The sequence below is a fragment of the Dermacentor albipictus genome, chromosome 1 (assembly GCF_038994185.2).
Source record: "Dermacentor albipictus isolate Rhodes 1998 colony chromosome 1, USDA_Dalb.pri_finalv2, whole genome shotgun sequence".
Lineage (NCBI taxonomy): Eukaryota > Metazoa > Arthropoda > Arachnida > Ixodida > Ixodidae > Dermacentor > Dermacentor albipictus.
Window position 1 is genome coordinate 448,521,548 of NC_091821.1, and position 121,896 is coordinate 448,643,443.

The window sequence follows — 121,896 nt, forward strand, 5'->3', positions numbered from 1 at the left end:
TACACTGATTCATTAAGCACACCGAATGCACTTCACATGAAATCCGAATGTGAACCCTTGATAGGCGATATTTTAAACATGGTAACATCAAACAAATACGGAAGATCAATTCGGTTTTGCTGGGTACCAAGCCATGTTGGTATACCGGGTAATGAAGCAGCGGATAGCTGTGCATCATTGGCAGTGCACAAACACATAACAAACACAACACTTCAACATAAGGATAGTGTCACGATCCGCCTGGGTTCGTGGTCAAGGGAGGGCTAGAGGCAGCCTCCGTTAGACGGACGTTACGCAACTTGGTGGTGATGAACGATGACTGACCCTGGACCTGCGAGAGCTGCCCGGAGTAGCTGCACAGCATCACGCCCGAAGCCTCGACGGACACGCCGGGAGAAGTACGCTTGAAGAGTTTCCCGGACATTACTGACACGCTAGCCCCTGTGTCCAGCTCCATGGAAATGGGGTGCCCGCAGATTTCGAGGGTCAGCATGTACGGCGGCACAGACGGCGGTACAAAACCTGTCCGCCACATGTCGAAAATCGGCGGGTCCTCGGCCACGACGTGTAGCCTGGCCGCGGAAGAACTTGAGCCTGCTCCCGCACGCCCCCGCCGCGTACCTTTGCGACGGCTACCCTGGCCGCGGGCTTGCATGTTACTTGGGCTTGAAACAGGCTGCTGCGGCTGTTTGCTGTTCGTGCTCCCCCTTCGGCATACCCGTACCAGGTGCCGAGTTTTCCCGCACGTGAAGCATTGTGCTTGAGAGAACTGGCATTCTGAGCGAAAGCGGGCACCACCACAGTGACCGCAGGTACTGCCCTTTGTCGCCAACTCGTTGAGCGCCACTTCCGCTGACGGTGAGCCAGTCGCACGGGAAATCTCGCCGGCGTCCTTGGCTGCAGTTTCCATTACCAGCGCTGCCTTCACGGTGTCGTCCAGCGAGGGGTCGGGAAGCTCCAGGAGTCGCGTGTGCATGGCGGTGTTGTTGACGCCGCAGACGAAACGGTCCCGGAGCAGCGAGTCCAGCTGGTCCCTGAAGCCGCAGGCACTCGCTAACCCTCGTAGCGCAGCAACGAACTGCCGGAGGGTCTCTCCTTCGGCTACGTTCACATTGCGAAACTGCAAGCGGGCGGAAAAGCCAAAGCGGCCGGAAAATATTTTCCGCGCATGTACAAGATGTTCACATTTGTTTTGCCACTGCGGTGGAAACCAGTGCCGCTTTCGCCCACATCCATCTAGTTTGTGTACGTTTGTCCGCGTGGTGGCGCTGTTCATCACACTATTTCAAGACATACGTTCATTCATTGACCCATCAGTTACTAAAAGCTAGCATCACGAGTTCGCGCAACTGCGCTTGTCGTTTTTAACTTTCATCTACCATGGAAGATAAATAAGACAGTTTCGATAGTCTTAGCCAGTTGCTTTTCCTAAAAATCGACAGTGAACAACGGAAAATGTTAAATTTTATGACCGGATGTTTACATGCTAGCGCAGCTTTCGGTGAAGCGGAACCGTTTTCCGCTTCGCCGCCTGGGTTTCCCCCCGTTTTTCCACCTAGGCGGGCGGGTTATGTCAAGTTTTTTCCTCTTCCGCCTGCTCCGAGACGAAGTGTGAACGTACCCTTCCAGGCGGCTCCGGTTGTTGAAGCGGAAACGCTCCATTAGTGTGGACGGTGCCGGGTTGAAATGCGAGCACAGTATGGCGAGCAGCTTATCCAGCGTCTTAACATGCGGCGTGGCTGGCTTGAGAAGGTCGAGCAGGAGGCTGCAGACGCGGGTCCCGCAGCTGGCCAGGAAAATGTCCCGCTGTTTGGACTCGGGTGTGTCGTTTGCCCGGAAGAAAACGTGGACTTGTTCCTCGTAAATTGGCCAGGCGGACCCATCTCCATCGAACGGCTCGCGCCTTCCGTGAAGCGGCGTGGCGGCAGCAACGCGGGGGGGGGGTGAGGGGGGTGAGGGGGGCGCGGTGTTTCGCCGCTCGCGGCGGCATGTGACGATCCGTGGGTACTCGTCGCCAGTTTCACGATCCGCCCGGGTTGTTGAACAAGGGAGGGCTCGAGGCACCCTCCGTTAGACGCTCCGCAGCGTGGTGGTGATGAACGTTGACTGACCGCCGAGCAGCTGTGCTCGTCGGTGTCTATTGCGGTGCGGTGACCAATGTTGCCTAGCGAGCCTGGCAGGCCATCGAAGATTATGCCCGAAGGGGCGTCACATGCTTGTTACCAGAGCTGCCAAATCTGCCAGGAGAATCAACGGGCCTCACGTCATGTGGAAATCATGAGCGTGGAGGTTCTACCTGTCACCACTCCATCAGCAGGCGCGACCATTGCAGCGCTACGACAGGTCTTCGCCGCCCAGGGGTTGCTGGACGTCATCGTGTCCGACAATGGTCCTGCTTTCGCCAGCACAGAGTACCTGGCCTCGCTGACGAAGAACGGAATCCGCCGGATGAGTGCTCCGCCGTACCACCCTGCTTAAAACGGTGCAGCTACATTTTAGCAACAAACCGGCAATCATTCCTTCCTTTTTTATCAGGTACCAAAAGCTGAATGCGGATCTATGTTACGACGTAAGAAATAAATTCTTGCAAGATGAACCTTCTTTTGCTCCTTGGGAGATGAAACATGCGCAATGCGACTTTAGGTTAACAAAAACAGAAAACAATCTTCACCAAGAGAGGCGTTACTAAGTGAATATTTAGAAATAGAATCAGAATATAATTTTTGCATGAAATACTTTCCAGATGGATCAAAAAGCAATGACAATGTAGGCGCTGCAGTCACATCAAATCAATTTGAAAAACAAATCAGACTTCCAAGTAAGGCTACTGTGTTTACTGCAGAACTCCATGCCATTTCGTTAGCTCTTGAAGACATCCTGAAAAGAGGAAATAATCAATCTGTTATATTTAGCGACTCCTTGAGCTCTTTTCAACCTCTCGCATCCTGGTTACCATCTAGAAGTAATCTGCTGAAGAAAATACAAAATACACCAAATGTCACAAGAGAGCTATAAATGTCACTTTCTGCTGGATTCCTAGTCATGTAGGAATTCCCGGGAATGAAAGAGCAGATTTTATGGCAGCCCGTTCCAATGATTTGGAGCTACATGATGTTGGCCTACCGTGGCAAGATTATAAAGCCACGTTAAGAATAGCAGTTGAGAAACACTGGCAGAAAGTGTGGGATCGCGAAAAACTTCAGCTTTATTGCAGAAAACCTATTTTACGAGAATGGCGGAGTTGTCGCCACAAACAACGATTTTACGAGGTTATTTAATATCGCCTAAGAATTGGTCCTATGAAGACGTGGAATCGGCGATGGGTAGAGTGAAAACTAAATACACTATACTAATGGGCGACTTTAATGCCAAGGTAGGCAAGAAGCAGGCTGGAGACAAGGCAGTAGGGGAGTGTGGCATAGGCACTAGGAATATGAGGGGAGAGTTATTAGTAGAGTTTGCGGAACAGAATTATATGAGGATAATGAATACCTTCTTCCGCAAGAAGGATAGCCGAAAGTGGACGTGGAGGAGCCCGAACGGCGAGACTAGAATTGAAATAGACTTCATACTCTGCGCTAACCCTGGCTTCATACAAGATGTGCACGTGCTCGGCAAGGTGCGCTGCAGTGACCACAGGATGGTAAGAACACGAATTAGCCTAGACCTGAGAAGGGAACGGAGGAAACCGGTACATAAGAAGCCGATGAATGAGTTAGCGGTAAGAGGGAAAATTGAGGAATTCCAGATCAAGCCACAGAACAGGTATTCGGCTTTAACTCAGGAAGAGGACCTTAGTGTTGAAGCAATGAACGACAATCTTGTGGGCATCATTAAGGAGTGTGCAATGGAAGTCGGTGGTAACTCCGTTAGGCAGGATACCAGTACACCATTGCAGGAGACGAAAGATCGGATCAAGAAACGCCAATGTATGAAAGCCTCTAACCCTACAGCTAGAATAGAACTGGCAGAACTTTCAAAGTTAATCAACAAGCGTAAGACAGCTGACATAAGGAAGTATAATATGGATAGAATTGAACATGCTCACAGGAACGGAGGAAGCCTAAAAACAGTGAAGAAGAAACTAGGAATTGGCAAGAATCAGACGTATGCGTTAAGAGACAAAGCCGGCAGTATCATTACTAACATGGATGAGATAGTTCAAGTGGCTGAGGAGTTCTATAGAGATTTATACAGTACCAGTGGCACCCACGGCGATAAGGGAAGAGAAAATAGTCTAGAGGAATTCGAAATCCCACAGGTAACGCGGGAAGAAATAAAGAAAGCCTTGGGAGATATGCAAAGGGGGAAGGCAGCTGGGGAGGATCAGGTAACAGCAGATTTGTTGAAGGATGGTGGGCAGATTGTTCTAGAGAAACTGGCCACCCTGTATACGCAATGCCTCATGACGTCGGGCGTACCGGAATCCTGGAAAAACGCTAACATAGTCCTAATCCATAAGGATGGGGACGCCAAAGACTTGAAAAATTATAGACCGATCAGCTTACTGTCCGTTGCCTACAAACTATTTACTAAGGTAATCGCAAATAGAATCAAGAACACCTTAGACTTCTGTCAAGCAAAGGACCAGGCAGGATTCTGTAAAGGCTACTCAACAATAGATCATATTCACACTATCAATCAGGTGATAGAGAAATGTGCGGAATATAACCAACCCTTATATATAGCTTTCATTGATTACGAGAAAACGTTTGATTCTGTCGAAACCTCAGCAGTCATGGAGGCATTACGGAACGAGGGTGTAGATGAGCCGTATGTAAAAATACTGGAAGATATCTATAGCGGCACCACAGCCACCGCAGTCCTCCACAAACAAAGCAACAAAATACCAATAAAGAAAGGCGTCAGACAGGGAGATACGATCTTTCCAATGCTATTCACAGCATGTTTACAGGAGATATTCAGAGACCTGGATTGGGAAGAATTGGGGATAAAAGTTAATGGAGAATACCTTAGTAACTAGCGATTCGCTGATGATATTGCCTTGCTTAGTAACTCAGGGGACCAATTGCAATGCATGCTCAGTGACCTGGAGAGGCAAAGCAGAAGAGTGGGTCTAAAAATTAATCTGCAGAAAACTAAAGTAATGTTTAACAGTCTCGGAAGAGAACAGCAATTTCCAATAGGTAGCCAGGCACTGGAAGTGGTAAGGGAATACATCTACTTAGGGCACGTAGTGACGGCGGATCCGGATCATGAGACGGAAATAATCAGAAGAATAAGAATGGGCTGGGGTGCGTTTGGCAGGCATTCTCAGATTATGAACAGCAGGTTGCGATTATCCCTCAAGAGAAAAGTGTATAATAGCTGTATCTTACCAGTACTCACCTAGGGGGCAGAAACCTGGAGGCTTACGAAGAGGGTTCTGCTCAAATTGAGGACGACGCAACGAGCTATGGAAAGAAGAATGATAGGTGTAACGTTAAGGAATAAGAATAGAGCAGATTGGGTGAGGGAACAAACGCGAGTTAATGACATCTTCGTTGAAATAAGGAAAAAGAAATGGGCATGGGCGGGACATGTAATGAGGAGGGAAGATAACCGATGGTCATTAAGGGTTACGGAATGGATTCGAAGGGAAGGGAAGCGTAGCAGGGGGCGGCAGAAAGTTAGGTGGGCGGATGAGATTAAGAAGTTTGCAGGGACGGCATGGCCACAATTAGTACATGACCGGGGCCCCGCAGGGGCGTCTGCGTCAGCAGGCGTTTGGTGTGTTGCGACACCACGGACCCGAGCACACGAGGGTTGGACCCTCCCGCGTGTAGCCGTGCGCGGCTTAGCCGTGTCCGGGGAAAGAGGGATCCGGGGGGTTGAGCCGATGCCGGGTGTTTGGACCTTTAAGGCCCCCCGGCGGAGGCAACACACCTCTTTGGCCTCTGCTTCACGTAGACGGCACCCCCGGACTGACCCACCCGGGGGAAATCGGCAGTCGCCTTTTCCTGTCTCTCTCTTCGCACATCTTCGTCTTTCCCTCTCCCTTTTAGTCTTTTCTGTCTTCTTTTCCTTCTGATAACTTCCAACATTCCTGGCGGCTCCAAACTCCAATTACAGGGCCTCAAAAGGGCGCTGTAAGCTAAATCAAATCCGTTCTCTTTGACACATAGCACAACATTTATTCAATATGGATACACTAATTATTCAGTGGAATATCAGAGGCCTGCTTTACAACCTCGATGATGTCCAAGAAATCCTTAAAGAACTAACTCCAAAAGTGCTGTGTGTCCAAGAGACTTACTTGAAGTCCAATCATAAAAACTTCCTACGTCAGTATGTTATTTTTCGGAAGGATCGCGATGATGCGCTCGCATCATCTGGCGGCGTAGCCATCATAGCTGACAAATCTATAGCCTGTCAACACCTACGGCTACTAACACCCCTTGAGGCAGTGGCCGTTCGTGCTGTACTTTTAAATAAACTGATAACCATTTGCTCTTTATACATACCACCGCATTTTCAGCTTCACAAACAAGAATTCAAAACATTAATAGATCAGTTACCCGAACCATATCTTGTGCTTGGAGATTTAAATGCACACAGCAACCTACGGGGCGACTCGCGCTACGACGCGACAGGTCGCCTGATTGAACAATTCCTTTTTTCTTCAGGTGCATGTCTTTTGAATGGGAAGGAGCCCACGTATTACTATCTGGCAAACAAAACATACTCCTCAATAGATCTTAGCATTGCATCTCCAACTCTTCTACCCCACTTTAAATGGAAAGTTATTAAAAATCCTTACGGGAGTGACCATTTCCCTGTGGTTCTAAGCACACCAATGTCTAATGAATGCCTTCCACAACTACCTCGATGGAGAACTGACTCAGCTGACTGGGAAAAGTTCAAAAATCTTGCTTCTTTATCCTGGGACGACATGTGTGCTTTAAGCATAGACGCTGCGGTTGAATATTTTACGGTTTTTCTCCTTGACACCTCCTCCAAATGTATCCCTGTAACAAGTGGATTGTCCACAAAACGCCGTCTTCCGTGGTGGAACGATGAGTGTCGAAAAGCGCGATAGAAGCAAAACAAGGCATGGGCTTTACTTCGGGATTCTCCGACAGTAGAAAATCTAGTTAATTTCAAGCACGTCAAATCCCAGGGTCGGAGAACGCGGCGACAAGCTAGAAGAGAGAGTTGGAGAAAGTATATATCGGGAATTAACTTATACACTGATGAAACAAAGGTTTGGAATAAAGTGAATAGAATAAACGGTCGACAGCCTTACTCGTTACCTTTGGTGAATACTCAAGGCGACAGCATGGAAGACCAGGCGAACTTTCTTGGTGCACATTTCGAATATCCAGCTCGTCGCACTATTCTGAAACATTCCAAAGGTATAAAAAGCAAATAGAAGGAAAACCACTAGACCGGAAAAGCACGAAATGCGAGGCATACAATAGACCTTTTTGCATGGCAGAGTTTCAGGCAGCCCTAAACAGCTGCAACAAATCTGCCCCCGGTTCTGACCGCATCTTATATGAAATGCTAAAACATCTGCCGCCTGAAACACAAAAAACGCTTCTTTGTCTTTACAATTCTATATGGTCGTCCGGCCACATTCCCTCTGCTTGGAAAGAGGCCATCATAATTCCTATATTGAAATCGGGTAAGGACCCTTCTTTGGCAAATAGTTATAGGCCTATAGCATTGACGAGCTGCTTACGCAAAGTTTTTGAGAAGATGGTAAACAGTCGCCTGGTACATTATCTAGAAATTAACAAGAAATTAGATCCATATCAATGTGGCTTTAGAGAAGGCAGATCGACGACAGTTCAGCTTGTACGCATGGAAATGTACATCAGGGGGAGCGTTTGTCCACAAACAGCTAGTGTTATCAGTGTTTCTTGACATGGAGAAGGCGTATGATACTACGTGGCGCTTCGGGATCCTTCGGGATCTTTCTGCAATGGGCATTCGCGGCAACCTGCTAAGAATAATTGAAAGCTATCTCTCTGACAGGACATTTCGTGTTGGAGTTGGCAACGTACAGTCTCGACCATTTTTGCAGGCGACAGGTGTACCGCAGGGTGGAGTACTGAGCTGTACGTTATTTATTGTTAAAATGAACTCCCTCCACACCGTATTGCCTCGCACACTCTTCTACTCCGTCTATGTGGACGATGTACAGATAGGGTTCAGGTCATGCAATGCTAGCATTTGCGAGAGGCAGCTACAACTTGGCTTGAATAGACTCTCAAGGTGGGCGGACGAGAATGGTTTTAAGTTGAACCCCCAAAAAAGCACATGTGTCTTATTTTCAAACAGGAGAGGTGTACTGCCACAACCAGACATTAACCTTAATGGAGAAAGACTAACTGTTAGTCATGAACACAAATTCTTAGGTATTATCCTGGACACAAAGCTTAACTTCATTCCCCACTTAAAATATCTTAAAGAAAAATGCCTGAAGACCATGAACCTCCTCAAGCTGCTCTCTCGAACAACTTGGGGCAGTGACAGGAAGTGTCTCCTTAGCCTGTACAAGAGTCTCGTACAATCACGCCTCGACTACGGAGCCGTGGTGTACCACTCCGCAACAGAGACTGCGCTAAAGATTCTCGACCCAGTCCACAACCTCGGTATACGACTGGCAACAGGCGCCTTCAGAACGAGCCCTGTTGAAAGTCTCTACGTTGAGTCCAACGAATGGTCCTTACATCTGCGAAGAATATTCTTATGTTTATCATACTATTCTAAGGTAAAATCAGACACCGAACATCCATGCCATTCCATCGTTAGCGACCTGCGCGCTGCCAGACTTTACAGTAACCGCCCACGTATTAGAACCCCTTTGAGCCTACGCTTGGAAGCAATGGTAGACGAAACAGACATCCATCTCCCAGAAATTATCCTGCCTCCCACTCGCCTTCCACCGCCTTGGGAATGGCAGACCATGGAGTGCGATATCTCGTTTGTCGAAATAACAAAACATGCACCTGAGGCACACATACGATCACACTTCCTCGAACTCCAAGCGAAGTACTGCTGTGCCGAATATTATACAGATGCTTCCAGATCATCTGCTGGTGTTGCGTATGGAGCTCTTGGGCCATTTTTTTCCACCTCGGATTCTGTAAATCCTAACACAAGTATTTTCACGGCTGAGGCGTACGCGATACTCTCAGCTGTAAAACATATCAGACAAAGTAATCTCAATAAGGCCATCATTTTCACAGATTCATTAAGCGTAGTAAGAGCCTTAATGAGTTTACGAAAACATAAGAACCCTGTCTTTAATGAACTATACACACAACTATGCCTAGCATTAATGTACAACCAGAACATCATCCTATGTTGGGTACCTGGCCATAGGGGCATAAAAGGCAATGTAGCTGCTGACGAAAGTGCAACGTCGGTCACCTTTAATGAAACGGATATGAATAAACCTATATCAGCAAAAGAACTTAAGCCCTTCTTACGCAACAAACTGAGGACGTACTGGCAGGGCCAATGGGATAATGCAGTATTGAATAAGCTACACGTTATTAAGCCAAAATTAGGGAACTGGATAACTGAAAGAACAACAAGACATAACGAAGTGCTTCTCTGTAGATTAAGAATAGGACATACGTACGCCACTCACTCCTACCTTTTGACGGGAAGCGAACCTCCGACATGTAGCAAATATGGCAACAGGCTTACAGTTATTCATGTTCTTATCCAATGCACTGAAATAGAGGCAGAAAGAAAAAAGCACTTTCCCTCTGCTTATGTCCAACACATACCGTTACATCCAGCATTTTTTCTTAGCAACGAACCCCTTTTTACTTTTCAATCACTATTCAACTTTTTATTTGAAACTGACACTCTAAATGTGATTTGGCCAGGCTACTTGTAGCGCGGCCTCCACCTGGAGGTCGTGGCTGCAATGAAAACATTTTCTAGAGCACCTGCCTCCCAGCCCTTGCTTTCAAGGCTGTGCTGAGGCACTAGTGCTACAGATTTTACATAATTTACTGACCATCCCCATCTTGTGAAACGTCTGTTGTCATCGCAGAAACGATCAATCACAGTCATTTTTTATACTATGTATATACTTGTATTTTACGCACTTTAGAGCAAATAAATCTTAGGCCCTTTTACAGCCACATCGCACCACATGCATATACTCTGCTTTTTAGCGAATATTTTAGGCCACTATACAGCCGTGTTTCATTACTCCCCGCAATTAACACCCATATATTATTCAGAATACAGACCATCGACTTGGCGCTCTTTGGTCACATCTGGCCCTTGCGCCAAAAAACCCTACTAATCATACATGACCGGGGTTGTTGGAGAAAAACGGGAGAGGCCTTTGCCCTGCAGTTGGCGTAACGAAGCTGATGCTGATGATGATGATAATTAAGAATTGGTCACATAAGGCTGACTCATAGTTACTTAATAAACCACAAAAAAATTAAGGCGTTTACCGTACCAAAACCACTTTCTGATTTTGAGGCACACCGTAGTGGAGGACTCCGGAAATTTTGACCACCTGGGGTTCTTTAACGTGCGTCTAAATCTAAGTACACGGGTGTTTTCGCATTTCACCCCCACCGAAATGCGGCCGCCGAGGCTGGGATTCGATGCCGCGACCTCGTGCTCCGCAGCCCAACACCATAGCCACTGAGCAACCACGGCGGGTTATAACCACAACCAACATGCCAACACTGCGGTGTAATTTTAAGCGTGCTACACATTTTAATAACGTCCTGGCTTAGAAAAATGGAGGGAAAGATATTTTCAGATTTTTTTACGAAGAAAAAATCCCTATCCATTCCATGTTCTTATTGAGCGATGAACCAGTCGTCCCATATGAAGATACCTTTACCTTTTTAAAAGCCATAGGAATCTTACAAGAACTGTAGCTCATTTCATATCTTATATTTTTGCTTGGCCATTTACACCATTTTACGGCATTTGAACAAATCAGCTAATCCGAAAAACATGTGCTCGGCTCATTATAGTCTGCAAGGCTGCTGAGCCATAAAAATCCGAAATCATCATCATCATCATCAAAACGGTGCAGCTGAGCGGGTGGTGCAAACCATAAAGGACAAGCTCAAGAAGAGCCAGACTGGGGATTTCCGGACGCAGATTTCGCGGATACTGTTCCAGTACCGGACCACCCCCCACGATGTCACTGGCCGTGCCCCCTGTGAGCTCCTTTTGGGTCGGATGGTCAAGACACCCTTGGACCTCTTGCATCCGGACCTCGGATCCACGGTGCTGAAGCAGAAGCTGTCTGCTGACCAATGGTGCCGTCCTGTGCCTTTGCCGAAGTCGGGAGCTCCAGTTTTCGCCAGGAACTTCCGTCCTGGCTCACCCTGGTTCGCTGGACAGGTGGTCGCCTGCCAGCACCTCATAGCTGCTCGTCCGCATGCCAGACGGGGCCACGTGGCACGGACACGCCGACCATGTCAGGCCTCGCCTCGGGAGGTGGCCAGCACCCTCGACTGCCACTTCCGAGTTCCAGCCCGCAGGAGGACTTCCGTCAGCACCAGTCACTTCCAGCGGAGCACCGCCCACCTCGGAGACGGCAAGCGTTGCCAGTGACGCGGCGCCCGTTGGGCCAGTGTCGAGCCCGTCATCACTCACAAGGCCGACCACTGCGGACCCTCCGGATGGAGAGAGGATGTCTCAAGCAGCACCAGGCGTTGCCACACCTGGCCCATCATCACCGGTGCCCAGGCGGAGTACTCGACAGCGGAGGCCACCTTTTAAGAATGGCCCAGCTGAGGTGAAAGTTTTGCCAGCCATTGCGACAGCGGCGTCAACTTTCCTGGAACGCCACCGCAAACCTCTAGCCACGGCGTCACTAGTCGACTGTGTGTGAAGAACAATACGCGCGTCCTCAACTCTCCGTCGCTGGAGCCAAGATGAGTGCGACGAAGCAGGCTTTGTGCCTGAACCCGCCCCCACCAGCCTGGTCTGCTGTGAACGAGGGAGTCCCCGAGGGAACGTAGTTCGAGACCCCTTCCCACGCGCCGTCCAAGACGCAAGGCAATGGGGCACACGGCCGCGCTGCGGGGGTCAGCTCGGGGAATAAAAGGCACCTTTCCTGACACAAGCCCCGTGTTCTACAAAGTCCGTTTGACCTCGGTTGGGGACCGTGAACCTCGCGCAAGGAAGTGCGTGTGTGAGTGTGTGCGTGTAAGCCGTCCCGCAGAGAGGCGACTCGTTTACGATGACTGGTCGGCCGTTTCCCTCACCTTCGGATCCAGGGAGGACCGAGTGTTTATAAACCGCTGTTGTGCGGCGGGTCAGTACACTTTCTCTCGCAGTCATGCTAGGCTGGTGAACGGCAACGTCCTTATGTAGATGCTGTAAGTAAGCCCATATTCCTCGTTCTCGATGAGAAGCAGTCCTTCCCTTCAACAACGTCCTCAGCGTGATTAAGTTGGACGACGGCATGGGCCAGCTACCTTCTAATTCATGCCGGACTCCAATCTTGACAACGGGTTACGAGCGATGGGATTGAGCCCCCAATACTAAGTGTCCAGCCCAGTCGTCCACAAACAGATCTTTTTATTCTTCAACAACCAGTTGGTTGGGACAACAGCAACACTGTTGTCATCAACAAAGCTCAAGACAGCATACATAACCTATTTTTTTTTGTGAGCATGGAGAACAAAAAGAGAGCAGAAAACTTCTGACAGGTGTATAGGTCAACACAATAGGCACAGCTTTGGTCCAGGACACCAGAGATGTAAAAAACAAAGGCATAAAGAAAGCAAACCCCAAGAAAGGTACAAATATTGAGATGTGCTGTGTTTAAACATTAAACTTTACAGAACAGTTGATTGTGTAGTAGAGACATAATCTAGTGTTCAGTGATTATCAGCATTGCATGGTGTGCATTATTTACAGGTTTACATGCAAACATTCAAGTTTACCACATCACATAAGGCCCAAATACGCAGTATTTTATATACACCATCCTTGTATGAGCAGTTTATCATTCTACTTTTCAATATATGTCGGGGGAAAATGTTTGCAGACCAATGACATGTCACTTTGCCGAGTGACCCAGTTGCCAGGCCATCTGGCATCCTGGCCACACTTGGAACATCCACTTAGGCTGTCAGACATGGTGGTTTTACGAGTGCTAATGTGCAGTCCATTCATTTGTCTGGTACAGTGTAACAAATCTTGTTGTAGCTACTTCATGTTTCTGTACGCTGATTATATATAGTACTGCCATTGCCACTATGAGGAGATGTCATGTGCAATTTAGCTACAGATAGTGGCAGTTTGACGACGCGCTGGAGCTGTTAACAGAAGCACATCTGCCAGTTCGAAATTAATGTCCCAAGTGCGACCTAGAAGCCAGATGGCTTAGTTGTAAGGTGGCTCAGCAAAGCTATTCAGCTTCGTGATGTCTATAGTGAAATTAAGAGCAAAAATATATCTGCAATTAACAAGCATGAACTATTCTACAGTTTCAGATTGTATATGTGCAGGGGGCGGCAATACAGTTGAGTGGATTAGGGGCAACAGTGCATATTCAATGGGGAACCTGCAAGAGGCAGCAGCACTCACTTGGACATAACATCACAGAACATCCTGGACGAAAGAGGACTGTCAACCTTTTTCACGATGACTATTCCAAGATGAGATGATGGACTAGGTGTAGTGTAAAGGTCACCAGAACATTCAAGGGCTGTCCCAATTAGCACTTCATTTCCCTGACTATCATGTGCTAAGTTTGATATCATGACAGTGGAATCTGCCATGGTACAGACATTGTTGCCTTCAGCAATCCTTAAGGTAAATTATGGAAAGCTTGCTCTGTGGTACTGAGGTCCAATGGAACGCTCTGCAAGTGAGCCACTGCTGTGAATCTGCGAACATTCTAATTCTCGCAAAGAAATTGTTTGATGGCAAACAACGTGCCTGAGGACAGTCGTTCTGCTATTCGGTTAACAAGCTGCTCCAGTGGTTTCTTTGAGCGCCTTACCAACTTCTTGAGGTGACGCAGGAAATTTTCTGCTGGAAATGCACTGAAGCTGTCAAGAGGCCCGTATTTAAGACATCATCAGCCAGATGAACCAATGAATGAACCATTATTGGAAGGACTGTACTTTCCATAAATGGACTGGAATGATGAAACAAAACACATAAGGCGCTCCTTTGCATAGCTGCAGTACTCGCGACGGAGAGAAGGGCTCGAAAGTATGGTGACTGCTGTGTGAAGAATCAGAAAGTGACTGTACAGATTTTTCGACAAATTACCTCTCAGAACACATGGACCAAAATACAAGAGGAAGCAGCGAAGCTCAGTCGCTTTCCAGCGATCAATCTCTCTGAGAAATAGTGGCCTTCTGGCAAACTCCTCAAAATAGGGAGATTTAGAATAGGGGCCCCAATATTTTGGGGCCCCAAAGAGCTTTGCGGGCGTTAGCGTTGGGGCACGCAGGAGTGAAGAGTTTTAGAATAGGGTTTTGCGTTTGTGAATAGCGTCTTGCGCTGACAGCGCCACTACGGCATAAAAAAGTTATTAGAAACAATGTAAAAGAATATACCATTTTACGATAAGAATTGTAATTTTAACTCGTATTTTCGCGTTTAATTAAAATTTCGAGGTTAATTTATCAGCAGCAAACAATTAGTTGCGCTTAGTTTTGAATACCCGCCTTTACGTTCCTTCACCAGCCAAGTTAATCCACAAGCTCATACTCGCGCGCGTACTCGGAGAGCCAGTCGTGCTTCTTGTCGTGTTTGCGACGTAAAGTTCAGAGTTTGCCATCAGCATTCATGCCGAACGTGAGTCGGTCGCGCGTAGGTGTTCTTTGTGAGCACCTACTTTATCTAGATCTCAGGTGGAGTGATCTGGAAGACATTTTCCTTGGACATCAACAGCGCACACCCCGGCAGTATAAGTCGGTAAACGGCCTGTTTAACATCGAAGAACTGCAGGAAGATGCTTTCAGGTGGATGTTTAGATTTCATAAGTAACACCTGAAAGACCTGAGAACGTCTCTGCTTCTCACCTCCAGGCACACAGACGAATTTAAAAGAACAAGCAGACATATTAGGGCAGCATTTCCATAACATATCAAGCTCACTAAACTACTCCACTGAATTTCAAAAGTACAAACAATCAGCAGAAAAACAAAAGCTTCCGACACCAGGAAGTTCCGAGAAACCATATAATGCCCCCCTAACACTTTCCGAAATTAACAGAGTACTCACTACTGGCAAAAAAACAGCGCCAGGTCCGGACAGAATACATTACGCAATGCTCGCACACCTATCTTCAAAAGCAGTTAAGACATTGCTCCGCTTTTTAAACATAATCTGGGAAACAGGAAAAATGCCGAATGCGTGGAAAAAAGCCTTTATAATCCCTTTCTTGAAAGCTGGAAAGCATCCTACAACAGCTGCCAGCTACCGACCTATAGCACTCACAAGCTGTCTCGCCAAGTCATATGAATCCATTATAAACATCAGATTGGCATACGTCCTCGAAACTGAGAACCTGCTCGATAATCATCAGTGTGGGTACAAGAAAGGCTGCTCCACAACAGATCACCTAGTTCGGTTAGAACACGAGATACGTGCGGCCTTTCTACAAAAGCAATATTGTCTCACAGTTTTCTTTGATCTTGCAAAAGCGTACGACACAACATGGAGGTTCGGTATTTTAAGGGATTTAGCGGATTTAGAGATCCGCGGCAGAATGCCTAAATGTCTAGCTGATTTCATGTCCGATCGAACATTCCAGGTGCGTTTAGGAACGGTGCTGTCCAGCGTATTTATTCAGGAAAACGGAGTACCTCAGGGATGCGTATTGAGCACAACACTGTTTGTGGTAAAAATGAACTCGCTCAGTAATGTAATTCCATCTTCTATAATGCATTCACTATATGTGGATGATCTTCAAATTGCATGTTGTGCATCGAACATGGCAACCTGCGAACGACAAATTCAAATTACACTAAACAAACTAACGCAGTGGGCATCTGAAAACGGCTTTCGCTTCTCAAGTGAAAAAAACGATTAGTGTTGTCTTCACACAAAAAAGAGGCCTACAACCAGATCCCATCCGTAAACTACAGGATATGCGATATGGACGGTAGTTCAAAAGATCATTGCTGTTACACTTGAAAACACTGTCATATACACAGATTCATTAAGCGTACTGAAGGCTCTACGCATGAAATCCCAAAGTGAACCCTTGTTAGGCGATATTTTGAATGCATTAACGTCAAACAAATATGGCAGATCAATTAAGTTATGCTGGGTACCAAGCCATGTTGGAATATTGGGTAACGAAGCGGCGGATAGATGCGCATCAATGGCAGCGTACAAAAACATTCAAAATACAGCACTTCCATATAAAGACAGTGTCAATGCGATTCGGAAGACCTTGACGTCAAAATGGCAACGCGATTGGGACACTTGTTTAAGCAACAAGCTTCATCTAATTAAACCTGTTATTGGAGAGTGGAAATCATGCAGCCACCAGCAATGATTCTACGAGGTGATCCTGTGTCGACTTCGAATTGGACAGACACATCTCACGCACAATTTCCTTCTCCGAAAAGAAAACCCGCCAGCTTGCGAAAAATGTAATGAAGCTCTTACAGTCATGCACATCTTAATAACATGTCCACACATCGATACACTGAGACGGAGGTTTTTACACAGCCTGTATAAATTGCACATCCCATTACACCCTACCCTATTACTAGCAGATGACCCCCTAGTGCCATTTCCTAACCTCTTCGACTTTTTAGAAAAAACTGGTTATTTACACCAACTATAATGTAATGCAGGTTTACCTGCCCTAACGGTCCTTTAGATTTTGTCTTGTGACTGGCGCAGCATGGCCTTAGTTGCCTTTGTGCCACTAAGCCCAAACTAACAACTAACAAACTTATCCCGGACGCTGTAATAAGCGCCCAGGGTGTCAGCCCCCCGCAGGGGAGTCTGCGCAAGCAGGCGTTTGGTGTGTTGCGACACCACGGACCCGAGCACACGAGGGTTGGACCCTCCCGCGTGTAGCCGTGCGCGGCTTAGCCGTGTCCGGGGAAAGGGGGATCCTGGGGGTTGAGCCGATGCCGGGTGTTCGGACCTTTAAGGCCCCCCGGCGGAGGCAACACGCCTCTTTGGCCTCTGCTTCACGTAGACGGCACCCCCGGACTGACCCACCCGGGGGAAATCGGCAGTCGCCTTTTCCTGTCCTCCTCTCCAATCTTCGTCTTTCTCTCTCGTCTTTTTCATCTTTCCTGTCTTCTCATCACTTCTCCTCATTTCCTAGTTTCCCGGCGGCAAGGGTTAACCTTGTGTAGCTAGCCAGCCTTGGTTATGCTGTATTTGGTTATAGCAGCGATGTACGGCTGGCGTTGGCAGGGTTTCTATAGCAGGAGCTCCTGTCACGTCCCCCTGTTGGGCTCCATGGTGGGTGGTCGGCATCGCGGCCGAAAACCCAACTGTACCTATGGAAAACGCTTTTCCTAAACTCCCTGATCGCCCTCAGAAACGAGGGCGCACCGAAGAGGTCTTTCAGTTTTTCGGACGCCAAGTCCACAATTTTTCTCGCTTTCATGTAATCCACGCAGAAAAACCAGCTAAACAAGTACGAACAATCTCCCCGTTCCTAGTATCTAAGTCCCTTACCGAAGTTTTTTGGCCCAGGGTATAAGGTGTCGAGGATGGCTAGCGGTGACCTCCTCTTGGAGCTCCGCGACCAGAAGCAATTTGAGAAGCTGCCACAGCTAGTATCATTTGGGGAGACCCAAGTAGTAGTAACCCCGCACCGCACGATGAATACCTCCCGTGGCGTTGTCTCCGACGATGATTTGCTAGAGCTCACTGAGGCTAAACTATTGGAGGGCTTCAGTGAACAAAATGTCATAAACGTCAAAAGAATCAAGATGAGGCGAGACGGTAAAGAAATTGCGACCAAACACATAATACTCACCTTCAATTCCAGTGTCCTGCCCGAGTCAATCGAGGCCGGGTACATCAAGCTTCGTGTAAGACCGTACGTGCCAAATCCCTTGAGATGTTTCAAATGCCAGCGTTTCGGCCACAGCTCGCAGAGCTGCCGAGGCCGCCAAACATGTGCGAAATGTAGTGCCCTTGAACACGCCACTGAAGCATGTAATAACTCTCTCCACTGTGTAAACTGTGACGGGGATCACGCCGCGTACTCGCGGTCGTGCCCCTCCTGGAAGAAGGAAAAAGAAATAGTAACTATAAAAGTAAAAGAGAATATATCATTCAAGGAGGCACGCAGGCGGGTTGCATACCTGCCAAAGAAAAGCTTTGCCGAAGTGGCGCCTCAGGGGGCAGCGTCACAACGGCCTCCGGCGACTGTCCGACCCACACGCAGTGAGTCGGCAGTTACGCCATCTGCCCCCACGGTGGTTGCAGCTAGCGCTGCTCCGCCAACCGAGGAAAAGGGGCCATCGACCCCGAAGGTGGGCGCAGCCGAGGCTGCCTCAACCTCCCAGGTCCCTTCCAGTGCTGGCAATGGCCGGCGCAGCCAAATCCCCCAGGGAACCCCATCGACCTCCGGGCTGGTGGGCGCAGGGGTCTTGCCCTCCAAGGCGGGACCTTCCCTGGTAACTTCTCGCTCACAAGAGCATGTGTCCGGCGCCTCACAAGAGGCAATGGACACTACACCTATCCCCAAGGCGCCCCAGGCGCCTAAGGAGCGGCGAGGTTCCCTCGACCGCTTCAAAAAGAGCAAAACCCCGGTTACAGGGCCTCGAAAGGGCTCTGTAATCTAAGACATCCCTTCCGTTTCCGTAAACACAGCACCAATTCACCTTAAACATGGATACACAAATCATCCAATGGAACATCAGAGGTCTCCTTAGAAACCTTGATGATTTGCAAGAACTCATCCACAAACATAATTCAAAAGTGCTGTGTTTACAGGAAACACACTTAAAATCTAAACACACAAACTTTCTCCGTACGTATCTTACGTTTCGCAAAGATCGCGATGACGCCGTCGCATCATCGGGTGGTGTTGCGATTCTTACTCATAGAAGTATTGCACGTCAACCTTTACAGCTACAAACGCCCCTTGAAGCAGTGGCGGTTCGAGTTGTCCTACTAAACAAACTCATCACCATTTGCTCCCTTTACATACCCCCGCATTACCAACTGAACAAACATGAATTTCACTCCTTGATCGATCGATTGCCAGAACCTTATGCTGTTCTTGGCGATTTCAATGCGCACAGCTCCCTGTGGGGCGACTCTCGTTTAGATGCGCGAGGGCGCCTTGTTGAACAGTTCCTTTTCTCTTCTGGAGCGTGCCTTCTCAATAAGAAAGAGCCCACATATTACTCTCTTGCAAACCGATCCTTTTCGTCAATAGATCTTAGTATAGTCTCCCCGTCTGTACTGCCTGAACTTGAATGGGAAGTTACCGACAACCCTTACGGTAGCGACCACTTCCCTATACTGCTAAGATCATATAAAGAAAACGAATATCCACCATACACTCCTAGGTGGAAGATTGAGACAGCTGATTGGGAGAAATTTCGATCTCTAACTAGTATCTCATGGGCTGACCTGTCTTCGTTAGGAATTGACGCTGCAGTGGAGTTTTTTACAGCATTCATAATAGATGTCGCATTTATACGCATATCAGAAGTAAAAGGCTTGGCCTGCAAACGGCGTGTCCCATGGTGGAACGACGATTGTAGGATCGCTCGTAAAAACAGAACAGGGCGTGGGGGTTGCTACGCGCTTCTCCCACTGCAGAGAATCTAGTCAACTTTAAAAAAGTCAAATCCGAAGGCAGGCGAACCCGCCGACAGGCCAGACGAGAAACTTGGCACAAGTTTTTGTCAAGTATTAACTCGTTTAGGGATGAGGCCAAAGCCTGGAACAGAGTAAATAGGATTAGAGGGCGGCAAACACATTCACTCCCCCTAGTAAACACACAGGGAGATACACGGCAAGATCAGGCCAACTCACTCGGAGAGCACTTTGAGAGTGTATCAAGCTCAAATCATTATTCGCAATCCTTCCTAAAATATAAACAAATAGGAGAATGCAAGCCACTCACCAATAAATGCCGAAAGAATGAACCGTACAATTGCCCTTTTAGTACTGCCGAGTTGAAAGCTGCCTTGAGTGCATGCAAGAGTTCAGCACCCGGATCTGATAGAATCTTGTATGAAATGCTCAAACACTTACACAATGACACGCAACTTACACTACTCACACTCTTGAACACCATCTGGGATGCAGGGTACATTCCAACCGCGTGGAAGGAAGCCATTGTAGTCCCTGTTTTGAAACAAGGCAAAGACCCTTCCTCGGTGGCAAGTTACCGCCCGATAGCCCTCACAAGCTGCATTTGTAAGGTGTTCGAAAAAATGATAAATCGGCAACTCATTCATTTCCTTGAACAGAGCAAAATGCTTGATCCTTATCAGAGCGGCTTCCGAGAAGGGCGCTCCACAACCGATCATCTCGTGCGTGTTGAAAGAAATATCCGGGACGCATTTATACATAAACAGTTCTTCCTATCGATATTTATCGATATGGAAAAGGCGTATGACACAACGTGGCGTTACGAAATCTTAAGAGACCTGTCAGCAATGGGCATCCACGGTAATATGTTTAATATAATAAAAAGCTATCTGTCAAATCGTACCTTCCGGGTAAAAGTCGGCAGTGCACTCTCACGTCCTTTTACGCAAGAAACGGGTGTACCCCAAGGAGGCGTGCTCAGCTGCACGCTCTTTATCGTGAAGATGAACACGCTTCGTGCTTCACTACCACCCGCCATCTTTTACTCTGTCTATGTGGGCGACATTCAAATAGCTTTCAAATCTTGTAACCTCGCAGTCTGCGAGAGACAGGTACAGCATGGCCTGAACAAAGTGTCTATGTGGGCAGACAGGAATGGATTTAAGATCAATCCTAACAAAAGCTCTTGTGTTCTTTTTACAAGAAAGAGAGGACTTATTCCAGATCCTTGCATAGAACTGCGTGGACAACAGATACCTGTAAACAAAGAACACAAATTTCTAGGTGTCATACTTGACTACAGACTCACTTTCGTCGCCCACATTAAACATTTTAAAGAAAAATGTCTGAAAACAATGAACATAATCAAACTTCTATCCCAGACTACATGGGGTAGTGACAGGAAGTGTTTAATGAATATCTATAAGAGCCTCATTCGATCACGACTAGACTATGGTGCCGTGATCTATCATTCTGCAGCCCCGAGCGCGCTAAAGATGCTAGATCCGGTCCACCATCTAGGAATCCGACTGGCCACAGGCGCTTTCAGAACGAGTCCCATACAAAGTTTATATGTAGAATCAAATGAGTGGTCACTTCATCTGCAGAGAACATACATTAGCCAAACATATTTCCTGAAAGTCCACTCAAATCCACAGCATCCCTGTTTTAATACCATTAATGACATGACATATGCTACACTCTTTCGCAATCGTGCCTCCGTAATACAGCCTTTCTCGCTGCGTGTGAGGGAGCTTAGTGATGAAATGCATGTCCCACTCCTCGAGCTCCCCCTAATGCATCCAGCCAAGCTGCTACCTCCTTGGGAGTGGCAGCTCATACAATGCGATATATCTTTCATGCAAGTTACAAAACACGCTTCAGCCATTGAAATCCAAATGCATTTCCGTGAACTCCAGCACAAACACTCCTGCACGGAGTTCTACACAGACGCATCAAAGTCACGCGACGGGGTGTCCTATGCAGCCGTCGGTCCATCCTTCTCGGAATCCGGCGTACTGCATCCGGAAACTAGTATCTTTACGGCTGAGGCCTACGCAGTATTGTCGACCGTGAAGCATATTAGCAAATCAAAACTCAAAAAATCAGTCATATATACGGACTCCCTAAGTGTTGTGAAGGCTTTGATATCGTTCTGTAAGCACAAAAATCCTGTTATAATCGAACTCTATTCCGTGTTATGTAAAGCATATGTATCTAACCATCATGTGATTATATGCTGGGTGCCAGGTCATAGGGCCATTGAAGGTAATGTTCTGGCGGACCAGATGGCCACGTCAGTTGCATGGCATTTTGCTAATCCCACCGCTGCAGTTCCTGTCACAGATCTGAAGCCCTTCTTACGGGGGAACTACGCAACCACTGGCAACGCCTATGGGACGCGGAAACAAATAATAAGCTCCACGTGATAAAGCCACAGTTAGGATTCTGGCCCTCTGTAACAAAATCACGCCGAACAGATGTCCTATTCTGTCGTCTGAGAATAGGACACACATTTGGCACGCATAACTATTTACTCACTGAAAATGATCCTCCAACCTGCGGTAGATGCGGGGAGAGGCTGACCGTCCTCCACGTCCTCCTGGAGTGCCGGGAAGCCGAATATGAAAGAAAAAAACATTTTCCCTTAGCATACCGACAGCACATCCCCCTTCATCCTGTTATGTTACTCGGCCCAGAACCTTTATTTGACACCAACGCAGTCTTAAGTTTTCTGAAAGATGTTGTTTTGCATGTTTTTAGCCCCACATGTTCGTAGCGGGTCCTCTCTTCAGAGGATGCCGCTGCGATAGCTTTTTCGTATCGCACATGCCTCTAGGCCTTTGTGTCTCAAGGGCTCTGGCGAGGCAGCAGTGCTCCAAGTAACTTTAACATCCTATATTTTTCTACTTTGCATCATTCTTCTACGATGGATTTTAATGTTCATAGTATTCGCCATCTGTCATCGCCATAATTTTATAACACGTTAATTTTACGCACTTTACAGCGAATATTTTAGGCCACTTTACAGCCAAGTCACATCTTCATAATACACCGTCAACATTACCACTTGTCATGGCGCTATTTGGCCAAACCTGGCCCTTGCGCCACAAAAAAAAAAACCACACATCACACAGGGTGTCAGCCTAAGTGGCGAGGAAGCTCTTCTCATAACCCTACGCAGGCTGGCGTATCCCAACAGGTGGTGGGATTTGGAGCCACTGTTTGGCCGCCACTACTCCACTTTGTCAAGTATCGTGTCCCAGGTGCTCACGCACATTGAAGGCAACTTTGGACACCTGCTGGACTTAACTAAGAACAAGTGGCTGAACATTGCTGAACTAGGTCGTTTTTCTCAGGCAAGTACAGTGCATTGAAATACCTAACTGCGCGAATGTGAGTGCATAGATATGCCTGGCTAAAATTGGCACGAAACGTAACCAGATTACTCGCAAATTCTTCGAGCAATTTCTGAGTGGCAAGGTGGTTTACGTTACCTACTTTTATCTACAGGCAGTGCATCGCAGAGGTGCACCACTTAAAAACTGTTGGGGGTTCGTGGATGGGACAGCGAGACCGATTTGCCGGCCATCGGTGAATCAGAGAATATATTTCTCTGGTCATAAGCGCGTCCATGCTGTGAAATATCAATCTGTCATGTGCGCCAACGGCATCGTGTGCGATCTTGACGGCCCCTATCCAGGTCACAGACACGACGCCGGTAGGTACACCAAACTTACTATGTTGATAAAGGTATTTTTATTACATAATGGTATTTTCTTAGAAGCAGTGCATGTATATGTCACTACAGAAATATTGTGCAGTGAAGCATAATGCTGCACACATTACGTGAAGACAAAGGTACCCAGGAAGTTTACTTGTAGTGTCCTTTGTGCATGCTTGATCATCTTAAGGAAACGTAATTATTGGTTTTCTTCCATGTTGTGTGCACCTGCACCCCAGAATTATTAAGCATATAACTGCATGCATAGTAGCCAAGGCCTTCTGTTATTCACTGGCAAAGCTAATATCATGAGACACAAAGATTGAAAAAGAACCATTCTGTGTACCATTTTTTTTAAAATAATATTCTTGTTCAGGCACTTCAGCTATGAAATCTCTTTTAGGGCTCTTTGTGAGAATATTTCTTGGTTGACTGTCGAGTGCTGAAAAGAGTTGCTCTGTTGTAGGTATCCTGGGAGACAGCGGCCTTTACAGCAGACTCGAGCACTTGGTGCAGGGTTCCTTGCACACCATCTATGGCGACCCTGCATATCCACTACGTCCACTGCTGATGCGCCCATATGCTGGCTCTTCTCTGACAGAGACACAGCAAAGGTTCAATACCGGCATGAGCACAGCCTGCCAGGCCGTAGAATGGGGGTTCGGCAAGACTGTTGGACTGTTTGCGTTTTTGGACTTAAAAAAAAACCAAGATTCTTCTACAAAATGTACCTCAGATGTACAAAGTAGGTACAATCCTTGCAAACTGCCATACATGTTTGTATGGTAGTCAAGTTTCTATGTTTTTTGGCTTAAAACCACCATCTCTGCCAGAATATCTGGTTCCCGTCACTGCTTGAGATCCTCAATCCTCGGATCAGGGATCTCACATGTCTTTGGAACTTGCATATGCGTAGCCCATAAGAGCATTTTGGAAAGCACTTAAAAATTGTCAAGCGATTATTGGCTCCATTTGAACCACTGAACAATCTCACATTTGCCGATGCTACGTTTTGTGTGACCTGTTAAAGCAAGCTTTATTGATTTTGTATGCAGTGCTAGAGCACCGACCGGAGGCGTAGTTATAACACACTTTAATTTGGAAAATTTCATTCCCAAGCATTTAGGCATGTATGTTACAAGGATAATGACCTTGTAACTTCTATTTGAAGTAATAAATGCACCATACTGCGCTACAAGAATGTTTATTTTTTGTTTTGCGAATACTTGTGTATAGTTTCTATAAGTGCCTTCTAAGTTGCCAGGGATGCCTCTCTTTCTGCCCTGCGCTCCTGTATCTCTATTTCGTGCTGCTTCTGCAGCCTCCCAAGTTCTTCACACCGGTGCTGTCTATCTTCATCCAGCTTTCGCTGCTGCCCCTCCCATTCCCGCCTTCTCTGGTCCAGCTGGTCCCTCCAGAGCGAGGCGCTGCTCTGCGAGGGCAATCTTTCGCTCCTCTAAAGAGCACTCTGTGGCTCTCATTGACTTCTCGTACTTCAGCCTTTGTTCGAAGAAAGCCAGGTTGCCCCTCTCGGCAGCCCTTTTCACACCTGCAAATAAAGATCAAATGAGAAGGGCACTGTTAAGATGCTGTTTGTAGATAGGCAATGACAAACTACTCCACACATTTGTATTTTACATGTGGCCTAACTACACGCAGCGTATACTTGCCTTGCCTTCCCCGCAGCGTCCCTCTTGAGCTACACTGGTCAGTATCAGGCTCTGCACTTGTATGCTCAGGGGAGTTCCTGCAGGTAGGCACATCCAAATCTAACGCAGGTTCATCACCTGGATGTATATCTTCATATATTTGCAGCAACTGTGTAGTCGCTGGACTTTTTTCATCCGGGTTCCCTGTGTGAAAATAGAAGACACCAACGAATTCTGTAATATTATATTCTGGTTGGCATTACTTCTTTTGGCTGCTAAGAAGCAGTCAACAGAAGAAATATGAAAGTCATATCACATCTCCATCTTCCTGCTGCACAATGCAGGCCCATGAAGGCACCTTACAGCATAGTTTTGGCGACATGCTGTGGTGCTTTGAACACTTAGACTAAATAGCATGTGTCTTTTCACAACATGTGTTGAGAAAAAACGTCTCTGCTTGGCGCAGTTCACCATTTGAAAGGTGAAGTAGTCTTTTCATGCAGAGCCAGTAACTGTGACGTTAAATGGAGTGTATTGTGCAGAACATTGCATGTACATCATTGTTACATTGTTCCATTGATGATGCCTTTGACCTATGTTTGCATAAGCTGTGATACAGTGCTGTCTGACTTTTCCATACTCATTTGAAATAAATGTTTGCGAACCTGGCCTGCTATTTTTCTCATGTTGAAAATATTGCATGAATATCAAAGTTGTACAGTCGTGGACAAATGAAATGCGAACAGCAGAGCGCGTTGCCGATAGTACAATCAGCGCAACCTTCTGGCCATGCTCAAGTCAGGTGGTGAGTGCGAGAGTACCTGTCCCACTGCGATATCTTCGATTGCAGTTTCCTATGTGCTAGGTTTGCCATACCGCCGCACTGGCGCACCCTACCGGTGGGGCTTCAGCTGCGCATGCCACAATTTAAAGATTCTGGTCCTCTGTCACAGCTCAATGTCTATGCCCGCGCGGGCAGACATCGAGCTACCACGCTAGATTTCCAAGCCGTCCCTCATCACGCTACGCCTTGAGAATCCGATTAACAGTCGACAACTGGTGGCCTGTAATGCTGGCAAATGTCATGTTGTGGCAGATTGCATCGGTAAAGAGCAATAATCTGAAGTGTGTCTTCTATCGACACACCAGCATGGCCAAGTTCTACTGGCCTTAGGAACACCGGGTCCTGCAGTTGTACACAATAGCGCCGACACGGCAACACTGCCCCGTTAAGGTGTGGCTCTTGTGCAAACGGCGTTTTTAACGGTACAGTTGAGTGCCACAGGCAGTGCTGCCTTCCAGCAGTTAAAGCACCAGTGGTAGCTAGGAGACGATGGTGGCCAAAATAAATACATAAATAAAAAGCAACGTTTGATAGTGAGCAAAGCAAATGCTAGTATCGCACGTGCAGGCTGCCTTTAGGAAACACCGCGTGGCGCAAACAGCTGCTTCGACAGCAATGTCAACAATGCGCTGGTATGATAAAACTAGCACACAGGAAACGGCGGTCGAACAGATCGCAGTGGGACACACTCTCGCACTCACCACCTGCATTGAGCATGGCCGGCAAGTTGCACTGATTCTACTACAGACCATGGGCTCCGCTGTTCGCGTTTAATTTGTCCATGATAGTACATTTCACATGCATGCAGCTCTTGACGTGCATTCGCACTAGTTGTGCTGTAGTCGTGTTTGTGTAATCCACATTGCCTGGATCAAAATAAATGTTGACACTTTCTCTCCTCTTGGCCGATCCTTTCCACCAAACTGTGGCATTAATCTGGACTCCCGCGCATGCGGGCCTTGCCGGAAACGAGGCGGCTCATGCCAGTGCCCGAGGATTTACTGTCCGGGCTCAGGCATCAGATGTGTCGGACCTCGCCACGGAGGAGGCGTCGTTTACAGCGCGGGATCGACTTATTAATTATCATGACATCTGCGCACACTACCGATTAGACCGCTTAACCTTTCCGCCACTCATGGGCAAATCCCCGCGTAGGTGTGAAATTCTGTGGCGACAGCTGCAGACTCGCACCTTTCCGTCCCCTTACCTCCTCCACCGCATTCATCCCGCCATTTACCTTTCTCCCTCTTGTAAATTCTGTGTCTCTCCCAAAGCAGACTTAAACCACATCATGTGGGGGTGCCCTAAGCACCCCCTTCCCCCTTTCCTCAAGCAATTAATATCTAGTGAGGAGCAGTGGGAGGCTGCCTTGCGCAGCTCCAGGCCCGATCTTCAGGAGGCCATCCTGGAGTGGGCTGAGAGGATAAAGGAGGCCTACTTCAAGTAGTTCCTCCCCCCATCCTCTATTCCATTGCCCCCTTCCCTTTAAAGAGGGATAAATAAAGTTTTTCATCATCATCATCATCATCCTAGCACTATTTCTCTTCAGTGCTAAGAGAAATGCACGCTGCCACAATGTTTTGTCTGGTGCTGCAGTGTAGAGCAGCCCCTACAGAGCATAGTTCTTCCTACTTGCTGTAGTGGCTTAAATAGGCATACTAGAGCTAGAACACCATCTGATTCAGGTACAAAAGGACGGGTGAGCAGCATATGAACGGTCTTTCACTGTACAGACAGCAACTAAAGTACAACTAATGTTGTGGGAAGCTAATGCGGAACATTGTATGACATACACTAAGATATGCATTTTGTAATGTTGACGTGCATTAGGTATACAATCACAATATGATGTTCTAACTTCGAGCATATGCACCACAAACACTGCTCCGCATGCACGTGTAGCGGTTAACTGTGTTACAAATAGCAATACATCATGGCTGCATCGTGGCAAGAAGCTATAAATGCAGGGCTTGCGCATTTCTCCACGAACGAAAAAGTAAGTTAAATGTTCGCATAAGTCGTGCTGAACGCGGTGTTCATGAAGTGCATGGTGCTGTCTTGCAGACACTCAAACCTTACATGTGAAGTCGGCCCCCTCGGCAACGGGGGCAGCTATTGGGCCTACCACGTGCGATGCCGCGGCAGCATCTCTCGCGTCGGAGGCAGCACTACGCTCAGCTGCCGAGATAGCAGACGGCTGCGGACGCGCGCAAGCCACTTTCCGCGCAGTAGTAGGCCTGATTTTAAGGCCAAAATCATCTGCTCACTGCGAAATCTCCTGTAGGAGATGATCCTTTTCAGAGTACTGCTCTTCAGTTCCCGACCTGCGAAGCGTGCGCTATAGATGAATACAACGAGTAGACACCGAACCACCGCAAGACAGAAAAACAAAAATAGGCGCTGGCAATCACGGTGGATAATACTTACTTCTTCATGTTCGCCCGGTCGTTACGTCGGTACTGGGCGAGCAGCAGGTCCAGCCTGTCGCGGAGTGCGCGCTGGCTGAAGTACTTTGCTGTTGTCGTTTTGATGTTTGTACAGACGCTTGCCCACCCTGCCGGATCGGAAATTGGGTTCACTGCGCGAACATCGCGCAACAAAGCGAGGTCATCTTCCAAAGAAAATCGCGTTCGCACAGGTGTGACCGCCTTCGTCGGAGCCATTTCGAAAATGGTCGTCGGAACAAACGTGTAGTCTTCGGCTACGGCGCGCCTCGGCTGCATTTGTCCTCAAGTTTGGCTTCGCCAGTGGATTCGGCCGTCTCTCCTCACCTGCTTCTTGCCCAGCCAAAGCATTTCCGTGTTAGGCCTACGAGCCACGAAATCGGCAATCGAATTCGGAATCGGCGGCATCTAATGAATCAATCTTCATTACACACGTTAGTTGAGAGAAAGCGATAACCGTAGTCACTTTTTCTAGCTTAGGAACTGCACACGTTAGCACGAATCGAGCCCAGTTTGGTGCTAAGCTAGAGCCGTCGCTTCGATGGGTGCCGCCATGTTTGTTTACGCAAAACTTTTGGGAACGCTATTTGGGCTCCCGCTAAATCGGTGAAATAGCGTTCCCAACGCAAAACCCAAACGCAGTTTGCGTCTCGTGCATGCGCAGTGGCTTCCACGCTATTTCTTTGGGGCCCCAAAACGTTTGGGGCCCCTATTCTAAATCTCCCTAATGTGTCCGTGCTAGCGCCAACAGCCATCTTAACATCCTTTCAATAGATGTTGAAGCCAAACGATGTGGCAATGGGCTTCTCAACCAAAGAAGTATAAACTTCTTGGCGACCTCGATACATACTAGGTGCATGTAGTCTAAGGGAAACTGTGAAACAAGGCCAATTGGTAGTGCTGAAAGTGGCGTTTCAAAAACATGGTGTTCTTCCTGCACTCTTTGCTCAAAGTCGGCATCTGTTCGCAATGGCGCCTGTGTTTGTGGAAAAACAATTCTTCTGCATATTCACCTTTTTCTTTGCACTTTCCACATGCATGGTAGCCCGAATGCAACTTTGTGCCTAAAATAAATACACGTGCAGGTGCATCACAAATGAAACCTTTCACTCTCATGGTAGCTGGCTTGCCGTGAACCTGCAGTCCATTATCAAGAAGATGAAGCAAATCTTTGACTAGAGGGCCGCGCAAGTCAGTCAGAGAAGATGGTTTCTGATTTCCATAATAACATCTAACCAAAAACACACCACTTCCTGGATTGTCAGATGTGCTGGCTAGAATTGGCCAAAACTGGCTTAGTGAGCTTTTACTGAGTGGAAGCCCATCAATATAAAAAAAAACAGTGCAATGCTTTGCGACACTAGCGATAAATTCGTACCGTTCGCTAACATTCAATTAATGCTGTCTGCAATGCCAAAATGACAGTACGAGCCATTAGCACAGTGCTCAATCAAAGCCACCCGTGGAGTTCGAAGCAGCGCCCGTGCGTCAGATGGCAAGTCCGAAAGACAGGAGTGTGTTTTAATACTCTGAGTAGTGCGCACACGCGTAAAGCTGGAGCCATATGGCGCGTTTCCCGCGAGCGAAAAACGTGAGGCGCGGCGACCGCCCGCGTTGCCGCCGACGCGCGAGCACCCGCACGAAAAAAAGAGAGCGGCGTTTTCGCGTCGCGTTTTCCGGGTTACCAGACAACATAACTCCCAACGACATGAATTGTCTCTGTTACCGCATATATAATATGCCCTTAAACTTACAGAGCAGTACAATAGAAATAATCTTAGCGTAATTAGACAGCGACATTTTGTCCGAAGTGTACTTATTAAGCTTAATTTCAATTAGCAAGATTGTGTGTGAAACTGCGACTATGTACCTTCCGCATGCTGAGAAGCCATTGCTTGTTTACAATTTCACATAATAAATAGTGTCGGCCGCTTACTACCGAGCAGAAGAGGCGATTGCTACTATTAAGGGCGATGCTGAAGGCATCTGCTACACCGTACGCTGAGAGTATCTGCTATAGCTCGCCAGGCCTGGTCACGTTTGATGTTCTTGTAATTGCGGTCGCGTATGTCCCACATGACGCGACGCTTCTCCACTTCAGTTATTAGGGCCTCGTTGAAGGTTGCTTTGTCCATTTTAGGTGAACACGATGCGCGAATGAAATCATGGTAGCACGTGCTTTCTTTGACGCACACGCCAGTTTTGCCAAGAAAAAAAAATTGCGCCAGAGAGGTTCCGTCGAGGATGGATGGATGAATGGATGTTATGAGCCTCTCCTTTGGAAAGGGGAGGTGGGTTGCGCCACCAATCTCTTGCTATTATACTGCCTAATGTGCACATGTTTACTTTTCCACTGCTCTCGCTGAACCCAAGGACTTCAAGGAGGCCAGTGGTGCCTAAATCGACCATTCGCTAGACGTCTTCACATATTAATAAAACATGCTCCATAGTCTCCCTAGCTTTGCCGCAGCAAGCACATGCTTCTTCTTCCGTCTTCTATCTCGCTTTATAGGTGCGTGTTCTAAGGCATCGCGATGTCGCTTCGAAAAGTAATGAGCTTCCCTTTGAGATATCATAAATTGTTTCCTTCCTGATTTCGTTTTTACCTCTTAAGTAGTTACTCATGGCAGGTTTCTTTTCCATTGCCGCCACCCATGCGATTATTTCAGCCTCTCTGACTTTCCGCTATACCTTCTTTCTTTATTCGTGTGTTGCCCACCCTACAGGCCGCATACTTGCTGGTAAGTTTCCTAGTTCATTTCCTCCACTGTGAATCGAAGTTTTTCCTGTCCAGATACCTGAACACTCTCCCAGCCCATTTACTTTCTTCCATACTCTTCAGCCGTTCTTTACACTCAATTTTACTGCGAGCTTCCCTCACTTAACATTAGTCCAGCCCACGATATGCGCAGAGAGCCGGGCAATCTGGTGGCCAAACCAAAAACCAAAATGCGACGTCACCAAATGTCACGTGACTCACCTGAACTCTGACTGGCGGACGCGCCGTGCGACGCGTTTCTTTTTCTACTCCGAGCAGCAGCACGCGGCGGTGCGATTTCGTGACGGATCATGTTGGGCACGCGTCAAAATGACGCGCGCGTCCCACCAACCGCGCGTCACTCGCGTCTGAAACCGCGCCATGCGGTTCCGCCTTAACATTTTGCTCGCACGCCCAATTTCTCAAGTGGCGAGCCATCTCTGTCGAACTACCACTCTGTTCGAACGTACGAAATGCTGCAGCGCACTCAATTCACTCACACGTCTCACTTGGCAGCGATGTAGTACAGCTTGAACTGTCATGTTCCCCACGAAAGAACACAGCACTCGCTTCTTTGTCTCGCGCACCAATAGGTCCTGAAACAGTCCTCTCATGCTAGTCTCGCGACACTTCACTTGTAGAGCCGCAACTGTGCTCCGAGAGACCATCGTTTGAAGCGACACTAACAGATGGAAAAGAAGCTGAATCCGGTGTATGCACTTTTTCCGTATCGTCAGTTGAACGTGACTCTCGTTCGACACTTCCTGGCACGTGAAGATCGCAAACCAAGGGCTTGACTACAGCAATAAGTCGACGATAGTTTTGCTGTTGAGATAAAGCCTTAAATGGCTTTTAATTTTTTTCCATTGCCGTAGCTAGAATTTCTGGAATAATTGAGCGAGTATCTTTACGGCAGAAGCATACGGTATACTTTCGGCGATTAAACACATAAGGCGCAGAAATGTCGCTAAGGCTGTTGTCTTTACAGACTCACTAAGTGTCGTGAGAGCCCTGATTAGCTTACGAAAGCATAAGAATCCCGTTTTGAAAGAGCTGTATAGTTTCTTGTGCTCCGCATATATCTGCAACCAAGTGATTATCCTATGCTGGGTACCTGGTCATAAAGGTATAAAAGGCAACGTAGCTGCTGACGAAAACGCTACGTCAGTGAGTTTTAGCGACACAGATGGAAACATCCCCATTCCTGCCACAGACCTAAAGCCCTTTCTGCGCCGTAAATTGAGGAAACATGGGCAAGCAGAGTGGGATACACAAACATTGAATAAGTTGCATATTATAAAACCAAGATTGCGGAATTGAATAAATGAAAAAACAGCACGGTACAAAGAAGTACTTCTTTGCCGATTAAGAATAGGACACACTTACAGCACTCACTCCTACCTCTTGACTGGCGGGGACCCTCCTACTTGTAGTAGGTGCGGTGATGGCCTGACAGTCATCCATGTTCTTATCCAGTGCCCTGCAATAGAAACGGAGAGGAAAAAGTATTTCCCTTCTGCATATCGCGAAAATATACCTCTCCACCCTGCATTTTTTCTTAGTGACGAACCGTTTTTCAAACTGCAAGCAGTCTTAGATTTTTTAGACGAAACTGACATCCTGAAAATCATTTGGCCAGGCAATTTTTAGCACGTGACTAACAGCCCTGCATTCAAGGGCTCTGTTAAAACTCTGGTGTCAGTGTTGTTTTATTGCACAATGTTTTAACGACCACACATTGCCATAGCCCACATCACTGCCTAGTCACCGTCATTATTTTAGCAACTATATATTCTACGCCACTTACAGCTACAAATTTTAGGCCCTTTTACAGCCGTATCACATCTACCATGATGAGTTCATTGTGCATGTCATCCACAATACATCGTCAAAATTACCACCTGTCATGGCGCTCTTTGGCCAAACCTGGCCCTTGCGCCATAAAACACCACACATCATCATCATCAAATTATGTGATGGTGATGATGTGCCTCCCATCAGCTGTGCCTCCCAGATCAAAAGAGAAGGTTCTACTACATAGGTGCATGCAAATGCATAAACGAGTCTAAACTTCGCGCCAGCACATACGGGCGCGCCAAAACAAAAGTCGCGTGCAAGTTGAAGAAAGCGAACGTATACGTACCGTATGAACTGCACCGCATCTGCAGGCGCTGGTAAAGGCTTGAACGTGAGCGAAAGAGCCATGAGCGGTACAAAAGCTAAAATATAAACCCGATAGAACTTGGCAGGGGAACCGTGAGCACTGGTGAGCGAAAGCTAAAGAATGAGCACGCGCTGAAATAAAAACTTTACTGAGATACGTAGTCCTGAGGAAGGGAAAGATTGGCGCTATGTACTGCAGTCATAGAGGGAGCGCGGCTCAACGACAAAACCTCAAGCCTAAATTTCGTCTGGATCTTCTAAAAGTAGTGAAAGGCTTTAACCTCGCTGCCGTGCTACGCGATTGGTGATGTTGATGTTATGCGGCTATCTACCTTTGAATCGGGCGGCAACATCAGCGCGCCCCTTGGTGCTGTACAAGTGCAGATGGCATTTAGCCGTTCTCAAACGCAACGCACGTTTGCGACCGCGCGCGGCAGATCCGCCGTTGACAATAGCCGATATCGCAATTGTGGATTCTTCACCGCTTGGTCACGCTAAGGGAAAGGAAGGCATGTGCTCTAGCTGATAGAGACGCTGAACGGGCGCGCACATGTGCGCTAGGCCGTTTTTTTTTTCTCTCTACGCTGATTGTCGTTCGATCGCAGCTTATACACTAAGGAAAGTTTACACCCTTGGAGCCGTATCTTGCCACACAACGATAAACGTCATCTGTCTTCTCCGCATTTCCTTTCTTTAACGAGCCCGGTACTTTCCAAGAACGAACGGCATGCGCGTTATCAGCGTGACAGAGCATTGCCGACAGGAAAGTAGCTGGCGCGGCGTTTTCATGAAAGGAAACGCAAACAAGGCAAATAACGATTATTGTTGTGTGGCAGATATATACCCCAAAGGCTGTACCTTTGTCTAAGAGTGTATATATATATATAGGCATACTCGCCTATCGTGCTACGCGCCTTGCGGAGTGAACGTTGGTGGCCGCTCGGCAAACACGGTGTCGGTGCGGCGATCGAGTGATAAGATCGCAATGGCATCAAAGAACCTTGCAGGCTTTTTCTGGTTGTTCACCCGAAGGGGGAAATTTAAGCAGCGAAAGGCTATGATGCGACGTTAACTGATTGGCCTGTTAAGTGCCACGGAATGAAACGCTACGCGTCGGGCACGCGCATTTTAAATCTTTTTCCCTTTCACGCGCACACCTAAGCATATCGCGCCTTTTCTGACAAAGAAACATCTAATAAAGTTTTTGAGTTAGACACTCTGAAGGTGTTAACTAATATATACCTTGTTGACGTCAGGCGTGGGTTGATACCACAGCTGAGACACAATAGCATGTTTAATTCACTGTACTTACCGCTGCATAATGTTTCGAAGAACATCTGTTTAACGTCTTCGTGTAGACTAAGACGTCTACAGGCGTTTGTGGCCGTTTTGAGAAGTTTTCAAGAGGTTTTGTGTTTCGTGGGTACGCATAGCTAGGCAGACGCGGTCATGGCATTACAGGCTCTATGCCACTTTATCAGTGAACATAAAGTAAAGGGCACGCCGGTCGCGCTGATCGCTCTGGATTTCCAAGGTGCCTTCGGCAATGTGTGGCACCCCTTTGTCGTGAAATACTTTAGAGATTGAGAATGCCCTAGTAACCTGGTTCGGCTACTCCAAACGTTCCTTTGCGAGCGAACGGTCGAGTTTGGATCGCACTCGGGGCTCGTCTGAACGGTGGCGACGATAGGGAGCCCTCATGGATCGCCGATGTCGCCCCTGCTGTGGAATGCGATTGTCGACGGCTTGTTGCGGCTGCAGATGCCGGAGGGCATACGTGTCCTAGCTTACGCGGATGACACCGTGGCGCTGGTCCCTGCAAGAAACCACCAAGAGACCATCGAGTGAGCCACATCCGCACGGAGCTGAACGAAAGAATGGACCACTTGCAGCAGAGTTAAATTGAATCACGACAAAACCGTGTGCGTCCTATTATCGGTTGGGAAGGGAGGCGTGGAGAAAAGCATGGTCACGATCAAGATTGACGAGAAAAAGAGGGGCTTCACTTTTAAAAATTCAGTAAGGATCCTTGGCCTGCTGGTAGATCGGCGCCTCTCGATTTTCGACATGCACAGTATCTGCAAAGGAAAACGGAATCGCCTGCGATGCGATCTGTGTAGTTTCTTAGCATGCACACTGCGTTAATCTAAAAAAAGAAAAGACAGCTTTAGCGGCAAGTGCTGCTGCGCGCTGTAGCATACGCTTCGCTGGTGTGGTGCAGCTCAAAGCCCAGTTGCAGGCTGAAAGCCAAGATAAACACTGTGCAGCGAACCCTCTTACTAGCGCTCACGGGGGCATATAGAACAACGCGTACCGAAGCGCTGCAAGTGCACCTCGACCAGGCGCCAATTGAGCTTGGGCTGGATTAACTAAATGCAGCTTGAATTTGTTTTAAATACGATGACCCGTCACGGTTGGTCAATGCAGCTACTTCGTAGATGATATTAGACAGCTTTAGTATAGCGTACGCTCTTCCATTGCGTACGCTAAAGAATAGCGGGTCGTCACTGCGCATGCGCTGAACGCTAAATGAAATAGCGGGTATAGAGGGCGTACGCAACGCAAACGAGTTAGCGTCAGCGTTTTTGCGTGGTTTGCGGGAAACATGGCGGCGGTCCCGGCTGCCCGCTTCGAATTGAATTTGGCGTTGCTTTTGTAAAATGCGCTTCGTTCGTGGCAAATGACTGTGTCAACGGCTTTCGCTTAGTCTCAGGCCGCTTCGACGACAGAGTATTATGGATAACTTCGTGGTGTTTTGGAGATCGCTTCTCGTTTCGAACGAGTCAAAGCCTAACGAAAGAAACGTTCGAGATGTCAGCGCCACCTATCGCTACAGGCGCGAAATGGCCGCAACGACGGCATATGGCTTCAGAGATCCGAAGATATCGTCGGCCAACTAAAATTGTAGAAAACGTGCGCTGCTTAGCGTACGCTATATTATAGCGTTTAGCGTACGCTATAGTTGCATACGCTAAACTAAAACTGTCTAATAATAGACAGTTTTAGGATAGCGTACGCTATACGCTATTTTATAGCGTACGCTACGCAGCGGACGCCCATGACAGTTTTAGTTGGACGTTCCGCAAAGTCGGCTGAATAGAGGTGCATAACGCGCGACTGGCGTGTTTGAGCGTGGTTTGCAGTGCCATCTGACGTCGCCAAAAACAATTACGTTTTTTTAATCGAGCCAAGCCAAGCGATACCATAGCCGAAAGCAGCACGTTCGTGAGCTTACTGGCCTCGTTCGCAGCGTGCGGCTTCTTGTATTGCGATCGCTGTGCTCTGTACTACGAATAACTCTACGCATGCCGAAAAGTATTCTTAGTGATCATCGCCTCCTGTCTGCGCTAACGTGGGCGGAGATCGACGACCTCATGCTGGCGCGTGTGCAACCACGGCATCTGAAAGGGGACAACTCCGTAGACGAGCTGGAAAATGAAATTAGGCGCAGCCGCGAGTCAGAACTGCTGAGGTACCGTTCGCGTCATGGGATGCTCGATATTGGAAAAATCGAACAATCTTTGTTTCGACAGCAGTTTCGATTTGACAAGGTCGATATTAATCATATTTAAGGTTTTACGTGCCAAAACCACTTTCTGATTATGAGGCACGCCGTAGTGGAGGACTCCGGAAATTTTGACCACCTGGGGTTCTTTAACGTGCACCTAAATCTAAGCACACGGGTGTTTTCGCATTTCGCCTCCATCGAAATGCGGCCGCCGTGGCCGGGATTCGATCTCGCGACCTCGTGCTCAGCAGCCCAACACCATAGCCACTGAGCAACCACGGCGGGTTAAGGACGATATTCCAGAACTGCTCTCTGCGCTGAGAGTGCCTGAAGAGATCGTCAGCGCTCAGAATGTTAAGGTATCTGGCTGTGAAGCCTTGTGCATCACATTGCGCCGGCTGGCGTACCCCAACCGATGGTGCGATTTGGAGCCTATTTTGGGGCGGCGTTCATCTGTGATGTCTAGCGTAACATCACAGGTGATCAGTCACATCACAGCAACCTTTGGCTATCTGTTGAGCGATTGCAACAATCACCACTGGCTCTCACGTGCTTCGTTCAAGGATTTTTCGAATGTAAGTACCACGCAAATCAAGTTCATATTCAAGCAGTGTTGATTTTTGTGCCTCTACCCATCACAGCATAAAGTAGCGCTGAAGCTTATCTCGCGTCGCGTCATGAACACCCGAGGCCTAGTCCAAACACTATCTTTTTATTTTATTGCTCGTACTATTTCTTTTTTTCTTTCTCACCTCTTCTCACCGTCGCTGCCTTTCTGCAATGATCTCCACAATCATGCTCGCCAATGTCATCTTTTATCTCGGCGGCACCCCATGACGAGATAAACAGTTGGGACAGTTTCAAAGAAAAGCTCAGGGAACTGTTCGGCGACCCCATTGGGCGCAAGGCTGCCGCGAGAAAGGCTCTTGCGTCTCGTGTTCAGACATCTACAGAGCCGTACGTTTCATACATCGTCGACATCTTGGCTTTCTGCCGCAAAGCTGATGATACGATGTCTGAAGCAGATAAAGTGTCGCATGTGCTAAAAGGCATCGCCGACGATGCTTTCAATTTGCTTGTTTTCGGCCACGTCTCGACTATCGACGCCATCATCAAAGAATGCTGTCACCTTGAACAAGCTAAGAGCCGCCGTATCACATCATATCACGCGGCTACCCAACACTGCTGCTACGTCGACATGTGAGGGTCGACCGCGTCAGACCACCCCCTGTGACGACGTAACTCGTATTGTTCGCCACGAGCTCGAGGCCGTTTGTTTGCCAGCTTTCTCCGCGATGCCTCCCGATCCACCAGCAACCACAATTGCGCTCATTCAGGCCGTCGTCAGACAGGAATTCTAGAACATGGGTCTTAACTTTGGGTGTTCGTCGTCTCCACCCACGGTTCCCCAGTTCTCTAGCAACCCTCCTCGTCCCCGGCAGTCCTTTTCTGCCACGTCTCACCGCAACCCTTCCGAATGGCGTACCCCTGATGACAGGCCGATCTGCTTCCACTGCTGTCGCATCGGCCACGTCACTTGTCACTGCCGCAACCGATGGCCACCACCTCCTCGGATATACACCGCTGCTCATTCCCGCCCCTTTGGACCTTCTGTTCCCTATGCCACCCGCCATGAACCCATTGCCGCTGATGCTCCTGCCCCGAACCTTCGCTACAGCCGCTCTCCCTCACCTCGACGCCACCAGTCTTGTTCGCCCCAACCCCGTCGCTTCTCTCCGTCGCCTATCGCCTCCCGGATCCAGCCAGAAAACTAGGCACTGCTGCGTTGTCCGCCCTGCTTTCAAATCCTCTGCTCACATTACACACGAACCAAAACCTTCTTCACGTTGACATTGATGGCTATCCTGTCACAGCACTCATCGATCCAGGTGCACATCTTTCTATTATGAGTGCTGCCTTCCGACGACGACTGAACAAGCTCCTCACCCAAGCGTCGGCACGCGTCGTCCGCGTTGCGGATGGCAGTACTGTGCCTATCATCGGCATGTGTACGGCGCGTGTTAGCATCGCCGGCCGCCACACTCCTGTCCTCTTCACCGCGATTGCTCATTACCCAAGACCTCATTCTTGTCCTCGATTTTCTCTCCGCGCATTCAGCTGTTATTGACTGCTCTTCCAGTACCCTTCGCCTTGAGTTGCCAATTCTCGCAGAACCTTCTGACACACCCCTGTGCCGCCTATGCCGCACCGGCTTTATTCGCCTGGCGCGAAAATCAATAGCCTATATTGAACTCGTCTTCCCCACCAGTCCCTGATGCCGAGTACCTCGTAACTCCTCTGCCCGACATTCCACTACAGTATGATGTTACCGTGCCTCACAGTATACTTGCTATTACTGCGAACCGCACTTTCATGCCTATCTTTATTTATTTATTTATTTATTCAAAATACCCCCAAAGGCCCTCATTACGAGGGTATTACATGGGGGGGGGGGTCAATCACAAGCACTGGTTGTAGTTTGTACATACTAAAAACAAGAGAGGTTAACAGAAGTAATAATACAGTGAAACATAGTTAACATACAAGATAATTAGGTCACAATTATTACAGAGAAAACATTAGTACACATTAGGAGAACATAAGGCAACTGCACTAAAAACACCAACAAATATCGAAAAACACTGTAAAAGTCCCAAAAAAGAATAATAATACGATTAGTCGACAAGTCGTGAGCGAATTAAATGTTGAAACTTAGTCAAGTCTGGTTCCGTGGCAATGACTGATGGTAAGGCGTTCCATTCAGTTATTGTGCGTGGTAAGAACGAAGATGCATAATGGGATGACTGGCAGTTTATGCGTTTGACTTTGTATGGATGGTCACGGCGGTGAAAAATAACTGTTGGTGACTGAAAGAAATCATCGTGAAGTGATGGATGGTGATAAAGCTTATGGAAAAGTGTTAGGCGAGAAATTTTACGGTGAAGTGCTAAGTTGTCCAAGTCAGCTTTATTTTTTAACGCGGTGACGCTGGTGTAACGTGAATAATCTGAAAATATAAATCGCGCAGCACGGTTCTGCAAGGCTTCGATGTTACTTATGATATACGTTTGTTCGGGATCCCAGATGGCAGACGCGTATTCTAGTTTAGGACGGATTAATGTTGTGTATGCTAGTTTTTTAACATGCATTGGGGCTTCTTTTAAGTTATGTTTAATAAGTCCGAGAGTACGATTTGAAGAGGCAAGGGTAAGGTTAATATGATTATTCCATGATAAGTTTGATTGAAGATTGATGCCAAGGTACTTGTAATTAGTTGCAAGTTCCACAGGGTTGTTATCAAGGGAGTAGGTGGTTAGAATTCGTGGCCTATTGGTGAAAGACATGAGTTTAGTTTTGGAAATATTTAATGGCATTAACCAATTAGAACACCATGCACTTATTGCGTCCAGGTCAGTTTGTAGTAAGTGGCTATCGGTGTTACTTGTTACACATCGGTAAACTACACAATCGTCTGCAAATAGTCTGATTTTAGATGAAACGCAACTGGGTAAATCATTAATATAAATTAGAAAGAGTAAAGGACCAAGTACGCTGCCTTGTGGAACTCCAGACGTAACATCAGCATAACATGAGTTAGAATTGTTAACTGATGTAAACTGAATTCTAGATGAGAGAAAATCGGTGATCCATGCAATTATAGTAGGGTGAATGTTAAGCTGTGAAAGTTTAAGTACCAACCTATGGTGTGGAACACGGTCAAATGCCTTAGAAAAATCTAAAAATATTGCGTCAACTTGGAACCCGGCGTCTATTAGTGCGTGTATGTCGTTAATAAATCCGGCAAGTTGTGTGTCACATGAGTAGCCCTTGCGAAAACCGTGCTGATGCTTAAAAATAATGTTATGGTCTTCAAGGAAGTTGATTACTTGACTGTGTATGATATGTTCGAGTAATTTACAAATAGTGCTGGTTAAGGAGATGGGACGATAATTAAGGGGAGAAGCGCGATCACCTGATTTGAAAATGGGTATTATTTTAGCAATGCGCCAGTCATTAGGAATACCACCAGTTGATAGTGACTGGGAAAATAGAGCTGTTAACAGAGGACAAATACTATGCGATGTATTCTTTAAAATTTTATTGTTGAAACCTAGATGGTCGGCACTAGATGACATTTTAAGATTGGTTAGTAGAGATAAAACACCAGCCTCACTGATGTCTACCTCATGCATTGTGATTCCCACTAATGTCTTTAAAGTTGGCAATGAGTTAATGTTTTCATGAGTGAAAATTGTTACAAACGTATCATTAAAAAGTTGAGCGCAATCTGAATCGCTGATGGGAACACCAAAAGAATCAGTAAGAATGATGTCAGTGCGAATTGCAGGGTTCACCACACGCCAAAAGTGACGAGTATTAGTTTTTAGCATGGATGGTAAATCATGAGAAAAAAAGTTTTTGCGAGTGGATTTTAGTAATGCCTTATAAGCCTTTTCACATGCTTTGTGTTTATCATGAGCACTCGCTACACCAGTCAGCTTAGCCTGCCTGTAAAGTCTTTTCTTTTTGTTATTAAGCCGCCGAAGCTTGTTAGTAAACCATGGAGAACTGCTTTTGTAGGAAATGGATAACACAGGAATGTAGGTGTCAATGAGTGAACTGAGGGTGGCCTTAAACAGGACCCAGTTCTGTTCAATGGAACGGGAATGAAAATCATGCAGAAATTGACCTGAAAATGTGGTTAATTCATTGTTAATTGCGTCGAAATTGGCTTTACCGTAACACCTTATTTTCTTTTTGGTAATTATTCTTTTGCTCACGCAAAAGTTAATGCATCCAGTTATGACATCATGGTCAGCGATGCCTGCTTCATGAGTTATGTCAGATAATATATCCGGATTATTAGTTAAGATTAAGTCTAGTATATTGGCAGAAGTTTCAGTGGATCGTGTTGGTTGAATAATAAGTTGGGTTAATGAAAAGTCAAGACAAGTGCCGAGAAAGGTGCCGAGAAAGGTGTGCGCGGCCGCATCCGTGGCCGATACGGAGAGCGTCGACCAATCTATATTAGGAAAATTGAAATCGCCAAATATGATAATCACCGACCTCGGAAAATGCGCGCACACCTCGCTCAACACTCGATGATACTCTTCGGAAAATGCGCCAGACATGTCGGGTGGGCGATAAAAAACGCCAATTATCACACCAAATGCAGCACCCTTCAGGGAAATCAAAATACATTCCAGAAAAGAATCGATAATGATGGGTGCGGCGATGAATTCTTCCTTTATCGCGATGAGCACACCGCCCCCTCTACGCTGTTGCCTATCACATCGAAAAAACTTGAAAGTGGATTCACTCGTAAAGATGTTATCGTGTATGGTGTTGTTAAGCCAGGTCTCGGTAAGTAACACTAAAGAAGCCTGGAATGAATCGATGAGCGATGAGAGTGCAATACCATTAGCGATAACACTTCTAGCGTTGGTGTATAAAAAGAGAAATTTGTTATCAGTGCTAGAGTGCAATTTTACGGGTGATCCAGTAGATGAAACTGAGCTTAATGAAACAAAGTAGGAGGAACATCATTGATCCCTGCGCCGAGAAACAAGAACAGCCTGGCCTTCATTGGTGTTCCACTCGTAAACTTCGTTGTTTAAGTGCAGTTTGTTGAAAACCAGACGCACTCGGTCTCCGTCTTTCTTCATAGTTCTCGAGAACTGGAGAAGTTTCCGTCGCTTTTCGCGAACTGCTTCCGAGTAATCTCGCGAGATGCTGAAGTTAGTGTTCTTCAACTTATGGCCGCGGCTCAGAACCAATTCAACTTCTTTTTCATTGAAAAATTTGGCTATGATAGGCCGCTTCTTCTCAGACGAAAAGCGGCCCACACGATGTGCTCTCGAAATCGACGTCACGGTAAGCCCAAGTTTTTGGGTACAGAAATTACTTACGAGTCGTTCAGACTCTTCCCAGGTTTCAGACCTCGCCGAATCTGTTAATCCATAAAAGAGAACGTTAGACCGCCTAGAGCGATTTTCGAGGTCGTCAATTTTTTCCTGTACGCCTACGAGACCGTTGTCACTGCTCGTGATGGACTGCGCACATGAGGCCGCTGCAACTTTCTGCTCTAGATCAAGGACACGCTTTGTCAGTTTTTCTAAATCATTCTTTAACTCAACGTGCATATGAAGCACCTTGTTAACAGATTCTTGCAGCGCAGAATTACTAGCTTCAACACGCAAGATAGAGCCAGCCACAAGGTCTAGCTTTTCCTCTTGAGCCTTGGTCACGGGTCCAGGGTTTAGCTCGACATCACCATCCAGAACAAGCAGGCACAACAGATACGATGCACAAGCGCGAACACTTTTCAAAACATGGGGTGGCCACGACACTGCTAAAAGACAGACATCATCGTCACGATAGGAATAAGCGTCATAGTAGCTAACCTGTACAAACATCAGCGGTGAGCGCAGGATCGCAGTGCCAGTGCCGTGACCCAGGGCGGCGTTGGAATGCGCGCACTTTTGTACTGCCCGCTCAGCTGACTCAGTCCCACGTTGCCAGACGGAAAAATCTGCGGCGTCCAGAAGTGGCGGAGCATCCAGCAGAGGTGAAGTGGCAAAAAACGGTGTTGATAAACCGCAGTCCGTTGACGAAAGTGCGCCGAGCCAGGGGGAGCTTGTATCGCTGTGCCATTCACCGATGGGTGTCATCGGGACCGGTTGCATCGAAGAAACAGACCATGGCCGGCCCAGGAAAATCGGCAGCAGGACCTGTACAAACATCAGCGGTGAGCGCAGGATCGCAGTGCCAGTGCCGTGGCCCAGGGCGGCGTTGGAATGCGCGCACTTTTGTACTGCCCGCTCAGCTGACTCAGTCCCACGTTGCCAGACGGAAAAATCTGCGGCGTCCAGAAGTGGCGGAGCATCCAGCAGAGGTGAAGTGGCAAAAAACGGTGTTGATAAACCGCAGTCCGTTGACGAAAGTGCGCCGAGCCAGGGGGAGCTTGTATCGCTGTGCCATTCACCGATGGGTGTCATCGGGACCGGTTGCATCGAAGAAACAGACCATGGCCGGCCCAGGAAAATCGGCAGCAGGACCTGTACAAACATCAGCGGTGAGCGCAGGATCGCAGTGCCAGTGCCGTGGCCCCGCTCAGCGGGCAACTTTGGATTGGCAAAGCAAATTCTACCGCAAGGTGTTTGCCTTGCCAACGTTGATTCTCTCGGCGACCATCACGTGGCAGCTTTATCGACCGATGCTTCTTGCGACCTTATTTATTTATTTATTTATTTATTTCACGTACTTTCAAGGCCCGAAGGCGTTACAGAAAGGAGTGGAGTCAAAACAAGAAGTAATGCAGTAAAAAATAAGAAATACAAACAAGTATTAACAAAAAATTTACAAAAGATATTAACAAAAGGCATCATGAACGGCGGTTTTGAAGTTAGTAGGGTCGGTGATGAGTGCGATTGAGGCGGGAAGGCGATTCCAGTCCGTGCTTGTCCTGGGGATGAATGAGTCACTGTACCGGTTAGTACGGCACAATGGCACCCCCATTTTAAGGCTGTGGTCAGTGCGGGCAGAAATATATGACGGAGGGGTAAGAAGGGTCTCTTTTAAAAGGGGGTTCAAGTGAATAACTTTGTGAAAAAGGGAGAGACGGGAATATTTGCGGCGTGACGAAAGATCAGGTAAGTTAAGAGTTCGTTTCATTGAAGAAATACTTGCATAGCGAGAATAATTAGATAATATAAAGCGTGCACTGCGGTTTTGAATACTTTCAAGAGAAGAAACTAATGACGACTGAGTCGGATCCCAAGTGGCTGAAGCATATTCCAATTTGGAGCGAACTAAAGTTTTATAAAGGGTTAGCTTCAGGGAAGAAGGGGCAGAGCTAAAATTACGGCGTAAATAACCAAGCATGCTATTAGCGTTTTTAGTAACATAGTCAATATGCGAGTGCCAAGAAAGGTTTTTTGATATATGAAGGCCGAGATACTTGTAAGAGCTAACTGACGTCACAGGTGCACCATTAATAAAGTAGGTGTGCGTGGCAGTGTTACGAGATATACGCATGGCCTTGCATTTATTTGAATTTAGTTGCATGCACCAATTAGAACACCACTCAATTACGCGGTTAAGGTCGTCCTGCAGCTCTTGGGAATCTGAAGGATTAGTAATTTTACGGTAGAGAACACAGTCATACGCGAAAAGCTTTATGGAAGAGGAAAGAACGCAGTTCGGAAGATCGTTAATATAGATTAGAAAGAGAAGTGGACCCAGGACTGACCCTTGAGGAACACCTGCTGGTACGTTAGAAAACCGAGAATTACAGTTATTAGCGTTTACAAACTGCGTCCTGTTAGAAAGAAAGTTTTTTATCCACTCGAGTACATTTGCGTCCAAGTTAAGTTGAGACAGCTTAAGCAGAAGTAAATCATGGGTCACAGAGTCAAAGGCCTTCGCAAAATCAAGAAATACGCAGTCAATGTCGGTACCTAGATCAGAAATTGCAAAGAGGTCATTAGTAAATGTTAAGAGCTGTGTTTCACAGGAAAAGAACTTACGGAAACCATGTTGACAGGGGTTGAAAAAGGAGTTTGATTCTAAAAACTCAGCCAAATGTGAATATATTATATGCTCAAGAATTTTACATGAAATGCTAGTTAGTGAGATAGGCCTGTAATTGCTGGGTAAGTGTGTGTTACCTGATTTATGAACTGGAATCACCTTTCCCACGCACCAGTCGTTTGGAAGAACAGACTGCTGTAATGACTGAGTGAAAATGTGTGACAAGATAACAGCAGAAAATACATCAGTACACTTCAAAATTTTTGAGTTCAGGCAGTCTGGGCCGGCAGAGGAGGACGTTTTTTGATTGTTTATTAGGCAGCTAACACCAACCCAGTCAATAGAGATTGGATCCATGGGCGAAAAACCAGAATTGGATAAAAGCGGTAATCCACTAGGCATTGTGCTAACATGTGAAGAGAACACATCATTAAATACATTACAGCATTCTTCAGGAGCAACAGGTTGATCGTTTGGGTATGTTAATTGGATTATTTTGCTTGGAGTACCGTTAACTATGGTCCAGAATTTACGAGGATTAGTTTGCAAGATGGACGGAAGGGTAACAGAATAAAACTGCTGTTTCGTACTAGCGGCGGCTGTGGTGTAGTCACTTTCAGTGAGGTAGTAAGCGGACCAAGCAACGTCACTGCATGAAGCTTTTGCGCGACGAAACAACCGCTTTTTTTTGTTACGTAGTCGCTTCAGAAAGGGGTTGAACCAAGGGGACCGTGGCTTGCAAGAGACTGTTCTTTGCGGTACGATACGTTCGATTAATGACAACAATTTATTTTTGAAAATGCACCAGTTTTCTTCAACACAGCGCTGATCGCAATTAGCGATGTAAGAAGCTGCGAAATTTTCCATTTCAGTGGTAATGGAAGCCAAGTCGGCTTTGCTGTAATCGCGGATCACCTTCGTAGTTTTCTTTACAGGAGCCCGTGTATTGATATGAAAAGTGAGTGCAAGGTGATCACTTACGCCTTTTATGTAAAGAATTGGGGAAACTGTGTCAGGGTTCGTAGTGAGAATCAGATCTAGTATGTTAGATGAGGAGGCAGACACGCGCGTTGGTTTCAGTACAAGCTGGGTGAAGTGGAAATCCAAACAAGTGTTTATAAACTGGGTACTCTGAGAAGACTGGGACGTTGCCGTGTCGTTACGCCAAATGATATCGGGAAAGTTGAAGTCACCAAGAAGAAAAAGGGGAGCGTTAGGGTATCTGACAATTAATTTGTTCAATGCGTCGTGAAGGTCATCGCAAAATGACGTCGAAGCAGTAGGAGGGCGATAGCATGTGCAAAAAATAACATCTCTGTTGTCGAGTACAACGCGCACGCAAACAAGTTCAAGTGGCGTTTCTATGGAAACTGAGCTCGATGTGAGCGTTTCAGTAACCGCAATCAAGACACCTCCACCTGATCGCACACCACGATCGCAGCGATAACATGAATACAGTTTTTCACAATCAAAAATTTCGCTATTTTTTATCCGAGCCGAGAGCCATGTTTCAGTGAGACATACTATGTCAGCAGCGCATGAATCAATCAGCGAGGACACCGCAGCACGTTTATTTAGTAGACTTCGCACGTTAGTGACAAAAACAGATATGGTGTTATTAGATTGCGCATGTGCTAGCTATGTCGAACCATTTGCTTCGATAGCTTGACGCGACCGAACAGAAGAGCGTGCTGCACGTGGCATGCTGACTTCGCATACATTGTCAGTGGTAGAACAGTAAACGTAGCACTTCTTGTTCAAAAATAACTTATTTAGCCGTATTGAGTATGTCTGTCCTGATGCCTTAGCAAAATCAAGCAGCTTTTTCCTAGACTGGCGCGTTGCTCGGCAGAAATCTTCGCCCACAGATACCCCGGTGGATTTGAAATTAGATTTTAGTGCCAGAATTTTATCCTTTAGTTTTGAGCAAGAAAATTTCATTATAATCGGGCGAGTCTTATTAGCAGTATACGAGCCAAGTCGGTGGGCTCTACATACCATATTCTCGGGGACCTAAAACTTAAGATGATGAGACAAAAATTCACAGACCAATTTTTCAGACTGTGCCCATGTTTCTGAGGGAGAGTCAGAAATACCATAAAATATTAAGTTATCCCGGCGGGAGCGATCTTCCAGATCATCGAGACGTGTCAGGAGGGAGGCATTTTCAGTTTTAACGGCGTGAGCTACAACTGCAGGTATGTCAGCTGACGACGGGTTAAGCTCAAGTGATTCAACAAGCGATTCAACTGTCATTAATCTAGTGGTTAAATCGGAAACTTGATTAGTTAATTGAGCTTGCTTTTCCTTCAATTCGGCGAGACCACTCATTACCTCTGTGTGTCGTGAATCTATTTTTGCTGAAAGGGCAGAAATGGCTGCAAGAAGTTCTTTGTACTGCGCGTCAGTTGTGGGTCCCGGATTATGTTCAACGTCGCCAGATAGGATGAGTAGCCTTGCAACAAACGCACATTCACACAGTGAGGCAAAAAATACACTTGGGCACGGGAAAAGCAGCAGACAGACGTTACTTGTACGTTTAGAGTAAAGAGACGGAGCTTCACAGACCTGCATGAAGAAGCAAAAAGGGTTTAGCGGCGACTGCATGGTTGCCGCTATCCCGTGCCCACTGAAAGTGACCGAACGAAGGCAGCTGCTTAAGTAGAGCCAGAAGGGAGTTGTCGCTCCTGGCGGCTGTGAATCCGTGTGCAAAGGTATGAAGATGGCGCCCTGGATTACTTGCTGGCACCAAAGATCTTGACTTGCGTCAGATAGCAGGACTGGCAATGGTGTCGGTGAGTCATTATAGATGAGCACTGGTGAAACCGCACATGCGCAGGTCGAGGGATACAGCCATACTCCAAGGAGCACGATGAACTGCATGAAGAAGCAAAAAGGGTTTAGCGGCGACTGCATGGTTGCCGCTATCCCGTGCCCACTGAAAGTGGCCGAACGAAGGCAGCTGCTTAAGTAGAGCCAGAAGGGAGTTGTCGCTCCTGGCGGCTGTGAATCCGTGTGCAAAGGTATGAAGATGGCGCCCTGGATTACTTGCTGGCACCAAAGATCTTGACTTGCGTCAGATAGCAGGACTGGCAATGGTGTCGGTGAGTCATTATAGATGAGCACTGGTGAAACCGCACATGCGCAGGTCGAGGGATACAGCCATACTCCAAGGAGCACGATGAACTGCATGAAGAAGCAAAAAGGGTTTAGCGGCGACTGCATGGTTGCCGCTATCCCGTGCCCACTCCTTAGCGGGCCCATCATGGCAGCCTCGGCCGCCGATCCCAAGATACAGAAAATGGTTGCGACGGACCTGTCTTCTGCGCAGGCTGAAAACCTTTACCAAGTATTATCGTCCTATAGAGATGTTCGACTTCGACGACCGTCCTTCAGGCCAGACGCTCGCGGTGAAGCATCGGATTCTTACTGGCGACGCTACTCCTATTCACCGACGACCGTATCGAGTTTCTGCGTTGGAACGCCTAGTAATTCAAAGTGAAGTGAACAAAATGCTAGACAAAAACATCATTGAACCTTCTTCGAGTCCCTGGGCGTCACCTGTAGTGTTGATTAAAAAGGATGGCATGTGGCGCTTCTGTGTAGACTACCGTCATCTGAACAACATTACTAAGAACGACGTCTACCCGCTCCCATGTATAGACGACGCCCTTGACTGCCTCCACGGTTCCAGCTATTTCTCGTCTATTGATCTTCGTTCTGGATACTGGCAGATTGCTGTTGACGTTATGGACAGAGAAAAAACCGCGTTCATCACACGTGATAGCCTATAGCAATGTAAAAAGTAGTGCCGTTTGGATTATGCAATGCCCCTGTATGAGCGTATGATGGACTCCTTGCTCCGTAGTTTCAAATGGTCCACATGTCTCTGCTACCTCGACGATGTCATCGTCTTCTCGCCCACGTTCGACACTCACCTTGTGCGTCTAACCACTATACTTGATGTATTTCGAAAGGCAAAGCTGCAACTTAGCTCGTCCAAATGTCGTCTCGGCCGCTGCCAAATTACTGTTCTGGGCCACCTATGTTGACGCTTCCGGAGTACAGTCTGATCCTGACAAAACTCGCGCTGTCCGAGACTTTCCGGTTCCGAAGACAGCCGCAGACGTTCCAAGTTCTGTCGGACTATGCTCGTACTTTCGTCGTTTTGTTCAAGATTTTGTGGCAATTGCTAGACCCCTCACTAATTTTTTGAAGAAAGGCGTACAATTCTCGTGGAGTACTGCAGAAGCCGCCGTCTTCTCTCGTCTCGTCACTCTTCTCTCCTCACCACCCATTCTCGCCCACTTCGACGCTGATGTCCTTACAGAATTGCATACAGATGCGAGCGGTCATGGCGTAGGTGCCGTCTTAGCCCAGCGTCAGTGTGGCCAGGATCGCGTTATTGCTTATGCGAGCCGCCTGCTCACACCTTCGGAGGGCAACTATTCCATTACGGAACGAGAATGCCTTGCTGTAGTCTGGGCGGTTGCGAAGTTCCGTCCTTACCTTTACGGTCGCCCTTTTTCCGTAGTCACTGACCATCATGCTCTCTGCTGGCTCTCATCGCTAAAAGATCCTACAGGCCAGTTTGGTCGATGGGCTTTGAGGCTACAAGAATTTTCATATTCTGCGGTCTACAAGTCTGGCCGCCTGCACCAAGACGCTGATAGCTTGTCGCGTTACCCTGTTGACGACTCTGACTCCTCCAATATTACCAGTGCTGCTTGTATATTCTGTGTCGCAGCTGCTTCATTTCGCCGACAAGCAACGTCGTGACGCTTACATCAGAGCACTCATCGACTGTTTTGAACACTCTCCGGCCAACGCCACTCTATGCCTTTTCGTCCTCTGCGACGGTACTTTGTACCGTCGTAACCTTCATCTGGACGGCTCTCACTTCCTACTTGTCATACCTAAACACCTCCGCTCAACCATTCTAGAAGAGTTCCACGACGCACCAACAGCAGGACACCACGGCGTATCTCTCACCTATGACCGCGTACGTCGCCGTTTTTTCTGGCCGGGCCTTGCCCGTTCCGTACGATGTTATGTCGCCGCTTGTGAACTTTGCCAACGATGCAAGAAGCCTTCCTAGCTCCCCGCTGGTTACCTGCAGCCGCTCGACATCCCTGCCGAGCCCTTCCATCGTGTCGGCTTAGACCTTGTCGGCCCATTTCCGGAATCTACGTCAGGAAACAAGTGGGTTGCAGTCGCGGCGTACTACGCGACCCTCTACGCCGTAACCCGCGCTCTTCTGACTAGTTGCGCAACTGATGTTGCGGACTTCCTCCTGCATGATTCATGGTGCTCCGCGTCAATTGCTAACAGACCGTGGCCAAAGTCATTGACGACATCATGCGTGCCTGCTTAATACAGCATAAATTTACCACCTCCTACCATCCTCAAATGAATGGCCTCACTGAGCGTTTGAACCACACCCTCACAGACGTGCTATCTAAATACATTTCAGACGACTACCGTGACTGAGACCAGGCTCCACCTTACATTACATTTGCGTATAACTCTTCCCGTCTCGAAACTGCTGGCTTTTCGCCTTTTTACCTCTTGTATGGCCATGAACCAATGCTACAACTGGACACTGTGCTTCCGTCCACCACAGCTTCAACTAGCACTTATGCCCGTGATGCTATCGTCCATGGTGACCATGCTCGCCAACTTGTGCGCACTCATCTAAAAGTCTCTCAAGGCAAACAAAAGCAACGCTACGACCTCCGTCACTGTGATGTCCATTTTGTGCCCGGCACACTCGTGTTGCCTTTGTTACCATCGCGTAAAGTTGGCCTTTATGAAAAACTGCTTTCCTGCTACACAGGCCCATATTGCGTCCTTCGCCAAGTAACCGATGTCACCTACGGAATCGCTCTAGCCACGCCCACTACGTCCTCCGCTGTGACAACCAGTGACATTGTCCACGTCACCCGAATGAAACCCTACAACTGTCCACGTGGCTTGGATATTTACAGCACCTTGACGGTGCTTTTGCTGCTAGGGGGTAGTATTACGATATCGAGCGATGCTCAAGGGACGAGCCGCCGCGAGAATGACGACAAAGTGGGTCTGTGTCCTTGGCGCCGGCGAGTGTCGGCCTTGCTCCAGTGTAAATACCCTGTATGTAGCCTCTTTCATCTGTGTTTTAGAGCGCAGCTCTTTGGCGTCTGTTCCTGGGTTTCGCGTCGTCGTCGGCGTTGTCGTCGGCCTCGTAACCAGCTCCGCCCCCCTTTCATCCCCCCAGCGCTAGCAGCGACCGACTGATACCGCTGGATGCCGCTGACGCCGCTAGAGAGTCAAGATAACGTGACTGCATAGAACACCGTCGCCGCCATGCAAAAAGAGGAGGAAAGGGTCCCCCCCCCCCCTGTTCTTGTGTGGCGGATAGGGTGCTCTTCAGTTGCCGACGCGCCGGTTATTTCACGTAGGCCCCGGCACGTCGACGAATACGTGACCACCTTCCCACGGCTAGACCTGGTTCTTAGCGCTGCGGAAGCGAGGGTATCATATTGTTTGTGTCGGCATCGGCGGCGTTGTCCCTGAAACCAACTCCGCAGCTGGGGTTGACTCACTATCGGCGTCAGCGGCATCAGTCAGTCGCTGCTATCTCTTCCCTCCTCCCTTTATCGTGTTGTCCGCTTGCTGCGCGCGCTTCTGCCCCCATCGTTTGCCGCTGGGTGTACACGCCGCCCCCCTCCCCCCTCTTCCTGCGAGTCTCCGGTTGTCAAAGCGCCGGCTCGAACTTAATTCCTTTCTTCGCTCCTCCTCCAATGCAACCCCTGTGCGGTGGCAATCAGAGAGCCAGATCGGTGGCGGCGGATCTGTATATGTGCACCGCCCGAGCCGAAATTGCCGCTGCCGTTCGCCACTGCGAAATTATCTGCCAGTTCTTTCTGAGCCATGAGCGAGACGACCGATGGAAGTTCTGCGTCTGCTGCTGCTGCTGCTGCTGCTGCTGCTAAACGAGCTGCCAGAGCAGAGGCACAGCGCCGTCGCCGTCAGAATCCAGAGGTGCGTGCCGCCGAAGCAGAAGCTTACCGTCGCCGCCGTCGAGATGATCCAGGAGTACGCGTCGCCGAAGCAGAGGCTAAGCGCCGCCGCCGAGAAGACCCTGCCGTTCGCGCCGCCGAAGCGGAGGCTCATCGCCGCCGTCGAGAGCAACCAGCAGTAAGCGAGGCTGAAGCAGAAGCTCATCGCCGCCGCCGAGAAGACCCTGCAGTTCGCGCCGCCGAAGCGCAGGCTCATCGCCGCCGTCGAGAGCAACCAGCAGTAAGCGAGGCTGAAGCAGAAGCTCATCGCCACCGCCGAGAAGACCCTGCCGTTCGCACCGCCGAAGCGGAGGCTCATCGCCGCCGTCGAGAGCAACCAGCTTTGCCTCAATCTATCGAAAAGGTGAAACAGCTTATTTGCTGCGCTCAAATTTCGCATTAGGAAGTAACGTAATCGTCGGTAATTTTTTTCACATGTAACAATATGCTCTGATTGCCATGTGGTACTGCTTCAGTTCAGACTGTTTTCGAAACTTATTGGGTTGGGCTTGCAGACGGCGCTCGGCTAACCTTCGATTATCGCTGCCTGCAGCTTAACTATACCTGGAGCTTGTATCATTCCTAGCGGTACCTGGTAGAGCACATCAAATATGTGATGATGTCTTCAGATATCTTGTTCTGGGTGAACCTTGCCATTTTCCACAGTAGGCGTGTCAATTACAATGATGTCAAGACACAACATCGCGGACAGGTCGCAGTCAGGAATACAAGCCTTGCAGAAACAGAGCACTCGTTGTTGAACTTCCTTTGAGTTTTACGATTCGCTACATGGTTCCCCCGAACTTGGTTTCCAAGGCTGTTAGATCGCTAGTCAAATGATAGAACTTTCCAGTGGCTACCTTGCAGTAAACATCAGAACCCAGTAAACTGCTTATTTCATGCGGCTGCCATGTGTCAGGGTGAAAGTTGTCCGCAACGTCATATTTATTCTCGCACAGAAGCTGCAAGACTATTTACTTCCAGAGCCTCAACGGTTACCGCAATGTCACTGTGTTGGCCTTGAAGAGCTAAAGCTACCCGACGACTGCGCATGACCTGGCGGGGCTTCGAGTGGCCGAACGTAACAAGAGATAGTTCCTCTTTTCCGATAACTGGGCACGTGAGGTCCTTCGAGAGATCTGCTTGAATTAAGGTGCACTGCCTGCCGCTGTCAAGAAGAATACGGACGAGATTCCTTTGTGATCTGCGCTCAATCCATGCCATGTTTGTTTTGTCCCATATCCCCTTGTACACAAATAGGTCTTTGTGCCATGGAAGTCATGTGAAAGTGACAAACCTTATAACCTCTGTATGGCAAATCCTTGTTTTTGTCATATATTTTCTTGCAATGGTGCCTTGTTTGAAACTTTGTACATTGTCCTTGTTTTAGCACACGAAGTTACATTGTAGAAGTTTTCTTAACATACGATTTCCGTTATCAGAATCCATATTACTGTTAATTTTCTTGTGTTTCACGAAATGTTAAATAGAGTACATACATGTATTTGTTATGTGTGCCTGGTGCATTGTTACAACTGCAGCTATTGTTTGTCTTCACATGATGAGAATGATTGTTGTACCTCTACCCCGATCTCTTTTTTAGACATGCCTGAAGGTGTACTGTGTGCAATATGGAAATAAAATATGTCAAAGTGAAATGACAGTTTCAGTATTCGGAGCACCATTCACATTTCCACATGTCTATGTGTGTGTGCTGCTTTCAAACCTAGCCAGAAAATGTGCCCAAAACACGGACAGTGGTGCTGTGTTAGAAAAATCAAAACATTTTTATTACCAGAAATTACAGTTCAGTATAAGCTACAAGGCTTTTCCGTTGAACGAAGTGGGTTAACGAAGGGGCGCAATTTCTAATAATCTTATCATAAGTAGCCAACAAACAAAGACACCAAGGACAACACAGGGGAAATTTACAATTTCCCCTGTGTTGTCCTTGGTGTTTTTGTTTGTTGGCTTCTCATAAGCTTTTGCATTGTAACTCGCATCGTTCTGAGCGCGATAGTACATGCTTTGCTATGTTTAGCCTATGTTATTTAACTTTGTCACAATATTTTCAAGTACGCCAAGTACAGCTTGCTGTTGTGCTGCATTAAAGCGGCGTTCTTCTGCTCGCTCCTTCCTCATCTCTTCTTGCATTAGATTCAACTGTAGCAATTGCTCCTTCCTCTGCTCCAGCTCAGCTTCTTTTAAATGGGCGTCTAGCAGTGCCCGCTCCCTCTCCCACGATAAGCGGCTTTCTTCCAGGGCGATGCGCTTTGTCTCGAGCACAAACTCTTTGTCTTTCATTTCCATTTCATGTTTCATACGCTTTTCATGGAAATCATAATCTGTTTGTTCTTGCTTCCTCTTTCCTGCAAACAAAAGTAGTCGCAAAGAGTTAAGCTTGCAACAACTATGCCATCATCCTAGCACGATCATGAAAACACTTTATCGCATGATTTAAATGTGCAATGATTCTTTTGTGTGAGTAATCGTGATTGTGCTAGGAATAGTCTAAAGTTGGGTGCATCAAGGCAGTTGAAATAAACGTTTCAAAGCCTAAATTATGTAGTGCAGAAGATCTGCCTCCATGCATACAGGATAGCAGAAAATGACTGAGGTATATTAAAATACCATTACATCTATAATTATTAGCACATCTGCCTTTTGTGACAGTCAAGAACTTCATATGCTGTTGTGACTATTTTTTATAATGTGTAATCATAATTTCTGAATAATAATGAAGTAAACAATTACTGTGGAATCTCGTTAAATTGAAATTGCTTAAACGCAATTGCCCCTTACACAGAACAGCAGCCTTTATATTGGTTGGTTTTTATTTGGACAATTCGAGAAGACGCGTAAATCGGAACCAACATTTGTGCAACTTTCAGTTAACGGGACAGAAGCAAGGTTTAAAGTAAATTTGTCAGGAAAAGCCATAATTTGGTTTTTATATTTGTGGCACCTATCTCCTACATAGAGGGCCATCCTTAAGACTCAAGCAAACAAAAATATAATAGATAGAGCATAGCATGTGCAGTCCAGAGAGCTTGGTGATACACCCACACACCCCATAGATGGCCAGAGCAAGAACTGAAAATTCGGCCACCTTACAGCGCACTGTTTGATAATTTAGACTTCAACAGCATGACTTCACGATAATTCAGCTAACGACTCAAGCAGTAAGAGCAATGTTTTTGCTTTGATACGTCGCCGATGTCTCCTTTAAAGGAAAATGAGTGAACCCTGGACAATCCAGAAGTCTCTTGCTGCGCTTAAACCATGGGACAAGCTAGCTGCTACATTCATTTCTTTATTCTTATAATGTCTAACATTAGTAAGAGTGTGTATGACATAGTGCTGCACTTCTGCACACCTCTTTCAGTAAATGGAATCCCTTTTTATCCGAACATACTTCTCTGGACCCTTGAGGTTCCAGTTACCGAGAGTTTACTGTATTTTCACGGTTGTGTTGGGTAAAAACATGAGGGAACTGACACTCAAATAAGTTCAGCATTAGCTACTACCCCTGGTGAGTATCGTATGTCAGGCACAATAACAACACTGAACTTATTGTGCAACATTATTGTTGCTCGGAAAACAACTATAGAATCGGCACATAAATGGAATTCTGCAGTTATATACACTTATTTTTTCACTGAAAGTTGTGAGATAATGGTGATGGTACTTGCCACGCTGTAGCTCGCTTCGTGCTGTCGTTCTGGGCGAAGCACAGTCAGAAATGCTGCCACTTGGTGCAGCTGATGCCCCTTGATCATCGCGTAACGAGATTGCCGATGCAGCAGGCGCTGTACTCTCTGTGCTCGCTGTGCTTGGAAATTGCGAGCACTGCTGTTGTTCAGCGGAGGCGTTGTCGTCACCGTTTATGTAAGTACACAACAATGCACATTAAAAACAAATGAATTGCATGTTCAGTGCAACATTATATATGCTGTAGTAGAAAATGCCATCCCGATTCCTCACGGCAACATCCAGTCTTTACTACGTACCCGTGTTGTCCCAATCGTCCTCCAACGTGTAAGCTTCGGCGGCAGCGTCTCTCGCCGTCGCTGCAGTGCGTCGTGCCATTTCTTGCGTCGACGTGAGGCGCCCACCAGCCGGCTGTGGTACTGCACCGTTATTTGAACGCCGCGGTGCCCTAATCGTTAAGCCTTCATTTTTCATTTTTTCAATGATCTCGTGCAGAAGCTGCTCCTTCTCACTGTACTCTTCCTCTGTGCCGGATCTGTAAGGTCATGAATAACATTTTTACACTTGCATTTTAAGATTCATATTAGTATACCTCACCTAATGAACAAATCAACTCACTTGCGGAGGTTTTTTCGGTCGTTCGATGAGTAGCGCGAAAGCATCAGTTCCGCACTTTCGCGGACGTTGCGTGCTGTGAATGTTTTGCGGTTGCTGCATTCAAAACAGCTGCGATCAGGGCCCATCCGTTCTGATCCCCGAAAGGACAGGTCTCCCTTACCTCGCGCAGCAGCTCGATGTCGTCAGCAGACGAAAAGCGCGCGCGAGGATTGCCTTTGGCCGCTGCGCTCATGATCAAAACGTTGCTCGCACTGTGAGGAGCCATCTCGAAATGCACGCTCTCACCTTGGCGAGACTTCGCGAGACCACTCCGCTAACCCCGCAAAACCGAGAACGCTAACTCGTTTGCGTTGCGTACGCCCGCTATGCCCGCTATTTCGTTTAGTGTACGGCGCATGCGCAGTGACGACTCGCTATTTTTTAGCGTCCGCAATGGAATAGCGTACGCTATACTAAAGCTGTCTAATGCCAGCGCACCGTTTGCGCGCTGGCACGGGGCGGAGGGGGTGAAGTCTATCTAGCATGTCAATCCATGTTGGCTGTTGAGGGAGTGCCCGATGGACATCCCTGAACCGTAAAACAGCTTCAATGAAGTGATCGCGTGTAGGTCGCGAATTGGCATTTATTTATTCATTTATTCGAGAATACCCCCAAAGGCCCTCATTACCAGGGTATTACATGGGGGGGGGGGAGGCGATCACAGGCATTGGTCATAGTTTGCACATAAGACTAAAAACAAGAGATTATAAGTAAAGTAACAATAGAGTGAAACATAGGTAATATAGAAGATAAGTCACAATTATTACAGAGAAAACGTTAGTACATATTAGGAGAACATCAGGCAACTGCATTGCAAAGCAAACAGCAACAAACATCGAAAATACTGTAAACGTCTCCCAAAAATAGTACTAATAAAATTAGTTGAAAAGTCCTGAGCGAACTAAATCTTGAAATTTAGTCAAGTCGGGTTCCGTGGCAATAGGGAGTTTTGAATAGGGGCCCCAATATTTTGGGGCCCCAGAGAGCTTTGCGGGTGTTAGCGTTGGGGCACGCAGGAGTGAAGTGGTTTAGAATAGGGCTTTGCGTTTGCGGATAGCGTCTTGCGCTGACAGCGCCACTACGGCGTCTAGGAAAAACGATTAAAATAATTAAATAAATTATTCCATTTTATGATATGAATAGTGATTTTGACTTGCGTGTATTCGCGTTTAATTACGATTTAGAGGTTATTCTTCAAGCAGCAAACAATTAGTTGTGGATAGTTTTGAGCAACAAAACCAACTTTACGTGCCTTCACCAGCCAAGCTTAGCCGTGTTAGGCCTACGAGCCATAAAATCCACAGTCGAATTCGGAGTCAGCGGCGTCTAATGAATCAATCTTCGTAACATACGCTAGTTGAGAGAAAGCGATAACTGCAGTCACTTCTCCTAGCTTGCGAACATCACGCGTTACCGCGAATCGAACCCAGTTTGGTGCTAGGTTAGAGCCGTCGCTTCGATGGGTGCCGCCATGTTTGTTGACGCAAAGCTTTTGGGAACGCTATTTGAGCTCCCGCTAAATCGGTGAAATAGCGTTCCCAAAGCAAAACCCAAACGCAGTTTGCGTCTCGCGCATGCGCAGTGGCTTCGACGCTATTTCTTTGGGGCCCCAAAACGTTTGGGGCCCCTATTCTAAAACTCTCTAATGTCTGATGGTAAGGAGTTCCATTCAGTTATGCATAATGTGCATAATGGGATGACTGGCGGTTAATGCGATTCACTTTTTATGGATGGTCACGGCGTGGAAAGATAACTGGTGGTGACTGAAAGAAATCATGAAGTGTTGGATGCTGATAAAGCTTATGTAAAGGTGATAGGCGAGAAATTTTGCGGCGAAGTGCTAAGTTGTCCAACTCTGCTTTATTCTTTAACGAGGTGACGCTGGTGTAACGTGAATAATCTGAAAAAATAAATCGCGCAGCACGGTTTTGCAAGGCTTCGATGTTACTGATGATATAAGTTTGTTCAGGATCCCAGATGGCAGACGCGTATTCTAGTTTAGGACGGTATAATTTTGTGTACGCTAGTTTTTTAGCATGCATTGGGGCTTCTCTTAAGTTATGTTTAATAAGACCGAGAGTACGGTTTGAAGAGGCAAGGGTAAGATAAATATGACTATTCGATGATAAGTTTGACTGAAGATATGCCAAGGCACTTGTAAATTGTTGCGTGTTCCACAGCGTTGTTATCAAGGTAGTAGGTGCTTGAAATTCGTGGCCTATATTGGTGAAAGACATGAGTTTAGTTTTGGAAATATTTAATCACATTAACCAATTAGAACACCATGCACTTATTGCCTCCGGGTCAGTTTATAGTAAGTGGCTATCAGTGTTACTTGTTACACATCAATAAAGTACACAATCATCTGCAAATAGTCTGATTTTGGATGGCACGCAACTGGCTAAATCATTAACATAGATTAGAAAGAGTAAAGGTCCAAGTACGCTGCCTTGTGGAACTCCAGATGTAACATCAGCATAATACGAGTTGGCATTGTTAACTGATGTAAACTGAATTCTAGATGAAAGAAAATCGGGGATCCATGCAATTACAGTAGGGTGAATGTTAAGCTGCGAAAGTTTAAGTAGCAACCTATGGTGTGGCACACGATCAAATGCCTTAGAAAAATCTAAAAATATTGCGTCAACTTGGAACCCACCGTATATCAGTGCGTGTATGTCGTGAATAAATCCGGCAAGTTGGGTGTCGCATGAGTAGCCCTTGCGAAAACCGTGTTGATGCTTAAAAATAATGTTATGGTCTTCAAGGAAGTTTATGACATGACTGTATGATATGTTAGAGTAATTTACAAATAGTGCTGGTTAAGGAGATGGGACGATAATTAAGTGGAGAAGCACGATCACCTGATTTGAATATGGGTATTATTTTAGCAGTGCGCCAGTCATTAGGAATGCAGCCAGTCAATAGTTACTGGGAAAATAGAGCGGTTAACATGGAACAAATATTATGCGATATATTCTTTACAATTTGTTATTGAAGCCTAGATGATCGGCACTAGGTAGCGTTTTCACTGTACGACAGCAAAGTGACTGAGAAGATACAGCGGTTAACGTAGAACAAATACTATGCGATGTATTCTTTGAAATTTTATTATTGAAACCTAGATCGTCGCCACTAGACGTTTTAAGATTAGTTAGTAGAGACAAAACACCAGACTCACTGATGACTACCTCATGCATTGTGATTCCCACTAATGTCTTTAAATTTGGCAATGAGTTAACGTTTTCAAGAGTGAAAGTTGTTACAAACGTATCATTAAGAAGTTGAGCGCAATCTGAATGGGGGATAGGAACACCATACGAATCAGTAAGGCTGATGTCAGGGCGAATGCCAGGGTTCACAACACGCCAAAAGCGACGAGTATTATTTTTTAGCATGGATGGTAAATCACGAGAAAAAAGTTATGGCGAGTAGATTTTAGTAATGCCTTATAGGCCTTTTCACAAGCTTTGTGTTTGTCATGGGCACTCGCGAGGCCAGTCAGCTTTGCCTGCCTGTACAGTCTCTTCTTTTTGTTACCCCGCAGGGGCGTCTGCGTCAGCAGGCGTTTGGTGTGTTGCGACACCACGGACCCGAGCACACGAGGGTTGGACCCTCCCGCGTGTAGTCGTGCGCGGCTTAGCCGTGTCCGGGGAAAGGGGGATCCTGGAGGTTGAGCCGATGCTGGGTGATCGGACCTTTAAGGCCCCCCGGCGGAGGCAACACACCTCTTTGGCCTCTGCTTCACGTAGACGGCACCCCCGGACTGACCCACCCGGGGGAAATCGGCAGTCGCCTCTTCCTATCTCTCTCTTCTCAAACCTTCGTCTTTATCTCTCACTTTACATCTTTCCTGTCTTCTTCTCTCTTCCATTTACTTCCTTTCTCCACGGCGGCAAGGGTTAACCTTGTGTGGATATCCTACCTTGGGTACACCATATTGGGTTATAGTGATAGCGTACGGCTGGCGTCGTGCAGGCTTGTACACAAGCTATGCCGCGTCCCCTCGTTGGGCTCCGCGGTGGGCGGTCGGCGCTGTTGCCGAACATACACTTTTTCCTATGGCAGCGCAAGCCTCTATTGTTTATGATCGGCGTCTGAAGAGATGCCGCACCGAAGTACCATTTCAATTTTCCTTTCAAAGCAACGCCCCAACATTTCCAAAGTACTATGTAGTGCATAGTGAAAGCAACATTCCGGTAAGGAAACTCTCTCCTTTCCTGGTAGCGAAGTGTCTGAAAGACAAAATCGGACCAACATACAAAGCGTCCAAAATGTCTAGCGGGGACCTCCTCCTAGAACTGAATAACAAAGGTCAAGCAGATAAGCTCTCTGAACTTACCAGTATTGGCGACGCGACAGTGACTGTTTCAGCCCACGGAACACTTAATACAAGCAGGGGAGTAATATCTGAAGAAGACTTTATTGGCTTAAGTGACGAGGAACTGCTGGAAGGTTTCCAGGAACAAAATGTGACAAAGGTACAAAGAATAGTAATCCGTAGAAACGACGAAGAAATCCCCACCGCGGTACTTCCACTCGATTGGAAAGTAGCACGTGTTGTCCCTATATTAAAAAAAGGTGACCCAAGCTCAGTCCTAAATTACCGTCCGATTTCCATATTATCCTCTTCTTGTAAATTAATTGAACACATTGTTGCTGACTACATTAATGATTTCTTAAACAAGCGTAACATTTTATCTCCTTTCCAACATGGTTTCAGGAAGGGGCTCTCGACAGTCACCCAATTAAGCACAGTCATTCACTCGTTTGCTTCTGTCCTTGACAAGGCTGGCCAAGTGGATGTGATATTTTTGGATTTTCAAAAAGCATTTGATGTAGTTCCTCACGACAAATTAATTTGTAAATTAGAATTCCTTGGTCTTCCTGCCTTTATCCTGTCCTGGGTCTCAGCTTACTTGACGCGTCGCACACAGTACGTAGTGATTGATGGGCAGCAGTCCGATTCTCTTTCTGTAACCTCTGGCGTGCCTCAAGGCAGCGTCCTTGGCCCGCTACTATTTCTTATTTACTGTAACGACATAGTAGATGTAATAGAGGCCCCTGTCAATATTCGTCTGTTCGCAGACGATTGTATCATTTTTAACGATATTAATACAGTTCATGATCAACTATCTCTTCATTTAGCCTTAAACAACATTCTTGAGTGGAGCAACAAGTGGGGAATGAAACTTAACTCAGATAAATCTGTGCTTCTACGTATAACAAACAAAAAACTACCCCTAAAATTTTCTTATTCTATTGGCCAAGATCCCTTGGCGGAAGTGAGCGAGTACAAGTATCTTGGAATTACAATTACTAACAACCTAAATTGGAATAGCCATATTGCTGCTACCGCCTCCGCTGCTTTCAGAAAGCTATGTCTACTTCGCCATAAGCTGAAACATGCATCCCATGAAGTGAAATCCTTAGCCTACACCACATTTATTCGACCCAAATTGGAATACTCGTGCGTTATTTGGGACCCGTTTACAAAAACCAACATTTATGCCCTTGAAAGGATACAGAGAAGAGCCATACGTTTTATTTTTTCCAAATACGGCCGAGAAGAGTCTGTTTCCGAATTACTGCGTACAAATGGCTTTCACACCCTTCAAACGAGGAGAAAAATAATACGCCTGCAGTTCCTCTACTCCTTGATAAACCGTAAATTTTCTTTAGATCCTAGTCCATACATAACACTCTCCGCATCCAGGAAAACCCGTCATTCTCACCCCCTCACTCTCTCCCCTTACGTTGCCAGGACAAACCTCTTTAAATTTTCATTCTTTCCTCAAACCATAGAAGAATGGAACCTCATCCCTTTCCATCATCTCAACTCACCTGAGTCAATCCAAACTCATATTATTAATATTTCCTAACTAACATTGCTGTTTCGTGTTATATTTCATTTCTTGAATTTCATATTTTTTGCAATTCTGCCTTTTATACATGTACTTTTATTTGTTACCATGCCCCTCCTGCTTGGGCCACACGGCCTGCAGTATGCTGTAAATAAAATAAATAAAATAAAATAAAACATGTCATACTTACATTTGGTACAAGCGTAATGCCTACCTCTCTGGATGCAGGGTATGTAAAAGTAAACGTCAGACCATATATCCCGAACCCAAGACGGTGTTTCAAGTGTCAAAGGTTCGGACATGCTTCACATGCATGCCGAGGCCAAACAACCTGTGCTAAATGCAGCTCAACTGATCATCAATCTGAAAACTGCACTTCTTCCCCACATTGTACTAACTGCAAAGGAGACCATCCAGCCTACTCGCGGTCTTGCCCATGCTGGAAAAAAGAAAAGAAGTAATAGCACTAACTGTCAAAGAAAAAATATCGTTCGTTGAAGCCCGAAGACGACTGTCGTACCTTCCGCGACGCAGTTATGCCGATGTGACGCAGGCGGGGGCAGCGTCACAGAGGCTTTCGGAGTCCTCCGAGCCCACGCGCAGTGGTGCCGCAGTGACTCATCCCACCCCCGTGGTGGAAGCAGTCAGTACTGCTCCGCCCTCTTCAACGGCCCTGCAGACACCAGTCCCGCAGGGTCCTAAGATCAAGCGAACTCCAAGGCCCGAGACACGTGTCTCGGCGCGAAACTCTCGGTCCTCCAGCTCCTCAGAGAGAGCAATGGAGGTCGAAACAAAAACCCCGGTGTCCTCGACACTGAAGGACAAGCGCTCCCTCGAGCGCGGTAAGAGGGATAAAATCCCAATAACAACTCAAAATAAGAAGGCGATAACCTAAGGGTTATCGCTCTGTTTGTATCTGCCTTTTTCAGATCCATGTCACCTAACATCTTTCTTATCTCCCATTCACTCGTTAATATCATTTTTTACCTTTCAATTTCATAATGGCTTTCATGATCCATTGGAATTGTAGAGGTCTCATTCATAACTTAGGTGACATAAAAGACCTGTTAATAAACTTCTCTCCTGTGGCCCTGTGCTTACAGGAAACCAACCTAGGCGAAAAACACAAGAACTTTTTAAAAGGTTTCACTGTTGTACGGCGCGACCGTACTCAGGCGAACCGGCTGTCAGGTGGTGTAGCCATTGTTCTGCCAGTTGGTATAGCAGCCAGAGAAATTCCCATTAACACTCACATAGAAGCCGTTGCTGTCACCGTTTTAGCTCACAAAACCATCACCATTTGTTCAATGTACATTCCGCCACATTCACATTTTACCCTAAGAGATCGAGATAATTTTAGAGCAGCTACCTGAACCATTTTTAATAGGTGGTGATTTTAATTCACATAACACGTTATGGGGTAGTAAAACTACTGACACCAGGGGCCAAACACTTGAAGATTTTATTCTAACCAACGACATATGCCTAATAAACTCTGGTGCGGCAACTTACTGTTGCCCAAGCACAGGAGCTATGAGTTGCCTAGATCTGTCACTGTGCTCTCCATCACTTTTTACAGATTTTAAATGGGATGTCGTTGACAACCCCTATGGAAGTGATCACCTTCCTGTAAAAATTAACTTATCATCCCCACCACAAATCATCCCAAGCAAACCACGTCGTTGGAAGCTACACTTAGCAAACTGGGCACTGTTTCAAGAACAGGCCAGCCTGGAAAAAGTTTTCTCGAAAGATTTAAATGTCGACGATCAAAACAAATTGTTCACAACCTGTATTATTAATGCCGCGCGGCTAGCTATTCCTCAGTTCACAGGAGTGGTTCGACATAATAATAAAATCTGGTACACGCAAGAATGTAGGGAAGCAAAAAAAGAAACAAAACAAAGCGTGGGGCATATTCCGTAGATACCCAACCCATGATAATCTTGTAAATTTTAAAAAGGCGAAAGCCAACGCACGCCGCATCCGTCGAGACGCTGAGAAAACTTCCTGGAAGAACTACATATCATCTATTAACAGCTCAACCACATCCAAAAAAATGTGGGAACAAGTCCATAAATTAAATGGCAGCTTCTCCCCTTTCACAATTCCGTTATTAACAGCTCCTGGCACACAAACAAGTATAGGGGAACAGGCAGACGTACTAGGGGAACATTTTTCTCATGTTTCAAGTTCCTCACACTACACTCCATCATTCCTGAAGCACAAACATACAACCGAAAAACAAAAACTTCCTACAAGTGGCTCTACAAATGAGCCCTATAATGCATTAATCACATTTCACGAAATCCAAAAAGTACTGTCGGCAGGTAAACAGACGGCACCCGGCCCTGATGAAATACATTATGAAATGCTCGCTCACCTCTCAGACGCTGCTGTAAACGCACTTCTGCAATTCTTCAATAAAATATGGGTATCGGGTGAAATTCCGGAGGCTTGGAAAAAAGCCGTGATTGTACCGTTCCTGAAACCTGCAAAACCACCAACCACCCCTAGTAGTTAGAGGCCTGTAGCCCTCACAAGTTGCCTGGCAAAATCATTCGAAAGTATCCTGAACGTTAGGCTGACGTTCACTCTTCAGTCACGTGAACTCCTTGACATCCACCAGTGCGGATTTAAAAAAACGTGTTCAACGACTGATCATCTCGTCCGCCTAGAAAATACAGTGCGAGAAGCATTCGTACACAAGCAACACTGTTTAGCAGTCTTTTTCGATATCGATAAGGCATACGATACCGCCTGGAGGTTTGGTATTCTTCGCGACCTAGCAGAATTTGGTATTCGTGGTAGGATGCTGAACTGCTTGAAAGATTTCATCTCCGACCGTTCATTTCATATACGCCTTGGTGCAACTCTGTCGAAGAAATTCGTCCAGGAGAATGGAGTGCCGCAGGGCTGTATTTTAAGTACGACAATTTTCATAGTAAAAATGAACTCCATAGCAAAAATAATTCCTAGGTCCATTATGTATTCTGTATATGTTGATGACCTTCAAATAGCATGCACATCCTCCAGCTTACCAACATGCGAGATATAGATACAACTCACATTGAACAAACTCACGATTTGGGCAGACAAAAACGGGTTTAAATTTTCACCCCAAAAAACAGTTGCTGTCCTCTTTTCACTCAGAAGAGGCCTACAGGTTGACCCCACCCTACACCTAGATGAAACCGTACTTCCAGTAAAGAATGAACACAAATTTTTTAGGCATAATTTTTGACAAAAAGCTCACATTCCTACCACACATAACCACCCTGAAAAAGAAAGCTTCCCAGTCACTAAATATACTCAAAGTACTGTCTTATAAACATTGGGGTTCTGACAGAACATGTCTTCTACACATTTATCGTTACTTAGTGCGTTCCTCCTTAGATTATGGCTGCATAGTGTATGGCTCAGCAAGACCGACATACCTTAAAAAATTAGACCCAGTACATAACTCAGGCTTGCGTATTTCATGTGGTGCATACCGAACGTCTCCTATAACCAGCCTTTACGTAGAAACAAACGAACCCCCACTAGAAACTAGAAGAGCCGCTCTAACCTGTGCATATATTCTCAAGATACAATCTCTACCAAAACACATTTGCTACCCACTTGTAACAAAATGCCTTTCCCGAGTACTTTTCAACAACAAACCACACACTTCAAGACCACTGATCCTGCGATTTGAAGAGATGTGCCGGAATCTTAGCATATTGGATACTTTACCTGGCATTACCCACAGACAAAATCCACTACCCCCATGGTTCATCTTTCCGACAGCTTCCGACCTTACTTTAACACAGTTCCGTAAAGCACGAACTCCGTCACAAGAGATTATTCAGGAATTCCTAGCACTAAAGGAAAAATACACCAGTTTCACAGATTTTTACACAGATGGTTCGAAAACAAAGGACCATGTTGGAAGTGCAGTCGTCCAAGGGAACTGGGAAGAAACAGTAAGACTTCCGCAGTGCACATCCATTTTCACTGCCGAATGTTACGCCATTTCTATAGCAATAGAGAAAATAGTAAAGGAGAACCTCGCTAATAGTATCATATACACAGACTCCCTAAGTGCACTCACAGCTCTTCATCCCAAAAATGCAGTCAGACCATTATTAAGAGACATTATACACAATTTAATAAAAGCCACCACACAAGGACTGAACATTAAATTATGCTGGGTTCCGAGCCACGTCGGAATTAGTGGCACTGAGAGAGCAGACGCATGTGCGGCACAGGCCCGGCACAAAAAAATAACAAAAGTAAAGATACCTCCTAACGACTGCGTGAAGTTAATACATCATAAACTAAGGAAAAAATGGCAGTCTGCTTGGAACAATGAAGCAAACAACAAATTACACCTGCTAAAACCTGTGTTAGGCGAATGGAAATCTTGTACACACCAGGAACGTTTCAAAGAAGTGGTTCTGTGCCGTCTTCGCATAGGACACACACACCTAACACACAACTTCATTCTAACAAAGCAAGACAAACCCCACTATGAACCATGTGGAGATGAACTAACAGTTAACCATATCCCATTTTCATGCAGAAAACTTGAACCAGTAAGGAAGAAGTCTTTTTCCATATTCTACAAAGAACATATCCCTTTTCGCCCAGCTTTGATTTTAGGAGAAGATGGACTTGTTGAAGTATCATGTGTTTTTAGCTTTTTAAAAGAAGCTGGAGTTCTCTTAAAACTTTAAAACCTAACTTAACTACATATTAACTACATATTACAGAGCACCTCATCCACCTTCTCATCCCTGAGAAGAAGGCCGAGGTCCTTAGTTAACTTGTTGGGACTTTCCGGGCTCTTGCCCCGACAAGGACTCACTGAGGTGTCCCAACTTATTGAAAGAATCCATACCTGGTGTTTGGCGCATGATAGCCTAAGCTGCTTATGTGCCATTAACCCCAACTCAACTCAACTCAACTCTTTTTGTTATTAAGCCGCTGAAGCTTGTTGGTAAACCAAGGAGAACTGTTTTTGTATGAAATGGATAACGTAGGAATGAAAGTGTCAATGAGTGAACTGTGGGTGGCTTTAAAGAGGACCCAGTTCTGTTCAATGGAGCGTGAATGAAAATCATGCAAAAATTGATCTGAAAATGTTGTTAATTCATTGTTAATTGCGTCGAAATTGGCTTTAACGTAACATCTTTTCTTTTTGGTAATTATTGTTTTGCTCACGCAAAAGTTAATGCATCCAGTTATAACATCATGGTCAGCGATGCCTTCTTCATGAGTTATGTCATAAAATATATCAGGATTCTTAGTTAAAACTAAGTCTAGTATATTGGCAGAAGTTTCAGTGGATCGTATTGGTTGACTAATACGTCGGATTAACCAAAGTTAAGACAACTGCTGAGAAAGTTATTAACGGCCGCATCCGTGGCCGATACGGAGAGCGTCGACCAATCGATATTTGGAAAATTTAAATCGCCAAATATGATAATTACCAATCTCGGAAAAAGCGCGCGCACATCGCTCAGCGCACGATGATACTCATCGGAAAACGCGCCAGGCATGTCGCGTGGACGGTAAAAAACGCCAGTAATCACACCAAATGCAGCACCCTTCAAGAAAATCCAAGTACATTCAAGAAAAGGATAGATAACGATGGGTGCGGTAATAAATTCTTCCTTCCAGCGTAGAGGGAATTCTTCCTGCGTAGAGGGCACACCGCCCCCTCTACGCTGTTGTCTATCACATCGAAAAAACTTGAAAGTGGATTCATTCGTAAAGATGCCGCTATCGTGAATGGTGCCGTTAAGCCAGGCCTCGGTAAGTAACACTAAAGAATCCTGGAATGAATCGATGAGCGATGAGAGTGCAATACCATTAGCGACAACACTCCTAGCGTTGGTGTATAAAAAACCAAATTTATTAGAGACTTTTAGCTTGTACGCTATTCCGGTAAACGTGAGCTGTTTGGGCGGATTACCGGATGGTTGGGGCGTAAACGTGAGCGGGGAAGCCGCCTGGTGTTGTAGAGCTCAACCAGACAAACGCATAGCTAAAACTGCAGTAACTCGCCATATCTTGCTTCGCCACTCGCGCAAATTTTTGGCAGTGGCATAATTGTGAACACGATTACGCCACTGTCGAAAATTTACGCCAGCAGCTAAGCAGAATATAGTCATTAGCTCTGTGTTTGTGTGGTTAGGCTTTGCGCCACCAGCTGGCGCCACCAATCTGGCCGCTCACCTTGACGCCCCCGCTAAACCGGAAAACCGCCCGCGCTTGCGCGAATACCGGACACGCTAAATGTCTCTATTATCAGTGCTACAATGCAATTTTACGGGTGAGCTAGTAGATGAACCTGAGCTTAAGGAAACAGAGGAGGAGCATCATTCATCCCTGCGCCGGGAAACAAGAACAGCCTGGCCTTCGTTGGTGTTACACTCGTAAACGCCATTGTTCAAATGCAGATTGTTGAAAACAAAACGTGCTCGATCTCCGTCTTTTTTCATAGTTCGCGAGAACTGGAGATGCTTCCGTCGCTTTTCGCGAACTGCTTCCGAGTAATCTCGCGAGATGCTCAAGTTCGTGTTTTTCAACTTGTGGCCGCGGCTCAGAACCAGTTCAACTTCCTTCTCATTGAAAAATTTGGCTATGATAGGCCGCTTCTTCTCAGACGAAAAGTGGCCCACACGATGTGCTCTCGAGATTGACGTAACGGTAAGCCCAAGTTCTATGAGTCGTTCTGACTCTTCCGGAGTTTCGGACTTCGCCGAATATGTTAAGCCATAAAAGAGAACGTTATAACGCCTATAGCGATTATCCAGCTCGTCATTTTTTTTCTTGTACACCTACGAGACCGTTGTCACTGCTCGCGATGGACTGAGCGCATGGGGCCGCTGCAAATTACTACTATAAATCAAGGACGCGCTTGGTCAGTTTTTCTAAATCATTCTTTATTAACAACGTGCTTCAAATTCACGTAGAGTTAGATTCTTGAAGTACTGAATTGCTGGCTTCAACACGGAAGATAGAGCCAGCCATAAAGTCTAGCTTTTCCTCTTGAGCCTTGGTCATGGGTCTCGGTTTAAGCTCCACATCACCTCCCAGAACAAGCAGGCACATCAGATACGATACACAAGCGGGAGCACTTTTCAAAAAAAAAAAGACGTGAGGTGGCTACGAGACCGCTAAAAGACAAACATCGTCACGATAGGAATAAGCGTCATAACAGCTAACCTGTATAATCATCAGCGGCGAGCGTAGGATCGCTGTAGCGGTGCCGTGGCCCAGGGCGGCGTCGGAATGCGCGCACTTTTGTACTGCTCGCTCAGCTGACTCAGTACTGCTTTGCTATACGGAAAAAACTACGGTGTCCAGAAGAGGGTGGAGCATCCAGCATAAGCGAAGTGGCCAAAAGCGATATTGATAGGCTGCGATCCGTTGACGAAAATGCGCCGAGCCAGGGTGAGCTTGTATCGTTGTGCTATTCACGCATCGGTGTCGTCGGGACCGGCCGCATCGAAGAAACGGACCATGGCCGGCCCAGGAAAATCACCAACAGGACCCGTATGAACAGCGGTGAGCGTAGGATTGCAGTAGCGGTGCCGTGGCATTGTTAAACTGCGTTCTAGCTTTCCACAACCTGTGAACTGGCAGCATTGAAAAAATTGTAATATGTCATGCCAGCAAAATCCTTGTTGACATGTTTTATCTTTTGTGTATTGTTTGTGTGTGTCAAAGCCGGCAATAAAGAAAAAAATGGCTGTGGCTTAGCTAAGGTTAAGCCCAGGATGCGAAGCATACAAGCCTTTATTTTAACGCGACAGCGTTAAGGAGCTCGTGTCGCAGAAAAGCCAGTGTCGTCGGCGTCGGCTCAAGCGTGCGGCGCTTGCTCAGGCGCACATTTCGTTGTCGCGCCGAACGCTGCGTTGCTCGACGCTCACCGCGTCCGATGCGGGGGGCGACGCCGCGAGCGACGGCGCGAGTTGGAGCGCCGTTTCTCCGCTGTCGTGACGTCATGGTGTCACGTGGTATTGAAGGCGACACCGCCGCGCCTGAGGAGCTGGGTTGAGCTCTCGTAATATGCTTCGCATAAAAAAAGAGGAGTGGGTGGAGTCGTGTATGCATGACAGAACACGCATGACGGGCGTCTGGGCCGGGAGCCCGCGTGGTCCAGAGGTCGGACGCTACACCCTGGGGTCCGGCAAATGCGCCACGTGGGGTTCGCATGAAGATCTGCGGTGCGTGGGTCGGGAGAAAAAGAAGCTATTTTGTTATATTTTTTTCCTTTTTCTGGCCGCCTGCCGCGAGGCCACGTAATGGCCATGGGGCATACCCGCTTGTATTAGTGAGGTATAGCGAAGCCGCGATTTCCGAAGGTTGCGGTGCCCTCCAAAGGCGGGCCTTCTGACTCGGGGGGGTGGGGGGGTGGGGGGGGGGGAGGCTTGTCTCGTTCGGAGAGTGAGGGCTTTTCTCGTCTTGGTTACAGGTTACTGGAGGATGTGGTAACAGACTTTCGAAAAGTTAGCGCAGGGCAAAGAGACGAAGACACGCGACTTGGTTCCCGATGTGTCTGTATGGGCGCAGAGACCGCTTTGGGCGTGCGCCCGGTGTACTCGGGACCCGATGCTCGCCAATTTTTCTGTTTGGAGGAGATCGCCGCGCACTAAAAGCGCCCTGAGGAAATCATATTTAATGATAAAACTAAATTCACAAACCCTATCCGTGCCCAGATAATCACTGAAGTGATTATCTGGGCACGGAAGTGAAAAGGTCGAGAAAAATCAAAAGCAACCTCAAATGACGTGGGTGACAAAGCTCTTGTAATGACACTTTAGCTGTGTGTGAGGGGTGGGGTGGAGGGGCTTCGGCACCACCGAGGAGGGGTTCAGCCCCTCACGGAAAACTCGGGAGGGAGCTCGGGCCCCGGAGCGCTCCCCCCCTTCCCCTCTCCTGTAGTCGGCGCCTAGGTGGAGGTGTCTGTTGCGGATCGACCGCTATCGCTGTAATACAGGCTACCTACCTCTTTTCCAACCGTGACAGATCCATTTTGTGGGATTGACAAAGAATGAGCCCATACTAATATCACATACGCAGTGCCGAAGTTGTCTGTTCGGGCACATGTCTATAGTGGCACATACCCAATGAAATAAGCAGTCTACTAGGCTAGACAGCAGCCAGAAGCAAATTTCCCATTCCGGCACGTACCCAGGGGCACATGTCTGCTGGCCCCAAGTTGTGACCCTAGTGGCCCAACCTAATGGACTAAGAACTTAGTCACTGGGTGAAAGAGGTTAGATGCACAATGCTAAGTGCACAAAGTTCCCCAAAAGAATGCGATCACATTTAAAAAAAGTCTCACGCAAAAGATACTAACATGGAAAGAAACTCCACTGGGAGTTTCTGGGCATGCTCCACAACTTCGGAAGTAAGATTTACACCTGAAAGCGAATATTTCAAATTTTGCACAAGTAAACGAAACTAATCTACTAACAGCTAATAAAAACAACAGTGAATAACTCAAGACGAGTCCAATAATATGCCGCGAGTGTCCCTTGTCTAAGGTGTATCGCTCTGTTTTCAAAGTTTTGTTCTGGTTACGTGAAACAGCCTGTATATACAAAGGAACTGTTATACACTGTTAGGAATGAAATGTTCGGTGAAACGCAAGCGTTATATCCTAATGTGACATAGAACTGAAATTTCGCAAAGCGTATTCTCTTAATAATGCATGGGTAATTGATCGGTGACCAATCACCCATACCATGACTACTTTACAAACGCTGCATTTTATTAGAGTAGCAGTACCTAATAGAGACTATTCAATGCGCTTAATAAATCGCTCAAAGTACAGTAAGAACGATACAGTGATATTTCACTTCGTGGACGCGGGTGACGCGCAAGCTTATGGACACTAGCGCACAGAAGCTCTCGACCCTCAGTGGCCCTACACGCCCAGACTGTCCGCATCGCAGTTCGCTTTCTCTAGGCTCGCGCGGCCGTGCCATACGCAGGAGCCGCCGGAGTAGAACCCCGCCCCTCCTTCTGCGGTGGGAAGACGGCGCGCTTCCTCCCCGCTTTCCTCCCTTGCACGTCTTGAATGAGCCGTTATCGTCGGCTCACCGTCGCACGCTTTCGCTCGCACATGCAGCATTGGGGGCGAGCTCCAGCGCTGGAAAAGCTGGCGCTGCCGTCGGCGTGACGTGGTATGAGGGATTACATGGACGCGTCGATTGCTTCGGAAGCGCCTAAGCAAGATCAAAACGAAGGTCTTAAGTCTCACCTCCGCTGCGGTTCTGATTAGGTGGGGAGGTTTTCCCGATACGGGTGTCTGCTTAAGAACACTTGAAAACACTATAATAGGTAGTGGCTGCCTTTGAAGGCGCCCAACATAGTAGGCTACTGTTCAGTGTTGCAGTGCCGGACGTACGGAACCGAGCCCGGTGTCAGCCTTCACGCGTACCCGCAGGACAAGAAGCTGCGTGCAGCTTGGCTCGGGAAACTTAGAACCGGCAGATAGCCATCAGCTACAACTCGGGCGTGCAGCATGCACTTCAGCGAGGAAGGCTTTGGCTACGACGTCGGGGCTGCGGTGCTTGCGGTGAGTAGCAGAAAGCGCGCACTGAGACGCTCGGCCGCGCGTACTACCCGGCTAATGCCATGAAGCTTTGGTTTATGAACTTAGTGATGTTGGATATGGGCAAGCTTACTGGAATGGAACGGGAACGGTAAGAAACACATTAAAAAAAGGCATGGCATGTGCTCGTGTTTGTGTTTGCACGAAACAATGAATGTACTCGATTCAGAAAAAGCAGCAGCGGGAACTTGCTCCCTGAGAATACCGATAAACATACAGTGCGACGGAACTTGAGAAATAATGATATTGAAACCTCCAAGAATTTAGAAGTACAGAAGAAGAAAACATTGAATCGTGGCGACGGAACATTACAAGTCACCGTGGGTCTCGAAGTGTAGTATTAACGAAATTATTTTTAACAGCTTTAATAGCCCACACAACAATGGTTGCTTGTGTACTGTCAAATGTTCATATGCTGCGGCCTAAAGCTCACGGCACGAAGCGAAACATTGTCCTCTGGCGTATATGCAGACGCGCAGTCGGTCGCTGCGAACCCGTGTGATCGCTGCAGCCAGGCTTTCTTTATGCTCCGTTTGGTCTTACAGACAACCCACTACAAGACCATATTTTACATAGTCTGCTTTCAGCGACTGCCTACTTTTCACTAAGAGCCGGTTCGGGGTACTCCACCGTGGCGACCATGCACAGTGTGCGTATACTGAACGCATTCGGTAAAGAGATAACGCCTGTAAACTGTTCTGTGCCTTTGGTTTGTCCGATGGAATGGGAAACGTTTATTGCTCTACATCTTAGAGAGATTGGCGCTGGGCCGGTGTCTTCATGTCTTGAGTCCTGGCCGCTTCACAAGGTCGTCGCCCCTATTCCAGGGCACCGCTGAGTCTTGCTGCCTCGCAGGCGTGATGCACAATTGCCCGTTGGGCTGCGAGCTCGCTGCTGGTGAGCAGACCCTCCAGTTGTTCCGCACTTGGGTAATTTACTTTATGGAATGCGAAATTACGGTTGCATTCCCACGTGATGTGGTATAACGTGGGAGTTGCCCTGCATCACGAACATGTATCCATGTATTGGGTAGGGAACATTTTGTGTAGTGTGTGCAGGTTGAAAAACGTACCTGATTGCAGTCTTCCCCAGCTGACTGCCTCGTGCGGGGGGTTGGGGGTATTTAAGTCTCCTTCCTCTGTAGTGGTTAAGTATTTCTGCATACGTCGCCTCCACGGTTAAGGGGGCCTCTAGGGTTTCCTACTGCCCTGCTCGGTGCGTGAGTTCGGGAACTTGGCTGTCCACCCTTGAGTTGCCCTCTATCCCGGTGCGTGCCGGTATCCAGAAGATCCTATGTTTTATGTTTTTGTTAAGGCTGTGTTTCGAGGAGGATTCTCAGTGCTTCTTTACTAACTCTGCCTTGTATGTAGTTCCTGCATGTTGCTTTGGAGCCTGTTAGAATTACCAGATTTGTTCCTGCGGTAACCTTCAGCCGCCGCTGGAGATACGGTGACTTCTTCCCCCTCCGTTACCGTGCAGTTTCTCAGGGTCGCGCAGCTAATTGGTTCTCCCGTGTGGTCTGCCAGTGCTGCCGCGACTCTAAACATTCTAGTGTTTGCCCAAGAATATTATCTTGACATAAAAAAAACACGGCGTTGCTCGAGGCCTGACTCACCGAGCAGCATCGGAGGAAGAGCTCCCGCGGGGTACTGCAAACGTCTGGGCATAGGACGATCGTATGACCAGTTTTCGCGACATCACGGCACACTACCAATTACAAAGACACACATGCCCATTCCCTCACGCTAGGTTAGACAGGACACTAGCAGTACACTTCAGACAATTACAGACAGACTCTTACAGAAACCCCAGACTCATGCACGCCATGTATCCAGACATGTACACTACAAACAGATGCACATCGTGTGGCGACGTTGCCACACTAAATCACATGTTATGGGAGTGTCGGGACTTAACAAACAAGTCGGGCAGTGCCGACCCCTCCGTCTCTTCCACCGCCAGCCTCCAGTCACGCTGGATGATCGCACTGCTTAGCTCTGACCTGACAGCACAACTCTGGGCCGTCCCGCGAGCCGAGGAAGCCGCTTCGAAAGAAGGTCTCGGAACTGTGTCCGCGGCGGGTGCCCAGACCCAACAAAAAGACGCCGGACTCAAATCTTCTTGATTTGAAATAAACGTTTACGCTCTCTCTTTCGCGAGCACTTTCAAAAATGTCTAGGAGGCATCCTGAGTGGTGTTTTTTATTGAGCGCCAACAGCCAAACATACGAGGAGTGCGCAGCCTTATTTTTCATATTACGCAAGCGAAGCGCTTTCGACAGATGGCCACTCCGCAAGTACTCGCCTCCAATACGGCGCGCGGGGGCGTTCTCACGAGACAAAACCGGTACGTACGTACGTCCATACTGCACACAGAAGCCGTAACTGCCAGAGGTGAACCCAGCTCGCCTCCACTTAACGTCCTCCTCCGCGTTGCATTCGCCTCTTATCTCCTTCGCCGCTTCGCTCAACGACTTTCCTGTAGGTGATGTTGCTTTGCCGCGCGCTCAGCTAGCGCTTTCATTCATTCCCCGGCGCAGGATTCTATTCACCTCCAGGCGCCTTCTTCCTTCGGCCCTCGTTCTTTCTCGTCGTCAAACTTCGCCGATTTCATTGGCGGACCACTTACAAAAAAAGTGGTCCGCCAGTGAAATAGCCAAAATAGCTGATGTGACTAAATTACCATGTTATGAGGCAACCACGAGACTACGGATACGGAAAAGCCGTGGCCTACAAACAGCCCTTCGGAAGTCATTATCGATTTTCTTACGAAGACAGCCTAGGTACATACGCGACACGTGCAACCGCACCAGTGGCATTTTCACCGCAACTACTACTGCAAGCGTGGTTCATCTTCATCAAGACAAGCCACCTCAACTTACGGATTTAATCTAAAGCACAACCGCGTGTCCCTGATGGCAATATTTTATCAAGCAAAACCTAGTAAATATTTCGGAAAAAATCAAAGCAACGAAGGCACTCGAGTGTGCTAAGACTCCCCTGCATTATTCTTCACAGGCAAGTGCACGTAACGATTGGGCGCCGCAAAAATTCAGTAAGCACATGCGTGCTCAGCACGGCAAACGCATTTCATCAATGCATTTCGGAAACATCTAAAAGGCAACAATAGTACAAATAGAAGAGTTAATGTGAAATAATAGCGACATGGTTTGTGCGCGTCGAGGCTAGTTTTGCGGGCACACTGGCTTTGTGCTCATCGGAGATTCGGGAGGGCACTTGAAGGCGTGCGCAAACGCAGGCAAGTGTTTGACAGCGTGGTTGCACATTTTTGAAGACCAGCCCTTGATCGAGTGGTAATCGCACAGGGTGAGGCAGAAGGTCATAAAAAAGACCTGTTCGGCCGTGTAGTTCCTCATAAGCGCCAGGGGCACGTCATCTTCCGCGTACCGGAAGCGTGTGTACGCCGCGTGCGCTAGCTGCAGGCCCCCCACAGCGGGGAACCAGTGGTACGTGTCGCTGCAGGGAGATATGCCCCACAGCATTTCCAAGAGCTGCTCTCCGGATGGCAGAATCGCGGCTTCTTCCTTCAGGAGTGCCAGGAACGAGTGCAAGGTATGCGCGACTTCTGCCCCGAGGACGAAGCCCAGCCCGCCGTACACCATGGCACTTGTCCCGTTCGTGTAGTACAGCGGTGGCGTGAGTGCGGCAGCGCATAGCAGTATCACATTGTCGATCAGGTCGTAGCTGGCCAGGCGGTTCGACTCGAGCCGAAATACCTTGGTAGCCAAGTCACGCTCTCGGTCGCCGACGAAGCGTTGCACCTGCAGCCTGATCGAGAGCCACTCGCCGAATGCAGACAGAGACCCGGTGCTTGTGCCGTAGTACTGCTCGAGACTCTTGAGCACCGATAATTCACCCCACGGCCACACGGTGGCGGTGGTGTTGCTGAACGCGGCTTCTAGTGTGGCTCGGGCCCGGTCGCTGGCTCCCCGCATGGTGCGTATTTTGTCCAGCGCTGTTTTCATGACGCTGCGCAGCAGGTCTCCAATGGCTAATCTCTGTGGTGCCGAGAACTCCAACTTGCTTTTCGTCGCCAGGGCGGCGTGATAAACCGCCTCTACGTGCAGACCGCATGAGAGCTTGTTAACGATGCTGCCGATCTCGGAGGGAACGGTAAAGGAGGAGAGCGTCCTGCTTGCCAGGGGACCAACCGCTTGCAGGAACCACCATGTCGTGTGGAAGAGCACCTCGAGCGCCGTCATGCGCTCGAAGATCCGTCTCATGCTCCTTATCACGTAGATGTTTGTGGCGAGGAAGGCGTCGTCGGCCGTTATCGCGGGCTCACCTTGAAACGCCCACTGAAGTACGCGAGCCCATTCATCGGATCGCAGCTGAGGCAGATGACCTTCGGTGCCGAGGCTGCGGAGGTACATAAGCTTTGGATCTCGAATATCGGCCACTACTGCGTCATTAAGGTGCTGAAAAACCTTGCTCTGGACTTCCGCGCTATCCCGCCGCAGAAACGCAATAAAAGATGGTGCTGCGCCTCGTTTCGAAATCAGTGTTGATAAGAATGTTTCCACATAGATTGCGCTGAGTCTGAGCTTCTCGAGTTCAATATGTAATTTGAGCCATACGGCGGCCATTGCGGATGACGTCTGCACGATGGTTCGTCCTTGCTGACTGCCTGACCGCCGTAGGTCGATGTCGAACCACAGAGGTAGCGCCCACTTTGCACTCAGCTCTACCAGCGCCTGCGGTATAGCGCAGCAGTTTCAGTGCAACTAGCCACTATTCACTGGTAAATGAGGTAAACGACCACAGCAACGCCGTGGTAGAACTTGTCAGAATGTCGCAGAGTTGCTTGTTTCATAATGGCTGAATTGTCCTCCTATAAAACATAAATAGTTACTAGAACTATGATTTAATTTGTAAGGAGGCAACATGCCCAGAATATCGGGGCCATCAAATTAGATTAGATGCGGTAATTAGATAAATTAGATTAGATGCGGTAAGTGCTCGTGGACAGAACATAGTTCACAGCTGGAGTGCTCGTTGTGTGTCTTTTCCTGCAAGTGTAGAAAGCTGTGAGCAGGCGAGTGTTCTTTGTAATTCGTGGGTCAAAGCGATTCGCTGTGTTTAGTCTTCTGGGTTCGAAAGTTAACTATTAGCTAGGCAAATGAACACTTTAATAAAGGCTATTACGCGTAAAATTTCGCGAGGAACTAATGTAGAAAATTAGGGCAGGGGAAAGTAGATCCTGTTTCTTCCAATACTACATTATTCCTAAGTGATTGCCCTGCATTGTCGCGTGATACTGGCGATGTGGAGTTTTACGCGCGGATGAAGACCTTGAGTGGCCTGCTGTAGTCGAACGGATCACCCAGGGCGCCTTCGTCTATTGGCCAGTCGAAACTGCGGCCATCCATGAACTCGAGCAGGCGTTCCACGTCGCCGTCGCTTCGTGTGGAACTGTCCAGGCAGGTGCGCATGACCATGGTGGCTTTGGCGAGCACGGCCACAGATGACACCCGTCGACCCAACTGCGTGGCGTACTCAAACAGCACCTGCGTCATCAGCGGCAGCCTCGTCCAAGGGTGCCGAATCGGGGCTGCCGAGCACACAAACGCGCCGAAGTCCAGACAGGGGTCACTCTGGTCTCTTGTACCTTCTTCGCTGTACTTCCCGACACCCAGCGCGGTCGCGTGATCAGCGCAGTCGGTGGACGTGCAGAGGCGGGGAGCCTGGACAACATCCGGGTTTGGCATCGAGAACGCCACGAACACCAGCACGGCCGCGAGCAGCAGCAAAGCCAGCAATCCTCCGCACACACAGGGCCACGGCCAGACGCGCGCCTGCAGTGATAAGGGTAGATGCAGACCAGAGTTGCACACATTACAGAAATAAGCAACTGATTACAACCGTATCACTCACAAATATGATTTATGATATTTGGAAGTAATTGGATTACTAAGTAATTGATTGCTTCTACTATATTTCCAACACTTATTGACATTGCATATATGCAGTGAAGATGACGAGCTGGCCAACCACTTTCAATGCGCCAGCTGCAGCCCCTTATACACTGCTTATCTACGCAAACCATTGCTTTAAAAAAAAAAACATACTTGATCATCGTCTCCCGTTACTGTTCTGAAGACATCACCAGCGACACTGAAAACTGGCTAAAGGAGAGAAAAAATAGAAAGGGAACTACAGGTAAGTTAGCCAGTTCGCTCGATGTGCGCGCTGAGGTTGGGGCGGTGTTGCAACTTATTCGCATCTTGTGCACAAAATGTTGGTTACTCCTGCAGCATGTGAGTCCTCCATGAAGCGCAGCGCTTGATTCTCGCTGGGACTTGAAGACGGTCCCGGTTTGGCTAACGAAGAGCTAAAAAAGGGATTGCCCGTATGCGATTTGCTGGCATGGACGCCATGACAGATCGCTATCGAGACAAACCAGCACCGCTTGAATGTGAAAACAAATACTGAGCCTTTGGGTATGCCTGTCTGAAGATGTGCATTTGCGAGGCTGCTGCGCGGCGCTATCGCGCGTGTGCTGCTGTACTTTTTGCCAAGTTTAGGTTCTCAAAGTGGCGTTGCCTGTTAAAGCTTGCCTCTTCAATAAAGCAAACGGTTACATGTAATTGGCTACCGAAGAAAAGTAATTGAACTACGGTTATTGTTACCAATTAAACTAAGTAAAGGTTAAATTAGAAGATTACCAAAAAAATTTATTATGTGCATGTAGTTCGTTACGTACAAGTCTGATGTAGGAAATGCGCGTGGATAGTCCCCAAAACATCGCGGAGGGTATTGATCGATCGCCAGCCGATACGTGTTCAAGCGTGTCAAAACACCGGATTAGTCCCAAGCACACTTGCAGTCACAAACTACATCAGAGGCGCGAAACCTTGAATTGTACAGTATATTGTTGTGTTATTGTAATTTTATTTAAACATATTTACATAGAAACTCACTATATATGTGAAGGCTCCTTCTTAGTATTTCATATCAAAGCATCAAACATTTCCGCGCTACTTATAGCCGCATTTGCAAGCACAGACCAAAAAGCCGCACGACTACCATACGTCAGTAAATTAGACTGTGCCTGTTAAAGTGCCCACCTATGTTCAGATATACCTGATATCGCGGAAGTTGAACGCAGGTGTCTGTGTTTTCTCAAGGGAGCTGGCAAGGAACAGCATTGTTCCTAGTAATGTATTTTCCTGTTGTCAGCGCATATACATCAGCGCGAGCACCTTTTACTATGACAACCGTAGTTATATTATGGCGAACAGCTACACGTGCAATGGAAACGGAAGGCGTAAGTGATAACTCATCGAGAACTGCGCCTAGTTTTCTATAAGCGCACACTTTTCGTTTGTGCTATAAATGCAATCGCGATGACGGTCTAGAAATTTAGCGGCTGGGACTGTGGTCTCAATCTGCAGCTGTAAGTAAAAAAATGAGCCGTGTTGCCCAATCTCATATCCTCCTTGATACGAATTATATGCACGGCAGGGTTTGGTCCGTATACGATTCAAGTGAAAAGGAGCGAGCACAAGCAGTTTTGCATACCAACTTCTTGGGTCCCAGTCCAGCTGAAACGCCGGCGGCTCCTTTCGTTAGGAATGACAGGCGCCGGGTTAAACTGTGCGAAGTGGTGCTCTCATGTGGCGGTGGTAGCACAGAGCCCAGGCGTTCACTGGTTCCCTCGCTGGGGCTCCAGTGGTCTTCAGTACCTCCCGAGGAAGCCAATGTCTCGAGCTGCTCCAGTGCTGTGCCAATGAATAATGTACTGGTTAACAACAAAACGAACGTTCACTGACTGGCCGTTGTTGGTGCTGTATTGGCTGTACGGAGAAAAAGGGGGGAGGAGGGCGTAAGTGCTAAAGCCACAATCTCATTCTGGGACGCGCAGTATAGTTAAAGGCTGCGGAATAATTCTAACCACCTGGGCGTCATTAGCAGGCAACAAATTCACGGAACAGGGGCGTATTTGCATTTCGCCGCCATCAAAATGCGGCTGCCCTGGCCGGGATTTGATCCCGTGACCTAGACGACAGATACTTGTCGTGAACTATATTATATGGCCGTTAACGGCTGCAAAGATATTTGTCGTCTCGGATTTGCCACGTGTGCGCTGTGACCAAACGTTTCAGGAGCCCCGCAGAATCGCGAGTTGTGCTTAACCTCCCAATTCGGGGTCATTAACGTTTGTAAAGCTAATATGTTGTTTCGTAGTTTCCCGTCAAGATTTCTTCCTTGTGTGTGCGCATGATATGTGTGTTCGTGTGTTTGCGTGCCTGTATGTTTTTAAAGCGAAAGCTCTAGCACGCCATGTCTTGCAAGGTCATTCATCGCGTCGCAGTGACCTTGAGCTGCCGGAGCGCGAGTGTGGCAGGTGTGACGTCGCACCATGTGATGCGCTGGGGAGAGGTGTCGCAGCTGCGCTTCGTCTGAGCCGTAGAGTTTCCTAAAATAAACTAGAGGGATAAACTAGCAGTCGATGACCCACCATGGGAATGCTGGGAAGCATAGAGCTTCATACAATAATTACTAGAGGGAACTCTGGCGCTGCAGTCGTTGTACCACCATGGGAATGATGGGAATTCGTACATGGATTTGTCTGATCTTCGTGCTTGTGGATTCAAACGTTCTTGTGGCTTTGTATGTTACGCTATACAAACTTTGTTGTCGCAAATTTCAGCGCAATGTATGCTCTTCGAAGTGCAGAAGACGCCGCGAACACGCACAGTTGCTGCTAATTGCAATGACTGAGCTTGTTCAGGTGGCCAAATCGAAACGCGCCAGGCGTCTCAAGGCACTGGCATGCCCGCGATAAATTCATAAGGGTGTTTCATTCGCTTGTCGATACATGCGTCCGTGGCTCAAACACTTCCTCTTCAGCCACCCAGGTGAGCGGACGCGGAATGTCGCGCTCTTCACGAGCGGTCTCAGCGGCCCACCAGAGACGCGGTAACAGGATGGTAGCTACAGTCGACACGGATTACGAGATAATTTTGCCGCATTTGTCAACAGGACGCGTCGGTTTGAACACATTGTTCTTGCACGGAAATGTTCGAGCGCCATCCTTCAGGGTCGAATATTTCCGGGACGCTTTGCACAAGGAACGGCTGCTCCCTGACGTTGTGGCTTTCGGTGCCTACAAGATCAACCATGTGTGGGCCGGGACATTAAACAGCCTGGAGGCAACGAAGCGGTTGGCTGGATTGACAGAACTTCAGGTCAAGGGGCGACGATGTCTCGTCAGCGACCCGCAGGAGCAGCAGGTGAGGCTTCGGCTTCACTGGTTGCTACATCGCGTGGCGGAAGACGACGTGCGCACGACGTTGGCGGCGTTTGTCAATGTAACTGAGGTTATTCGGGAACGCTGGCGTGTGGAGGGAGTGAACGAGAAAGGTTCAACTACCCGGACTGTGCTCCTGAAGCTCAAGAGTGGTCTCAAGTTTGACGACCTACCACACCAGATTCGCGTCGCCGGTGAACTAGGGATGTTGGTTGCACCAGGTCAGCCTATGCAGTGCTTGCGCTGCCATGGTTCCGGACATGTGCGTCGCGAGTGCAAGGTGCCACGTTGCTCACACTGCCGGCGTTTCGGTCATGTCGACGCCGAGTGCATTCGTTCCTACGCCGCAGTGACCGGAACAGCCGGTGATGATTGAACGGTGCACATTATGGACGCGACCAAGGCAGAGGACGCAGGGAAAGGTAGCGGGGATGTGACCACAACTGGGCCACATTGCGATGCATTAGCTCCAGCAAGCGAAGGCCGATCAGAGGCAGCACACGGCCCCCCAAACTCTGCGGCAAAAGCGGCTGAGGGAACTGACGACTCTGCAAAAGATGTAAGTTCTCAGGTAGCCGAAACTCCCACACACGAAGTGTCTAAACGGGGCGCCACGAAAGGCGTCCCTCGCAGTTCAAGTGCGGACCTGTACCTTGTAGGCGCGTCACCGAACGCCAGCGGTATTCTCTGGGAGTACTGGTGTCAGCTCGGGAGGTAAATGACCCCTTAGGCCACAAACCAAGGAGCCAGGGTCGGCGTGCGAAGCATCGAGGGACCGCCTGCGAAGACACCAACGGGTAGGCGCACGAACCTCAGGGCAAGGCCTACGGGCACGGCGGATAGGAAAGTTGACAAGCCACTTTCGCAAAGTGGTGAGACCGTATCACCAGGCGGTCGCGGAGGCGTCTAGTATTGAGCTAGACGCGCTATGTAAGCGCCATGCTCCGGGCCTACCTTTTCCGGAGATCAACGATGGCTCCTCAAACGTCACTTACACTCGCCACTTTAAACGTTCGAGGTCTGGCCTCTAGGAAAAAACAGTCAACTGTACCGGTTGTTAATGGAAGAAGATCTCGACGTTTTGGCTGTGCAGGAGACGAAAGTGGAAGGAGAAGAGGAGACGGCAAACATGCTGCGGGGGTTCACTGCACGGTACCACGCCGTGGTGAGCCGCGCTATCGGCAAGTCCGGAGGGTGCGTCCTCCTTGTTCGAAGGAATCCAGGACTGTCAGCGCAAAACGTTTCTTCGTGTTCTTCCGTTAGATTTGTGGTGCGTGATTTCACATATAGTGATATTTCATGGCGTGTCATGTGTGTTTATGCTGCAAGTAGGCTTAAGAACGCGTAAATTTCTTTTCTAACCTAAGACAGTATTGGTGCATTGATAAGCAACTTGTTTTGGTTGGGGATTTAAATTGCGTTTTGAACTCAAGTGATAGGTCAAGTGGAAGGATGGTTGAAGGCAAAAGCAGTGATGTGTTGTCACAAATGATTATAGAGCATGAGCTAGACGATATTGCAGAGTGCCTGGAGGGCTCCTGAGCTGTGAAGTACTCATTTTCAGGGCAACAGCCATGCCCGCTTGGACCGACTGTAGCTGTCAGGGGATACGAACCCAAAGTGTCGCAGTTATGGTGTTTTGCCGATTTCTTTTACTGATCGCTGTCTTGTAAAATATCAAATAGGGTCAAAGAAAGAGGAAGAGTTTTCCATGGGAGCAATGGAAATTGAATTCCAATTTATTAAGGCATGAATCTTTCAACGAAGCAGTGATGCATGCAATTAAGATTATCCATGAAGATAGTGGGGCCAAAATAGGAGAGCAGTGGGATTTTTAAAGCAACTGATTAAAATTAAAGCAATAGAAAAAATCCAGCATTTTATTGTTTGAAGCCGAAAAGAAAGAGAAAGGGCTTAAGATGAGTTTTGAAAAGCTAACAGCACTTGAATGCGAAACGCCCGGTGTGTATGCCGAAGATCTGCGTAGTATGAAACAGAAACTGGAGCTTTATGATGAGAATCGTTATCGCGGAGCGCAAGTGAGAGCAAAGGTAGACGCGATGGCTATAGATGAATGTCCAACAAAACACGCACTTGGACTCGAAAAACGTCGCGCCCGGTGGAACCAAATAGATGTTATTGAAGGTAACGGGATAGTAATGACAGACAATGACAGCATGTGACGTGCGTTTGCTCGACATTACGTAGCGCTTTTTGCTTCTAGACGTGTCAATGCAGAGAGGTTTAAAGAAGACTTTCTTGAGAGAATGCCACGGCTGAAAGATGACACCAGAACAGAGTTGGAATCACCCATATCACAAACGGAAGAAGAAAAGGCTATAGGTAACATGAATCTCGGCATGTCGCCAGTGCCTGACGGTCTGAGCGCTTCGTTTTAGAAGACTTTTAAAAAAGAATTATTTCATGTGCTTACAGTTCTTTTTAATGAGGCTTACGAACTAGATATCCTGCCCCGGTCATTAGGGGAAGCACATACTCTATTAATACCAAAGACAGAAGAGACAGAGAAGTTAAAATTGTTTTGCTCATACAGGCCTATATCACTAACTAATTGTGATTATAAAATCTTGATCAAAGGGCTAGCAAGGCGGCTACAGAAAGTAAATAAAGAATTGGTTGGTCCTCACCAAACATGTGGCATTATGGGGCGGTCGACTGTGACTAATATACATAAGATGCGGTGCGTGTTGGAGCGCTGCGACATTATGCAAGCAGGGGTAGCAATTCTATAGCTCGATCTTGAGAAAGCGTTTGATTGTGTACCTCACGGTATTTTTCTTGCCATCCTAGACCACATTAATGACGGTTCCATCATTAGAGATGAGGTAGTTTTGGCGTACCAGAACTGCATTACGCGATTCATTGTTAACAAGTCAGTGTGGGCCCCCATTAACCTAAAGCGTTCTGTACGCCAAGGCTGCCCCCTGAGTCCCCTTCTGTTCAGTATATAAATAGAAACAATGTGCCTAGCGATCATTGAAAACAGCAGTATTCACGGCTTCAGATTAACTGCATCGGACGTTAAAATTCTGGCATATGTGGATGACGTTGCAGTTTGTTGTACAGATAAAGAAAGTGTAGCTGCAGCTATCGCTGTAGTGAAGGGTTTCGGCAAGGTAACTGGAAGCCTGGTAAACTAGGGAAAGTGCCTTGGCTTCTGGCACGGAGAATGGCCTTCCACCCCGGTCACTTTCGCCAACGTCAAGCGGCTGCCGACACCCGTTAAATGCCTAGGCGTCTCGTTGGAATATTACAAAAATAACGAGAACTATTGGCAAGATCAAACAAGAGAAACACACATAAAAGCGAACAAGTGGAAAGGTGGACATCTGTCAATGTTTGCAAGAGCTACAGTTTGCAATCTGTCTTTTGTCGCAAAACTCTGGTATGCAATGCAGGTATTGCGTTGTTCAAGAGTAAATATACACAAGTTGCACCGAGTCTTCGCAGTATTTGTGTGGGCTTCGAATTGGGGACGATCCAGTCGAACGAATTTGTTCAGACGAGTTAAAGACGGAGGTTTGGGAATGACGCACCTTTTTATACGACAGGTTATAAACCGGTTTTTATTTTTCCCCGAATTAAGCGATCCTTTCTTGCGCACGGTGTGCCAAGTGAGGCTAAGGAGCGCGTTACCTGGATATGTAGTCTGTACAGAGAATATGAGCCCGTCCTGTTTTTGGATTTCTTAAAGAAGTTATTTTATGTGTATTGTTCTTGTCCATTAGATTTTCAAATGAGTACCTTTTGTCAGTGAAACTTAAAACTCTGTACAAAGATGAATGCGATGTAGCTCTATCTGTGTCGATGTTCAGGGCCATATACAATGGAGGCCAGGGGCAAGACGTGCTTAAGCGGGTGAAAAGAATGCGAGTAACGCCAGGGACCAAGTCTTTCTTTTTTAAGCTTCACACGGGTACGTTGACTGTAAAAACCTTTTTAGAAGATCGTGGCTTTTTCTTACCCTGGGGCTCGCATTGCTTGATCAGTAAGAAACCAGAAACTATAGATCATGTATTTCTAGATTGTTGGGCGGGTGTCTTGTTTTGGCATATATTTCAGAGGACTATCAAAAGAGGCTTTCCTTTAGATCCACCGGGTATTAGATATTTATCTATAGAAAACGATGATGGACTGCCCTTTGACCTTATTATGCTAGTTGGCCTTCACTGTCTATGGTGCGTCCGTATGGCGGGGTATCACTGCGATACCCCTGCACGAATGATTTTTTGATAATGCATCTCGAGATTTCTAGAAATTCGGAAAGCACAAGATTGTGTCTAGCATAGCGTAAAACTGTCTGGCATAGCGTAAAGCAGCAAACGCAAAGAGTTAGCGTTAGCGTTGCGTGCACCACACTGCGCATGTGCTGTACGTAAACGGTGCTGGAGCTCTTACGTACGTACGCTATTTTCAAGATTTAGCGGTGAACGCTAACGCACACAAGGGGAGCCTTACGTACGGCAACATGGCGGCGCCAGTCGCAGTGAGAGCAGCCCGCTTCGCATCTATCCAGTCGTCGGCCTGCACTGTTAGGCTCATTCGTTCCCCACTAATGCTCGTGTTTGCTTTAGATTTGTATGATGATGCTTCGACAGTGGCGCACAGGTGACAAATGGGCGTTGTTTACGATATACGTTCTCGATTAGCGGCGCAGTAGGCTTAACGAGAGGGTTTGCTAATGTTGGCTCGCCTTTGTTGTATCCGCCTCGAGATGGCGCCCAAGTGTATTTCGCTCGTTTGCTTGGTGTAAAGCCGCATGTCAAGCCGATGCATATCACGTTTTCCGCGGCAAAACACAGTGCTGTGGTCGGTGCTGTGGTCACAATGCGTGTGCGTTTTACCGACGACGACGATATGAACCTCCTGAAGGAGGTTTTCGCCTTGAACCCATTCGGACGGACGTCAAGATGGACGTCCGCTGCAAAAAATTGGAAAGAAGTGGGAAATCGGATTTATGGAAGCGAAATTGCCGGCGAAGCGTCCCCTCCGGAATAGCTTCGATGTTGAGTGGATCTTGAGGACACGTAGAACCTGCGCGGTCGCTCTCGTTCCCGAAGCATGAGGGCGTCTATGTCATCCCAACTTAAAGAGGACACGTAATATGGGTCCCACAGAACATTCGATCGCGGCATGGTAAGAATAATCGGTGCGTTTCGCGACTCTCGGCAAAACAACACTCAAACAGAGAAAGGGGACACCTGCTACGTTTGACAGAAGCTGTGGACTCGGGTTACACAGTAACTAAGTTGGGAAGTGGCGACCTTCTTCTAGAAGTGCGTGACAAACTCCAATACAAGAAACTGTGAAAACACGTTTCGTTTGGAGACTTTCCTGTCTCAGTGGGCCCACGCAAGTCCATGAACACTGTGCGCGGTGTCATCTGTTACGACGATCTGCTTGAACTTAATGACAACGAGCTGTTGGATGAATGGCAAGGCCAGAACGTGGTGAAGGTCCAAAGAATTAAGATAAGGCGCGACGATAAGGAAATTCCAACTAAGTATCTAATCATAACTTTTGTAGCAAGGAACCTCCCTGAGTCAATCGAAACCGTATATGGTACGCTCCGTGTACGACCGTACATTCCCAAACCGCGCCGCTGCTTCAAGTGTCAGTGTTTTCGGCATGGATAGCTAAGGTGCCGATGGTGCTCTGCTTGTGCAAAATGTGCATTTAACGAAGATTCCTCAGACATCTACACTTCCGGAGCCCACTGTGCCAACTTTGACGGAGACCGACCCGCCTGTTCGCAATCGTGCCTGTCACGGAGCAAAGACAAAGAAGTAATAGAACTCAAGGTGAAACTAGACATTTCCTTGCAAGAAGCGCGCCAGCTGTTGCGTGAGGGGAGAGGACATCGCCGCGACGCCACGTCACGCTCGCTTTCGCAAGTCGGCGCGCGGTCCTATCTCACCCCCATTGGGCTTAGTCGCTGCGCACGCCTGTCGGCTTTGGTGGCCGCAGATGCTTCCTCAGTCTCTCGTAGACAGGACGTCATTGGCATACGGCGTTGGCACCGCACGCTGCTGCTGCTTGCTAGTTCGGGCAGCACGTACCGCTATGGTACATTACTCGCAACGCAAAACTCAAAAGACTACTCAGCGGCGTTCAATTGGACATTATACTTTTCGCATTCACAACCCATAAGAAGTGCTTAGGTTTCCTCGGACTTTTTTTTTCATTTCGCTCCACTTGCAATGCGGCTTCGAATTCCATCCGCGATCTTGTGAGCACTTGCATCTGGTGTAATAACGTCCGTGCGTTTTTTGGTACCCAACCAACGGAGTATAAAGCGAGCTCCTAAGTCACATGTCAATGCGAGCGCCTCATTCCACAGGATCTGCACGTGTGACTCAGCGACAGCGCATTATACTTGTGTATCAATGGTGAATATGAACTTTACTCACAGCGACACTTGCGAAATGCGGTAGACGGCATTCGGACGCGGCCCTTCTGCCAGGGCGATTCCGCTGGGGCCAGGCGTCGTGCCCGTCCGGCGAGCTTCGAGGTCGTTGTGGCACCCGACCTTTGAGCAGCTGTGAGGGCTTGAGGATCCTCAGCGGTTCTGGTAGAAACAGTGGGTGCTTCGTTCGCTTGGTACCTTGTTCCGGGGACATCTGGTGACTGGGTATTGGTCATCGGCAGCTGCAGGGGTGGGTATGGTTTGTGGAAGGTGGAATACACGCTTTATGCCTAGTAAGCCATCTACGAGTTTGTCAAGATTTCTCGACATTTGCACGTGATCGATTAGCCTAACGCATGGGGCGCGAGGGGGGGGGGGGGGCTGCTTAGGGCACATGAAATTACTGGCGCGGATAAGCGATCGCGATACTTTCGCTCCTGTCAATTTGCACGTGGCACGTGGCCGATAATCTCAAGCATATTATATATATCTATATATATATATATAAGAATATCTGCGTCCAAACAGGCCACCATTGGAATCTGAACCTGGCAACGTTTAACGCTAGAACGTTATCTAGTGAGGCGAGTGTAGTAGTGCTATTAGAGGGATTAGCGGGAAGTGAAGAGAATATAGTAGGGCTGAGTCAGGTTAGGAGGACAAAAGAAACATATACAGTGCTAAAAAACGGGCACGTCCTGCGCTACTGGGGCTGAGCGGAGAGGCGAGAACTAGGTGTCGCATTCCTGATTAATAAGGATATAGCTGGTAACATACAGGAATTCTATTGCATAAACGAGGGGGTGGCAGGTCTTGTAGTGAAACTTAATGAGAGGTACAAATTGAAGGTCGTAAAGGCCTACGGCCCTACATCCAGTCATAATGACTAGGAAGTTGAAAGCTTCTATGAAGACGTGGAATCGGCGATGGGTAAAGCCAAGAAAAAATACACTATACTGATGGGCGACTTCAATGCCAAGGTAGGCAAAAAGCAGGCTGGAGACAAGTCATTGGGGGAGTATGGCATAGGGTCTAGAAATAGCAGGGGAGAATTATTAGTAGAGTTTGCAGAACGGAATAATATGCGGATAATGAATACCTTCTTCCGCAAGCGGGATAGCCGAAAGTGGACGTAGAGGAGCCCGAATGGCGAGACTAGAAATGAAATAGACTTTATACTGCGCGCTAACCCTGGCATCTTACAAGATGTGGACGTGCTCGTCAAGGTGCACTGCAGTGACCATAGGATGGTAAAAACTCGAATTAGCCTAGACTTGTGCAGGGAACGGAAGAAACTGGTACGTAAGGAGCCGATCAATGAGTTAGCGGTAAGAGGGAAAATAGGAATTCCGGATCAAGCTACACAACAGAAAATATGAAGAAAAGGAAAATGCAGTGGACGAAAACATAACTTGCGCCGGTGGGAGCCGCACCTACAACCGAACCTTGTCGCCGGTCTCTACCGAACCCACAAACCCATAATGCGGAGGTTGTAGGTGCGGCTCCCACCGGCGCAAGTAATGTTTTCGTCCACTACATTTCCCTTTTCTTCATATTTTCTGGATTTCAATTTCAACCACAGCTACTTTTCCCAATGCTCTCCTTGGCATCATTGTCTGTTGGCTATATGTGGCAATGATTAACAAATATCGAGCCCCTCTGTTTCCCTTCTCTCATAATTCATAGCGAGGGTCTCGAATCCGGCAGCCTTCATGTTATTAGGTAGCATAGGAGGGGAGCATGCGTAATGCCTGTTTTCCCATGGTCACGTACGTGCTCGCTGACGCGATTGGACGAAGAGGGATGCTCCAGGTAAGCCAACCATGGATCTGAGCGGCACTAGCTTGTACTCCCAGATCCAGATCGAGTAAACATAAATACCCAATTACCGTACAGATTTGATAGCCGTCACCGTAGCACAACTGGTAGCACAGCGCGCGCGTATTGCGGCGGTTGTGTGCTCGACTTACACCGGTGGCAAGTTACGCTTTCGCCGCCTTCATTTCCGTTCTCTTCAGTATTTTCTACACTTCCATTACAACCACATCTAGTTTCGTCGATGGTTTCGTTGGCTTCATTGCCTGTGATCAGTAACCGAGTAAATGATTAGTAAAAACCGAGCGCCCCGGTTGCCTTTATATATATATAATATGCCAACAAACAATGACCTCAAGGAAGGCATAGGTGAAATCACCTGCACTTACTAATTGAATTAAAACAAAAATAAAAAAGGTAATGGAGACTGAACACGGATGAAAAAAATTATCATGTCTTTAATTCAACTAGTAAATAAGTAGGTAAGTAAAAGTCATTTCCCCTATTTTTTCTTTTGTGTCATTGTTTGTTGATTTCTTATGATAATTAGAAATCGGGCCACTCGCCTAATTCCCTTCCTTCTCGTTTATTGCATTACGAAGGTGTCGAATCCGGCACCATTGATGCCTTCAGGTAGCTTATGCGGGTTTATTGACCAGTTGCCCTGACCGAAAAAGATCACGCACTCGTCACGCCTGCGGCAGACAGGATGATCCACATCCGCCGCCAGGGTTTGTAAGTAATGGCGCTTGCTAACACACCCAAGGTTAGTTCGAGCAGTAACACATAAATACCAAAGAATTTCGATGGGGATACGGCGCCGCGGTAGCTCAATTGGTAGAGCATCGCACGCGTAATGCGAAGGCGTGGCACCGTTCTCCACCTGCGGCAAGTTGTTTTTTCATCCACTTTCATTGCCATTAATTTATCGTTTTCTTTATTTCAATTAGCAAGTACAAATAATTTCCGCTATGTTTTCGTTGGTGTCATTGTTTGTTGGCTCCCTATGATATGAATATTAAATATCGGGCCCCTTGGTTAGCCTTCCTTCTTTAGATGTATATTGTAATGAATTTTATCGAGAGAAATAGTTGGGCTTGGGCGCTGTTACTGCGGGCGCGAGAAGTTGGAAGCAAACCACGCGTTGCGCGTTACGGCCCTGTGTCTGCTTCTCTCCATTGCAATATAGAGGGCGTGCCAGCTAACATTAGCCAAAGATTTAAAATATGGAAACGCCACGTAGTTGGACAGAACAAAGGCATTGTTGCTTGCCGTCGCTTGATACTGAAGCTACTTTTTTCTTTCCGCCTAATTCGATCATCATTCTTAATAAGTTAATGAGCTTCTCAAATATATAAATTAGATGAAAAGTGTCCATGAGAAATTTGTAGAGCGACATGAAGAATTCCTGATACAGCCTTCTGTTCCTCAATACGTGCTACATAAAAGTGTTTTTGTGAATGTGAAAGAAGGCCACGGATACACGCAAAGTGCCTCGCGCGGCCAGTCGCGTGGCAATTTTTCTTGCATTTGCGGGCTCAGAAACTTTCCTTCGCGTCGTTCTAGACCTTCTCGGTCGTTTGCCGACGTCGAAATCTGACATTAAGTGGGTCGCTGTTGCCACTGACTACGATACCGGGTACGCAATCACGCGAGCTTTGCCCACAAGCTGTAGAACTGAGGTTTCGAATTTCCTTTTACATGACGTCATCCTCCATCACGACGCGCCCCGGGAGCTTCTGACTGGTAGCGGCTGCGCTTTGTTTGCTGAGTTGTTGAAAACCTACTTCGTTCTTGTTCTGCCGGGGACAAGTTTTCCACCGCCCGCCAGCTCCAGACAAACGGACTCGTGGAGCAGCATTCCGGGCAAGTTGGTAATCCATTGCTTGAATGATATTGCGTGACATAAAAACGACACGGACGTGAGAGAAGACAACACACCAAGCGCAAACATTCAACTAAGTTTATTGTGCCACTGACGCAGTGGCACAATAAACTTAGTTGGAAGTTTGCCCTTAATGTGTCGTCTTCTCTCACGTCCGTGTCGTTTTTATGTCGCGCAATATCATTTAAGCAATGGACTCGTGGAGTGGCTCAATCGCACGTTGACAGAAATTGTGTCTCTGTATACGTTTCTGGCGACCGCAGTGATTGGGACAACATGTTGCCATTCGTGGCCTTCGCATAGAAGTCGTTCCGTCACGGGACTACTGGCTTTTCCCTCTTTTGCTTTCTGTTCGGCCGCCAGCATTCTTTGCGCTTTGGCATACTGCTTCCTTCATGAATAAACACTCCTAGTTAATATACTCAAGATGTCTTCGCCCGGGCTCGCACGGCGCGTCATAGTGACGGCTCCCGGCTCACTAACTCTCAGGCCGTGCTGAAGATTCGGTACAGCAGCCAACATTGGGACGTTCGATTCCGACCTGGCTCCGCTGTCCTCATACACTACGCCGCAATAGCTTGGTCTGAAAAGTTGCACCTACGCTACACGGGGCCTTACACGATATTGCGTCAACTTGGAGAAGTCAACGGCAAAGATCATTCCGCTGTACTCACGTGTCCCCACTGACTTTGTGCAAGAGCCGATGACGCACATCGCGACGCCGAGAATGCCGCAAATTGACGTCGACGCCACGAAGGCGCGGTGCCCGGATTCTACGGAGCGTACGCAAGGTTCCAAACAAACCTTCTCGATCGCGATTTAGGATCAAGCTGCCGAGGATGTGATCGGCTGTGGTTCGATAACGACCTCACTACGATCGCTGTCCTGAGGGACGACGAGAAGCGGCAACGTGTGTTGGAGGTGTTAACGCGGGGCTTTCCCTGCCAGTCTGTGTCGGACTTTCGTGTGTGTGCTACGTGTACAGAGGCTCTGATAAAGGGTGCAGTTCCACGTTTCTTTACGACGAACGGTTACGTGTACCCGCATGTGTCGGCGCATCTTCCGAAGATCAATGCCAATCGGATCAGCTTCGCTGATCATCCTTCTTCTCACAGTGAAGAGGGAAGATGATTTCCTTTTATTTTTCACGTTTTCTTGCCTACTATATATATTTATGAGTGTATATGTGTTTATATATTCATGTATGCACATGTATGTGTATGTATGTACATATAGCCCTTTTCCTCATTTTCCCTTTTTGTTTTGAGATAGTTATACTGCCTGCACTGCATCATTCGTCACCGTGTTTTTTTTATCTACCCTAATTACAACTGTTTAACATTTGTATTATCCCCCCCCCCCCCCCCCAACCCACCGTAATGCTCCCTGAGCGAATGTGGGACTGTATAATAAATAGGTAAATAAATAAATAATGCAATGGGTCAAGCACAATCACCTTGCTTACAGCTACCGCCAAAATGACGCACCTGTTGCTTGCGGCAGCACAAGCGATAACTGCTGCTTCTGCTTGTCGCTATCCTGAACCGCCGCGAGGGAAGCACATCGCTGGCGTAAATCGCGCAGCCAACGCCTGCGTCGCTGCCCTGTCTGCTTTTAAGTGGCAGCACGGTCGGATAGATGCTATGGTCGTTTCTACGCGGAAACATTGGGAGCACTGCAATCACGGCGCGCTAGCGGGCAGGTCACGTGGCATGTTCTTTTTTTTTATTTCGCGGGCATCTGCAGTAAGCGAGAAAGAATGACAAATGCTTAGTAGATAGAAAGTTGGAAAGTATTTGATCGGACGCTTTGCAAACCATTCTACAACTTTCCAATGGGGCAATTCTTTGTCCAACAGAAGTTGGTTAACTAATATTGACTAATTAAGCAGAATACAAAAATAGTGTGGCGTACTCCACATAACAGTCAGCAACACGCATTCGGTAGCGTCGTCTCAGAGTGAGACGGCATGTTTTTTAAACTGGCTAAAGTTAGCTGGCACACACTGCACGTTTGTTTCTCCTAAAGCTTTTTTAAGGCAGTCTTCACGAATGACTAGATGCTAAAGGAATTTTGCTGCTACAGAAATTTTGCTTTGCGTGCTACTTACCAAGATAAGTAGAGCGCACTGCGGACTTCTCTCCTCTCCTTGGAACCGCGGTAGATATACCGAGAGACGAGCGGTCTAGCATACCATAGAGCGTAGATGTAAATTATTGATGCAATGAACAATTCGTTTTTTCGCGCTTAGTGCATCGCCAACGCATCACCGATTGAACTGGTGTAGTACTCACCTGGAGGGCAGAAATCAATACACTTCCGCGGCTCGGTGATGGCCCCTGTTTGGCTTAATAACGTAAAAACAAAGCGCTGATCTCAACACTAACGAAAAAACAGCGCACTGCAGTCAGCGTGAGATGAGGTTAAGTGATGACTGATTTTATCGTTTATGTATTCCTGTATCAGCATACAGCACGCAGCAAGGGCGAATTCAGATCGAAGCGGGCTGCCTGGATGCTGCCATGCTGTTGCGGTGGCGTCCTTCGGTTGCCGAAACTGTGACAGCCTACAGTATAGGACTCACATGCGCTCTCTGGGCGTATGGCGGTGACATTGTCATGGTAGCGTATCAAAAGTACGACAGCACCCGTGAACATGATGGCACGCAAAATTTCAGGGCGTACTCACCCTGGCGCCAGCCGATGAGTGGCCGACCGGCGACTCCTCGGCAGGGCTGGGCGGGACCTCGAGGACACGCTGGTCCTCGCGGCTTCGGTGGGCGTCGACCTCAAGCTCGGTGGCGTCGGCAGTTACCAGGACTGAGCGTTCCGGGTCCTGCGCTGCCTCCGCGGCGGCTTCTGATTGCGCCGAGCAGAAGGACGCCGTAGAGCTCGGCCGGTGTGTACTGAGACGATGTTGTGAGAGTCCGAAAGTGCTCGCAAATACCGTCTCGGACGGCGTGTTTAGTGGTTGCACAGGGACGGCCGAGTGCGGAGCTGCCGTTGCGGTGTCAGAGTGCCGCTTTGACTGCCGCATGGAGCGTCCTTGTGAGCTGGACGAAGTGCCATCGGGTGTCTCGGACGTCTGCTTCCGAAGCATGGCGGCTTGCTTTGCTTCTGCTGGTAGAAAGGCGACAGCACAACCGAGGCGCTGCGATATGATCTTCTTCTTTTGTCTCGAGCGGGTTACTCCGTTTGCACGTGTCTAAACAGAAGGTGGGACTGTTCGTTCTGGACACAAGAAAATGAATGCGTGTTACTGAAAATAAAAGGGCGGCGGCAGAGGTAGGCGTGAACTGACTAATCGGACATGTATTGATTGGTACCAAGTTCTTTCGTAGCGCAACTAACACATGTTCAAATTATAAATATCAAAAGCTTTTAATGACACTGCTAGTCGGACATGGTGTCCTACGTGCAATGTTGACAAGGACAGCGACAGGGAAATTGGGTTTTTAATGCCTTTTGTAAGCTTCACGAGTGCGCAAAATACACTTCAGTCTTTTTTCGTTGGGTCATCCGTGTGCGCTCCCTCGAACATGAGTTACGCGCAGCAGTACGCACCAAATGTTCCTGCACTTCACACAAAAGGAGACCAGGCCCTGCAAATGTCTAGCAGCCACTTATAATGTTACCTCATGCGCGCTCGTTGCTTTCATCTTTCTGCCATCGCTCACCATTAAATCCCGTATAACGTGTCAAGTCTGCGGCTAGGCGTACCTCTTATATTTTTATTAAGCGTTCTGGCGCTTTGCATAAGACTTAGCGCTACCTCAAGCACAAGCGCCAGAGCCTCGATTATGTGTGCACGTCAACTTAATGACCCAGTCTTAGACAGACCTGTCTCACAATGCGTGCGAAACGAAACGGGTCACTACAGTATTGTTGCACTTGGACATCGCATAGCCACTGCGTTATTGACGTCGTTCCATATATATTCGGAAAGCTGCTATTTGTACGTGCAGATATCCGGACTGGCAATTACTGACGTGCTTAAGGGGCCCTCGAACACTTTTCCGAGCACCGTTTTGGTCCCGCTCTGCAATTGTGGTTGAAGAGATAAACGCAACGAGAATGCCATCGATAGGGGTACATAGTCCGAAGTTATTTAGATGGGCAATTTCAACATGCACGAAAAAAGTTAATTTGAATTCATCTCACGATGACTGTCGACGGTAATGAGAACAGCAATCCAGCAGTGCAGTGACAAAGCAGATTCCCAAATTGGCATTTGTTTAACACGTGTAGTGCTGATTCTGAGCCATTCGCTGATTCCGCTATGTGCCGGATACTCCGATATGGTTCTGCTTTGCTATGGCATTCGCATGCCAAAATCGCCCGTAAACATGGAGGCATGACGACGACTGTATGACGCCAGCGCCGTCAAAATAGATTGACCAAGGAATGATATCGGTAGAACGACACAGGCGTAAAAGGACGACGCATGACGACAATGGCATGTTGATTCCTAAATTATGATTATGGTATAATGGAGACAACGTGACGACGATAACATGAGGACAATGAGATGACGAAGGTATGCTGACGACTGGATGAAGAAGCGCGCATGACGAAGATGGCACGACCTATACGGCATGACAACGGATGCATGGTGGCGTTTATGTAACAAAGACGCAATGAGGACGATGACATGACTACTGTAGCACAATCACGATTGAATGACAGTATGATTACGATAGAATGACGAGCAAGGATTAACGTCAATGAATCGACGAAGGTGGTAAGACCACAGTGGGGTGATGATACTGAAGTGATCACGATGTTGAAATGACAGCGTAATGACGATGTCGTGTCAACAAAGGTATGACAATGATAGCATAAGGAGAGTCGAATGTTGAAGTAACAATGACGATGGTGGAATGGCTGTGACGGTATCCCGTCGACGGTGTGGCAGCGATTGCATGACGACGACTGTATAACGACGATACAGAGGCAACGACGGCGTGAGGACAATGGAATGACGATGAGTGTATCACGAAACCTGCATGAAGAAGGTGGCGTGACGCAGACGGCATAAGGAGCGTCGGGTGACGAAGCTGGCGTTCAATGATGGTACGACTCAGAAGGCATTACGATGACCGCCTGTCAATGAAGGCCTAATAGCGGCTGTCTGTTAATTATGTCATTACAAGGGTGGCATAATGGCATAGTTATTCAATGACGGCAGTGTGATTACAAAAGAATGACGGAGAAATATTTACCACGAAGCAACGATAAGAAAGTATGGCGACGACGGGATGACTATATTGAGATGACGTTACTGCAGTGATCACTATGAGAAAACGACAGCGTGGCGACGATTGCGTGACGTTGATGGCATGACGAGAGTATGGTAGCCCGAAGCTGGAATGACAACGACTGAACAACCGCGATGGCGTCAATATGACGGTGTCACAACGAACGCACGATGATTGTGTGATGGCGATGGTGTGACGACGACGGCATGACGAGTGTTGGATGACAGAGCTACAGTAGCGTTGATGCTGCTACCACGACGACATCACAATCACGAGTCCACACCAATGGTTCAAGCAATTAGACAACTTGGGTAATTGACTCGTGGTAGAACGCATGACGACGACGGCATGTCGAGAGTCAGATATCACGAATCTGCAAGATATCAACGACGGCATCATTATGGCGGTGTGATCGTGATAGCGTAACGACGACGTCATGATAAGTGCCGGATCACATAGCTAGAAATGAAGGCTATGCAGCTACTACGACGGCATCACGACCATGAGCCCACACCGAATTGGGCCAGTGTGTGTAGGAGTAGAAAGCGTGACGACGACGGAATCGGAAGAGTTAAATATCACAAAGGCGCAATGACCACAATGGAACGGCCACGATGGTTTCACAAGGAGCACATACCTAGTGGCCCAAGCAGGTCGAGAACTTGGGCCACTGTGTCGACGTAGATAGATAGATAGATAGATAGATAGATAGATAGATAGATAGATAGATAGATAGATAGATAGATAGATAGACTTAAAACGGCTGAAGCAGGCAAATAATGTGGTTCGCATTATTACAACGTAGTGCTAACACTCTCCCTCTGACTTGATTGAATCACGACTGTCGTGTCACAACTGGAGTAACCCGCATGGGTTTCCTTTGTAGCACTTAGTTACGTTTGGGTGGATGTCTCATCTTCCATTTCTTAACGACTGTTATAATACTCAAAGCAGTGCACTTATTAGGTTCGAACTGCAGTATTACAATATTTTCTGCAGAAAAAAAGAACGCAGAACAGTTTTCTTTATTTATTTATGTTACCGTCGGGATTGAGAGCACATTGACAGTGTTCGTGCTGCTTTCGCTTGCTGTTGTCTGCTATAGCGAGCACATTGTGAGGCACGATGACTAGGCTGCGCCACCGACTCGCGCATTGAGAGGTAGGAGAACGTCCCTTATTCGCACTTTTGTAATAATTTTGTGCGGGCCTTTTGTGTAAGGTGCACTAAGCTTTTCTTTGCACGCGAACTATTTGTTACGTAAAGCTTTCCATTGATCTGGCTTCTAGGGTTGTTTTTCTCTTCTACCATTTTAGTTGTAAATGCTTTACTTTGGTGAAATCCAAATTTTGTGATTCAGTATTTGCTTGTACGCATTTACCTGTTTGACTAATTGTCATACATGCATCCTTCTATAGCGGTGGCGTAAAAATTGTTTTTTTTTGTTCACAATGGTGCGTGCATAATGCTACGATATATGACATAATAGCCCTAAATAAAATGCAGATGTTACCTTGTATGCCACATCAGAAAGCGCACACTAGAAGTTGGAAGTGATAAAAAGTCGTGATTCTCAAGGTTAGCTCTTGGTTCCTATTTAGCTAAACAGACTGCTTTCTTCTGTATATGCCAGCTCGAGTTTACGGATAAACTTGAATTTATTATATTTTTAAAAGCGAAGCGATTTATTTCCGTGTTTGGTACTTATCTGTATTGCAATGTTTACGGAATGTCTTATGGTATCGCGGTTCCACTTATGAAGCTTTCCCGGGGGTCGAGAGCTGCTGAAGCACTACACATTTCACTGCACACATTAGCATGGTATATATTAAGAGCTACGTGTTCGTAAAATGGTAATTGCATATACGCTGGCAATTGGAGTCATTTGACTTCCCTGGCAGTGGTTTTAATAGCTGTCACAAAAGGTCCTGTAATGTTGCCGAGAGTTACTATCGCAAACTCTTGCCATGGGAGTCATATTGATACGCTGCAGTGGACGCTTTGTGGAAGAGGATGACGACCGTTGGCCTGAACTGCGATGATATAACCGAATGTGAACTGCCAAATTCAAGAGCCTTCTCCAACCGCACTCTTCTGCAGCTGGCCCCACTTCAACTATTATTTCCTCGCAACATTCGAATGAATCAAACTTTCACAGCCAGGTGGAGGTTCAGTCTGATACCTGCCTGTGTTCCCCGCTATCAGGAACTGTAGGCAGGACGCAGCCACTCATTTGGACACATAATGCTTTGGACCATTAGCAATAGACGCAAGGGTTCTCCACTTTCTCGTACCGATTGTCTAAAATCGAGGACGCAAAAAAGAAGGCACATTAAACACCACTAGCAGGCTGCGTTGCGTTCTGCTGTAGAGTCATTCAGTGCTATTGCCGAGTGTTTTTATCTAGAGAGAGCAAGGACAGGAAAAGCAGGGAGGTCAACCAGGCGAGCACCAGGGTTGGCTACTCTACACTGGGGGTGGGGGAAAGGGGAATAGAAAAAGGGAGAGGGTGAGCACTGAGTGCGTGTGGTAGGATGTACAGGGGCACTATAAATGGTCTGTTAAGCTGCTGCATTTCAAGTAGTGTACTAGTGCACGAATCGCTTTTCGGTGCCAGTGATGGGTGTGGCTACGGTCCGAGTATGACTCGGAGAACCCTCTTGAGTCCGATCTGTTTAATGTTGTCCTCAGAGAGAGGCATTGTACGACGTAGCGAGGGCAGGTACACAATCGATGCTCGATAGTTTCTTCGCACCCACAGTTGTCGCACATCGGGCTCTCTGCAATTCCGATACGATAGGAGTAGACGTTAGTGAGCGCCACTCCCATCCACAAGCGGCACAGCAAGGTTGTTTCGCCGCGGGAAAGGCTAGATGGTAGTTTTAGCCATAGCATGGGGTCTAGTTCATGCAATCGGCAATTGAAGCCACTTGAACTCCAGAAATCTTTCGACTTTTTGCATGCAGGCAGGCGAAGTTCCCTGGCAGCGTCCGACCTCGCTAAAGGTATTCGACGCGTCTGGGTGTCTTCGCGGGCAGACCGGGCAGCCCTCTCAGCAAAGTTGTTGCCGACGATGCCACAGGGAGCAGGAATTCAATGAAATATAATGTTATGCCCTGTTTACAGAGCATGGTGATGTGCTTCCCTGATGCCGGACATCATCTGCTCGTAAGGTATGTGGTGTAGTGCAGACTTCATGCTGTGAAGAGCTGCAAGTTCTCGCGACGTAGATGTAGTCGTGTGGGACGATTTGAATTTCACTGTATTCACTGTAACCTGCTTACCTGGAACGACGAATCAGGAAGTTCAGCTGGTAGGTGAGCTCAAACCATCGGTGTATATATATATATATATATACCGATCTCCGTAGTCAATACGCACTGGTACAGGGTTTCCGTTGCAGCCACATGGATGTAGTTGGGAATAAGAACGTGTGTGCATTCGTAACGGGGGAAACCTTATCGCACATCATTCGTATTGAACACCGCATGTCGAGTGGTAGGTTTTATTCCCGGAAAAAACGGACGCTTTGTCGAGTGATCCGTGGTCGTCGGATTTATTATCCTTTGATAGTGAGGAGTTTCTGTTGGCCGCCTAAACCGCCTTGTGCACCAGGAAGTGAGGCTGACATGTCGCCACCTGGGGCTAATGAATTTCCAGACCCGATTCCTGGTCCTGCGGGGCTGCCAATAGGTGCTGAGGGGTGACCCACAGGCCCTGACGGACCGCCACCTAGACCTGAGAGTGATGGACCGGCACCACCACCTGCATTTGACGGCCCTCCTGAAGGCATCATGCCGCCCGCAGATGATGGGCCGATAACTGCAGGTCCAACCGGTCCGACACCTGACACTCTGACGCCAGGACCGACGCCAGGACCGACACCTGGTCCGACACCAGGTCCGACACCAGAGGGTCTTCTTGAGGGGAATGCACCGCCAGGAGCGCCGCCGTCCAAAACACTATCTACTGCACCCGTGAAGAGCTCGGGCGGCAGCCGTGGCTTGGGCCTGAGTTCAGCCTGGCGATTCAGGTAGGCCAGAACCTGCTTAATCTGGTCGTCGACGGCCTTGCGCACCAGGGGCTCGAGGCGCTTCTTGACTGACCGCTCGAGGAACGACTGCGCAGCGCGCAGGAAGGTGCGGAACAGTGGCTTTCTCGACGGCTCGTGTGGCTTGAGGAAGAGCCTGAAGCCTTGAAGGAATAGGATCTTGAAGTTTGTCACGTGAATCTCATGGGGACCCGTTCTGCGAATTTGTAAAAAAAAAAAAACAATATTAGGAGATCGGTGCCGCAGGTATACAACACCAAATGCGAGTGCAACGTTCGAGTTGGTTCAGAACGATGAAGTACATTTGCAGTAATTCTTTGAAGCGCTTTGACTCTGCTTCGCGTTTCCTTTTGGTTATCACTTTGTATTCTACAACGAGCGAATTGTTAGTAGAACTGCACTCTTAGGCAAAGGTACACCCTTTCGGGTGTATATCTGCCACAAAACAATAATCGTCATCTGCCTTGCTTGCGTTTCCTTTCTTGAAAACGCCGCGCCCGCTACTTTCCTGTCGGGAATGCTATGCCATGCTTACAACGCGCATGCCGGTAGTTAGTGGGAAGTACCGGGCTCACAGCGTTGAAGAAAGGAAATGCGGACAAGACAGATGACGAGTATTGTTGTGTGGCAAGATACGACCCAAAAGGTGTAATTTTATTTTAGAGTGTGTATAACCTACAGTGCATTGAATACGGCATATAAGAGTTTTCTGAGTACAATAGCGAAAGTCACGCGAGCGGACTCTTGAGAAAAAAAGAAAAAGGTGCTTTATTTTTTATAGTCATCAAATATACTCGCATCAAAAACAAATATAAAACAACACGAGCAGATAGTAGTGAAATGTAGTCTAGGTTGGTCCTTGGGAAATGTAGCCATAGTCTGTAAGTACTCACTGTTAGTGGCCCGTATTGCTAACAATGACTAATGTTGACGCTTTATTTATGGAAACGTATTCCTGCATTTTCCTGCCTAAAAAGCAGCCATAGACATTGCTCAGACTGAGAGCACAAAATTGGATTGCATAGGTACGATACCTTAATTTTATCGTCGAACGAGCCTACACCTATATATGCATCTAACCAACGCTACACTAGGAGACGGCTAGGGAAATGCTATCGTTCCTCTGTATTATTGGCCGCTTTAAAAGAGAATACTGTCGTTGTTTACCTGAGATTCACGAAAAATACTGTCTTTGTTTACCTGCAGGTTGAGGCATTTCTTCACTTTGCCCCTCTCACTTCCTGTCCTGTCTTTGTTTACCGGAGTCAGGAAAAAGGCCGCACTATCCGGCCTTTTTCCTAACTGGTCGATGTCAGAGTACCTGAAGAACGCGCTTTCCAATCCCCGCCATGCAATACTTTTGCTGTGGAAGAAGGGCTTGTGCTGTTCGTAACAACATTATGGTAGTTTTATTATGTACTTTTCATTTTCATTTACTGTTTAACGTGCCGCTTTGACCGAGCGGACAGAACATTTGCACCCTACGCCAATGGGGCTCTGTAGTAGTATGAAGTCGTCGTACGGCGCTCTCTTGAGCGCTGCGATCAGACGTACGTTATTCTAACAAGATTCTTATGTTTACTTCACAAGTGTTTGATAATTTTCAGACTGGAACTGGCTATTATTTGTGTTCGAATTATGCGTACCCGAGCTATCTGTTTTGTCGACGAAAGCCCTGCCGGGCGTTTACTTACTGCGCTATTTCGAGGATGGCCCGGGCTTTCTTGACGACCACAGTGAAGTGCACGAGCTGCTTTTTAATATTCCTCCTGTTCATCGTCACGGTGGCCGACGAGTTTCCGAACACGTCCGTGATGCCCAGGTCGAGACCGAGACGCATGCCGCTGTGGTCGGCCGTAACGAAGCAAGGACCCGTGCGTTTCACGTGGGACAGGCCGTACACGAACGAGTTGAAGGTACGCACGGTTCCCGACATGCTCAAGATGCTGGAAAATGGCAAGGTCATTTCGGGAAGCCTCAGCGGGTCTGCCCCGTAAGCCAAGAAGATCTGGCGGAGTAGCAGTGTGAACAGGTCCAGCTGTCCGGGACCTGAACCGAATCCTACTATGCCTCCACCACCTCCAATTTCACCTTCGGGGTTCTCTCCGAACACCTCTGTTGGTTCGGAGCCACCAATCGGACCTACGGGTCCTATTCCGCCGCCACCGCCCGCTCCCATTCCAGGTCCTCCGGTCAGACTCGGTCCAACGCCTGATCCTCCTATAGTTGCACCTGGGCCACTTTCTGCACCTTCTCCGAAGCTAGGCCGCATTCCAGGGGCACTTGGCCCCGCTCCTCCTATGACATTTGGTCCACCTTGTGGCCTGGAAGGTCTACCAAGACTAGGGCTGCTTATAACGCCGCCTTTTTGACCTGGTTTGAAAAATAACAAAGCAAGGAAAACTTTTATTAGTTCTCGCATAAAGTCTGTATTATAAGATAAGCACTAGATGTCATTCTTTCTCCCATATAGACTTTCGCTCTTCGATTGGGACACGCCTTATAAGCTTGAAATGTAATTTGTTTTCGGGCACCGTCGTGCCGATATTGTTTAGGCGAAGTGGAAATGCTGCAGGTGAGTAGATAGTTCATTCATTTGTTATCTAGAGAAACGGAGCGTGACGGGTGCCATCACATGTAGGGGAAAAAGACCACTGATAGCTCTTATTTCGAAGTATAAACTTGTTGAGATTGTTGCTATTGTCACTTCGCACTTTTGTTTTTTGTCAGGACTCCTTGTAACTTGTCCAATTACTTTACGTTGTGGCTTAGCACGTGTGACTGCAGATACTCTTCTATTTTCCTTTATAAATTGTGCCTGTTGTGGATGAGTTTTCAGCGGCGAGTTGGCACTTGTGATAGGTTTTTATGTTTGTGGCAGTATTTGCGTACTCGAATTGTGCATCGAAAATTCTATTTAGCATTTATAAACGTGTTACGCGATTCCTAATATACCTTTGTTTTGATACTACTAAGTTAAATAGCGGTGTAAAGTATTTGATTTCTTTGAGGGACGTTCGTAAGGAACAAAAAAAAACTGTGTTGAGCATAAGTACTCGCTTACAATGTCGGGATAAATTACGGTAATCATAACTTGCTTCAAGCGTCTCAATCCGATGCGCAACGTAGCACACATTCTTATTCTGCCCTTCAAGCACAGTTTTGAATACACACACACACACAGATATATATATATATATATATATATATATATATATATATATATATATATATATATATATATATATATATATATATATATATATATATAATTATTGCACAGATAGTTTATACAAGTCAGAAATGACAAGACAGAGAGATAATTTAATTGAAAGAAGGCAGAGAGGTCGGCCTGAGCTAAGGTGCTCTAGCCTGCTACTCTGCACACGGGGAAGGGTAACGGGGACATAAAGATGTCATGAGGGATGATGATGACATAGCAAGAGGGATGCGCAAAGGTGAAAGCAAGTTCAACACTCTGCTGATAAACATTCCCTAATGTCATCCATGAAGCCACAATCAGGTTTCGCATCAAGTCTGTAGTCACCAACTTGAGTGAACATAAAAATAGAGGCGCTAGGCCGAAGCTGGTGTGGGCCTCCCCTGCGTGAACAGTACAAGCGCCAAACAATATCTTTATAGCATATAAAGAGCTGCAATAAGCGGCTCTAGCACGGCGAGGACTTGTAGGGCACTTTTAGCGGCCGGAGTCTCGAGACCACCGAGAATCACGCGCATTGATTCTACTAGGTGTTTCAGCATTTTTTGACAAGAACCGAACCTTATATACTGGTCTAACAGTGATAAGGCGCCAAGCATGTCGGTGCGCACAGTAACGTCAAAACAGTCAAGGCATTCGGTGTGTCACTGGTATCTGCCGTTATTCTTGCGATAGCAACCAACCAAAGCGAGAAGACACCGGCTAGGAACTCGTTCCGTCGATCCTCGCCCACCGCGAGACTGTAGGTAATGCTTCGCCGTCGGTCTTTTTTTTTTTTTTCGACAGCGAACTTCTCGCCAGAGCTGGATATTGTCATCGATAAAAAAACAAGCGCCCTTCCACTTCCGCAACGGACAGCAGAGGACAACGGATGCCGTACCAACAAAGCCGAACCACGGCTCTTCCGCTTACGGTATACGCACGTGGCAGACACCCCCTGGATGAGGCTTTCTTTTAATCCTCTCTTGCCTGACGAACACCAGTAGTACCCCAAGTACGCCTCGTATGTTGGACATTTTGTGCGCCGTTGTCACTACGATTGCCGGAAATAGAAGGGCTCGCGTCTAACGTGTTCTTCTCGCTCTCACCCTTTGTTTGAAGCGCAAGAACACGCACACGTCACTGATTGACAATGACGTGTTTGGGCGCCAAAAAAAAACTGACGTTTTTTGGCGCCCAAAGGGCTGATACACATGCTTGTTACGCTGTTTTACAGCGAAGCTGTTTATGCGGACCCTATGCCGTTGTTGTCGGAGTTCGCTGAAACTATCATCATCAGCAATGGCTCGAGCGTCGTCGCCTTCGTCCGCTGCTGGCTCGTTAGCGGCCCTCGGCGCTATAGCGCGCGCAAGCGCTTGTGGCACTGCTCCCGCGTAAGTCGCCGTCGTCTTCTTTCACAGCTGGCTCGGTTGCCTCTCGTCATTCCAGCGCAGAATTTCACTTCTCTTATGTCGTCGTAAAGGAGAGGCCGAGTTTACGGGGGTGTGAGCTATTGCATAAGGGGTTATGAGCCAGTCATTGTCTTACGTGACGGACAGATTTAGTGTTCAAGCAATTTAATTTTGAAGAATCGCCAGCGGCAATGCCTGGCGGATGCTGCTAACCAGGCCACCGAGGAAACTCGAGACATCGAACGGAAGCGACAACGGCGGGCTGCGGGGATACCGTCACTGACGTCGTTCTCTCCGTCGCAGTCGAACGTGTGTGTAACCTCATTAAGAAACACAAAGACGTCAATCATCAAAACGATTTCAGTGCCCGTATCCCCAGGGGTGAGCGTTGCGCCGAATATACGGAGCATTGGATTAGTGGTTGCGCACAATCTATTCCAGCTACAACCATGGGAAGACCACGGGGCGGAGCAACTTGCACGCGAAAAAAAAAAAAACACGCACGGCAACACACTGACACAAACTCCACGCGCGCGCAAAAAAAAGAGAACACTGGGAGAACCTCAAAATATAAGCACCCCTTAGCATGCTCGCCACACGAAGCACGCAAAAGCGAAAATGAGGTGAAATAATAGTGAAACATATAATTTATAATACAGACTGCTTGCGAAGTTTGACTTGCATGGATAACACTCGATGTAACTAACACACCTTCCTTGTTCGACCATCTTCACTGACTGGAAGGGGTGGCGCTTTCTTTTTTTCTGTAGGAGCTCGCTTTACTAGATCAAGGTCATAAGCTTGTGAGTAAATAATTTATTTTATACCGAACAGCGGAATATCAGCAAAATATTTCTCTGGCAAAGCAGAGATATCGATGAGGTATGGTATGAATGAATGGGGTGATGTGAATGCCATAAGCAATGCCTTATGATAACTTTATCCTTGTTGGAAGATAGGACATATGGAGCCGCATGGTTATCTGGTGGTCAAAATGCGTATATGCCAGCAAAAAAAAAAAAGACATCTGCGGGTTCTATGCTTGTGTGCGAATCGGCGTTAAGCGAGAGAATGAGAAAAATACGTTATTTTTGCCCATCATTCTGATTGGGAGGGAACTCTTAGTTTAGTTCCTTCTGCCGCGAAGCATTCGATGGTGCTTGCGAAGATGGAAATTTAATTGTTATGAAAACGTAACGCCAATAACCGAAGTGGTTGCAGAAATTAGCATAAATGAAGTGTTATTTTAGCCAAATAAATAGTTCACGATGCAAGGGATGTCTAATGCTTAAGCAAACGTAACGCGGTTAGGCAAGTGGTCGCATTCTTGGCTGCTTGCTTGCTCCTTTCACCAATATGCTTACCCACTACGGCGATGGCGCATGATGCCAACCTCTTGTGTACCTCTGTATGTAGACTTCGTCACTTTTTAATGGGCAGTGGGTTTAGATGGCGATAGTGTGAAAACGGTATAAAAACGACAGAATGATGACGATGAAACCACCCGGTGGCTTAGCGGCGATGGTATTGCGCTGCTAAGCATGAGGTAGCGCGTTCAAATCCCGGCCGCGGTGGCCGCATTTAGATGGTGGCGAAATGTAAAAACGCCCCTGTCCCGTGCACTGAGGGACAGGGGCGTTGCAACCGCATGCAGTCAAAATCAATGCGGAGTCCCCCACTACGGCGTGCCCAATAACCAGATCGTGGTTTTGCCACGTAAAAACCAGAATCTATTTCTTTTTTAAATGGAACCACGGCGCCTTGACGATGGTGGCCTGGTGACTGCCATGTGACCGCAGCGGCATGGCGATGACAGCATGCTGACGACCGCACGACTACGAAGGTGTCGCGACAGCATGTGAAGAACGAATGATGACGAAGGAGGGCCGACACTGAAATCACATTTGAATGACGACAACGGGTGGATGACGTAAGGACGACGTTCATACACAGACGAATACAGGATGACAAACGTGGCACACCGTGGACAACATGATTTCGAAGGCGTCACGAGGGCATGAAAAGTAGATGACAAGCGGAGCCACAACACTGGACGGACGACAGAATTAAGACCGCACTGTCAGGGACGATGACAGATTGGCGACAGGGAAACGATGATGACTGAACCACGACATGAGTGACGCGGACAGTGAGAGGTTGAAGTGACGGCGGCGGAACCATGACGATGTAATGATGAGAATCTGAGGACCATGGCATGACAACGATGGAAAAAGAGGAGGGAATGATGCTGATTGAGAGACGACGAAAGACAGACTAACAACGACGGGAGTGACAGCGACAGAGGGGCAACATCGGAAGAATGACAATGTAACCATGAAGGCTTGAGGACCACCGCGTCACGACGGTGGAATGATGAAATCATCATGACGTTGACGGCATGCCCACGACTGCGTGATCACAGCGGGATGACGACATAAGGATAATTGCGCAACGGCGACAAGGTGGCGAAGATGGCATATCAAGAACGAATGGTGACAAAGCAATCGTGAGGATGGGACGATGGCAATGTAGATACGACCACATACTCTATCCAATACTAGTGTGCACTATACCCGGACGATGAAGGAGTGAAAGCGACAACGTGACACCGAAAGTGGCCCTATGGGCACATACCCTGCCAGTCTGTGGTACGTGTAATTATACATTGTTCTATATTCGGCAATACAGCAGCAGCCTCCACTCAAAGAGTGGGAAGAGCAAAAAAATAACCAGGCTTAGCTTGGGTAAACCAAGAATGCGTTGCATATTGCGCGGCCGCGCGCGACCGCGCGAGTTGGGGCCCAGCTTTTCCTCCGGCTGTCCTGACGTCACGTCACGTGGTTGCGCTCAAGGTCAACGTGGCTGCCCGGCCGCGCCCAAGGGCTGAACTGAGTGATTGCAATATGCAACGCATAAAAGTCTTCGCTTTAAAGTGAGGCAGATGCCGATGCTACGAACTGTGACAATCGATGTTATGCTGGTAGCTGGCTCTCCATCATCGTTTGGGATTACACAAAGCTTTCATAACCAGGCTGATGATGATGATGATGAAAGCTTTACCAAATGGACCTACGTGTTTGTGCACGACGAAAACCTGTGTGCCTGATGCAAGCGTGCGGGTGGCGACAGTAACAAGACCACGGTGAAGACAATCGTGTGACGCTGACGGCTTTATTTCTGCTCCGGGCGTTCGATGCGAACTTAGGACATGCCACTTATTAAGGCCTGCGAAGGTAGTTGATGTGCGTAAGCCGGAGAAACGCTGATTGTTACGTCAAAAGCGACTACGTGTTATACAATCGTAAGTGCCAATCTCTGTGTCATGTGGTCTACGTTACAATAACGACAGTATTTCCACAGTGGCGATGAAACGTTAAAACCTGTTCGATCTGGGCCGGTCATAAAGGCTGTACAATGTCGCACAGTTTCTATGCAGAATTGCTGGCTGCTACGAGAAATGCGTTGGGGAATGCGGGGCGATACTGAACATGGCGCGGTCTAACACAGCGTCTCAAAGCGCGAGCTATCACGAGGAAAGAACATGAGAAACTGACATGTGACGCACGGGCAAGACGTTTCAAACTACTAGTCGGCTTTGGCATGGGATAAATATGCGTGTGACTGCGGCCTACTAGTTAAAGCACAAGACTGCTGTGCTCGAAGGCATAGGGTCGAGTCTACTATAGGTCTTGAATTTAATTTTATTGAAGGCGTCCGAAATAAGGCGAGGCCAGAAAAACTTACCTTCCTAACCACCTTAAAGTGTGTGTAATGAGGCAAAGAGTGCTTTGCGTTAAACGTTGCAGGTACCATGCGCTGGTAATCAGTTTAGTTTTCATTGGTGTTTGCGAAGAAAGCTGTTCTTGATCAATTACCATTATAAAGCACAGAGAACACGACCGAGAAAGAGATTTTCACCGATAAATGCCCAGCAAAGCATACATCGTGGCGCTATAACGTAAGGAATCCAGGCGTGACGACGAAGGATTGGCAACAATTTAAGAAAGTATTGACAAAAGTGGAACGAAGACGAAGGAATAACCGTGACGGCATGGGGATCATGGCTTCACGACACCAGAATGACTACAATTGAACGACCAATTACTATGCTACTATGCGATGTCGACGCGATGACGGCGATGGAATGGCGATGGCATGGCGATAAATTGTACGCCAATTCTGGAGTAATCACCATAATATGACGCCAACGGCGTCATATTGTAGGTGTCAACGGCGGGAAGACGATGGCATAACGACTGAATGTATAACGACTCTGACGTGACGACGAAGACCTCAGGACAATTGGATGGCGAAGCTTCAATGACAATTGTGGAGTGATCGCGACGGCATCACAACAATATGGCTGCCAATGAAGCACAACGACTGCTTGAAAACACAATAAACACGATGGTGTGACGACGATGAGTTGAAACTGCAATCAGTGCGACAGAATGAAGCTGACTCAATGACGACGATCGAATAACGGCGATAGTAAACCAGCGGCAGTATGTCAGTATGACAAACACGTGACGACAACGGGACGGCGATTATGCAATGAGGACAACGGCTTGGCAATTAAAAGACGAAACTGCAATGATCATGACGTAACGACCACGACGGAATCAGGACATTATGACCACGAATGGTTAACGAAGACTATAATACTATGGCAAGACGACGGTAGCATGATGAACATGGAGGGACGATGATGTGATTACGGCGGCGTGGTCACAGTGAAACGAAGACAACGTTATTCCATGATGCTGTCCCGGCTACGGTGCTATGTTAACGACGAAATAACAGCGTAGTGGCGGCGACGGCTTACGTACGAAAGAATAATCCCAACGGAATGAAGGCGATGAATGTCCACGAGAGAGTGTTTGTCGTGGAGCTCACGTCCTTGCTTGTGTACAGTAAATATCGACCCGGGTCACATCACCTCGCACTATATCTGGCACTGGTTTGCACGATGCGCCGCTTGAGCCAATTGTGCAGGACAGTGCCATCGCACATATATATATATATATATATATATATATATATATATATATATATATATATATATATATATATATATATATATATGTGTGTGTGTGTGTGTGTGTGTGTGTGTGTGTGTGTGTGTGTCCGGTGAAATGCGGGCGGTCCTAGCACTAGACAGCAGACAGTGCTGGCACACCAAACCGGCAAAGGTAGGCACAACATACTTCCCTTCAAATGTTTACTCAAAATCGCGCTGAGCAATGGAGCAGAAAGTATGGAATTGCAATTGTGTTACTATACCGAATAATCGTATCCAGAGACTTGGTTAACTTTCATTTCGGTCCAATTGTGACGAAATGTTCTACAATCGGGAAGCGGGACACCGATGGGTGAATATGAATCTCTGTTTGCGCTAAGCATTTGCGGAAACGTCCCTGTATTGTAATAATTCTCAGCCCGCCCGTTGTATCCTGTTGTCAATCGCTCAACTAGAACAATGTGAAACCGCAGCTTTCTGCTGGTGTTCAAGAAAAGGCGCAGCTTGATATAACCTTGAGATGCACAAGAATGTTATTATGTTGAAACGTGTAGGTGCCGAAACTTATGCAAGATGATCCACAAAATATAGTACAGTTTGTGTGTCCTGCGATCAGCATGGAACGGCAACACTCAAACTGCACCAGTTCGCTTGATGCGACTGTGTTTTGGCGATCCAGTGACTAGCAGTTTCCAGACTTTTCATCATGTGACCATTGCCGGGCGTCGTCGTAGTCACAGGAATGTACAGGGTCGTCCACTCTTAGTGAGAATGCCGCTCCGTGCTGCCGGCGCTCCGCGGGGCGCCTCTGTCGGGCACCGGAGAAACTATTGCGCAGGTGCAGTGAGAGCCGCAGGCGGGGCTTCGCACGTCGTCTGCTACAGTGCGCCCTGTATTGCGGTGAAGTGAACTTCAAATTTGCACTGCCTCCGCAGAACGCCGATCGGAGAAACGTTTCTGAATAAACAAAAGACTGCTGAGAAGCCTATCAGCTGCTTTTATCCCGTTGCAGCAACCGTAGCAAAGTTTCCTGCGTGCCTCGTGAGGTTGAAACACACAAATAAGCATACAGGGGAGAAAATGCGCGCCGCGTAATATTCGAAGCTTTATACTACTGCTGCAGCACTACGATCCGCTAATATTCTTAATTTTTGGCGTCTTGCTGAGTAACTGGTAATAAGTTTTAGCAGATGACTGCGGTTGGCTGCTGAAATCTCGGTGCAACGAAAATTAATCGGAGCGGAATAGTAATAGTGGAGGTGGAATATTAAGGTCACGCGACCTAATATGTAGCGGACGGACGCTAGTAGGAACAATTAAACGCTATCGCCTTAACAAATATCCTCTCAGCAACTACTTAAAGCCGTGCAAAGCTGAAGACTGACGTCCTGGTAAACCTTAGGGATTGTTTTCAAACGCTGATGATGCTACCTGGCCGTCTACCTGTATCTGTGGGAAGGTAAAATAGGAGACTGAAAATGTAGCTCCACCTCCACTATTACTACTCTGCTCCGATTAATTTTCGTTGCGCCGAGATTTCAGCAGACAACAGCAGTCGTCTGCTAACACTTATTACCAGCTGCTCAGCAAGACACCAAAAATTAAAAATATTCGCGGATCGTAGTGCTGCAGCAGTAGTATAAAGCTTCGAATATTAGGCGGCACGCATTTTCTCCCCTGTAAGCTTATTTGTGTGTTTCAACCTCACGAGGCACGCAGGAAACTTTGCTACGGTTGCTGCAACGGGATAAAAGCAGCTGATAGGCTTCTCAGCAGTCTTTAGTTTATTCAGAAACGTTTCTCCCATCGGCGTTCTGCGGAGGCAGTGCAAATTTGAAGTCCACTTCACCGCAATACAGGGCGCACTGTAGCAGACGACGCTCGAAGCCCCGCCTGCGGCTCTCACTGCACCTGCGCAATAGTTTCTCCGGCGCCCGACAGAGGCGCCCCTCGGAGCGCCGGCAGCACGGAGCGGCATTCTAACTAAGAGTGGACGACCCTGTACTTATGTTTGAAGCGAAGTATCATTTGCAGCAGCTTAGCTACGGTCGGCCGAGCATCTTTCGAAGGCATCCCGTACAATCTATTGCAAGGGACTTAAGATTGTGAAAATCTAAAGTTTCTGAAAAACATGCAATGTCTGATCTTTGGTGAAATTCCTATATTGCTATGCAGCTCTCCAACAGATGGTATGAGCAAGTTCTACAAGCCCGTACCGAAAGCGCACAGGTCATGACAAGTGACGTCAAACAAGGGCTATCTTCTTGCAAGACAGAGTAAGTGCTATAGCTGCGTTTACATGGCTGCAACCGAGTTACATGTACATCAGTGTTGCAGCGGCCGTGCAATGCGAGCTTCATATCTGTGGCGTGCAGTGGCCGCGCTTTACTGAAGAAAGCCGAGCGATCAGTGCGGTGATAACTCACAATCATTTGTATCGTGTCGCGCCTGCATACAGTTAAGGAAGTCACAACTATGCCTTAATCACCTGCGCCCGGCCCCGTGAATTCGCTTTTACTAGCTAGCGATTCGAGCTCTTGACATCGATTCCTGCAGTGAGTGCGCTGCCTCTCTGTAGAAACCTATACAGTATCGCCCCTTCGTTGAGCCGTAAAGGAGCGACCACCCTTCACTTTTTGAACAGAAGAACCAAGTTTTGTTTTGCCTTTAGCAGTTGTTGGAAATATTGTCCGCGTTTTGAGCACCTGCCCACGGCACCCTTATGCGTGCGATGACTTTACGAGTCGCCAACACAGCTGTTACGTGTATAGAAATCGCGTCAGCCTTGAGTTACGGCTGTACCACACTGGTACAACGGTACGCACATTTATCTCAGTTGGAGAACAATGTTACAGAGCGGTTTAGATGAACGACCACACTCTCCCAACATCGATATCAATGAATCCGTCGCCAAAATGTTGGAGTGAAGGAAACACAACGGATTTTCTGGTCGCATGGCTTCACAGAACTCGCTCCTGCCGTTAAAGAGACGAGTCGACTGCAAACCAAAGTAGCGGTTTAAGCGCCGTATATATTTATTTGATGCGCAGTATCTTAGGGAGCTTAACACTCATTGGCGCATTCGGGTTGACTAGTTTGAGTGCTTTGTCGAATGTCTGATGCCACTTACGATGGTTGCTAGGAAGTCGCGTTTTTTATATTTTGTAGATAGAGGCCTAGTGTTTGCTGGAGCAAGTTAAAGAAACGTGACGTAAAGGAAAATTCAGTCGTGTGTGAGTTTAGAACACGTTATTCTTGCGCTGATTGAAATGCATTAGCTTCCATGGTTCACCAGCGTTGAAAGCCTATTGTGTCAGTATATCTCTGCCGAAACAGACGCGACGATCGGCTACAAACTCTGCGTTGTCCAAAGAACTAGGTAGTTGGGTTTGCTGGCGGTGAATATATTTGTACATATACACGCACATGCAGAGGAGGGTCACAATACGGATAGTAGGGCAGACGTGCACAACAATCACAGCAAATTACTTGTAAGCGAAAATTGAGTGTGCGTGATCCCCTGCTTTTCTTGCTATACCGAACAATGTGCGTATTTAGGCTTAGTTGACGCTGTCGCGCTTTCGTGACTGAGTGTCCAAAGGTCTGCTGAAGGTACCGTGAAATACGTCCGTTGAAACAGATTTCACTTTACAAACTAATTAGAAGCTTATGCGTGAATATAGCTCTTTTACCGAGAAGCTTAGCTGCTTCTTACTCCAAAGATTTGAACTTAAAATATGCCCTTACCATAGGCGGTCGCCACGCAAAACAGCAACAGTATAGCGCCCCGCATCTTCGGGAGCCTGTGTCTCCTGCGCCGCCGCTGCGCTCACTGGTCGGTGAAGAGGCCCTGCTAAACCTTTTTCTTACATATGAAGGCTTTTCATGGTTGGCCTTGGATTGTACTAAATGTAGTTCACTGGATGAAGGCAAGACGCACGTGGACGAAGCGCACGTCATACCTGTCATACCGAATACAAAGAAAACAGGATGCGACTGTTTTGAGCCAAGCCTGTGCGAGTCTGGCCCTTTCTTTCGCCTTTCAGGCCCATCTGAGCACCCAGATGTGGACCAAATGGCCGGGCAGTCATTGTTTCAAGTCCTTGTGTCTTTAAGTTTGCAATGCACCGGCGTAGACAAAAGTGACTTGTTTTCGTGGAACCTGCACAGCATTGTGATACGAGTATGCGACAGCTTGCGCAGGATGAGTGACGGCAGCCTTGTACGCTCGTGTGTGGCGCCTTACAAATGGCGAGGGCTCGCAACCTAAAACAAAACTAATGGTTGTTCAAATTGTGTCGAGAGGTGGAAGGGAAAAAAATTAAAAAAAAAAAACGATCCTGTCGGTACGTCGCGTGCAGACGCCACGTCACTACTACCGGTGCCGACATTTTTCGCATGGCTTGCCTACCAAGAAAAGTTCTTCCAATGCATGTGTCTTCATGCTAATACTTTATTCTTACAAAAAAAGGATGGATCTACCGTTACTGGATGCCGCGGCTTCATGTGCCAGGCCTCGATGATGAATAGACTTAGATGAACCTCTTACGCACCTTCTCTCATGAATCATAAGTGTCAGCCATGTTCTCATCAGATCATTAAATTATTTAAAGAATTAAATCGTTCGTTATATTTAATAATCGAAGGACTAGCGCTTAAAAGTGAAATTCATCCAATATGGTCGCTCTCACACAATATGATATCACTGTGAATGCAGTGGCGGCATTTTCGAGCGATCACTTTCGACGATGCGATTCCTTTTGCGAGATTTAGCACAATTCAGCATGTCGAAGTACAGGACCAAAAGCGCTGCTGGCTATGCGCGATGAAAGCGAGCTTTTCACCGCGCCATGGACGTTCTCGGCCTTGTAAATCGACGTGCCGGCGCAGTCGCGACATCTTGCGAAAGCGATCGTATCACTGAAAGTAGTCGCTCGAAAATACCGCTTCAGTTCTTCACGTAGGTCAATGCTGAAGAGGAGGACCTGGGCCCTTATTCGCAAAGTGCTCTCTTACGTTAGAATAGGCTCTCAGAGCAAATGTCAGCCAATGTTAATGAGGACATAGCAAGAGAGAAGGCGACCGGCCAATAGCGAAGAGAACTTAAGAAAAAACTTTATGGATGGAGCCCCTGGTACTTTAGTCTTCTTCTTCTTCTTCTTCTTCTTCTTCTTCTTATTATTATTATTAATATTATTATTATTTTAAGTGCCGTCCGAGGCCTCCGGAACGCCTGTATAGTTTGCCCAGCCGAGGTCAAGGCCGCCTGCGCACGCGAGAATTCCAGAACTACAAGGCCAGAAGCGCTTAGACGTCGTTCTATGTTGAGTTACCCCTCGCGATCAGCAAAACACACTTATCGCTGATAAATGAAAGAAGTTTTCAGGCACGTAAGGTTTACGAAATGGGTTGCAGAAATTTCCGAAGCGAGGTGCTGATGCGTGCCCATTGAGATGCCCCCCTTTTTGTGATCGAAGCGAGCGCATCGTGCGTGTTACTATTATTTTAAATGCCAGTAGCGGTATAAGCTCTGTGTCGCAGAGAACCCGGTGACGGAGTCTTACGATTCCTTCGGGAGCGAAAGTCTCCGCGTATATGTGCGTATGTGTATATGACAGTGCTGCTATCCACTCTCGACGACTCGGCCTTTCGACGCAGCTAAACATGGAATACCTCGTGTCTCGTCACCTTTCGGGTGAGAGAAGCGACCACTTCCACGATTATTTTGACTCGTACTCGTTTTAAGTGCTGTCCGAGGCCTTCGAAATGCCTGTGCGGTTTGCCTAGCCGAGTTCGCGGCCGCCTGCGCGCGCGGGAATTCCGGAACTACAAGGCCAGAACCGCTTAGAAATCGTCTATCACGGATAAATCAAATAAGTTTTTAGGCAGCTGAGTAATACTTGACGTAGTAGTTCTGCGGAAACCCGCAAGGTGAAGAGAAGTAATGAATAAACGGAAAATGAGACATCCACCCGTTCGTAGCACTTGCTACAAAGGAAACCCATACGGGGTCCTCGAAAGAAAAGCCTCATAGTTGAAGAAAAATTCGTCCTGGTCCGGGACTCGAACCCGGGACCACCGCCTTTCCGGGGCAGCCGCTCTACCATCTGAGCTAACCAGGCGGCTAGCAGATGGCAGAGCGAAGTCGAATTTGTCGACAACACGAAGGAAAGGCAAGAATACTTGTTGGGGGGCTAGTTGGTGCATGTTTCCAGAAGAGGGTTATAGCGCCGAAAAAACACAACACACAGCAAGCGAGACGGGACAGGCGCAACAGGCGCCTGTCCCGTCTCGCTTGCTGTGTGTTGTGTTTTTTCGGCGCTATAACCCTCTTCTGGAAAGTTTTTAGTCATCCAGGGCCCTCTGGATCGTACTTCTTGGCGATAAGGTAGCCGGTACGGGATTATCTGACTGAGCTGTGTCGAATGCTCGGTTGCCATAGTCGGAAGTTCGAATCCTCTTATAACATCTTTTTTTTTAAATCTCACGATGGTGAGCTTGAATTTCACCTCCTCCAGTACACATCTGCAGGCTTGGAATGACGCCTGACGCCGGCAAAAGATTCCGAGAACGAGTGGGGCTATACTAATCCAGGTACGACCAAATTAGGAAGGCCTACTAAGCTTGAACAAAGACACTCCCTCAGCAGAACAGGAATTGACCTCCCTGGTGCAGTATTCGGTCACTACCTCTGTGATGATTGCTACAATTAAGCTATGGCCCTCAGTCCCCAGCAGCGGCGGAGCACCTGACAATGCGGTGGTCAGACCTGTAACGCAGCCGAGAGTGCTAAGAATCTCGGGGCCCCGACAGGCCGCCTCTGGAAACAGACCATGTCAACCTTTAACAGCCGAAACCTGGCAACTGAGGCTACCTTAGCAGGACTCTTTGAGGAACTATCAGACATTGTTTCTGATATCATCGGCCTTAGTGAGATTAAAAGAACTGGTTAGGCTTATACATTGCTGAATAACGGCAATGTACTCGGCTATAGAGGTCTCCCAGATAAGAAGCAGTACGGGGTGGCATTCCTAATCCATAAGGCCATAGCTGGCAACATTGACGAATCATACAGCATTAATGAGAGGGTAGCAGTAGTCGTAATCGAACTTAATAAGATGTATAGATTAAAAGTAGTACAAACCTACACTCCAACGTCCAGTCACGATGATGAGGAAGTAGATCAGTTTGAGGAAGATGTTGAATTAGCGATGAGAAAAGCGCAAACTCAGTATACTGTAGTAACGGGCTACTTCAATGCAAAATCTGGAAAAAAGCACGCTGATGAACAAGCAGATGGCAACTACGGCGTCGATTCTAGGAAGGCTAGAGGAGAGATGTTGGTAGAATTCACAGGAAGGAATAAGCTTCGAATAATGAACACCTCTTTCAGGAAGCGTAGCAACAGAAAGTGGACCTGGAAAAGCCCTAATGGTGAAACAAGAAATGAAATTGATATGATACTTTCTGCCGATCCCAGCATAGTGCAGTATGTAGAAGTGAGACTTAGGGTAAAGCGCAGCGATCATAGGTTAGTGAGGGCAGCTCAACCTGTAGGCAGTAAGAGTAAAAGCAGAATTCAGGCTGGTACTTGCAAACAAATATGCAGCCCTATAACATAGAGATGAAGGTGACATAGAGGTTATGAATAAAACCGTAACTAGGCTGGCTTCAGAGGCAGCACTCGAAGTGGGAGGCAAGGCACCAAGGCAACGAATAGGCAAGCTCTCACAAGTAACAATGGAGCTAATAACGAAGCGACAAAGAATGAAAGTGAAATTCGCGGAACTGTCAAAACTGATCAAAAAGACGAAAATAAGTGATATTCTAAATTATAACGTGAGAAAGACTTACCCCCGTATTCAGAAACGCATCTTGACTTGAAGCCCATGCTTGACTTGATTTTAATGACGCCTGTCGCGAACGCACCGTAACAAACGCAATGAGCATCTTTGGCGTGTTCGCAACAGGCGTCATTTATATCAAGTCAAACATGGGCTTCAAGTCAAGATGCGTTTCTGAATACGGCGGTCAAGAAGCCGTAAGAAATGTACGCAGCCTGAAATCAGTGAGAAGAAAAAGTTGCATAGGAGAAACCAAGATATGTGCACTGCAAGAGAAGCAGGGTAATTTCATCAGCAATCTCGAAGATATAGTAAGAGTAGCGTAAGAGTAAGAGTGTAAGAATTATATACTGACCTGTACAGTACCCAGAGAAGTTAGGGCACCTCCATTAGAAACAATAATGAACAGGATACAGAAACTCCTCCTATAACTAGCGATGAGGTCAGAAGGGCCTTGCAAGACATGAAACGAGGAATAGCGGCAGAAGATGGAATACAAGTCAATTTAATCAAAGATGGAGGAGACATGATGCTTGAAAAAGTGGCGGCTCTGTATCCGAAGTGTCTATCGAGTTCAAGGGTCCCAGAAAACTGGAAGAATGCAAACATTATACTAATCCACAAAAAGGGAGACGTTAAAGAATTAAAAAATTATAGACCCGTAAGGTTACTCCCAGTGTTATATAAAATATTCACCAAAATAAACCCCCCCCGCAGGGGCGTCTGCGTCAGCAGGCGTTTGGCGTGTTGCGACACCACGTACCCGAGCACACGAGGGTTGGACCTTCCCGCGTGTAGCCGTGCGCGGCTTAGCCGTGTCTGGGGAAAAGGGGATCCTGGAGGTTGAGCCGATGCTGGGTGTTTCGACCTTTAAGGCCCCCCGGCGGAGGCAAGACACCTCTTCGGCCTCGGCTTCACATAGACAGCACCCCCGGGCTGACCCACCCGGGGGAAATCGGTAGTTGCCTTTTCCTGTCTCTCTCTCCCTCCAGGCTTCGTCTTTCTCTCACTTTCCATCTTTCCTGTCTTCTCCTAGCTTCCGCTCACTTCTAATTTTCCAGGCAGCAAGGGTTAACCCTGTGTGAATAACCAACCTAGGTTATCTCATATTTGGTTATAGTGACAACGTACAGCTGGCGTTTGCAGGAGCTGTTCTTGCAGTCCCTGTAGCGTCCCCTTGTAGGACTCCACGGTGGGTGGCTGGCGTTATTGCCGAAAATTCAATCCCTTTATGGCAACCTCTTTCCCTCCGCTTCCTGATCGCCCTCACAAAAGAGGGCGCACCGATGAAGTTTTACAGTTCCTTGGACGTCAAAGACCAAACTTTCCACGCTACCATGTGATCCATTCAGAAAAATCCGATAAACAAGAACGAAACATTTCCCCTGTTCTAGTTTCCAAGTCCTTAACTGATGTCCTTGGTCCAGGCTACAAGGTATCAAGGCTGGCAAGTGGTGATCTCCTGTTAGAGCTCCATGATCCGAAACAATATGAAAAGTTGCCCAGTCTAGTATCATTTGGGGATATTCCATTGACAGTAACTCCACACCGCACACTGAACACCACCCGCGGCGTTGTCTCGGATGACGACCTGCTTCAGCTGACAGAGGCTGAGCTCCTGGAGGGCTTCAGTGAGCAGAATGTTGTCAATGTCCGAAGAATTAAAATGAGGAGGGATGGTAAAGAAATTCAAACGAAGCACCTAATACATTCGGTTCAAGTATTCTGGCCGAGTCTGTAGAGGCCGGGTACATCAAGCTCCGCGTCAGGCCTTACGTGCCTAATCCACTCCAATGTTTCAAATGCCAGCGTTTCGGCCACAGTTCGCAGAGCTGCCGGGGCCGCCAAACTTGTGCAAAATGCAGTGCCTAGGCAGGCACTGCATGGACTAGGCAGAAATCTGTAGATAGATGCATTGACAACTTCAGATGAATGACATTCGAGAACCAGACAAGAATAACGGTTAGTGGGTTTTGGAATTGTTGAAATTTAATATTAAATCTACCTTTTTTTCCTGGGAGGAATGCCAGTACATTCAAAAGGTGTCATTTGCATAGCTTCATGTCTTGCGCCTGTCTTCAGTGATATTTCTCTGGCACATAAGGACCGCGCTATTTGAACTTTTCTTGACATGACCCTACTTGCTACGGTGTGCAGACATGTAGACGATTTTTACGTTCTCATTGAATGTCCGGATGAGATGTTTGATCAAGCTGCAGGAAAACTGTTATGTGTATTCAGAAAAAAAAAAACTGCATACGTTAGAGCTGACGCATGAGCTACCTGAAAGTAACTGCTTAAGCTTTTTCGGCGTCAAGCTGAGCACTGAGCCTCAGCCCTCCTTGGAAAAAAAGCGAAGTGCTGGCTAAACAAAGTCCACAGCTGGCACGCGAAATAATTGAGGAAGATTTCATCGGGAAGTTTGATAGCCCATGCGTCACTTGTCCTTGGATTGCGCTTTTATCTCAGGAAA

At 47.5% G+C, this 121,896-nt stretch overlaps 2 protein-coding genes and 1 long non-coding RNA gene across 3 annotated transcripts; 1 reads left to right on the plus strand and 2 right to left on the minus strand.

The window, feature by feature from the left end:
* Nucleotides 1-22,881: 22,881 nt before the first annotated feature.
* LOC135915350 (uncharacterized) lies at nucleotides 22,882-24,077 on the plus strand. The gene is made up of 3 exons (XR_010568600.2): nucleotides 22,882-23,094; nucleotides 23,249-23,452; nucleotides 23,922-24,077. It is a non-coding gene; the product is annotated as an uncharacterized lncRNA (long non-coding RNA).
* Nucleotides 24,078-76,310: 52,233 nt separating this feature from the next.
* On the minus strand, nucleotides 76,311-95,854 carry LOC135915306 (endothelin-converting enzyme-like 1). The gene is made up of 5 exons (XM_065448344.1): nucleotides 95,329-95,854; nucleotides 88,945-89,182; nucleotides 80,782-80,981; nucleotides 78,552-79,055; nucleotides 76,311-77,954 (listed from the first exon to the last, which is right to left on the minus strand). Exons 1-5 carry the CDS (start codon nucleotides 95,737-95,739, stop codon nucleotides 76,425-76,427), a joined length of 2,883 nt encoding a protein of 960 aa, XP_065304416.1. The 5' UTR covers nucleotides 95,740-95,854; the 3' UTR covers nucleotides 76,311-76,424.
* Nucleotides 95,855-101,388: 5,534 nt separating this feature from the next.
* Nucleotides 101,389-115,483, minus strand: LOC135915305 (uncharacterized). The gene is made up of 3 exons (XM_065448343.1): nucleotides 115,327-115,483; nucleotides 103,643-104,321; nucleotides 101,389-102,144 (listed from the first exon to the last, which is right to left on the minus strand). Exons 1-3 carry the CDS (start codon nucleotides 115,370-115,372, stop codon nucleotides 101,457-101,459), a joined length of 1,413 nt encoding a protein of 470 aa, XP_065304415.1. The 5' UTR covers nucleotides 115,373-115,483; the 3' UTR covers nucleotides 101,389-101,456.
* Between the last annotated feature and the right edge of the window lie 6,413 nt (nucleotides 115,484-121,896).

Bases quoted from the DNA above. Each gene is read 5' to 3' on its own strand.
- LOC135915305 (XM_065448343.1), bottom strand. From the start codon at position 115,372: ATGCGGGGCGCTATACTGTTGCTGTTTTGCGTGGCGACCGCCTATG. The intron at 104,322-115,326 runs GTAAGGGCATAT...TTTTCAAACCAG, and splicing joins TTGCGTGGCGACCGCCTATG to GTCAAAAAGGCGGCGTTATA. The intron at 102,145-103,642 runs GTAAGTAAACGC...ACAAATTCGCAG, and splicing joins GCCATCCTCGAAATAGCGCA to AACGGGTCCCCATGAGATTC.
- LOC135915306 (XM_065448344.1), bottom strand. From the start codon at position 95,739: ATGCTTCGGAAGCAGACGTCCGAGACACCCGATGGCACTTCGTCCAGC. The intron at 89,183-95,328 runs GTGAGTACGCCC...CCACCCCTGCAG, and splicing joins ACTCATCGGCTGGCGCCAGG to CTGCCGATGACCAATACCCA. The intron at 79,056-80,781 runs GTATGCAAAACT...TTATCACTGCAG, and splicing joins GACTGGGACCCAAGAAGTTG to GCGCGCGTCTGGCCGTGGCC.